Below are 144179 nucleotides of genomic sequence, written 5' to 3' on the forward strand. Positions count from 1 at the left end.
CCCTACCTGGAATATTCTAGAAAATTCCAACCGGATCTCATTTTTGTGAGGCCCTCTTCTCTTGAGGCCCTCGGGCCGTGCGTTAAGACGGCACTGCTTATATTATGAATTTGTAATCCGTTCTTGAAGTCCGTTCGTAAACCGGAAAACATTTTTCTCATAGGAATCAATGTGAAATGAATTAATCCATTCCTATGACTCCGAAGATTCCTTGCATGAACTTTTACAACATATCCTGTGCATAACCAATAAATAAACTAACATTGAAAAAATTACCATTATTTGCGAGAGATGAAATGCAGACGGAATGAAAACAATGTCCAGGGGCAATGTCTAAGTTTTGTGAATATGCATAATTCATAATCCCTATGTCAAAGCCCTCAAAATCTCCGCTTTCAAACACTATCTGGCCATACAACGCACTCTAAGCGAAATTGATGGTTCTGTAAGACACTGCTGCCAAGTTTTGTAAATAAGAACCATATGTAATGTTGTATGATGATAAAAAAAATTGTTTCCCCAGAAATTACTGACTGTTAGTTCTATGTCTGATATTATTGCAAACAATCTTTGAAAAAGTTCTTTTTTCTTTTACTGAGGGCTGTATCGTACCTTCTCTGGGCCCCGGGGCAGACATTTTCTTACGCCCCCCCCCCAAAAAGGAAAAAAAATTCTGCAAAATAAGTGTACATTATTTTTTGCAAGACCCCCATTCGGATTGGGGCCCCTGGGGAAATTGTGTTGGCGAAAAAGTTGTAGCGTCAGTGGTTGTTTTCTGTGGTTGCCAACTTCGAGGCTCGAATGAGGGTCGATCTCCGCGTTGAAAAGTCTCGTCACAGAGAGCGAGACGGTTCAATTACTACAACGATTCAATTATTCAATCATTACACTACCCATAATTAGAAGAATCGACAGCAGATGGCAGCACTAACAACGACTTCACGTTAATACATAACAACTCCACGTTAGGTTAACACATACTGCACATGTACAGCTTCCAGCATAGCCCAGGTCTTCTTCGGCTACCTGCAAAAATCTCTACATTGAGACAGATCGGCGGGCCATGATCTGGTTAGGATGAGGAGTTCGCAAACCAAGATTCGCATTTTTTTTGTCGTTCGTATACCGAGGGTAGGCTGTAAATTTAACAGAAATTGATTGAAACAACACACAGTTTATCGCCCATTTCGGGCATTTGCCCAGCTCTGACGAACTTTTAAAGTAGCCTACGGTTCAATCCCGATCCTGTTTGGTATATACGCAAAATTTGGCGACGATCGGCCTAAAACTGTAGATTTGTATAAAGAGTATACATACATACTTTCACATTTATATATAAGATTATTTTTTTCAAATTTACTGGGTCTTTTATTCTCCTCGAGTGGCCGCGGGCCCCTGGGAGTTCACTCGGAGCCCTAAAACCGGGTTTTCCTAGGAGTAGAATTTCTGCGCCGTGTAAAATACTGATTGGCTAAAAACCTGAATTCAGGTTTTTTCCCACTAATCAGAGTTTTCACGCTGCGCGCGGTGTAGAAACCTGCTCCTAGGGAAACCTGGCTTAAAGCCGGGTTCTTCCTAGGAGTAAAACTTTTGCGCCGTGTGCAGCGTGAAAACGATGATTGGTTAAAAACCTGAAATTCAGGTTTTTTTTGACCAATTAGCATGTTTACTCTTCGCGGGCTGAAGAAACCTGCTCCTAGGAAAACCCGGCTTATGGCTCCGCGAGGCACCGGTTGAGAACCGCTGCTATACACCATCTATGTTTTAAAAATAAGATTTTAAAAATTGCCACAGAAATATAAGTCAATGCAATTTTTTTTTTATTAAAGCGAAGGGGTTTTTTTTTTTTTGAAAACTGAATGGAAACCTGCGTAGTTCAAGGAACCACATTTCACAAGTATTTGTGAACTTGAAACACTGATGGCAGCACAGCACAAACAATCACTTCATAAATTCCGCAAACTTTGTTCGCTCGCCTATGTTTCCATAAGATGGCGCCACAACAATTATTAACCTTTCACTACTCTTGCAGTGCGAACCTTAATTTTTTTTTTTTACTCATATTGATTGTTTTATTTGATAAGAAAAATTACCATATAAAAAACAAAAGTTTTTAATTCAATATTTTTTTTTTCTTCAGACTAAAAAATCGTTTCTGTTTTTTTTTTAAAACAGAAGTGAAAATCGATTTGAGGTGAAGAAATTATAACGGAAAATCCGGCACAAACTGCGACCGTAACCATGCTTAAGGTCATCTTTTCATCCCTCCCCCTTGCGTCAACTTCACTGCATCGGGTATTCCTAAGGTAATCCTGTATATATACAGGAATCCAGTGGGCGTTGACTGTAAACTTTTAACCTTTTCTCCATTCCTGCTCTGAGAGGTATCGCCCTTTCGCTGAAAATTAAAAGCATCGACTGATAATTCCTAATATTTTTCGGCAAAATGAGCGGAAGAGTCGGAGACCTCAGTGAGGAGCAACTTGCTGCTCTGGATAGCGTAAGTTTGATGGCGAAATTAAAAAAAGTATTTCATTTAGAAAACTGTTTATAATTCATATATAGATGTCTATCGACATTATTTTTTCTACAATTAAAATCTTATCTATTACCTCTATTTATTTAACTGGTGGAAATTTGGGTGGGGGGGGGGCGAGACTAAACAGTCTAATGCGGCATAAAATTTTTACATTTAGTAAAAAAAAATCCTGATTAAATTTACGGAAAATACCGTAATAGCTATAGGTCCTCCACAACCTAGACATGGATCTCAGGTAAGTGTTCCATATCATGGGTTCTTAACCTTTTGGGTCCCAGAAGCGTATTCACAGGCATTATATAGAATAGGACGCAGTGCCGCCATAACGCCCCCACAGGGGGCACTTCGAGGAAGAGGGGGGCCTCACAAAATTGGATCTGGTTGAAATTATCCAGAGTAAGCATATAAATTTGCTGGGTATATGGGGCCTCAGCTTTGAGCCGGCCCTGCTAGGACAGCAAGTTTAGAGGGGCATAAGATTAGTTAAAAGGCATTAAATTTTGTGTAGTACATATGTGGTAAAACCATAAATTCCCCCTGCCTAAAGTGCGGAAGACTAGGTCAGCAACTGACCAAAGGAGTGACCTAGGGAGTTTTCAAGAATGGGAGTGGCCAGGTCAATCAGTGAGCAAAAGAATGGCCTTGTGCAAGCATATTGTGCAATGGGAGGAGGCACGATTGCTTCTCCCAAGAACTGGGTTTTATGTTAGAATTGATCTGTCTCATAAAATACAGGACAATCATTTGAAACTGAAAATTAGTCTCCCTTCCTAACACAATTTCCTGCATCCAGGCCTGGCCACAGGCTATGTAATAACATAACCAGCAAGGAGGAACAGTACAAATTACAGTTTAGAGCAAAGAAAAACAGTGTAGTAAAAATCATATAATTTCAAAACTAGTAAATATTTCACAGAAGTAGAAACAGATTTGAAAAAAGCAAAAATTATAGTATACAAAACAACCTAAGTTAACCCTTTCACTCCCACGGAAGGTATGTCATGCGGGTTCTAAAATTTGCATAAATCAAGAGGTATAATAAATATAGCATAAATCAAAATAAGCATTCTGACTGATGGTTATTCTTATCCTTTTTATATAATAGTTTTTATTTTTACTCTTCTAACTCTAAACATCTCTGGCTGTGAACAGTAGATGGCACTGCACTATTTTATGTTCAAATAAAAGCAGCTGTGACTCCTGCACAGCTGCAACACAAGTGTAAGAAAGTGTTTTTGATGTATTATATCTGTTATATTTTTGTGTAAATATATAATTTGCTCATTACTATACCTTTATTATAAATTTCAGTTTCGAGCTACCATGGATGATATTCTGCGGCCTGAGCATGATGATTATTATCTTCTGAGATGGCTTAGAGGTATTAATATCTTTTAATAAACATATTATACTAATGTTAGTTTGGTGAAAACAAATTTTTTTAAATCCTCTTTCGGAATATTTTTAAACTTTTGTCAAACCAAACTAGCAAATGATAATTGGTTCAGACTATGTAAACTAATGAAATCTCAATGGTATCAAATTCATTGTCATAATGTGAAGTGATACTTCAAAGAAATAGCTGCAATGAATTCTTGCTCTGAATTGTTTTGTGTTAATTATTTTGTATTGCTGAAAAGTTTTCAAATTTTTGGCATAAGAAACACGGAGGAAGTTAAATTTTATATCTTAAATTTCGATTCAAATATCAATGTAAATATATCAAATAACGTACAGGTGTGACCAGTAAAAGTTGGGTGAATGACCCCTGCCTTTTAAAAATGGCCACTGCGTAAACACCTAACATCTGCACATATTTTTCAAAATTTCTTGCTAAGTGTTTGTTCATGCTATAGCTGTAACTTAGTTATTAGTGCATTGAATAATGAAGCAGAGAACCAATATGAAATTCTTTTACGAATTGGGTAAAACTGAAACAGAAACTCATGAGAAATGCTGTGAAATGCGTACAGAGATGAAACTATCTCTCGTAGTATAGTATTTCAGCGGTTGACAAGCATCTGTAAAGGTTGTGAAAGTGTTGAAGATGGGCTTCATTGTGGGAACCCATAATATGCAGAACAGTGACACATACACATGTTGACATAGTTTGGCACGCACTTCACTCATAGATGGCAGCGCTGAAAATTCAAAAACACGACACTAGATACGTACTCAGACTGTTATGTATCTATATCTATACATACAAATATTTCTGACACAAGTTGATCGGTAGTAAATTGCACATGGCGATAGACCAGAGTTATGTTCAGTGTGAATGAATGAATGACAGAATTTGACAGTTATCATTATGAAATCTAAATTTTTCTGTCATAATTTGGGTGGAAAAATGCTATCTGCTGCAGGAAATCATTTGAACCATTGACTGAGGATTTGGGTAAACGCAAACTTTGTGCGAGGTTTATCCCTCATCACCTGAGTGACAAACAAAAACAGTGAATCGAGTCGTGCAAGGACTTCATTGATACAGCAGATAATGATGCCACTTTTTTACAGTCAATCATTACTGGAGACAAAACTTGATGTTTCTAGCACTATCAAAAAATGCAAATACTATCTTGTAAGACACTGCTTTATCTCTCTGCACATCAGCATTTTGTGGGTTTCTGTTGTAGTTTTGTCCAATTCAAAACAGAATTCTATATTGATTTTCTGCTCCATTATGCAATGCACTAACTCTTTTGTTATAGCTACTGTGAATGAACAAACACCTGCTAAAAAACTTAGAAAAACAAGGGTATATGTTAGGTAACATAGAGAAAAATGTAATGCTCATATGGCAGCACGTTAGACTGTTCACATTTTCGAAAGGAGGGGTGATTCACCCTACTTTTAACAGCTACATTTTATGTAAGTATGGATATGAAGTTCAAGTGATGTCAATATACAGTTGATTAAAATTTGTGATTTTCATTTTCCAGCACGAAAATTTAATGTTACTGATGCTGTGCAGATGTTGCGTACTGTGAGTGTGAATTTGTTTTTTTAGTGATTCTAGATAATTTTCTCTAATATGTAAAAAACAAAAATCACATATATAATGTAAATAAATACCTTTACTTGTATTAAAATGTTGAATGTTTTTCACAATTTTCAGAGTTTACAATGGAGAAAACAGATAGGAATAGATAATATAATTGATGATCACGAACCTCATGAAGTAAGTTCCCAAAATAGTTCATAAATTTTTTTAATCTTTCAGAAATTAAAATCGTGCTGTGCAGAAAAAAGGGTTTTTTTTTGTTAAAGTTTTTCAATATCTAGTTTATTTTCATAAAAGATGTGAAGTTTCATTAAGCTCTAGTGCATAGTTTCCTAAACTTTCTCTCTCTGTTCCATCGCCCTCTTCTTCAAAAAATTTTCTGTCATGGATTCGCTTGAGTCAGAAAACAATAAGATCCTATGCTACACTCGTAGCTCCTATTGCCCTCCAGACATTCCATTGACCACCAGGGGGTGATATTGCCCACTTTGGGAAACACTGCTCTAGTGATTTGTTATATTAGTTCTTCCATACATTATAAAAACTTTACTGGATGTTGATTTTATCTCATTACCAGGTTCTTAGAAAATATTTTCCTGGAGGCTGTGTAGGTCATGATAGAGAAGGGTGTCCTGTATGGATAATTCCCTTTGGTCACATGGATATAAAAGGTAAAAACTCATTCACTGTGGTTTTTATTAATTGATGGCCTAAAAAGACATGGTCTTTGACATATTAGTTTTTTCATATGATATATGCTCGTATATTAGTACTCATTGTGTGTTCAGGAGCAGATTAAGGTCGGTTGAGGCCTTGGACACCAAAGAAAATATTGGGGCCCCTTTTAAATTAGAAAAAGTATAAAGTTGGGGTTTTTCGGGGCCCCTGGTGCATGCCTGGTAGCCTGGTGCATCAAGCGTTAAATCTGCCTCTGTGTGTCTCCAACACAGGCTCGCTTTCTGATTCTTTAATTTATATTAATTTCTGATTAAGAAAACAACATGCACAGTAGTTAAAGTTGAGATACACAACTCTACCAAAGGATGTTCTATGATTTCATGAATTCAAAGCCTGACTCGGTTCTAGCCGGAAAGTACTCAGGATCAACCTTTGGAGGGGGATATACGATAAAACCTCTTATAATGGACACCCCTCTGTTATGGCCAAATAATTTCACATTGTATAACCAAATGATGTATGCCACCCCTCATTTACAGACACAATTTTTTGTCCCGTTGTCTATAAAAGAGAGATTTACTGTACCAGGTTTTTGGAAGGGCACACAAGTAATCTCGTCCAGAAAAATTTCTAGTTAGTAACCTTCAAAACGTATTTTAAATTAACAGTAATTGATTAAAATATCAAATATATTTACTTTCAATATTTTTTAATCAAAAATATTCTCAAGAACATTTAACTTTGTCTTGGGGAGACATGGTGAAGGGGCCTTATGCCCCCTTCCTGCCTGCACTTCTGGGTTCTAGTCAGATGTATTTATCCAACACAGATACAACTGCCACTTGAAAAAGAAATAATGTAGAGTTGTTTTCCCAAACACATGGGTGTTGCAGGAAGTTTCAAACTGAACAGTTAACACATGTCTTTCAGTAAGAGATATAGCAAGAAAAGCCATTCAGTGGCTCCTATAGATATTGCTGCCATTCATGCAAAATATCACGTCAAAATTCTTAATTTTATTTTATGCCATTCTAAAAGCTTTGTGTATTTCTGTGTTCTGTAAAAGTTTCATAATACATTTTTTACAGCGGTCTATTGATCTTTCTATTAGCCAGAAACAGATCACATTTTTACAGAACATGGAAACGCCTATAAATAAAGAAGCTTTTAGTGGAACAAAAATTGAGAATTTTTTTGACATGGCATTTGGCACGAATGGCAGTGATATATTTCGGTCTTCTGTCCATAAAATGAGTCGCAGAATGAAAATGATAAATGATTCAAAAACTTGGTGCCGATGGAAAAAGGCAGTAAAATTTAATAAAGTTTTAAAAAATACTAACAATGAAATCAAACCCTTGAATGTTTTTAGGCCATAGACCAGGGTGATAGCCGACAGGTTGCACACATACAGTAGAACTTGGTTAATTCGAATTTTGGATAATTAAAACTTTTACGAACTCCCCTTTCCTATCTAATTTAATGTTAAAATTTCATGCTTAATTCAAACTTTTTTTAGAACTTTTTGGATAATTTAAAGTTGTAGGAAAAAATCATGATTTTCTGTGAGAAAATTTAGTTCGAAAAAATTCTACAAGAAGCCAGACTTTGCTTTTCTCGATCAAGTTGTAAAAAACAAATTTTCAAAGATTAATAAAAGTTTGAAAAGATGAAAACATATTCTGTTTTCCCTCTACTCTTTTTTTCAATAATATTTAATTCCTATTTTAACATCGTTCAGCTGGAGTACATAGAGACTGCGTACCACTTAATATACCAATTCTGCTTTTCAACCTATAGATCAAGGTGTAACATTCAAAATCTGAATCGTTTTGTCATTAAGAATATTGAAAGTATCAAAGTTCAGGATATGTTAATGACAGTATATATTTCCTTGATTGCAAAATTTGGAAAAAAGTTTCATAGCATATGATCATGAACTGTTTCTGTAAATCAGGCTTTGAACATGGTCAATAAAATATGCAGTTACGCTGATTCCAGAACAGTAGAACAATGTAGCACCTAAGATTAATGAATAAATTATGAACTAATAAAATTTGGGAAACTGTTTCACAATCAATAAAATTTTAATAATTAATAACCATTGTCCTATGTGAATGTTGATGATTAAGTTGCAATTTCTAGTAATTTTACAGATCCAGAATAGATTAATTGGATAATTTAAACTTTTTTCCAATGACTATGAATTAACCAAGTTTTACTGTACCACTGATGGTGTATGGTGATACTAAGTGTGTAGCATATTTGGACTACAGAAATAATTATATCCACTTACGCAATGTTCACTTATGGAGTTCTCCTTACATTTCACTTCATCTTAATTGTATAATTCTTCTACTGATAGCCACATGATTAGATTTGCAGTCTGTTTGAAACATATTGTTTTCCTTTTGTTTTTGAAGGTATGTTTTACTCTGTGAAGAAGTCTGAATTCATAAAATATGTGGTTATGCAGATGGAAACAAGTGAGCAAGACATGAAAGAGCAAAGTGAGGAAGTAAGTTCTTGTCATAGGGATATTAGGGACATATTAGCTTTTATAATGTTTGACTGTAAATTATGGTTAATATATTATGTTCATGGAAGGATACTTTTTATTCAAGAATTTTTTTTACCTATCTGAAATGTTTTTTTTGCGGCTATACAATATCTGTTACCTAATAAAATTAAATGGCTACTATTATGTTATTTTATTGTCTGTACAGACTATTTAAAAATCTGCTTTGTAGTATTTTTCTATTGGTTATGTGAATTTGTGATTGTTCATTTTCCATTACACAGTAAAACACCTATTTAATGATTCTCAAAGGACTGGAGAAATGTATTGTTATAAATGGAATATATTAGTACTAGAAGAGAGATCTCTATATAGAGGATTTTCACTATTATACACACTATCGTGCACAACAAAAATGTTTTATTTGATTGCAGACATAGCCCTATTGTAACACTCTATGCATTTTTGCTATAACATAATTTGTAAGTTAGTTTTAAAACAATTATAACCTGTGAAATTTGGCGTGGAGTTCCATTGTAATGATATTATCACTTTAAAATGAGTATACTTAGTGTGTGCTTTAAAACTTATCTAATTCAGTGCGGGTTTTTTTACTTTTCAAGCTTGGAAGAAAAGTTGATACTCACAGTATAATTTTTGACATGGACAACTTCACTATGAAGCAAGTTGCTTGGAAACCAGGTAACAGATTGGAGTGAATTTATTTTGCGTTTTATATTTTATTCTTTTCTTTAAACAGGTTCAGTGTAAGTTCTTATGCACTTAATGATCTAGAAATAGAAATATCATTACGCTTATATTTTTCTTGATTATTAAGTACATAAATAGATTGCCCAACAAGTTGGCTGAAAAAAGATAAAAAGATTCCCATAACAAATATGAATGTGAAAGCATTTCATAGTAGTTATGAAGTTATTAGTTATATAAAGCATTTTCAAGTATAATCTGATAACTTGCACAGTGAAGATAAAAAATACTTTACTCATTCAAATCTAATGAATGCTTTTTTTTTGCTAAATCTAATTGACCTTCATGTGCATTAGAATCAGTGATAATATTAAGAAAAATTAAACAATTTTGCAGCTGAGAAATGAATATAATATGCAATTCAGTGATGTTTTTGCAGCATTTTAACTTGTTTGAGTCTTTGGAACCCAGGTTGTGTAAAAACCAGAGTTCTTATTGAGTGAAAGTACGTCAGGCAAATATTAAATTTTTATGGATTGTCTTCTGCAATTCTTGGTATTTTACATGCCATATCACTATAGCATATCAGTGACTTCCCTGATGGCGCCCAAGTGGCATGGTGGTAAGATGTTCATCTACCTTAGTGAATTTCGCCGTCAAGTTCTAGGTTCAATCCGAGGGAAGAATATAGATAAGGTATTTTCCCTAATGAGCTTAAATTGACCACCAATAGATGGCATCTCCACTTCCAACCCAACTTATAAAAACGGCCATAAATTGCGTATAGTGATACGGCTGGAGTTGGTGTGTGGTGAAGTGACTTCTCTGGACATAGTTGACTTGAGTAAATGCTCTCATTTTTTTATCATATGGGATAGAAAAAAAATGGTTCATATTATAAAATAAGCGGAATGAGCATTTTGGAAACCCTACTTTAATTATTTTTTTGAACAGCAGTAGTATGGAAATGTCAAGTCACGATTTTAGTTTTTATTTTGTGTGGGAAAAATAGTTTTGCGCTCTTAGTGAAGCTGTTGGTTCGAATATTATTCTATGGATTTGATATGTGTTGCCAGATTCCTGATAAGTGAAATTTTATTTTGCCTCTTCAAAAAATTAAAGCTATTGAAATAAATGTTTCAGTTGAGTTTAAATACCTTTATTCATAACTTGTAAGAAGTTTTTGGTTTTCATGATTTGTGGTAAAAATTTTTTTTTTTCTACTTCTCAATGAAGCTGTGGATATGTATGTAGAACTTGTGAAGATCTTTGAAGACAATTATCCTGAAAGATTGAAGAAAGCTTACGTTATAAATGGTGAGTTCAAGTATATATTCCATACTGTTGAATATACATGATTTTTTTTTTGATTCACTTTCCCTGTGAAGCTTGTATTTAATTTTTTGTATCAACATCATCTATAGCAATTTTATCTTGATACAGTGTAACCCCTTGTGATGTCATTGAGACACAAATGTTCTGAATTTGTGATACAACTGATGACTTTATCTGGGTACGAATGGTGAAAATCTAGCAGTTTTAGTAAAAGGCATAGAATATCTTAATGCATGTTATAATGAGGGGCTACTATACGACTATTTGATCATTTTTACAAATGTTTGTATTTTTTAAGATTTAGTGTTAATAAAATATTGGCATAAAAGAATTTTTGTCAAAATGGTATTAATTTGAGTTACCTTTGCCTTATTTGAAAAATTTCAATTTATACTCCTAATGAGATAGTTCTCAAAGATCTTCAAGTTGCATATAACTATTGTTTTAAGAGTACACATAAAGTAGAAAAAAGTGTGTGTATATATATATATCTATTCTATAATATAAAATCACAAACAAACTCGAAAAGAGCCTGTTGCTAAGCAACCGAGTGACGGAAGTGGGTGAAATTTTTGAGTGACGGAAATCTGTTACGGAAGTGGGTTTGATTCATATATCGATATTCACATTCATATATCGTACATTCATATTCATATATCGATATGATATCATATATCATATATCGATATTGGGTCGATATTCACATATCGGGACCCATTTCACCCATCGGGACCATGTTATGTGCATGTACCAAGAGGCTCCTACATCCTACAGCAGAGCCCTTAGGCAGGAATTTAGATTTCGAGCCCCCAAACCAGCTTTTGAGGGGCCCCTCTGTGATTAATTTATAGTGTGAAAAATCAAAAAGTGATAAGAATCGTTGTGGCCCCTGTCAGCCCTTCCTTTGTGGGGGGGGGGGGGAGGTCCATGCCGAGAGGTATATATATGTATAATATACACACACAACAGCAGTGCTCCCAACACAGGGTCGGGGTACCCGGGGAAGATTTCACGTATAAGTAAAAAGTTTTCATTTCCAGGGGCCCTTGATGGATCTCATTGTTTTCTTGCTGCTTTAACGTTGAAAAATTTCGATAGCGGAAGCAAAAGATATATCCACTCTGGGGCCCCACCAAAAGTATGCGAATTGGTGTCCCAGGTAATTGGTTGGGGGGGGGGGGTCCTGGATTTTATTCGTTGGTAAAACGAATACAAATGAAAATTTTTCATGGTACTCGCTCCATGGGATGGCCGACAAGCTTCCAAGTCGGGGCCCATGTTTACAGGTTTCATTTTGGGTGCCCTGGATTTTATTTGTTGGTAAAACGAATACAAATGAAAATTTTTCATAGCACTCGCACCGGGGGATGACCGACAAGCTTCCAAGTCGGGGGCCTCATGTTTACAGGTTTCATTTTGGGGCCCTGGACGAATCTCATTCTTTTCTGTTGTAGAATTCGCAACAGCGGAAGCCCGAGATAAAGCCAGTCTGGGGCCCCACCAAAAGTATGCAAATTGGTGTCCCGGGTAATTGGTTGGGGGCCCTGGATTTTATTCGTTGGTAAAACGAATACAAATGGAAATTTTTCATGGCACTCGCTCCGGGGGATGACCGACAAGCTTCCAAGTCGGGGGCCCCATGTTTACAGGTTTCATTTTGGGGCCCTGGATTTTATTCGTTGGTAAAACGAATACAAATGAAAATTTTTCATGGCACTCGCTCCGGGGGATGACCGACAAGCTTCCAAGTCGGGGGCCCTATGTTTACAGGTTTCATTTTGGGGGCCCTGGATTTCATTCGTTGATAAAACGAATACAAATGAAAATTTTTCATGGCACTCGCACCGGGGGATGACCGACAAGCTTCCAAGTCGGGGCCCCATGTTTACAGGTTTCATTTTGGGGCCCTGGATTTTATTCGTTGATAAAACGAATACAAATGAAAATTTTTCATGGCACTCGCACCGGGGGATGACCGACAAGCTTCCAAGTCGGGGGCCCCATGTTTACAGGTTTGATTTTGGGGGCCCTGGATGAATCTCATTCTTTTCTGTTGTAGAATTTGCCACAGCCGAAACCCGAGATATAGCCAGTCTGGGGCCCCACTAAAAATCTGCGTATTGTGTCCCCGCTACTGGATGTGGGGCCCTGGATTTTATTCGTTGTAAAATTGATAAAAATGAAAAATTCTCACAGGGGGGTGTCCGACAAGCTTGCAGGTCAGGGCTTCATGGAAATGTTGGCAGGTTGTAATTCGGTGCCCCTGAATGTATCTCATTGATTTTTGTGGTTTAACATTGTAAAATTTGCAACACATCGGTAGCCCAAGATATATCCAGTGTGGGGCCCCACTGAAATTCAGCGAATTGAATCTGGGGACCCCCATGGGGAAGTTTTCTGGGGATACTTGATGAATCTCATTTGTTTTTTGTTGCTTTATTATTATTTTCATTAAAATTCGCTTCTTCAGTAGACTGGTGCTTTCACACGTCCCTTTCCCCTTTTCCATAGCACGCTGATGAAGTGGGACGAAATAAGCAAGATATGTCCGGGAGAGAAGTGGGGGGGGGGGTTGGCCGCCAAAGGCGGCAGGGGGGCAGAGCCCCCCTAGTGTGTATATATATATATATATATATATATATAGTTCTACTTCATGGAACTTTTCTGGTCTTGTGTTTCATATGTTTAGCTCCAGCATTCTTCCCTATGGCATATGCATTGGTGAAGCCCTTCTTAAGTGAAGAAACAGCAAAGAAGATACATGTGTATGTGAAAGGTAAGAAATAAGATTCCATTATAATATATATATATGTTTGATGTGCACAACTTTTAGTTTTTCCTTCATTTGAATATTTCTGAGATTTTTCTCTTTAGTTTATGGTTTTATTAAAACTTTGTTTTGTTTTGTTTACTTTTCATATTTTAGCGGTTTATGCGTTTTTCCCTGCTTATTCATTTATCAGTTAGACAGATAATTTTGGTAAGTTTTTCCCTCCCAAATAGTTTATTTTATTTCTTAATTTCTTATTTGAATGCTTTCAACCCATTGGCTGTGGAAATAGTTTGAAAAATACCTTTCTGTATATGTGAGGAAAAAAATTCTTTGTACTTTTCACATATCATAAATCACCAGAAAGTAATTGAGTAGGCCAGGGTCGCAACTAGGGGGAGCAGGCGGGTCTCGTTCCCCGGGCGCTGGACCCGAGGGGGGCGCAAATTTTATTCTGAAACCTCTCCTTTAACATTACAAGGGGGCGTCAAAATGTGCGCTTGCCCCGGGTGACCAAGCATCTAGTTGCGGCCCTGGAGTAGAATACTACTGTAGTCAAACCATTGTTTTCTATGATTTAATATGTTGGTGCTGCTCTTAACCAGTTCCACTAAATTTCTTCCTGCACTTTGCAACTTTAAAAAAGAAAAGTTATAAATGAGCAGCTGTCACAAACTTCATGAGATTAAATTAACTCAAAGTGACACGTTTTCAGAAATGGGTAGAATTTAAGATTAAATATTATGTTTCAACAAATATAATGTAAAGTGCATAATTTGTGGATTAAAATGATTTGACAAAATCTCTCGACAGAAACATGGAAATCTGCAGTATTTGAAGATATAGACCCTGGTGAATTGCCAACAAAATGGGGTGGCACTAAAGATGATCCTGAGGGTCAACCATTGGTGAGTAATTGATAAAACCACAATGAACATTGATTTTTTTATCTTTTTCTGTCTCACCAGTTAATCGGAGGTTTCCCTGTAAGTATCATTAACAGTTGAGAAATCAGTGACTTGACTTGTAACAAATCTGGATTTGGTCCAAATTTTAGAAATAAGCTTAAAATAGATATTGAAAAAAATTTACTGTAGGCTGAGATGAACAACTTCATAACTAAATGGTAGAGGAACTCTAAGTTATACTGATGATTTTTTTTATTTTACACTGTGTACACAACCCTTTATTTTACTTACAACCCTTATTTATTTTACACTGTGTGCCCTTGAACCCGGTAGAAGGAAAAGATGTTGTGGCGATATGGTTGGCATGGCAGGGCCACAGTAAAAACGTTTTTCTCCCTCAATGGCCCTGTGTCAGCTCATTTCCCAGTCTCATTCATTTGCAGATAGAAAAGATAAGCTGTAAGAATGTCAACTGTTCAATGCTAATAGTGTGCACTAAAAACATTTAAGTTTAGGTTTTTTTGTGGGAAAAAGATTTGTGCCTAAGCGTATTCATTTCTTTTTTTTACATGCAAACGACCCGCAGGATATTTGATAGGGAAATTTATATTTGAAAAGGGATTCTGATGCAGACATAAATTAATGGGGGCGGGGGGCGTGATGTTAATTCTCTGATCAGTAAGTGCATCTATATCAATAAAATTTCCATTACCCAAATTCATACTTGTAGGAAGAGCGTGCAAAGAATCTTTGTTAGCAGAAACATTCGTAAGCAGAGGTATCACTGTATATATAATATATAACGATAACCTCCAGAAGGATATTACTTTCTGGTATCAATGCACTTTTCAGTGTTAATGTATATATACAATGATAACTCCTAACCTTTATAACAATTCATTTCTCTGGTTTCCCAAGTCTCGCATGTTTCCCGGTATATGAATTTGGGTCAGTAATGTATGATCTTCATGTTTGTGGAGTTATGAGGGCATTCTATTATACTTTTATGCTATGAATCTATTTCTTCTCGCATCTATTATGACTTAATTTGGTAGTTCGACCAAACATTTTGATGCCACCTGGAAACCTTTTTAATTTTCTAAACACAATGAATTGAGTTTCAAAGTAATTTTTATTTGCTTAGGTTTGCATGGGTGGTCAGGTTCCATGCTCATATTACACTGCTCCGAGCCGTCGACTGTCCACAGATACAGATTTAACGAAGATAACGGTAGACAAAAAGTCAGTATATCCTGTAGAACTGACAGTCTCAGATCCAGGCTCAACTCTGCACTGGGAATTCCAGACAGAAAACTATGACATAGGATTTAGCGTGTGGTTCAGGCCAGAAGGTGGTATTGCAGAGGAGTTGATTCCACAGCAGAGGGTCAACTGTCACCTTGTACCAGAAGATGGCATGATAATATGCGAGAAAGCTGGGAAGTGTAAGTAATTTGTTTTCAGTTACATGGATCTTTTTTTTTATTGAATGGCATGACACAATTCCATTAGAAGAAGTTTTGGTATTTTTGTGTTATCAGAAACTTATATGGTAGCAAAATATTAATCAATATTTGTTTGGTGACTTAATCATCTGAAACAATACAGAAATAGTGAATACACCTAAACAAATTATTGAGTTAAAATATTGGGTCAAGAGATGTAATGTAATACATAATAAACCATCTGCAGGTATTAATGCTACCCATCCAAAACACATCTCATTTAATAACGTTTACCTTTATTTAATGTGAATTATAACATTTTGATAACTTTTGCGGTATGCCATGGTCTTGAAAAAATGCTAATTGCTTCAATTTCTTCCCAAGTCCATATGCCTACTTACAGAGAAAAAACTTGATTCAAATTCATAACAAAGACATTCATAAACATGTGGAGTACTCGAACACGTGGTAAATTTCATTGGTTGAATGCTAAATATAGCCAAAATCAGGTTTTTTGCAATTTCCAAAACTGGTCTTTCATTAGAAGTTGCAGTTTTTGGCTCAGATTTCACATAACACATACATACCAAAGTTTCATTCTAGCTGTTGGTATATGCACGCTAAGTAGTTTTGCTCTTCAAACTAACAAATTTACTTAATTCAATCCCATATAGATATTCTGAAGTTTGATAACTCATTCAGTTGGTGCCGTCGCAAGCATATTCTGTACCAGGTTCAGGTGGATTCACCTCCACATAGTCAGTTCAACTCGTTACAGTAACACATTCCAAAATGGGAGGATAACTTTGTTTGCAGATGTTTTTATGATTGTTTCAAAAATTTTATGCTCCAAAGACTTTTTTTATTCTCGTGTTAAATGAAAAGTACTATAGTTTATGCACACATTACTGTATCAATATTTTTCGTGCCTTGTATATTTCATAGTTGATAGATTCTTCCAACTGCTCTACATTAGGCTTATTTTAATCTGTTCAGCAGTGAAAATGGATCGAAAATCATGCACAAAATTTTGAAAGTTATTAAAAAAATCTTGTTTGGTTTCTCTCAGATTTTTATAAATATGTATGGTTTGTGCTTTTGAATGACTTTTCTGGATGAGATAGAATATGATCAGCATCATTATTGAGCAAGTGATGCAAGCTTGAGGTTTTATGAAACACTAAATATATACCTATTATTTAGCATTAATGCATGAATGTGCTTATCATTTCTTTTCAGTAATTTGTTTTATATATCAGTATGCCATTGCAGTTTCTCTTTAAAAAATGGCAACTCTTCATAGAAGTGAGATTTTTTTAAAATTGTACTGGAAAAAAAGTTACTTATTGAGATATTCAATACGAATCAAAAAAATTGTTCAAATATTTCACGGTTATCTATGAATATAATTGTATCCAGTTATAGCAACAAACTATTTTGAAATTTCGCAAATCAAATATTAATGATTTTATATTTGAAGTATTGGGAATGTATCTTACCCTAAAAATGAGTATCTTTCTTATAGATGAATAGGATTATGTAGCTTAATTAAATACTTAATTACTTTTTATCAATATTGATTGGAAATTGAGAGTTCACAAATATCTAAATCAAATTTGATTTTTATAGTGATAGAATAATGCACAGGTTGTGTGAAATAAGTTACTGACAAGAATCTACTTAGATTATTTCCAGTTCATGAATTAAATTTTCAACATCCTCAGAATATTCAATTTAAAAATATTGTAGATAAGGTAGAAATTTAAATTGGGTTTCTATCCGTATGATATAATGTGCAAAGGAGTCAACATGCAATGGTTTTATATATTTTGTAAATGTCAACTCGAAAGAAAACATTGAACTCTGAAAGATTCAAAATATAAAATAAGTTTTTGAAAGTATGATTTTGAAAAATATATATTGAAAACTTATTTAAAATAAGAAGGGAAAAAAAAGGTACATGTACACCCTGTGGTAAAAATTTCCAAACACCTACCATTATTAATTGAAATGCCGTATGACACATGTTAATAGAATGTTGTGCCAGTTTATATATCAAAGCCTGAAATTCTTTTCTAGGATTTATTTCTACAAGCTTTTGAGGAGTTAGGGTTGAGATTACCTTTCATTTTGTCTACAAGAACTGCAATAAGTCCATTCCTTAATGTTCAGTTTGTCCTGATCTCTGCAATGCAGCTCTTTTCAGAGGATTGCAGATTTTTTTTTAAGCTCTAATATTAGTAGATGCATGAAGATTTTTTAATCTTATGCGAACCATTGGAGCAAAATTTTGAAAACCACTGATCAATGTTCCCTCTATTTTTACTTTGCATGCGTGGACCTGTTTCCTCTATGCACAGAATGGTGATATGCAATAATGCACACAGCTTGGAGGAAACAGTTTCAGTTACCTGTCATCAAATCAAGTTTTTGTGGATAATGTCTATATAATATAGTGTTAATATGTTGTTGATACACATGATCTACTTTTTAAATACGTATCACTGGAGAGCTGGAAATGTGTCAGGTATGTTATATACACTTAAATTCATATTTATGGTCATGGCAAATTAAGTCATCAGCTGTATGCATGGTCATGAAAACCTTCTTCCCATCTTTCTTTTAGCTCTAAACAAAGGTTCTCCTGACCAGTGTTGCTAACAGCAAAAAATTAAACAACTAAAATTTTTGAAATTCACAAAAACAACTAAAATCATGATCTGAACAACCAGAAAAGTTTTGTCAGTAATATTTCAATTATGTAACTTGGTTTACTTTGCAACTAGATTGGTATTTTCTCCAACTAAATGGCTGGAAAAAATACCATTTCTAGTATAAGGAAAATAACACTGGTCTTGATATTAGCAATAATGCTAGAAGATTTCTGGGTTTTGTTACTGATCGTTGTCAGTGAGAATGTGATTCTTCTACATCACCCTCTTCAGATTTCTAATAGCAAGTTTCAAGTTGCAGATGGTGTGTATGTATTGTACTTCATGTTTTTATTTTATAAAGATGCAAATTCGTTGTTGATACGACTACAGCAGTGCCAAAAACCACAGCTCACTTTTCATTATTACAGTATTTACTTATCCCATGCTCAAATTCATTAAGCTCTGCAGACTTCCTCCTGTTTTGAAGCATTCGTTTAATTGCCAATGTTCACTCTCATCTTTTATTATGGGGTATAATAAAATGTTATACAGTATTCATCTAACTTATATATAAGGTGTCTGGAAGTTTTGAGCCATATAAGTGTACGTCAAGCTTATAAAAAATAAGTAATCCTGAAATGGTTAACTTTATGATTTCACTGTTGGATCTTGAATATTTTATTTTGTATAAATATTTTTTAGATTTACACTAATTATTTCTCTAGTTTGTTGAAATCCTTACATATCCCTGTTATGAAAATTAAATTAGATTTATTTAAAAGATTTATGAAGATCGTTTTTTCATATTTAAGACCTCTTCATGGTAAAAAAATTAATTGTGCAAGAAATAGATGTTGCTGATTTAACTATATAGATACACGTCTAGTAGTCTGGGTGTGCACAGGAAATTGTTTGAGACTGCAAAATGTCACCATTTCTTGTGTATTAGTTACATATGCACGTGACGTTGAAGAAAATCTTTACCTCCATACTTCATGCATTCCGGTACTGTAAACATTGTCTGTTTGCGATTTTCAGAGTTACTATATGTATGTGCAACGTGTGTGTGTGTTTGTGTATCAGGCAAGGTATTTCAGCAATGTTTTTTAACTTCAAATATTTCTTAAAATATGAATTTTTATTAGGCTTATATAGCGATATTTCTTAAAGGATATTTCTATGTAATTGAACTTCTCAAAGTGCTTCCAGAAATCAATCACTCTTAGGAAAGATTCAAAGTTATAAAGCTTCACTCTCTCAGAAATTTATTGCATGGGATATAGAAAATAAGTGTCATACCTCGGCTAACAAATATGATTATTTCTAGAATTGCATTTGCTAAGTGAAATCTTTGTTAGCTAAAATGTAATTTCTCATAGGTTTCTATGGGGGAAATTGTTTGATTCGTTCCAAGTATGGTCCAAAATTTGAAGATAATTCTTAAACAATTAAGAAATACTTTAAAAAACATGAACTGGCTGAAGGCCGAAATTACCTGCTTTGCAATTGGATGAGGTATAATTTACAAGGAAGTTGAGTAACTGAAGATCTTTTTATTTTACACCAGGGCCGTAGCATACCTTCTCGGGAGGGGGGGGGGTGGTTCCCCTTAAAAGAAAAAAAATAATGTGAAGTAAATTTTTGTGAGGTCCCCCATTCAGCTCGGGGGGGGGGGGGCCCTGGTTCAGTGCCCCCGGTTGCCCCAGCCTAGTTATGACCCTGATGTAAATGAGACCCAGTTGAGCTTTGTACAGTACCACACTAGAGATGTGTTTAAGTGTAGTATAAAGTGTCCCCAATACCTCTAGTGTGGTGTTGGTTTGGAGATGTCCTCTTAATGTGATGTGGTTACTCATTTTTTTGCCTCGTACATGTAGATGGGAAAGATAATCTCTTACTATGTTCAGGTCATTCAATTCGATGCCAAGAGTCTTCCACTGAAAGAACATGTGCTACGAAACTATTCATGGCTGGGTTCATATTTTTCAAGCATTTTTAATATATATTCTTAATCATTTATTTTACACAAAATGGCTCAAAAGCTTCCTGAAAGAGAAATGGAGGCATATGTTGAAAGTGTTTTTGATCGTGCATAAATTAGTCTAAAGACTGATTCTTATGATTGAGTGGAAAATTCAGCTCAAAGCACTGTTGTGTTATCATGCAGCCATGTGAATGTAAAACACTTGTTAGCCGAGGTAGAAATATCGCGCGAAAAATCTTAGTCAAAAAATTAGTAGGCTGTGGAATTCGTTAGCCAAGGTACCATTGTAGGTATTGAAAATTCAAGTTATAGATGTTTGTGTCTCAAAATATTTTCAGCTATAGGAGACTAATTATTTTGTTACTGCACATCTTGTACCTTGCCTGATGGAGTTTTCACAACTAGCAAATTTATGAAGAGAATATTAATAAAATTGTCCATAAAATTCACTTTCACTTTGAAGCTCTGAGTGTGGTAATTGGTGTTGATGCATTGCACTTTATAGCATTTCCTGTTTAAGTGTGTGTGTGTGTATATATGACATCACTTTTTAGAATAGTCTTAAACACAAACATACAGTGTTTGCATTTTATTCACTATGTTTACATTTATGGAAGATTGAATAATTTTGATACTGTACTAATATTATATGTATTGGATATTTGTAAATGGAGTGTGTTAAAAAGTAGGTGGTGTATAATATTTTTGATTATCATTATTTTCAATTGTGATCGATATAAGTTGATGAATGTGCTTCTAAATGCATTAATGTATGACTTTTTTCATTTGCAAGATGTGAGTGTGGTTGTAGATTGAATTTTCCCACAAAAAACTAACTCAGTGTTATAGTTTTCATGAAAAAAAAGAATATATTAAAAACATGATGCATTATCTACGTGAAATGTGATTTAAAACGAAATGCTACCCTTCCTCCCTTTCTATTGTTGCACATAAGCCTCATTTACATATGCAATATTGCGGTAGCATTAGCACTTGCCTGACGACTGTTTTTCTTTTGTAAGGAAAGAAATGTAGAGCAGTCATTGGTGAAAATTCTTGAAGCGGGTTTTAAACCCACTTTTACTATTTACCATGTAAACGGGGCTAATATGGCGAAAAGAACAGACATGAAATAACGCTGACAAAAAATTGACTTCCAAGTCTTTATGAATTTTCCAGTCGCAAAAATATATAGGGCAGTGGTTCTCAAAGTGTTGTGGCTCCTAGGGCCCATGCTGGCGATATTGACGTGTTCCTGTTGTAAGTGGTTTGAAGTTCTTTTATGGATGCGGAATATCTACTGGACTATATATATTCTAGGGAGTCACAGATGAACTATGACTAGGGCAAGGGAACCTGGGTGACAAAAGTTTGAGAATCACTGATATAGGAGCTTAGTGACTCCTTTCGTATTGGTGGACATCATGTGTAGAAAGGTTTAAGTGCCAACACTCAATATCTTAGTTGCCATGGATGCCTGGTAGTTGTCAAGCCCTGGATGAATATAAAATAGATTTGGTTTGATACATTTTTGTGTTTCTAATGCTTTGATCTCAAAATATGGCATAATAGGGTCTCAAAGCAATGCACTGGGGCCCTCTGACAAGCTAGCTACAACTAACGTTAATTGTGGTCAGAGGCATACAGAGGGTTGACCTTTGGAGGGGACACAAAGCCTGTTGGAGGTGGGGGCCCACAAAAATTTCCTACCAGAGAAAATCACCCTTCTAAAAGCATTTAAATTGACAAATTGGTTTAAATGGCATATTGGGAAAGTATTGAGTAAATGGCATAAGGGGGAAAGGATATTTTCTTTTGATTTTCAATTTTTTCTGATTTTTTGTTGGCTTTGGGGGGGGGGGGCACGAGCCCCCTGCATATGTCTCTGATTGCAGAAGAAGGTTGTCTATGGATATACCTAAGATATTGTTAAACTCGTCCGCCATGTTTTCTCCCTCAGTTTCTTCCATTAATCTTCATCAGTAAGACACGGATTATCCAAGCCTTGATTAACCAAGTTTCGGGTTATCTTGGGTACTATTCATAAATTGATTTCAAAAGTCAAGTACAGTAAAATAACTTTCAAAATTTCTTGTTTTGTGACAAACTGGTTCATTGAATGTCTGAGACAATTTTTCAAACTGTACGTGATATTACCCTTTGTGGGTGAACTACAGATACAACATAAGATCCTATGGGTTAACTGAGTGAGAGGGTGATAGGATTTTTTTTTGGATTAGGAAAATGATGAGACAAATAAGTTTGTAAGACTAGACAAAACCAACATCTTAAACCTGTTGCATGCGAGCACCATTTCGGAAATCATGTTCTTGCTTTATATGCTTCTTTCTGGTGAGAACTTTTGAAAAAGAAATTTACTGATGGTTATAGAATGATTTAAAGTTGTTATAGCATATCACCATAAATAACTATCGTACTGATCAAATGTTCATTTTTTTTTTCATGTGTTTTTACTCTAGTGTAAGAAGAACTGTTTGCATGTAATTGTTTTTTTTCAAAAAATATGTGTTCATCTGACTCCTATGCAATTGAAGAGTGAGTTGTGTGTGTAGCAATTGTGCTGTTGGGTATAACAATGGCGATAACTGACAACGAAACTATTTGATGCCACAGTTGTGGTTCAATGTATCTGTGATGTAGCATAAACTTCATTCTTATTAAATTATGTGTGTGTATATGTGGATGTATGTTTGATCATGTGAACGGCAGGCTATGTGTGTATGTGTGCTTTAGAGATATTAATAGTATAAACATATATATATATGGGCAAGATTGAAAATTTTATCTCAGTGAACGATACACACATTGTAACCTGATAACATATATATAATTCCTTTCACTTTTTGGAGTATATGATTAATTACTGTTGTCCTTGTTATTTGCATGAGAAACCATCTTGTGCTGTTAGAGCAATAAAAGGAACGTATAAGAATCGGCTATTGTATTTTTCATTTGGCGTCAATCATAACATTAATTAAGACTAAACTTTCACACATTATCAATATCTTGCTTTCTATTTAGAAGAGGGGGTTCACAGACCCCTGAGATTGTGGTCGGCTGAAGTTGGTTTTCTGTGGTTCCCAACTTCAAGGCGCAAATGCAAGCCGATCTCCCCATTAAAAAGTCTCGCCACAGAGAGAGAGCAACAGGCCTACAACTTTACAAATATTCAATCATTACACTTCACTCACAATTTGAAGTGTAGATGGCAGCATTGAAATATCATACACAACATTAGCTACACACTCAGATTGTTAGGTGTACTCACTTTGTTCCAGACTCTGCCACGAAGCTGGGCTGGAAGAGATCTCGGCAACGGGATAAGTCCGGTGGCAGAGACCCTGGCGTTCATTCAGACCCCTAAGATTTTGGGGGATGAGAAGGCGCCTTTTTACATTACTACCAAATGCCATTTTCTAAAAAGTTCTGGTCTTTATTTATTGGAACACAAAGGGTCCATGGACAGAGGTGCATTTATGGATTTGCTGCCTGTGGGCTACACAAATTTTGCCGCCCTTCTCTCATTTCAGTAATTTTCTTGACTATTTTCTCGAATTTGCCACTCTGTGTTAGAAATGGCTTGCCTCCCCCCAATGCCATCTTAATGCATGGGCCTACCTGGGTACCTCTTGAGAGGGGGCCTTGCAAAAATGCAATCTAGTTGAACTTTTCAAGAATTTGCCAGGTAGGGCCTCAGACAAACCACTTGGCCCCATGATGCTTTTAAGACGGTCCTGTCCAAGTCACTTTTACCCACTGCTTGCAATTTCTCTAGGCCACTCACTGACCAATCCTGCTTCTGCAGCAGGACCACCTTAAGACAGGGTTTAAGCTAGATAAATTCCTTTCGCAAAAAAGCAAAAGTGGTGAGAAAGGCTTTAGCAAAATGCAAATGTAATGATGGTTGGATGTCTACTCGTTCCGTACTTCATTTTTGCGAAAGTTTGCATTCTAAGATTTTCTTTTGCATTTTGCAAAAAATACAATCGTAGCTTACATTCTGCCTTAAGAGCATCAAGGGCCCTGGGCAAAGTGATATTTTTGAGGCTCTATTTGGCTAAAATGTTTTGTCCATACCAAGTTACACGCTTACTCTAAAAAAAATTTTAACTGGGTCTCATTTTCACGAGGGCTCTGCCTTTTAGGTCCCTGTGCTTGGGTAGGCCCATGTGTTAAGATGGCACTGCTTGGCAGAGGTGAATTTACTTAGGGTTTATACAAATTTTGCAGCCTTTCCATTTTATTAATTTTCTGGGCTATAGCCCTCTGCGCCTTCCTGAAATGTCACTGTTCATGGAACACGGGTAACACATTACATTAAAATGAATGCCTGATTGGAAAAGATGCCAGCAATGACAAAATTTGATCATGGTATAAGATAAAAAGCTAGGGCAGCACTTGTGTTCAGCATGGTCCAATACATTCCAAGCTCAAAGAACGCCAACATGAAGTGTTCTAGAAGCAAATATTCACCAAGGAAAATTGGGCCAGGGTGTAGCCAGCTTTTGCCACTGGTGCTTCATTGCAGGTGGGGGAAATAAATATTTGCAAATGACTGATGGACCAGGCTGAAAATTTTCACAATTTGATTGCCAAAAAATAAAATTTTCAATAAATGTTGCTAGTCTTCAAAGCAGTCAGCATCCAGGATTTCTTTGCCAGTTAACCTTCAGCTGTAAAAGTGCTGGAAGGTTGATTCCCAATTTAGTGGTCGGTCCAGTTGCAAAACTCGTTATAAGCACCAACCAGATTTTTTTTACAGAAAAACTTTTGTAGAGAGTTATTTTTTGATCTGACGCTTGTTAAAATGTTAATGCTATGCCATTAAAATTTTAAGCAGTCGGCTAGAAAAATACACTCCCTCTCTCTACAAAAGTTTATTTTTCCACTTTCTGTAAAAAAAAAAACCAGGGTGGTGCTTATAACGAGTTTTGCAACTGGACAACTCACAATTACACAGTAACTTTTTTTTGTTGCCAAGTTTTAGACTGCCAAAATAGTGATATGTCGCCAACATTATCCCACTTGTTACTAAAATATGGAATGTTTTGGGCCTTCCTATCACCCCCCCCCCCTGTATCTAGCAAATAGGACATAAGGGAACCTGAAAAACAAGCAATGTAGAAGAGTGAGAAGAAAAATAGTCAAAACTCTTGGATGAAAAAACCGGCTGTAAAAGAGTTCCATGAAAAACTCTGTACTTATTGGTTGTATGACCATTTTTTGACAACTCAAACTTGCTATTATCTAAGTTTAGGAATACTGTAGTTGGAAAATAGTATATGGGAAAGTTTGCACTTATAAAGTTGCTATTATCTATGTGAAAACTTTCCGTTGGTCACTGAAATCTGTGGTAGCTCCATCTCTGTTGGAAATTCAACCCTTATGTTGATTTCTTGAGAAATGCCTTTTCCGAAAAACTTTGTCACAATTTCAAAAAGCAACTGCTCCATTACATATGGCTTTTTTTAAAACCATAGCATCAAATACAGAAACAGGGTTTTTGCTAATCTAAGGATGGGATACGTAGAACTCGCATTGGCACACACAACATACAAGTAAGGATTGCATAAAAGATTTCAATATTTCATATTTATAGCTTCAGCGGTTTCTGCTTGGAATTATTCCTTTGTATACCCTTCGAAGCCTTCATAACCCCCTCAGGGTTACAATTTCAAAAAAAAAATCACCATCTTAGTGAGCCTTTACATCATAAAATGAAATTATTGAACAAAAATTTTATATTTATAGCTTCAGTAGTTTCATCTTGGCGATAATGAATCAGGACATGCTATTTTATACGTACAGATAAGTAACAAAAAATTCAATATAATTACAACAATCAATAACATTTATTGCTTTATTAGTTTTATTTGTCCCCTTGCAAATAATAAAACTTACAACAAAAAAAACATTACACCTTTGAAGAACAAGAAAATCGGTGCTCCACAGAAATAGAAAACTAAAACATTTTGCAATAAAGTTCATGCACTCACTTTAACAAAAGATTACTTTTTAAAAATCTTCATCAAAAACCAGATAGCCCTATTTTCTTTTTTATAGAAATCAGGCGATGCTGTTGGACAACTTCAATTTTCCCATTTACAACAGTCTGAAAGCAATTTAGCGTATAAAAAAAAATTCACTCACTGGTGATATGCATATATGAGATACCTAAGAACCTATTATATGAGTATTCAATCACAAAATTAAAAAAAAAAGTGCAACTACATTTTTACGCATACCACACCTTTAACAACTTTTTTTACAACAATCTGTGTTTTTTTTCTTCTGTGTCTGGAATATTAACTTGAAAGGATTAAGTTGAAATACCTTAAGGGATGGGTCAATAGGTTACGTAGATAAAAAGTGTCTTAAAGTCCCTGTCAAATTACGAATCTCCTGACTACTGCTCCCGATAGTTACTCAACAGTAGAGAGTTTCTCTAGCAGTTCCTCTTTCTTTTGAATTAATTCTTCATACTTCTTCTGCAGCATCCCTTCTCTTTCCACCTGTCGATTCACATCTTCGGTCAGGGATTCTATCCTTTTCCCAATAGCCAAGTCTTCGTGTTCTTGCAATGTTTTGAAAGTGTTCATTTCAAGGTAAGTCTGTTCGACTTGCTCTACGAGATCCTGAAGCTGTTTCATCAAGGCTGAAGCTCTGGTCTGATACCCCCCGAGCAAAATCTTTAACTTCTTCTCAACTTTTGCGGCTCGTTTGGCTTCTTTGGTCATCTGGGTGCGATTCTGTTCCAATCTCTTGTCCAATGATTCGATCCTGTCTTTCTTGCTGGCCAGATTGGCACGAGTGTAACGATTTTGTCCAGGCAAAAACAGTACCTGAGCGAGACACTCTTCCCACACTTGAGAATAAGCTTCTAGACTGAGATCCCCATGTCCCATTCCCTTTTTGACGACTTCCATTTCTTGCTTCAGCAGATCATCTGCTCTTTCCAAATCTTCGATGCCATATTCGACATATGGATGCCTCTCCAGATACGAAAGATGCAACGCCTGGTTGACTACGCTGACAGGCTTACCTTTAAGCTTTTGGACATTGGCCACACCCATCTGGGACGTAGTAGGGTGATGAACAGCATTGTGGTGGAGCATGATCAACATTTCTTGCTTGATAAGTTCCTCTGCTTTCTGTAATTCGGTGAGAGGTGGATCGCAATGAAGAGGTCGAAGAATAGACGAATTCATGTCCAAGGGACGTGGGAGATCTCTTTGGACAGCTTGCGGTTGTTTTTTTCGCTCTTCCTCCATCTGAATTTCCAATTCCCTTTGCCTTTTCATATCGACATCGGCCTGATCAGGGAGGAATTCTTTACTGATCAATTCATCTTTAATTTGTTGAGGTTCATCAACCACTATCTCAAAGTCGTTTTTCGGCGAGGGCAAAGTGGAAAGCACTTTCTTTAAGATATTTAGATTTTCGGATTTGTAGCTTTTTGCACTCATGCTTTCATCAAATCCTGAATCCTCTGGATTGATGTTCAATTTATCTCGAACAGATCCAACACCCGCTTGACTTCTCCTGGACACAGAACCCGGAGTTCTAGTCGGAGTTACACCATCAGCGCTAGATGCTTGTGATGGAGGCCTGAATGGAGTCGCAATGAGATTGTTTGGAGTAGCAACCATATCTCTTTTGGGTGTAACACCGGAAAAATCAGACTCGTGAAGTGGAGTATTCAGTCCACCCTTTAGAGGTGTGTCAACATTTGAAAGAGCCATGATATTCTGAGCTTCCATTAATATGGTGTCTCTGCTAGCTGAAAGAGTACGGGGTGTACGCATATTCGCTGCACTGGGAGTCAAACTATAGTCAGCCAGCAATGTCTCAGAAACTTTATTTCCAGAAACTTCAGCAGCTTCTCTGGTTGCTTCACTCGCTTTCCCTAACTTCACAACCTGCTCCAGTTCTGCATCAGATATTTGCGGATTCGGAAGAACCAACTTACTTCTCTTCCTAGATGGCTCCATACTTTCGGTGAAGACTGCGGTCGGCATATCATTTTCTTTCCGATTCTTCAATTTCTGTCTGTCTTTCTTTCGCTCCTTCTCTTCTCTTTCACTCCTGAGCTCACCGTCAAGCTGCTGCTGCCTCAGCTTCTTATAGTCTGGATTCATCGGATCGTAGACTTCTTCAGAAGTGTCGTGAAGACCCGGTAGAGGCCTCTTCTCGAATGGAATTTCAGCATTGTAGTCGACACCTTTTTTTCTTCTCTTCCTCGGCTCCAACTCGATTCCAGCCATTCTCAGCTCCCGTCGTTTCTGTAACGCAGCTAGCCTTCTAGCTTCTTCGAGCTGCTTTTCCCTGGCCTTCCTCTTTGCTTTCTTTCCCTGAGTGTTGGCAAGCCTCGCTCTGGCTTCAGATAACATTTCGAGCTCATCTTCGTCCATATCCTTGGGATCTGGCCGAGCTGGCTTGGTCTCCGGATTGGGGTCAATCTCACCAGGTTTGAGTTTCCTTGGATCATCGGTCGTTTCTCCGTCCTCTTCTTTTCTCTGGGCTTGATCGAGGAGGTACTCGTAATGCTCCAAGCACTGGGCAGCTGTCCTCCCAATTATTGGTGCGATCGTTCTCCACTGAGTTGGCATGAGTTTGGCGAGATGGAGCAATTTCTCTTCCTCTTCCCGGGTCCATTCGGTTTTCTTGATGCTCGGATCCAACCACTCGTACCACCTAGCTTTACACTGCTTGGCGGATTTCCTATGCAACAGAGACGCGATTCGAGACCATTGGTTTTTGCCGTATTTCATCACAGCCGCTTTGAGGATCTCATCCTCGGTGTTCCGCCACACTCCACCCTTTATCATAATTCGAGGCATTTTTGATTCTTTAAATTATAATTAATTGTCGAAACCGATCTATATATAAATAAAAATTAATCGGAAACTGAAGAGACTAACCCTTGATAGCTATCTCGAGAAACAACAACAACGCTATTGATGTTGCCAGCCACAAATCAGTAATTTCTAAAAAGCAGGGGATAGCGTGAATAGCGTCTCCTATAGGTAGGGTGACCATACGTCCCGTATTTCCCGGGACAGTCCCGGTATTTTCTCTTTTTTTGGCCGTCCCGACTTTTTGGCAAAAGTGTTCCGGTTTTTCCCATATTTCACACGACGTATTTTTCAACTCATAAATTATTTTATGATAGTTACAACTATATATGGGATATTAATCTCCCACATTTGCCTTGGTAAACTTTTTTTTTTTTTTTTTTTTTCGTGGAATACATTTTAATCCACTGCAATTTACAGTAATGCATCATTTCCCGCCATTGGGATTTTTCCGTAATGTCAACAATATGTGGCAACTTTGTTTGGTTTTGGCATCGCTTTTGGCGATAATTGGCGATGTCCCGTATTTTCCCGTATTTGGAATCCCGATGTCCCGTATTTCTCTCGAGGAAATATGGTCAGCCTACCTATAGGTATTCACAGTGTTTCTAAAAAAAATCAGATTATGTAAATTTATAACTTTTTACGGATTGAAATAATTCAGAAATACGATAATTTATTGTTAAAAATAGTTATAAAACCGTGTTTAAATTGATTAACGTAATCTGAAGGAAAAGTCGATTACCAGACGAGATACGCATCATCATCACTATCAAGCTCTCGAAATTTAAATCGAAGATGGCGGCTAGTGTAAACAACGTGGTTAGCGAGGGGCCTGCGAAAAACATGGAGATCCCCAAGAATTCGCGCAAGAGTGTTTTCGACTTGTTGTGGAAGCTTTCTGATTTCAAGAGCACCGTCCGCATGGAAGCAGTCTCGTCATTGATCCGTCTCGTAGCGCACAAGCAAAGCGACTTCGAGGTTGGAGCGTGATTTTATTAATCATCTTTATCTTTGTTTATATTATATATATAGTGTGAAGTTATTGAAACTGTATTTTAATACGAAGCACACGCGTTCATATATTATAGTGAGTTATTACATTATAATGTGGGGTGGACTGATTGGCCAATCACAAAAGATGTTGAACAATTTTTCGTACACGTGATACAATGTGGTATCCCCCCCCCCCCCAAGCTAGCCTAAAGCCGGGTTTTCCTAGGAGCAGGTTACCTGCACCGTGTGCAGCGTAAAAACGCTGATTGGTTAAAAAATGTAAATTTCATGATTTTAACCAATCAGCGATTTCACGCTGCACGCACCGTGGAAAAACTTTTCCTAGGAGTACAACTTTTGCGCCGTGTGCAGCGTGAAAACGCTCATTGGTTAAAAACCTGAAATTCAGGTTTTTTTTCCCTACCAATCAGCATTTTCACGCTGCGTGTGCTGTAGAAACCTGCTCCTGGGAAAACCTGGCTTGAAGCCGGGTTTTCCTAGGAGCAGGTTACCTGTGCCGCGTGCATCACGACAGCGCTTTACGTTGGGTGTTATTGGCTGACTCCTTCTGGAGGAGTCAAATGCATCGTGTGCCGCGGTTTTGCCGATATTCTCTTCAATCTTGTGTGTTTTATTTCCCTTCCCTTCAAACCGGAGTATGCAGGCGACAGAGTAGCTGATGCCAAAGCCATATACTTTATATAGCCGCTCTGATCTGATGCGCCTCGCTAGGAAAACACAAACGCGTAGCGTGATTATGTAACACGGTTGTGTCTGCGTGAAATAGTCTAATTCGGTTCACGCTGCGCAACAAACCTATTCCTAGGAGCAGGCTTTCTGCTGCACGTCCAGCGTGAAAACTGTGATTGGTCAAAAAACCTGAATTTCAGGTTTTAAACCAATCAAGCGTTTTCACGCTGCACAGGATGCAGAAATTCTATTGCTAGGGAAACCCCGGCTTAATGGTTATGTCAACCGTATCAAGCTTCGTATATATTCACTGATGATAATGTTGCACAATGATACCCTATTGACGTGCAGCTATTCATGAGCCAAACCCATGGCATACTTTGCGTGTAACTGTTCCTCATGCTATATCTGGCTAAGATTCCGTAAGGGTGGGGGTTGCGTCAAATATGGCGATTATTTTATATCACCAACTGATTTCCTTGGCACTGTGGCTCTTTTGAAAATTTTCATTGGTGGCAATGTTATTCTTGCTAAGGTGCTACCCTGTTATCTATTTTTGCACCATTTTCATTTCTTATTGTCACCAGCGTCTTAGGTCACATTATGTTGTGTTCGTCATGATTGAAATTTATTTAGCAGAAGCCCTGTTTGTAATTGCACATCCTTTGCTTGAGAATATTTCAATTTTTTTTATAGGTGAACAGAACTGCTGCTTTAGCCCATTGTTTCTTAACCGCTGGGCCCTGACATCATTCAAACGGGGCCATGAGTCATTCATTTTTTCATGTTTATCCATTTATTTCCCATTATTCGTACGTATGGCTGAGCCTTCCAGTCACAAAAGAAAAAAAAAAAAAAATCAACCAGCTGGTGGGCTTACAAAGGTTGAGAACCACTGCTGTAGCCAATAGCCTACTTTCTTTATTGGTTCCAGATTTCCTCCTTGTGATGTTCCAACTTGGCAAAAAAAAGTGCCAAATTTCTTTTTTGTCGGTTATCTTGATTTTCACGATGTTGAAGATACTTGTGAGCAAAAAAAATCCAGGTTGCCAAGAAAAGAAACTTTGGCGGAATCAGAAATTGCCAAATTTAATGCAACTCTGCTTATGGAATCTTAAATAATACGCAAAGCTGTTAATATATGAAGAAATTAGTTCCTGTTGTTTTTTTTTTCACTTGAACCCTGTGGGACCATCCACCCCTTCCGGTTGGGGTTCACGGTGGGTGGGGGACCATATATCTCAGGAAGTAGAGTTGGAAGTTGGAGTCTCAGGAAGTACATCAACAAGCCAATAGTATCTATAACCATAACTTGAAAATTCAAAGTCAGTGATACTTTTCGTCGCGCGATGAACATATGACCTGCGACACACTTTGGGTTAAAACTGCTCTATCTCAGGAAGTAGAGTTATTTAAATAAGCCAGAATTAATAATAATAAGCTTCTATTGTCTGTGAATAGAACTTTCAAAGTCGTAGACTTAAAACTTCATTTTTGTAGCTATAGTATAAGCCCTTTTGGCAAAGTGTTGGTGATTTATTTTCTCTGGTGAGAAAAGCATTCAAAAGCATAACAAGAAGCCACCAAGAGTCAAACAATCATGCTTTTGGTGGTCTGTTGCCAAAGGAAAACAAATTGCCGACACATTGCCAACAAGGAATAATGCTATGTGTTAAAACAAAAAAAAATGCAATAAAAAGTAACGACAGAAAAATAACATTCTCAGACTAAAGGGAGGCGATCAAGTTAAAAAATAAAACATCCCAGACCAGATACAGGATTGAAAATAATAAACTCGAAAACTATAATAAGGACTCTGGCAAATGAAGATCTCTGGGTTTGGTAGAAAAAAACATTTTGGGTTTAATAAAAACATGATTGCAGGATTGCAAAAAGAGGTTCTAAGAGATCAGATCCTAATATTTTTTAACTACACTAAACACAGAAGGCATGATCGAGGGTCTGTCTAGACAAAATTTGGGTCCATTTTTCCAGACCCTTCACAAAATTCTAGATCTGAAAAACAGGACCTTGTGAAAAAGTCTGGACAGATCCCTGATGATAAAAAATGATGAAAAGGAATGGAACAACTGAACCTGATGATGATGGATAAGGGTACATCGCGGCTACCCATGCTAAAACAGAACAAAGAAATGGATTTTTGAATGCCCTGCAGAAAACAAAAGAAGGGTCAAGGTTGGGGCCCTATAGTCTCATCCTAAGAATCCAGGTTTGACCCCGTTGATGGCACATTGGTGGTCAGCTGAAGTTGGTTTCCTGCAGTTTTCCAGCTTCTAGGTGCGAATGCGAGCCTGTCTCCCAGTTGAAAAAGTCTTTCCGCGGTGAACAGATAGATTTATAACACGATACTGACATAACATGAAAATTCAAGCATTCTCATCTTTACTTCAGAAAAGGGAAGACAGATGGCAGCACAAACACGAAACAAGCACAACTTGACAACATAAATAGCCTACGTTAGAGTGCACACATACACTCAGAACACACATTCTGTCAGACCAGACACAACCCAGTCTCTGTCCTTTCTGGGATGTAAGCCTTTTACCCGTGTGGGTTGGGGAGAGCCGGGGCTGGGGAGCCCGCTGGTGAATCACCAGTAGGCGTCCCCTCCCGACCCTCTGACTAAGTCCTAGCTGCAAGTGCAAAGCCTGGTCTTTTAGGGTGTCCTCAGCGGCAGCAGCCATCCCTGGGGACGGGCCCACAAACCTGAGCCACGGCCAAGGGGGCCTGACCCCCGACTTCAAAAATCCCCTGGGTGCTTTTATTTATCTGGAGGGTATTTATAGCATGTCATAAAAGTGCTGCTTCGTGGCTGCCGATGCAACATGTGCCACCACGGAGCTCAGCTTTCTTATTTACATAGCATTCCGCCACGCGACAGATTTCCGTATTGGGGGGGGGGGAGTTGCTGTTTCAAAACACACATTCTGGCATGTGCCGATTTGTTAGAAATTCTGTGAAGGAATGTGTGCGATGTGCATGTATGGTTAAGTAGTAATAGTAGTCCCCCATAGTCTGCTTGACCAGAGCTTGATGATAGAGAAAAACTCATTTGAAAACGTCTCGACTATAGAAGGAGTATTTAAACTAGTGCCGCCTGCATTAAGAGGGGCCATCACTCCTCCTAACAGCCAAATTATATTGGAAAAATTTTGTATGTTGTGGATGATCTGATGCACTTGCACAATAAGTCACTTCTTCGCCATGTCGATGGAGGGTGGGGGGGGTAACACCTTCCCAAAAGCAGAATAATATGGAAACATTTATCTGTCCGTAAAATATGGGATGATCAAATGAACTTGCACAATTTCACTCCTCCTATCATGTCATCCAGGATCAGTGTGAACGTGTTCAAAAAAATATTTTTTTCATCTTTTATAGAAATCTGGCGAACATGATCAGAAGTGTCCAGACTTTGATTACGTGATAGAGCGTCTTATCAATGGATTATGTTCTGCTAGAGAAGGAGTTAGGCAGGGATACACATTGACCTTAACAGAGGTAATATATTTTTCATTATTAAAAATTTAGTTATTTTTCTTCTTTGGTTTTTAATTTAATTTTATTTTCTAGTTGTAAGAGAACTTTGTAGTTTAATCTCCCATCAATCGAAAATCTGTTTGTGATGGATTTTGGATCTATTGCATTGAATGCAGATTTGAACATAAAATCATGTCACATTGTCACAGGCATTAGATTTTAAACTTTTGTTCCTCTTCTAATTAGATACTGAGGCTGTTTCCCATAATTGATGTGGAAGAAATACTGCAACGTATGGAAAAGTGCCTACCAGTCAATGTGAAGGAGGTGAGCAATGATGTTTCTGAAAATATCTTTGAAATTAACATGCTTGGTTGTGTAATGTTTCCTCTGATATTTTTTACCTGCGTAGTTCTGTTATTCTGTGTTACATGATAGTATATATGTGGCCGTTAAAGTGTATAATTCAGTTACTTCATAGAATAACTGAATTATACACTTTAATGGTAACATTTATAAATGGCTGTCACTGTACACAACTAATATACAGAATTCCTACTGTGCAGTAAAATTTGTGTGCTCTGAAGAATTTTCTTGTTGCCTTACACATGCATAGAGAGGAATAGCCTATTGACTGGAAGCTACACAGAAGCAAGCTTGACAAGGCCTGAGTGGTACAATAGAATTTGAGTACTCAAATATTTTACATCTGCATAGGAGGTGGGGATTATGAATCTTAATATTCATATGGGTGTGATACTGAGAAACAGTTAAAGAACATAAGTTTTTTGATTCAAAGGAATGATGTGATTTCACCTCAGATGTTTTTGTTTAATATTTTTTGTCTTTAAAATTTCTCTTATATCTTACAATAGAAGTTGAGCTAATCATTTTCTTACTTTTAGTGCTTCAGTTTTCCTAATGGTGCAATATGAAAGTATTATAAAAAGTTTTTCAAAAACTATTCTAATCATAGTTTGTGCTCTTGAATTTGTTTCATAGGAAAAGAGTCAAAAGGTCATTGGTCAGCTTCTCACATACAGCGCGTTGATACGATCCAATCGCCTCGCAGATAGCTTGCACCTATCACTGGCTGCCTTGAATTTGTTTCAACTATCACGGAAAAAGAACTTCATTCAGCCTGCTGCTTATCAATTGATTCTTTGCTTGTTTTCTCAGGTGAGAACTCTCAAACTTTTTGTTTTTCTACACACTTGCTAACTGTTGCTAAGTCTTCATAGTTTCTGGTATAGTACAGAGTTCCATTTTAAAATTGTGATTCTGCTTAGTCCTTGAACAGCTGTCATCTCTTATGTTAGCAAGGTAACCCTTTTTTTTCCTGCTCACAAAATTTCAAACGTTGTGTATTTTTTAAATTAATTTCATTTTAAATTTCATTTTTAAGGAAACAAAGTATTTTCTAGAAATTTCTAGTATTTTCTAGTATTTCCTTTTGTTTGTGTGTGATATTAGGAATTTAATTTTATGAGCACTGTTTTTCAAACCATTGTGTAACATCAGTTATCAAATATCATCTAGAACTTAATGTATTAATTATTTCTTCAAATTCATTTCTTTATAGTTGGATAGTGAAAAATTCAAGGAATTTATATGGCCACATTTGAAGAAAGAACTAAAGGCTGGTTGGGAGAAAGCCACACCATATGACATTGCATTTCTCACTGTTACACTGAGGATGTTTCCAGTATGTTTGACATGCCTTATTTTTTAAAGAGTATAGTCAAATACCGGGATAGCACACTCATCTTATAAAAAACTAAGTATTTTTTTGTCTTGTCAGGTTAGAGTGATAGTAAATGAACATTAGCAATAAATCAGGATGGTGTGTGATCTGACATAGTTTATGTATGCAGTCATATTTGAATGATTCTTCTTCAGAGGAGAGAAATAAAGATTGTTCTTAATTAATTTCGGGAACTGTGAATTGCTTTCATGAAGCTGTTAAAAGAAAATAACTGATCATTGAAGAAAGTGGGGGGGGGGGTTAATTAGTGTCACAAAATACTCTCACTATGTGATATAAAATCTAAAAAAAACATCCTAAAGATTTTTTTCAAAGTTGAATGATTGTGTTTATTTTCTCTGGGTAGAAATTAAATATTTTCCCATTCATAGTTGTTAAATATCGTAATTTTAAGTTTAAATTCTGTATTTTTAAATTAAATGTGTCTTCCTGCATATTACTGTGAGTTTGGCTTATGTGCTGTGGGAATTTTCTCCCCTCCCCTAATAATGATTTTACATTTTTCCTTTAAGTAAATTTTTTTCCATTGGTCTCGTAAAAAATGTAATTTTAATCTCGTCTAAAATAATATTTGTGATAACCCACATACTTTTTCTGTTTAGGAATGTATAGGACAAAAATTCCTTAAGAAGCATTGGGGAAATGAAAATTTGGTTTCAGAAGAGAACCTGGAGCGCTGGAAAATGATATTGAAGGCAAAGGATTAATTTTAGTTCTTTTGTATAAAATAACCAGCTCATTTTTCAAAAGCAAAAAAAATTTTTTTACCTATTATTTTTGCACTATATTTGATATCATACAATTTTGAATTAAACCCAGTTAATGTGAGCAGTGGAAATATCTAGCTTCTGCTTTCTGCTTGTATTTATCATTGCCCATATCTGCCGCAAAATAAAAAGAACAAAAAGTTACATCATGCAAATTAGAAATGCATAATAAATCCTAATAATATAGTTTTTCGGAATGATATAAGAAGTTTTGGAATTTACTTATATTCGATTATTGATTTGAATTCTTTTGCAGCAATCCACAATGGCTCATCCACATGTTCATCCAGTTTGTCTAGAATTTCTAGAGCTTATTCTGCAAAAGAAATTAGTGAAAGAGTTATGGGCAGATGTGGTTGATGGTAAGCCTTTTTATAAAGATACTTTTTTAACAGATTCTGTTCAGTGAGATGACTCGTTCTGATGGATATTTTACATTTCACAATAAGATTCTCATTTTGTTTTTTTTTTGTTTTTTTTTGCATCCTTTGTATATAATATGACAAGTGTAAGATAACAGATGAGATGGCATGGGGCCCCTCCAATTGCTTTGAAAATATAACTCCATCCTATTATGTGTACATTCATCCATCTTAACGAAACCCAGAAACTTTTCTTCAACTGCCAACCCCATCTCATCTGTAATCATCACAAAATTTGTTAATCGCGACAGTGCCCAATTGTCTGGGGAAAATATGCTGTAAAAATCTTGTATGTTAGATTTTTTTCTTTTGACACAAAATAAAGTGTAAGGGACTGTGCCATGAAGCTGGGCTGGAAGAGATCTTGGCAATGGGATAAGTCCAGTGGCAAAGTTCTGGCGTTCATTCATTCATGTACCCTTCACTGAATTCTGAATCTAAAAAAATGATACATTTACAAAATACAAGTTTAAAACCATAAATTTTAAATTCTATTTTTTTTTAAATAAATTAAACTAGATTATTCCACCTCCCACAAAGTTATGAATCGTGAATCATTTTCGCAAAAACCCGACCCTATATAAAAAATCCTTGCAAAAAATCCAAATACAGATGCAAATACACCCTTACATTTGTATTTGGGCGTCACTGCTCTCCCCGAAAATGTTAATGTTGCTGCTGTTACTTTCTGTGTGTGACACAAAAGTGTAACGCTATAAACTCCAATTCAAAGATAATACCTAATTGAATTTTATTAATCAACTAATTATAATTTTGTGCAGTAAATAAATGGCAAGGGGTAGATGTTTATGTAACATTTTTATGCATATTTCCCCCCCCCCCCACTCTCCATTGATATATTGTTTTTTTTTAATATTTGGTTTAGAGAATCTATTTGAGAAAGACCGTGATAAGTCCTACCTTGGCTTTCAGCTTGTGAAAGAAATGCTTAAGAGAATCAACAAAAAGAAATTGGTATGTGAGCAACAGATTTTATTATTGGAATGATTGGTTATAACCTTTTTGTGTTTGCTTTTATATTTTCTTGATAAACTCCATGCATTTCTTTTGTTTGAATAAAAAATATTTCCTAATTTTGAATGGGCCTCATTTGTAGGTGAAAGTTGTGATTTCTTCAAAGTTCAGATCTGTATTTTCCAGAAGCTATGCAAATAAAAAAAATCCTCTGCATTCTGCAGCCACTGAACTTGTAAGTTTTCATTTTTTCTTCAATTTTTTTTGTAATTATAGTTGTATATGATTCATGTATAAAAATTAAATTTATTCACTAAGCATGCTCCACGATGTTTAAAATGAATGGGGAAATTATAGAAAATAACAAAGATCCCCTGTATTAAAACATTCTCAGTCGGGATTTAAATTTTCATTTAAATGACATACATATTTCATAGTCCAGGTCTTTTTTTTCTACTTGTAAGAAAGCTTTTTAATACCATTGAATTTACTATACATCCTAGCAATGAGGCGCTATAGCGCATCAAATACCTGGAATTTCGGAAAAGGACACATAAAAATTTGGTTCATGATGCCTCCGGGACGCGTTCTTTCCTAGTTCCAAGAAGAAAAGGTAGAGAGAAAACCTCTCTAGCTTTTCCCCCTTCTTTTTACCATCTATTGTGATCGCGCGACCTTGAAAAAGTGGATTTACTATGTATACTGTACTGCATTGTACTGATATACACAGGTTGTTAAAGAATAATATGGATACCTAGTTGCTTCCCTGAATGAAGGGCCATGTACAGAATTATAAAATTTCGGAGTTTTTATTCCCCTGCGGATTTTCTCTCCTCTGGTTACATACCGAAAATTATGGTACTTTCGCAGCTATCTTCCGGCATTCAAAGGCAGTGTCTATATGCATAAGTTTGCCTTGTTCCTACAAGATCGCGAATGCACATTTTTTGAAAAATAAAAGATTTGGAATGCCTGTTGAAATTGTAAAACATTTTCTGAGAGATTGTTCAGAAAAAAAAACAATCTGAAAAACTCTACTTTGAATATCCACAGTTCGTAGTAGTCACAGTTTCGTATTGCTAAAATCACAAGTATTCACCCAGAATCGACTTTTGGAGGCGCACAAGGATTTCTTCCACAGAAATTATGGGTCACTAGTACTCAGAAAGAATTTTAATTAACATATATGAATGTATTTTTTTTTAAATATTTTATTTTTCGACAAACATATTTTTAACTTTTGATCTTCTTGAAGGAGCATGGGCCCCATTTACCATCCCCTCCCAGATTTTGCCTTTGGTGAAAATCCAGGCTTGGAACCTGTGATTGCAAAGTGGTAATTGGCTAAAAATACTATTTTCTAAGGTTCCCAATTTTGACTTGGCTATTCCTTTAAAAAAAAAGCCCTGGTTGCCACGATAATCACACAGATCCACAACACAAATATGTAAACATTAAATTTCAAATCCACACATTATCAATTTGGAAGATAGATGCAGGGCTGTAACTGGGGGGGGGGGGTCTAGTGCCCAGGGCTCTGGACTAGAGGAAGCGCCAAATTCACCCTTTATATAACTGCTTCTTCTACATAACATGCAGTGCGTGGTTGCCCCCATTTGAGAAAGTATCTAGTTGCAGCCCTAGATAGATGGCACTATCTACTAAACACAAAACATGCCAAATGATGGGCTCATGCACATATTAGCACACTGTTAAGTTTCACCAACACAAATCTGACATAGCTCCCATATTCAGGTGTGAAAATATGTGGCAGTTAAATGGTGGTAGATCAGAGTGGTGGGCCATCAGAAAGGAAAAATATCATTCTACCAAGACATCGCTTCCCAAGGATTTATATGAATAGAGAATCAGAACACATGAGTGCCTGAGAGAGAATGTCATTTACTTTAAATTTAATCAGAAGATATTATTGAGAGAGATGAGATTTTTTTAATATCTAGTTGATGAAATGAAAGGAAATGGAAAATCAACCAGAAGAGAATTTATAGATTTATTTATTAGTAAATATGTAAATGTGTGCCTCCAACTTTTAATTATAGTGGATCCTGCCTATAATGTTTTTCCAAAAGTTGTCATAAAAAAACGTATGCAGGAAAACACTTTAAACAGGAAATTTTAATGAGAAGTAGCTTATCCGTTGTGCATTGCTGCTATCTCAGAAGAAAGGAAATTCAAGGAAATGAAGGAAAGGAAAAAAAAATATATATATATGTCAGAAACCCCTTCGCGAGAGTGTACTCAAGAATTTCCCAAAGTTTCATGGCGATCGGATGAATGGTGTAGTAATGCATAAAGAACAAACAGACATACATTCCTTTTTATATATATAGATTACTTACAGCTGGGACTGTGAAAATAAGTTACTAAAACATTCTCTAAATGGGAACATCATGAGAAGGATCAACTGTATATTTGCTTAAGATTTATTTTATTTGTTATTCCATGTTAAATTCTCAGTGTTAATGGGCTTCTTTGCAAGCTGTTCCTACTAGTAGCCAATAGAAGTAAATGAACCTCTCTGAATAGAACATGTTTTCAGAAATGTATTATTTATTTGATTCACAGAGATCCTTCTCCTACCCAGAACATGGCCTGCTGCTCTGTCTCAATAAAGAAATATAAGCAGGTGATTAAATACCTTGGGCATGCTTGCTGGAAAATATTCAAGAGATAAAAGTGAATTATGTGGGGGGGGGGACGTACTTTTTTTAAAAGATAATTTTGTTCAAGAGGGACCCACTTTCACTCAAAGGACCCAGGTAAATTACAGTACAGCGGCATCTCTGATACACACAGTCAATGCTTATTATAATAACCTAAATCATTTTTTCAAAAATGAAGTTGTATTGAGTGATCATTATGTTGAAAGGAAGTCATATAGGATGGTTGTTATATAGAAACATTTGGGACTCATTGTACCAGTTGTTGTAACAAAATGCACGCTGTAATTCATGGTTGTTATAACGAATATCGGCTCTATATGCATATACAGTGCTATTGTTCAGATAGCCATATCTACTGTATGTATGCATTTATATGCATTAACAAATCACTTTGGAATAAAATTCTTGAGTGGTGGATAAAAATATTTTTAGACTTTATATATGATTCAGCAATTCATTCAATACTGAATGATTTCTTTAGGCCACTTTTCTGTGCCAACATGTGAAAGGAACTGAAGACCCTAATCTACAGATTCTGATTCTTCAATCATTTATACATCCGTAAGTTTTTTAAAATGTTACTCACAGTTTGTTTTATATGGTGGATCAAAAAGTCAGAAAGGTGAACTTTGAAGGTTAGATAATAAAAAATATATATAATCTCAGAGAATACTTATTTTTCAGGAAAGGGTCATCATTAGCACAAATTATGAAAAGCAAAGAATTTTGCCTGGCTGTATCTTATGTAAGTATAGTTATTTCATGTATTTAATGCTTCTAATTTTGAATAATAAACTTAAAATCATGTTTTTTTATTTTGCGTGCAATAAATGTTTCAGATGAAATGTATATGAACAGTATCGATAAATAAAACCAATCTAAAAAGTGGTTCTGGCTAATTGTATGATTAAAATTATATTATAGCTCTCATCAGAAGCAGTAAAATGTTTCTACAATCTTCTAAAGGATATGATTTTTGAAGAAAAGCAAGAAGGGTAATGAATGAAATGTTATTTTTTTTGTTATAAAGTATTTATACAAATAAAAGGCCACAACAAGCAAAATGCCCAATGAGGTGGCTCAGAAAGACTTAAAATACTTAAGTCTTTATTCATTTTTAATTTATGTACATTTTCAACTAGAAGAGAAGTGTATATACATGATGAGAGAGAGAGATATATATCTATCTATCTAGGTTAGAGAGTTTCTCTTCTGCTTGTAATGTATAATTTTTTTCATGTGAACTTTAAATTTCAATGGTTATAAACTATTGAAGCAAAGCACATATAAAGTAGCTTTGAGTCTTTCAATTTAATTTTATACTATTCACAATATGTGATGAAAAAATTTATCAATTTTTAAACAGGATATTTTTTTAAAAATTTCATTTTAAAAGTTAATTCATTAATAAAAAAAAGTTAAAATTCATTTTACACTGAAACCTGTTTTTGTGTGGTCTTTTTTTGTGCGGTTTATGAAAACTTCAATCAAATTAGAATATAATTGACGAAGTTATCAATAAAAAAAATTTAGTAGGTTTGATCGGCCATTTAGTGTTTTCGATTTTTGATATTTCATCACATCGTTACGCTAGCACATGGCATCGGCGGAGGTTTAATACTTTCAGTGAAAATGATCTTGTCGAAATGATTCAGGATGAAACCGTAAGGGATGATGACATTATAAATTACGTAACAGCAGTGCCGTCTTAAGGCATGGGTTTACCTGGGCATAGCCCAGGGGCTTAAATTTTCGAGAATTTGTTTGGTAGGGCCTCAGCAAAATCAATTGGCCCATGATGCTCTTAAGACAGCCCTGCGTAATAGATGTTACGGATGGGCAAGAAGAACCCGATTATATGACAGCAGATAAAATAGGACTCTAACTTTGCAGTAAATTAGAAGGTAATTTTCTTGCAATCGATGTTGATTCTGAAAGAACTTCAAAATGAGCTTCAATCTTGTATATTTGTCTACCGACACATATACAAGCGTCTAGTGAAACAACAGTTGTCGCAAAAACTGATCACAGACTACATGGTAACTGAAAAAAAAGTCAACTCTAAATGAGTGCGAGGTAGTATCTTCAAGTGACGAAAGTGATTTTGAACCAGTTTACCACAAGAAAATTTGCGTATTGTCAGACTACGAAGGATAATGGTTATACATTTTTAAAAGTTTTGTATGTGTAAAATAAGTACATACATATGTAAAAAAAATATTTAAAAATGTTCACATGTGTATTTTCTAAATCAGATTCCAAAGGTTTGGTATATCAGAGGTTTTACACTCTGATATACACTCGGTTTCATTGTTTATTGCTATAACTCAGAGCCATACTGCCCTAAGCTGCAAAATTTAGTTTGGGGGGGGGGCAGGTGGCAAATTTTAGGTGGAAACAAAGAACACCATTATAAAATTACCAAATTTTAAACTTGGAGGGGCAGTAAAATCGTGTTCAGTAAAATAACGAAAATCCTAGTCACTGCCAGGTCTTTTAGTATAGCAATTTTTTTTTGTCATCAATATATATTAGTACAGAAAAACTTGTAGCCTCCATAAAAGTCAATATTTTTTATCTTACACAGTGATCAAGATGGCATAGAAACTCATGAACGACATCAAGCAGTGGTTCAGGTATTTACTTAGCCCTTTATCTACTACACTATGAAAAAATTAAATAATTGTCATTAAGTAAGTTTTTTTGTGGATCATTTTAGTTCTAATTAAAGCCTGAAAACAACAAAAATTTTACAAAAAACTTAGTACACAACAAATTAACTTGGTGCTTTAAAATATTGTTGGCACTATATGCTTACAATAAAAATAAAAAAACAAATTCAGATATGTTGAACAATATAGTTGGGTGGATATTTATTTTACCACAAAGAAAACCATAATTTGCTTTTTATGCATTTGCTAAATGTTAAGGAACACTTTGGGGGGGGGGGGCAGCGTTTTACTGCATTACAAAATTGTAATGCGTAAACACTTCTACAGAGGCAAAACATCTAACTGCCCTAATTAACATATTTAACAAACTAATAGTCTCACGCTTGGACTGCCATCTGGTAATTGTAAAGTAGTTATGCAGCCTTTATACTTCGAAATACCAACACCTAATTAAATATGTAAGGAATATTACAGGGATTAAGAAATTAGTGGTATTTCAAAGTACCGTCAGTAGTCAAAAAGTCTATAACATAAATGTATATATTCTCAGTATATTTAATTTACAAATATTTTATTTTTCCAAATTTTGGCTATTTCTATCTCACTTTTTTACACTTTTGTCCTTAGGGGTTGGGAAGGACATGCTATTTAAAATATATCCTCATCTGTGTTGAGAGTATTTATGATAATATTGACATAAAAAATAAAGCTATAAAAAAAAAATTTCCATTGCAGTGATTTTGGTAATGTAGATTAAGAAAAATTTCTGAAAAAAAATCTGTTTGTAGACTTGGATGAATTTGAAAATGAATGTGCTTAATATTTCTGGATTGTTTTCTTGTAGTGAATTCCAGTGTTCGAATTTTTTTTGTATACTTGTACATTAACATGATTTTATGTTCGATATTTTTTCTTTCAATTTTTAATGTAGATAGGAAATTTGCTTTCTCATTCTTCAGTGGTGTCTGATATGGATTGGAGAATATCTGTTCTCAAGTTCCTGTTTTTGCATTCATATTTCACAGTTGTGAAGAAAAGTGATGATATACTTGAGGTTTGTGTTCTAAATAACTGGTATTTTTATCATCGGAAATATAACTTAATTGAATGAAAATCTTTTTATGCTCAGTATTTTTAAGGGGGGTCATTCAAGTATTACGTCAGCATCGGGGGGGGGTGGTCGGATTTGCAGACTTTTGATGACAAGGGGGGAGAGGGGTTTGAAGGTTGCTTACGTCATCAACCACCCCTTTTTGAAGATATTAAATATTCTAAGCTACTGACGAAGTTTTCCTGACAAGGGGGGAGATCAGTGTTTTGCTGACCAGGGGGAAGGGGGTCAAAAATGGCTGAAAATCTGCTTACGTAATACTTGAATGATTTGATTTCTCAAGAAAATAAAAAAAAAGCAAACAAGTGCCATACGTTTTAACTTATTCATTCCAGCACCAATATTTTTAAAATTGTAATTTTGGAGGCTTGTGGTGCTTGCACCTATATTAATTTTTGTTTCTAAAACCCTTATCTCTATTGATTGTGAATATTATCATATGAAATTCAAATATCAACTCATTAAATAACATTTTAATGTCTGAATGAATTAGTACTGAGAATTTACCAAGAATTTTTTAAAAATAAATGTTGTCAAAATGCGAGAAAACGGGCAAGGTATATTTTATCCCTGAAAGATAATGCAGATATATCAGTGTGTGATGTTTAAGTTCACAAAAATGTTTCAATTTATTTAAACTTTTCTCTGTTACATACATTTGGCGCGTAATTCCAAGAAGTACTGTATTTGCACAATTTCTCTCAAAATAATTTTTAGGTAAAATTAGTGAATCTAGGCAAATGTTAGAATAATAGTTACTTGAATGATTATATTCTGTCATCAGTATTTTAATTTTTTTTGTCCTTGAAAAGGGGTCTATATATGTGATGCTTTTTTATATTGATATAAATGCTGATTAAAAGTTTTTTCCTCTACAGGCTGAACATTTTACATCATCTTTCCCATCCTCTCTAAGGCAAAATTTTGCTCATAGTTTCGTGAAAGGTTTAGATTGTATCACTCACAAATCAGCAAAAAATACACTAGAAATATTGGAAGCTCTGATTGATTATACTGAATATCTATTGAATGAGGACAAATTTGTGACACCACTCTTCGAACTGGAAAAGGTAGTTCTTCTTTTACTTTTATATAGTTGCAGTTATGATTTGTGCATATCTGTATGCCCGAGGTAAAGGACACCGTCCATTTTTGTCAATATTAAGAAAACACAATTTGCAGTACTTTTGTAAAGTCCTATTTAAATAAGTAACATAGACATTCACTCTATTTATAAAACTCCATGGAAAGACATACTAAAATAAAATTCTTTAAACAGCCTCTCCTGTAAAATTTCCATTTAGTGACATGGTGCCTTTACCTCCAGCATACAGATATATTTTATTGGTTCTAAAGGAAATAAAGCCAGATGAAAGAAATATTTTTTAGGGTTTGATTAACTTTGATATTAACCGTAGCATTTAATTAACACATTAAAGCAATTCTCTGAATGAAAATTAAAATATTTTATGTATTAAGTTTTTTCTCTTACTTCCAAACTATGAAATTGATGGTTTGGAAAAATTAAAAACACGAGTTCTTTATTATTACTTTTCCTTGCTTATTTTTTAAAATATTTTACCATTTACTTCTTTCTGTGCTATTCAATCAATATTCTACAGATTCAACATTCATGGAGTCAGATAAAAAAACTGCTCAAGAAACTGAAGAAGCATGCTAATAATGGCAAAAAGATGAATGAATGCCTTGCTTTTCAAATACTTTTGTCACATCTAGCATTACAGTTATTCTTTGACAGTGACTACATCATAAAGGCCTTTCAGGTAATGCTGTAAATAGTTTAGATGTTTCTCAAATGTATGATTATCAAATTTATGTATATTTATTATACTTCATGTTAATGCATAATGATTGATGATGCATGTGATGACCACACATGGAACCTTTTCTAATCTCAGGACCTACAAGTCTGTTGCAAGAAGTGTTTGAATTTGCCTGATTCAGCTGAGGAAAATTCAATGGAATCTGATGATGGACCACCTTGGATTGAAGTTCTGGTGGATGTTTTATTGTCTTTGTTATCTCAGTCATCGCATCACTTAAGAGTCATTGTTTGCCGTACTTTTCCGTTATTTTGTCCTTTTCTCACAGATTCTGCATTGCAACTGATACTTGATGTAAGTGAAATTTTTCTTAAAGGGTGAACTATAACATAGTAATATGAAAAACAAAAACTTGATGTACTGAATTATATTATTTCTTTATAAACATAAATTGTTTTTGACAGCAAACATTATATTTTTAATTGAAGTTTTTGTGGTGTCAATTATGTGACATGCAGTTTCCATTATTTGTGCATTCTCTTAATATAATTCCTGAATGTGTTCAACTATAATGCATTGTCCAACCAGTCTTGCATTGTGATGCTTTTTCTTCTGGTTAAAAGTGGGTATTTTTTTTTTAAATTTCTTTAAAATTCTTTACAGAATGTCCAAGCTGATTTTTCTTCTGAAAAAAAAATTGCAGATCCCTGCATTAAATTTGAAGGAAATCAAAGTATCTTTAAATGTCAGAATGCAGATGTGTTATCCATATTTGTTCAATGTTTATTTATCTCTATTTTTTAATTTTCTATCAAGACATAGACAGTGCCATTAGACTGTCCAGATTGGGATTGTTTGGATTTAACTGCAGTTCTAAACCACAGCTATTCACTTCTGATAATGGTGATTGATCACCATTTAGAAATCTGCCAAATGATTTTATAATGGTTCAGATAGTTAGGGCATGTTTCTACTAAACTTGATGTATTTTGTCACAATCTAACTCTCGCTTCTTTTTGAAACTCGTGACATAAAATGGTAGAAATATACCAAAAAAAGACCTGACCATAGCTTCCAAATGGTATTTTGTTTGCTATTTTGAATTTATTTTTGAGAGGTAAAAATTTGTTTGATCTAAGCCTAGTTATTTAATTCAAGTCTGGTGTTTGATTGAATGATAACTATTATCCCCTTTTCACTGATATGAAATTTTTGGAAATTGACACAGTTATAAATCAGGTACAATTTCACTTTTGCAGTCAGTCTGTATGCAATGCCCAGTTGTTTATTGATTGTAATTTATTGCCAATAAATTCAGTAATATACAGTAGAAGTCCAGTATAACAATAGCTCACAACCACGGGAAAAATTGTCCTAATAAGCAAATGTTTTTTGCAGCATTAGCTCTTTATCAATTGTCCGCAAACCACTCGTATCAAGATTCTTGTTATAAGCCGTACTTATTATAACAGACTTTTACTGTAATTTACATTATTTACTTGTAGGTTATAAGTCCTCTTTCAACTAATGAGTCTGTGTTAGAAGAAGAAGAAGAAAAAAGTGGTAAATGAAATTATATTTTAATAGTTATGAATGATAAATCTTTAGTGTATTTTCACTGTACAATTCTGAAATTTAACATTGGCAACAAATTTTGTTAATATGATTTCACAATTTAAAGAAACTCTGCTAATTAATGATGATTCTAGTTTCACGGGCTCTTGTTGGTTTTCTAGTTACTTATTTTCAATCCTACAGTGAAACTTCAGATAAGTAACTTGGTTTATGAGTGTTATCCCAATACAAGCAAAAGTTTTTAGCAAATCTTTACTTGATGGACTGGTGATATCTCATAACACAAGTAGTACACATACCAAAGCCTCCTAGATAAATAGTGGTTTGTAGAAGGCTTTGCATATTTACATTGTCTGCAGCGAGTCAAGTAATCACAATTAAAAACCGTTGATTCATTTTCTTTCACTGTGGAAAAAGAAAGTTTATTAGGGGATGTTGTGTCTGAGGTGCGTCTCTTTTCCGTGAGATGGAATATTCCTGGACACTTGATATTGGAGGGGTTTCCAAACTATGGAACTTAAAGAACAAGACTTTATTTTAAAGCACACTCAAAACAGACAACCTTCCAGGATGAAAGTCACATTCCAACTCCTGTTCTCTTCTCTTGGAAGATAGATTTTCGCTTCTCACCTTCTGTTTTAACAACGTATAAACAAACAAAATGCATTATGTGCTGTAAGGCCACAGAGAGTTAGTAAAAATGTCAAAACTGGAAAAATAGATTCGTTACAAGTTTAAGGACTGTGCTTAAGCATTTTTTGTGGCTCCTTTTGAAATTTGAAATTTATTACACACACACATACAACATATAATAAATAATATACACAAAAACAAACACATACAATACAGATGCAATATACAAAAACATATGTATTACCATTTATGTATTAGCCCAATGGATTACATAATCCATCCAGGGCATGTTGATACTATAGTATATATTGGAGTTGACAACAGACCAATGGTGTATATAATTAATATATAATATTCAGTCCTCATTACATTCGTGAGGAGAGAAAAAAGAAATGCATGTATAAGTTATTATTCAATTGCGTTGATTTTGTTTATTAGTAGTTTTTGAAATTTGTGCAGTGATTTTTCTGATTTTATATTTCGCCACTCAATCTATTATATTCCTTAGGTACTATGTATGTGAATTGTTTTTGTATTACGGTTTTGTTTGGTTTAGGTATGGCGTATTGAATTCCGTGTCGTCTTGTTTGTCTCTGTTGGTGTTTAATTTCGAACCAATCGGGATTTTTCTGAATAAAAAATAATATTTTGTAAAGATAGAGTTTTTATTGATGTTAAATCTATAATCATATTGTGACAGTCTTGGATTGTATTTATTTTTTCAGATATGTTGTTCACACTTTTCTCAGAGTGTTTATTATATTTATATTTGAGTCATAATCACCGCCCCATACCGGAATACCGTATTGTATAACTGGTAAAATCCAGGCAAAGTAAATCGTACAGATATGTACCTACGCAATATACGTATCGCAATGTCCTACATTATATTGTATTATTATTGGTTCTATGTTTCTGTTGTTATATAATTGGAAATGCATAAATTTAGTTTTATTTAGATTAAGAGTCAATTTATTGTATTTTAGCCATTGTGAAGTTATTGTCATATCATTTTCAGCTTTATATTTGAGGTTTAGGTTATCATTATCCTAAATTAAAAGCACTGTGTTATCTGCATAACTTATAATATTTCCATTCATTTGTAAGTGCTGTATATCATTTACATAAATCAAAAAGAGTATCGCTCCGAGTACCGATCTCTGTGGGACACCGCATACTATTTGCTTAAAAGATCCTATTTTATTTTTAATTTCAATTTCCTGTTTTCTGTTCGTTAAGTAGCTTTTAAACCAGTCGTGCATTTTTCCTCTTATATCAGCCATACAGAGTTACAGTTGAAATCTATAATTTTAATTTTCATAACCCATTCTATGACTTTAGACATAATTGGAAGTATCAATATTGGGTGATAATTATTATAATTATTAATATTTCCAGTTTTGTGAATAGGTCTAACAATGGCATATTTAAGTTTTTGAATAAAAGTACCTTCAGTAATTGAAGTATTGATTATATGTGATATAAACCACAGATGGTGTTTACAAACTATTTTTAACATTCTAGCATTAATGCCATCGTATCCAATCGCTTTATTATTTAATTTCATAATTATATATTTAACATTTTTCTTCTATTGGAGTGAAAACCATAAAGTTAATTTGGTTACGAGACACTTGTATTGGGGAATGATCAATATCAGTATTTGTCTCATTTGATTCAGTTCTGGCTAACATTAATAAAATAGTCATTCATTTTTCTACCACAATACCGAGATCTTCATCAGTAGGTATCTTTATTTTTTTCTCATTTTTATTTATTAGGTTATTAATGATTTGCCATTGCTTTTTTGTATCGTTTCCACAAGCATTAAATTTATTGTAAAAATAATCCTTTTTAGTACACCTTATCTTTTTATTCATAATTTTTGTACTCTAACCTGGCTTCTTGATTATGTGCGTTTCGTTTGAATTTTTTATATAATTTCTCTTTAATATCAATCATTATCCGTTCAACCGTTATCCATTAATTTTTCTTTACATTTTTTTAATATTTACATTTCATCCAAAAAGAACAGTGTTTATAAATGATATCAATAAATATTTTGTACAATATATTTACATTTTTCCCCGAGAAAACATTTTTATTCACTTGATAGTTTTTTATTCAGGTCTCAAACTTTAAATAATCAACTCTATCAATGTTGTTCTGCTCAAGTGTTTCAGATTTTGTAATTTCTGTTTTTCCGGCATTATAACCATTTAAAAGTAATGGCCAGTGGTCAGTTATATGAATTTTGGCTATTGCGGTTCCATACTGCCAGTTTAATTTTGCATTTCTTATATATATGCATTGACCGATGCATGATGTAGATTGGGTTGGTTTATCGATATAGGACAAAAATCCATTTCTCACCATTACGCCTGTTAATTCCTCCATTTCGTAGTTTATCTCTAAGATATCGATATTGAAATCTGCCGTACAAATGACATTTATATGTTAATTTTATTATTTTATATTGTTAATATTTGATTCAAATTCGGTTACAAATTGCATTGGTTGGAAATCATGTGCTCCATAAATCAATATTGCACACAAATCGAGATTAGAATCATATGAACAAGTTATTTCTGCTGTAGTCATATGCAAATCAACTTTTTGTACAGCATGAGAATTTTTTATACATGATATTACTCCTCCGGATTTATTCTTAGTTCTTGTCTCACAACTAATATTATACTCGGGTATTTGATATAAATCTATTTCATCATCTTTTATCCAAATTTCACTTAATAAAATATAATGAAATGAGTAATTTATTTTTTTTAAATATATCATCAACTGATTGAAATTTTCACACATACTTTTGATATTTACATGTATAATATTAATTTTACTTTCATTAGAAAATTCATTTATAATATCAAGTCAAGATAAGGTGACGTCAACCTACCTCTTATTCATTCACTTGATTCACTGCTTTTAATGTTTATTCTGTCCAGATCTTTGATATTTCTAATATGATATACTCTATCACCGTCACCTTTTCGCAATAGTATTTTCCCATTCCTAATCCAAGCGTAGCTGAATGAGTTGGCTTTTTTAAATTGTCTCACTTCATAAAACAGATTTACCAGCCAACAAACCCTTATGAATTTTCACAGCTTGAATCCATTTGTCTCTGATCGAGGCATCTCGAAATTTCACAATGATAGGACAAGCTTTGTTCTTGTTGACCGAATTTACATGATGCATCTTAACGATTTCTTCAGGGTGATATACTTTTAGTAGGGACCCGATTTTAGAAACTAAATTTGAGGTTCTCCCCCTTATCCTCTGGCATTCCCTGTATTTGGATGTTCGATGACTTCGATCGTAATTCCATGTCATCCAGCATTGTATAAGCATTCTCAACTTTTTGTGTCAACGTTTGATTTTTCTTTTGCAGTCTGTAGTTGACATTTTTTATTTCCTTCAGCTCATCTTTAATTTCCTCCAATTTTGTTTTCAAATTCTTTATTGCATTGTCGCTAAGTTCCAATGATTTTTTTAGCTCTGGAATCTCAGCTTTAAGTTCTTTACATTCGGATGTTAGTTTCATTGTGATCTCAGATATCATTTTTTTAATCTCAGATCTGATCATATCCACAGTTTTTTGTTCTTAATTTCCCAATGACTTTACATGATTCACAATTCCAGCTTCGTTTGTCCTTCATTTTTCTGAAGTTTGTTTCAGAGACTCCAACACACATTGAATGGTATAGATTATCGCACTCACAGCACTTGAAAACCTCCACGAGATCGAAAGTTTGTCCTTTACAAATCTTGCAATATATATCCATATCGTTGTGAATTCAGTACAGTTTCGTCAATTTCAATTGATGTACGTCACCATACACAAATAATAAAAAAATATGTATATTGATTACCATTTAACTTTCCCTTTTTCTCATAATTACATTTCCCTTTTTTGTAATTTTAATGTTGGTTAAAATATGTATTTTCATGGCCTAGTTAATTTGAAAAATCAACAATAACTTCAAAATGAAATAAATGCCTGAACGAGAGAAAAAAAATTCAGAGCTACTAGAAAACGTGTATGTGCTTCATTCCGTGGCTGTATGTTTTCTTATTTTAATTAGCAAAACACCAAATTAAAAAAAAGGAAACTATGCATATGTGTATTAATAAAAACTTCCAACAGTTTAAGGGCTCTTGTTTGTCTTTGGGGGCCTCTTCTCCTCCCATGTGCTCTTTCGTAACAAAAGCCCATGAAAGAACTCTTGCCCTCTTATTGTGTTTTACTGCAAGCAAGCGTTTCAGAATGATGCCCCTTGCTCTTTAGTATCATTCTATAAATACTAAGCTTTCGATATGAAATAAGTAACAATACAATAACATAAAATCAATAAATATCTATCTTTGAAAAGAATCATGACTGGTAGGAGAAAGGGTTGTGGTATCATCTGAGTTTCCACCATTTATGGGGCAGTTTGTTTTGATACATTAGTGTTTCGGATTACGAGTACATTTACAGAACGAATTATGCTTGTAAACTGAAGCTCCACGGTAATTCATAAATTAAAAAATTTGCAAGAGTTTGGGAATCAAAAAATAAGTTGCATTTCGTGTTATTTAGTGAAGTATTGCTATTAGACTGATTATATTTGACATGGGTGTGAAATACATGTACATGTTTTGTTATATAAGTGACTTATTTAGCTGATAATACATATATGTTGGACATTTCTGTGATTCCCAACTTCGAGGTGCGAATGCAAGCAAGTCTTCCTGTTAAAAAGTCTCTCCGCAGAGAACAACAAGCACAAATATTCAATCATTATGCTTAATTCACAAATTAAAATATAGATGACAGCATTAAAAATTCACACTCACCACTATATATGCTCTCAGACTGTTAGGTACACATACTCACACTTACGGCAAAATTCAATCAGTAGTAAATTTTCGTGGTGATAGACCGGCGATGGCCTTCGATTCAAAGAAAGAAAGATGAACTTGCACACACAGAATTGGAAGTCCATGATTAGATTTCATTGGCAAAATGCTTACCACCAGCGACACAGTGGTGGTCGGCTGAAGTTGGTTTTCTGTGGTTCCCACAGAGAGTGACGGGCCTGTAACGGTACAATTAATCAATTGTTACACTTCACTCATAGTTAGAAAAATTTATAAGAGATGACAGCACTATACACATAACAAGCATTACACAGTAACAAACTTCACGTTTAGGTTCACAACACGTAAGCGCACAGTCCAACATACACCAATTCATTAAAAATTCTGCAGAGGAATATGAATGGAGTGCATATTTAGTTTCGTAGTTGTAGGGTTTCCAACTTCGAGGCACGAATTGTGAACTGATTTCCCTGTCAAAAAGTCTTTCCATAAAGAGCAACAGGCATACAACGATACAAATGTTCAATGATTACACTTCTCAAAATTTGAAATATAAATGACTGCACTGAAAAAGCCAGCACAACACTAGATACACATTTAGACCGTTAGGTACACACTTTATTTCAGACTGTCATGAAGCTGGGCTGGAAGAGATCTTTGGCAACAGGATAAGTCCGGTTGTAGAATTGTGAAATTCATTCATGTGGCTAAACGAATTACATCATGAAATCTTTACTGTGTGTGACCAGCCATGCAATTGTAAGTCATAGAAATTGCAATTTATAGATGTTTCCTATGGAAGTATATTTTCTATCAAAATTATGTGAGTGATGAGAATCATTCTAATCATTAGGAATTCATGGTTTTTCCTTTTGTTATTTGTTTTTATCTTTAGTTTATTCTTTATTGTGCCATCAGCCACATAATTTTTAATCCTCCAAGAACATAATTTACAAAAATATTTCAGATGAAGAAATTCAATTTGCCTCAGGTAGCAGTGATGATGATGATGAGGAAGAAAATAAACAAGAAGATGAAGCAGATGATGATCCTTCAGCTGTTGATGAGTTTAAGATGAAACTACAGGCTGCTCTAGGCTACACAGCTGATGTCGAGGTAAATTTTTTACCTTTTTTTGTATAAAAAGAAAACATTTCATGCAATAATTTGTGTAAATAAAATTTTGTAAATTACTCCTGTGTGTCTATTTCTACTATCTCTTGCTCATCACCAGTGTAAATGTCATATTTTTCTGTACCTATTTTGCAGCTAACTAATAAAACAAACCAGTATTCTCTCTCTCTAAACCATTTTGCTGGGTGGACCACCCAATACTTTTATTCATCATTAACACTAGAACCGCAGCACTTTTGGTATACCTAGAACTGAGTCAAATTGACCCAAACCGTGAAAAAAAATAAGATTTAGTGTACATTATTTACTCTATTCAGTCCAAAAACATTTTTCAGTATTCCCATAATATGACAAAGATGCAAAATAAGCGTGTCAAATTGAGTGAAAAAGTCTATAATATGATTGTCAAATAAGTATTGATTTATTACTGATAACTGGAATTTATGATGAGCAGTAAAGCAATTTTTTTATTATTCTTGAACATTCATCGCATGTTGAAGTGGCACATCCAATGCAAAAATTAACAGTTTTGTTTCCACATTTTTGTGTTACTTGACATCAGGCTGGTTTATTTTCATTTATTACTATTATTATTTTGATTGCTCTTGAACAGTTACATGATTAAGAATGCACAAACGTTTCCTTTTGCGCAAGGGCAACACATATGATGAACGCAGCTCTTCAATAAAATTTTTGAGGAACTGCTTTCGAAAAATAGTTCTGACCTTCTGTACTGTTCTATACAAAATACAGGAATATTTTTATAGTGAGATCCAAGATGTTGTAGAAAACATCTGTGATGCCACCTTCACCGAATATTTTCTGGGCATTTGATTGCTACAACTATGACCGTTACACTTTGTTGAATTGTAGTGTGAAATAGTTTGTGTGTGTGTGGGGAAGCTTTTTGGGGCTACTACTGCCAATATCGATTGCCAGATGAAGCTTGCTGCGATATAATGAAAAACTTATATTGGTCTTTCCTTGATAAATTGTCATTGTGGCATCATTGTTCCATAAACTGTAATTTCACTATTTTTATTGTGTCAGATAATATTGCTCTTCGATTTCGTCTCACCGTCTCTACTAAGCTCGTATTTTTTGGCTTTTAGTATTTGAGCCAGCTTCAGTGTAGTGAAAAAAGGTGTTGGTTGAGACATTTCTCCCCTTGTTCTCAAATGGCTTGATCAGTTGCATCGCTGTGCTCTGAAAGAGAGAGATTCGTTGGACGCTGATACTTCCCAAGGTTTGGAAATCCGCGCAAAACCTATTTGGTGCAAGCGAGAATTTTATTCTTTTTTCTGTGACATCATTTGCCTACAGAAATTTCAACTACAGGTTTTTTTTAGAGTTAAGCTTTTACTCTCCCAAAATCTTTATTGAGTTCTGTCAGAATTCCAGGTATTCAAGTTTACAAAGGAAAAAAATATTTAGCTCTACTTGCCATTCCTCCCCTGAAAAAAAAATATAATCTGCTCTGATAATAAATTGGCAGTGACAGATCTTTATTCTTCACTATCTTCATTTACAAATACTTTTTAGGAAGGGTAACCACTTCCAAGAAAATTCTACACTCCTTTTTTCCTATAGAATAGTACTTTGGGTCAAAATGACCCAAACCGCGGTTTCGGGTATAAGTGCTTATAGCTCTGAAACATGAAATGTGAAGATAATAAAATTTTCGTGAATTAATATTCATATGATATCATGAAAAGTCACCAAATTGTTTTTTAACATCTACATATAAGTTTTTGAGATAAATGAAAACGAAGTTTGATTTGCGTCAAATTGACCCACTCTGTGGTTCTAGTGTTAAGATGACTATTAGCAATGTTTGTATATTCTACCAAGAGCATAAGCTCCCTTTTAAATTTTTTATACCACCATCTGACTGTGAAAAAGTCTGAGTAGAATAATGGAGAAGCTGTCTATAAGGCCAGAATTACACTATAAAAGTTTGATAAAATACCTTTTACAAAACTTGAAAAAAACCCAATAAGTCTATTGGTTATATTTGCATAATGTAATTGATATGCTTATTGGTTGTATTTTTTGTTTTATAAAACTTTTATAGTGTAATCCTGGCCTTAAAGTGAGTGAAATGTATGAATCTTTATTTACATTGCCTATAATAATATTCATTGCCAGTGCTGTTTTTTTGTTTTTGTTTTTTTTTGTCAAAATAGGACCCAGATGTTGTTTTATCAGATTCGGAAATGTTCAAATTAGACAATGCAATTGCTGAAGCTTTCAGAAGTAGAGTGAAGAAGCAAGGCTCATTGAAAATGAAACAGAAGGCAGTTGCGGATTTCAAAATAAGGTCAGTTATTGTTACTTTTATAATGTCTGAAAAAATTTCCAATTTTTTTTTTGAATTCGATCCAGATTTTTTTGAAATGATATGGCTTTCCATACATGTCAGTTAACCATGAAAAAAATTATCAGCTCCAAAAAAAAAACCATGCATTTAAGGGTTAAGAACTGACTGCAAATATCAAATATTTACAGTTATTTATATTAATGTGCAGATGCCTATCAAGTATATTTTGTGTTCTGAAAAACTGAAGCACTGAGGGGAGAAAAAAAATCTTTGTAGCAAGTTTAAAATAAAAAATTATTACTATAAAGTCTTTACATCAAAATTAAAATTTTATTGGTATGTATTAAATATAGAAACAGGAGACTGAGATAAATTAGTAAACTTAAAAATTGATTTTTAGAATGTATTTTTAATTTGATTTTTATTCTCTGTTAAGGTGCTTGGATCTTGTAGACCTCTATATGAAAACAGATCCTCTCATGAGTGTGGTTCTGAAGTGTATCAAGCCTATTTTGAGTGCTTGCAGTAAGAGCACTAAACAAACAAAAGGTTTCAATTTGGCTGAAAAAGCTGCAACAACCTTGAAGTGTTTGGTGAAAATCAAAAAGGTATCTTTCCTCTTTTATAAAGGAAATTTGTTAGTAAATCTTTTGTACCATAATGTAGCGATTTGTACATATAAAAAACATGTTTTGTCTATTATTTAGAAAATAAAGACACAGTAATGATTTATCATTACACAAAACAGTAATTAGTGTTAAGCAATAGGAACTTTGTAGGTCTGTATTTGGTGTGTCTAAATTGTTTGGTTGTTTTTGTTTGAACAATAGTGCAGAATATTTTCATGGGGAATAGCCTTATACCAAACACTCTTTTGACAATATTAGTAAATATTTCCAGTAAACAAATCCCACCATGTCTGTGCATATCCTTAAAAATTTTAAATGTTTTATACTTGAGATATTCAGTTATTCATTTACATTTTTGAACATGCTACATGATTGTCATTTCAAAGGCAGCAGGGAGTCCAAGATGTTTTATCAATTTTTCACCTCTATTGACTTCAAATGATATTATAATCCTTAAAAAGATGATGCCTTTAATCTGTCTTTTTTTCTTTATTGTTTTATTTCTTAAGCTGGTAAAAAGGGTAAACATAAGAATTCATTTGTATTATATTTTTATGCGTTATTATTTATATTGTGTTCATAATTATATACAGGAGTATCATGATGCCTTTATGAAACTGAGAATGATATATTAGGTAGTTGGCTGAATATTTGTTATTGTTCATATAGTTTAAGGATGCAGATGTTGATGCCAATGAACTTGAAGACTTGTTCAAATACCTTCTTACTAAAATTCATTCAGGTTTGTATTTATTTATGTGGCATTACAGATATGTTCTTAAATATTTTCTTTGATTTTGGAAGTATAACAGTTGTGGTATTGTTGATTGAAACCTTGTAAAAGCTAATAACTTAATTCAAGAGAAAAAAAAAAAAAAAAAAAAAAGCTTTTCTTAATAATTGTTTTTTTTAAGTACTTTTTGACATTAAATACTTTCATAAGAACTTTATAAACCGATATGATTTTGTCAGTGGAAGAGGGTTTTCTGGAACCAAAAGCTGTTAACCAAGATGAGAATATAATGAAGGTTCCACTGTATGGGCGTTTTTTAAAAAAAATTTCTATGAGATAGATATATGCAATCGTAATCAAACTGGAAGGAACCTTACTTTTTTTTTTAACTTGCCGTACTGGGTCTCTGACCATTTTTACAATATCCTTTTTGAATCTTGTATTCCCATAAAGAAAATGAAAAATTTATTGTTTTATGCAGTAATCATAAATCAGCTGCCAGAATGGAAAAAAAAAATTCTAGGATGCTAGCTAATCAATTGATGATTACACTCTAAAATTTGTGAAATTAATTAGCATCGCTGCTATTCTGCTGGGGTATTTGAACTGCTGATGCCATGAATCAGTTGAAGATTATGTCTGTTTATATGATATTCACTAGCGTTGGAATTAAAAAAAATAGTCACTGGTCCCACAGACCATTGAATACAAGAACCTACTGGTCTGCAGACATCATGATTAGTCTGATAAGCAAAATCTGTTCTGAATAATGGAAATTGATTTTCCTAAATATATTATCATTTAAAAGAGTGAAGAGTGATATACCACTGAGGGGTGCTTTATTACTTAAATCACAACTAATTGAAAAACAAGTGTCAAGGTTTAGAGGCATTCTTTTTTTTTTGAATTAAAATTCCAAAAAATCATTCTGTGAAAGATATTTTCTTCTAAGATGTATACTAAATGTTTTGCTAAGATTCAAATGGCAACACTAATTAAAAAATAATTAAAACAAAATATCTTCACAAAATGCACGTTTTATTTTTTAGCATATTCAGCAAAAGATAAGATATATTCAGGTGTCAGAGCTGCGAAGACAGACAAAAAAAGGAGTGTGGAATGTGCTGTCTATCACCGTCAGGAATAAGGGGCAAAAGGAACCACCCACCCACATTTTTCTTAACTGGAAAAGTAAAAAAAAAAAAATTGGATGGATTCTAAAGGATTGATAAAAAAAAATTGATACAGAAATTCAACAAAATTTAAATTTATGACAGCATAAGAGATTAAGATGGCATGCAAATGCCATAAAAATATTGATTCGTCAAGTAGCACCAGATGGTATACACACAGCATATCAGAATCAGTTTTGCTCATAAATTTTTGAATTACAGTAGAAGCGGTTTCTTAAATATTTCTTACACCAAATAAATGATTATCATCCAACATTTAAATAGTTGGGACAACATAAGTAGACTGAGGATCGGCAGTTCTCCTATAGAAGATTCTTCCATGATCACTGTATCAAGCGGTGGGGGGGGGGAATTTTCAACTACTGGTCCCGCAACCACTACAATTTTTTTCTCAGTGGTCTGATCGTCTATTCAGTGGTCTCGGAACACCAATTATTTCAAACACTGATATTCACTATCATGTTACAACTACTTAGGTGCTGTTTTGATCTACAATCCAATGTGTGCAACTTTATGTCAATACATATTGTTATATTGAGCTTCTGATACCTTATGCTAATGCTCTGAATAAGTTGGCAGAATAGTGCTACGTCAAGAGCAGGGCTGGACAAATCCCATGTGCCAGGTCGCAATCCCAGGTCGACTAAAAAATTGGCATTGTACCTAAAATTTCCTTTGAGTACTTACTAAACTGCAGGCTCAGAGCATCACAAAATATTGGAATTTATAGCAGCATATCTGCCAACATGAAGGAGGGTCACTATGCCCTGAAAAATTAAAAAAAAAACCACATTATTTTGGATTTCTTTTGCCGGGTAAACATTGAGAATTTTTTGCTCACTCAAAAAAATATTTCTGTTGCTTAGATTTTTTGCGATACGTCCAGCCCTGGTCGAGAGCATTAAATAACTTAGTAGCTGCAGACTTTACACATCACCAAAGCTTTTAAAACAAAAAAATATTTCAGTAAAATTATTTTATTTTTTGTCCCTAGTTAAATGATCAAACATGATTTATTAATCTTGTTACAAATGTTAAACAGTTTCTAATTTTTTGTTACAGAGAATCGGCCTTCTGTTTTGAATGCTGTTTATCCTCTCTGTATGTTCCTGGTGAGTGGCATCAATTTCAATTTTTTTAATTTATTACAAGGTGTTTCTTTTAATAAGAGTTCATAGGTATTATGTATTCATCATTATTATCATTTATTGTAACAGGTTCAATGTGAGAAGAAAGTATTACAGAAATCAAATGAAGTAAGAAATTCTTAAACTCCATTGTGTAACATAACTTTGGTTTGTTTTTTTAATTGAAAATTGCACCAAGTGAATTTTGTATTATTTTTTTCCATGTCATTTAGCATTTCCTTTATATACAGTCAAACCTCGTTAGTGCGTCACCCAGTTAACAAGTCACTCCGCTTACCGGGTCACTTTTTGGAAGTCCCAATTGTCTTCAGGCAGGAATCGGCACAGCTATGGCTTACTCCATTTAACGAGTCACTCTGCTTACTAAGTCATATTTTTTCTCTCCCAAGAGTGACTCATTTGCAATGTTTGACTGTATTCAAGTTTCACAGTTTTGGGGAAAAAATGTCTCCATTCACAAATTTCATTAACATGTTATGACATTAAGCAATGGAAAGGGTTGTTAAACAGAATTCTTTCATTTGCATCTACACACCATCTATTATATTTTTTAAATTATTTTATAAAAAATAGGCATTTTTATTTCAACCTCACAGAGGAAAGAGCGGATAATATGCAATCTATGCAAGGAAGTTCAGATGATTCTTTTTTAATGTATAACTGCAAATCATATGCATGTAAATTGCACTACTTTGTGTTATAGCTTCTTGATCTTCCATAAACATATCAATTTATTTTACATTTTATATTATTTACAAATAGGGTTTTGTGGCAGATGATCTGAAATGTGTGAAATGTTTTATGACTGCTTTAGATGAGTTTGTGAATCGAGGGTAAGATTAGAGTACTATCAAATGATAAATTAGTCATTGCATTTTCTGTTAATGAATCCATTCTCATGTAGTTAATATTACATATATTGTTCTCCCAACCTACAGTAGCACACATGCGAAGCCACTGCTGTTTGCAAAGTTTATAAATAGTTTCCCTGTGAGTATATTTGTTTATGAAGTTTGTTCTCCTAATTTAAACTTATGATTAAGCAATGTTCTTCTAATTTTTATATATATATATATACACACCTGTCAAATCTCCGGATTTAGGCAGGAGGGACAACATATTTTCATACTTCCTACCACTCTACAGGAATTATTGAACATTTCTCCCGATTTTAGCCACAAATTGGATTTTCCTTCGAGATTTTACCAAAAAAAATTATGAACATTAACTGCATGTATGGCATTTTTAGTGTACCCTTTGGGGAAGAATAAATTAGTTGCCACTTGCCAGACGATCTCAGGTGGCAAATTTGCACAGCAAATGACAGACTGACATTTTTTTTGTATTATGAAACTGGTTCATTCATAACAGATAGCGCTTGTGTCTGACAGTGTGTTCCGCAAACCTCCTAGTAGAGAATTTTGAGTAGGGGGGATCTTTGTTATCTAGTTGGTGTTAGATAATCATGCTCACCTGGAAATGCATGCTACTAAGGTCCGGATCCAGCCAGGGGTGATTTATTGTTTAGGCTTGTTGGATCATCCTGTATTTTATGGGACAGGCAGATTTTCCCTTGTTAGTTGCAGTGCTTGGGTGGGTTCCCCCAGATTTTGCACCTGTTCCACATACCATAAAAATTGAAAACGAAATATACAGTTTCCTCTTATAGAAAAATTAGTGGTGAACTCTGGTCTTTGTTCATATGATTTCATATCAAAACTTGATGCTTTTCAAGATGAGATGCAGATGTCTCGCATTATTAGTCTGCTCAGGGGGCTAGGCAGCACCTGGTGGGGGCACTTTTCCAAAATCTATTTCTTTATCTCAAAAATTTTTTGTTTCACAATTTTTTTATGGGCGTGAGGGGGGATGTATAGTCTCTACCCTCTCAGGAGAATCTCCAGATTTCTTGATTCCAAAAGTTGCCATGTCTGTATATTTATACAGTCGACACTCGTTTTTATGTACCATACAGATGGAATAAATTAGTTTGTTAAATTGAAAGTTCATAAATGGGAAAGACATGTTTTTAAGGAAATAGTGTAATAATTGGGACCAGAAAATTAATTTACAAAATTGAGCATCCACTGAATTATTTTTTTAAATTTCAAAACACATGCCAAATAACAAAGTGGCACACACAAATACTAACATGGTGACCTCTAGGGACTACTGTCCATCCCACAGATTGATAAAAATTTAATATATACCATACACATACATAAGTTTATACCATACATTTACATTTCTATATTTCAAAGTATTAAAAAAATCTGAAGGCATAGGAGGAGGAAAAATTGATTTCCCCTGCTTTCACCTGTTTTCTCTGTGTACTATGATAATATACTGAGATACCACCATGTACACCAATGGCACCAATGGTGTATGTGCTTATTTGTGTGCCTGGAAGCACTTTTAATTTTGGGATCCACACATCTTAGAGACATTTTTTGAGTATTAGATAGTGTGAAGAGAAAAATTAAGATTTTATGTCACTTGTTCGGAAAAATATTTTATAACTCCCAAATTTTTCTGTATATGTTGTACATGATCGATTTTGAAATTAATGAAATAAAAGTCAGTAAAATAATATAGAATTACAAAAGAGTAATGCTTTTACAGTTGACATACATTAAGATTTTGTTTATATTGATTTTGCTTCCAGGAGTATGCTTGGACATTCGTAAAGCCATTAGAAAAGTATGCGTTTACTGAATCTGTGCGACTGTATCGAAGATCCCAGTGTTTAGGCCTTATCAACGCTGCTGTAAAATTGTCAAAAGTAATATTTTCCCATGCCTGTTGATGAAAACACTTTTTTTTTCAGCATGTTTATAATTTTTTCTGATAATTTTGAAGTTACCTCCTGTCTAAAAGTTATTTTCTATGAGAGTTATTTAAAATATAAAAATTCTCATGAGAACTCATGTTTTATGATTTTAAATTAATATGCAAAGTTTTTCAATGGTGATATTTACTGCTGTTTACCTTGGCGACACATATTACTGGTCTGCCTCTCATTTTTTCATGAGACATTTAACTCTCGCCAACTTATTGAGCCGATTATAGCATATTCCTATACTTTTGCACCCTTTAGCGACAAGTCATGGGGACCTCTATGTGCTGCCTGTCAAAAGGAAGTAGCTGCTGGACATGCCTACATCTTCATCTAGATAAGCAAGGCATCAAATTTATTGGCGATTGCCTTGGGAACTAAAGCTTTGATCTATGTGATTCTTGTACCAGTTGGAAAAAAAATATTCCTTAATCCTTTAAGCGGCACAGCAGAAATCACTAAACCCCACCCCTTTCAAAATGTTCAACTGCACAAAATGTCTGTGCTTGTCAATGTAAAATTAAGAGGCTTTTAAGCAAGCGAGATAACTCGACAATGCCACACTGAAAGGGTTAACATGCGATGAGATCTAATTCTCAAATTACGTAGAAATGGAGATAACTTTCTGCAGCAAAACCTCTATTTCTAACTTTTGCCCCTGTCATTTGGGGGGGGGGGGCGGCGGCGGCTGGCTTTCGAAAATACACTAAAAATGGTGTATATACACATACAAATATTGAGTACATGTTCTTTGCCCCTCCCCTCCCTGTAAAAATTTGAAATGACGGCCCTGGTGATAGGTATGATTTATATTTTCTTATTTGATTATACCAACTATTAAATTCTGATTTAATAAATTCCTCTATATAATGATTTTTCTCAGTTAAACAAATAAAAATGTCTGTTTTATCTACTTCATTAAATTTGGGTTCAACCGTATTAAAAATTTTTGTTTTTTTTCTTCAAAGGCTCAACAGTCAGTAACGCAAAAGATGTGGCTTCGACGTGCAGAAAGTATTATTCCAAAAGCAGTCCAGGTCTGAAATGGTTTCTCAATGCATGAAACTTTCTATTTTGTCTATTATTATCACTTCAAATTATTTATTTTATTATTTATTTACAATAACCCCAGAAGTCATGAAATGCACTTACACTGGAAAAATAATAACGATGAATAAATAAAATAATTAGAAATAACAGTCAGAAAGGATAGCACTTCACACATGGAGCCAGGTCGAAATCCTCAATAGTGGAAGCAAATCTTGAGTAGGAGGCGCATACAAGTTCTGATGGCAGACTGTTCCATATTCTCACCACACAGCATCTGCCTGTGAAAGAAGCAATCTCTTCTGGCCATTGGTATTCTTATTTGGAAGTGATGCCTCTGCAGGTTAACTCATCTGCCTATGACCTCAAACGAAGTTTCTTTTGATGGTAGATAAAGAATTTGGTGGACTAGTTGTAGCGCATGTTAAGATCTGCAACGATTCTACGCCATTACAGCAAGTGCTAACCTTAGAAATTTAAACCTCTGGCTATAAGACCAGCCGCTCCTACCTGCTATTCGTTCAGTAAATGACCTCTGTGGCTTTTTGAGGAGTGTTATGTCCTTGATTTTGTTTGGGCTCCATACTTGTGAACAGAACTCCAGAGTCAGGCGAACATACACACAGGATATACAGTCAAACCTCGTTAGTGCGTCACCCGGTTAACACGTCACTCCGCTTACCGGATCACTTTTGGAAGTCCCAATTGTCCTCAGACAGGAATTGGCAAGCTATGGCTTACTCTGTTTAACGAGTCACTCCGCTTACTAAGTCATATTTTTGCTCTCCCAAGAGTGACACACTAACGAGGTTTGACTGTATTGGTTAATGATACTGGACGATAAATATTCGGATCTGCCCTGGAGCCTTTATTCTTATAAATTGGACTAATAACTGTTTTTATAGTCAACACAATTTTTAGAATTTTATTAAATGATAAATTTACAGTACTATTATATTATTTGGCGTCTTGGTAATTTTTTCCTTTTTTCTCTGTATTTCACATGTCTCACTAATAAAGTGTTGTTGTAACTAAAAAAATATTTTTTTCCTATTTGAGATGTGTATATTAGATTTTTATCGCCCATCATGTAGGCTCTGAAGATGATATTGACTGGTGAAGACATAAAGCCAACATATACAACCGAGCTATTAGACTTACTGGTAACTTTGGAAAGCACAATTAAGATTAAATCTGAAACGGTAAGAATTGTATATCCAAGTCCACACACACATGCCATCATTTTAAAACAGCTATATTACATGTGATAAAAAAAAAATAACACATCCTATGCAGCACAGTAGATTTACCATGATCTGATAATAGTTTGATTCTATATTACTAATTACAGTGATATCTTGGCTAACAAAAATTTTTACTTGAACATTTTTCTGCCTCCGCTAACAAAGACAGATTCGGCTAATGCATATTTTGTTGATATGGATACATACGCTGACATAAAATAGCCACGTTGTGAGCTGAATTGTATTGCAGAATTACTGCCATTTAACTCGGTTGGCTTATGTCTACCTCGGAATCTTTTTCCAGATGTACCCGTTTCTCTTATGCCAGTGTTGGTAAAAAAACGGGTTTTTTTGGAAAAAAAACCAAAAAACTGGGTTTTTTTTGGTTTAAACCGTTTTTTTTTGTCTACATAGTATTAACATTAAAAACAATGAAATTTCTGAAAAATCATTCAAACTTCCAATAATTAACAAAAATAAAATGTTTATTAATGTAATTAACACTATTCCCATGCTAATCAATCAATAAATATTTATTAAATTTTAATAAAACCCAACTTTTGCCATTTAATTATTTTTTGCTTAACTCAATGGATTACTGTGTGTTTGAAAATTCTTTTAATGTTATTATTAATCATGTAAAGGTTTTTCTCCAGTTACTTTCAGTATACTTAATTAGGAAGCTATTTTGCAAAAAGTAATAAAAATTAAAAAATTAGGTGAATATAATGTATTTAATGAAGCATAAATAATGCAGATTAATTAGCAATGATTTACGATATACAGGGTGATTATAACTAAGGTTCTGATTTCAAAACACTGTAAAAAAAGAACGATTGTCAGAATGACTTGAAAATTGACATGAATATTCCTGAAAAAATTCAATTTTATTTGATAAAGGGGAAAAAATACTTAAAAATGTAAAATTAATGACATCATCCAACATGTGGGAAATTTGCTCGCAGAATGGAAACGATAGCCAGTCATGGTAAAATTATAACTTAATTATAGCATTGCACGAGTCCATAATTCATGGAAACATCACAAAAAAAGAAGTAATTGAACAAATAACTACAACTTACTCAAAAAATGTTAAATATGTTGTCCACCGTGTGTTCTGGCTATGAGGTTGAAAGCACAAAAATTCTTGTTCAACAGCAGAATCGGAGTATGCCATGGTCATAATGTGGATGTGCTTGCAATTCAGCTTTATTAAACCAAACGCGCCCCCTTTCCCCCGTTCATATTCCTGAATTCCTGAGGAATGAGGAACTTCTAACGTATAGGGAATGTGCTGGAGATTGCAATTCACCAAAGTTTGCAATCTGACCACAGTTTATAACATTTTGAGGTACCCCCACAGCCAGAAGTTGCAAGGGTTAAGGTGCGTCCTGTCAAAATGGGTCTTCAGCAGCTGCTTTGCTGGTGCATCTTGATAGAAGTTCTATCCACACACTGATGCTGTGGAAGTGCCGAAATGATGTGGTTGCACAAAACAGATTATACTGTTGGCCAAGTATAGCATCATCTACTTGCACATTTTGCACTTTTTTCTTTTGCGAAAGAAACGTCTATTGCTTCAGGAGTATCCATGCAAATTTTCAAGTCATTCCGATCAGTACTTTTTGTATAGTTTTGGAATCAAAACTTAAATTATAATCACCCTGTATATAGCTGATTATTTTTCATAAATCTGTTACTACTATACAGTAGAACCTTAATTAACTGGGCTTAACAGTGTGTGTGTGAAAGTATAAAAAAAACAACTATTGAATATTAAGACTGGGAGATATACAGTAGGAGATGTGCTACTTCTTATGGGAATGAAAATGTATGTGAGGTAATGTAACAACTAGTACACTAGTCTTTGTCCTTTAAGGACAGCTGGTGTCTTTATTGGATTATAGGACCACCTGCCCCTAGCATGATGGTGTCACTACTGTAGCTGCTTCTTTGTGAAGGGAAAAAGAAACCCTGTGAGATATGTAATACACCACTACATTTAGATGTGTGATGCAATCCTTATTCATGAATTTATTGATATTGATTGATTTATTTATTATTGATAGAGCATCAGAATGTAGCCAAAGGTTAGAAAATGTTGTAAGAATAAGTTTTGGCTTTTATATATAACTTTAAATGACTAAGATACTTCATATGAAAAAAATATATATATTCTGGCCACTTTTATGAGACTTTTTGAAAAAAACCACTTATAAAATCTTGTCATTTAAAGATATACTGTCAGAATGTACCCCAAATGAGGTAAAAATGAAACATTTTGGCTAATAATGAACAAATATGATATTTTTCAAGGAAAAAAAATGATATTTAAGCCACTTTTACCTGATTTTTTGAAAAAAACCAGTTGGTTTAAACCAAACAACCCTGGAAAATGCATTGAAAAAAAAATTGGCTCATGTTTCTACAGCACATGTTCTTTCTGTGCAAGATTCATAGCAATGGCTTGTATGAATGCTGTAAAATGCATACACTCTTCAAGAAATAAATTGTTAAATTCTAGCCACACGATCAACTTAATTTGCTGTGTAGTCCATCCAGTGAAATGGCTCTGGGAAGAATGCTATTTCTACAGCCTGTATTGAAAACATTTGATATGATATGCAATTGTGTATTATTTTCCAGTCTCTACTGAAAAATCATCTAGACCTCTTATCTACGTTAACATCAATTAAAAGCATACAGCGTAAGAAGTTGCAGAAGAGAGGAACTCAATCTTTGAATCGACTTATTGTTCAGCTAGGAGGGTGAGTTTTTTTTATATGGTGCATGATATAAATTGATTTCACCCACTGTTATGATCAAAATCATAACATATTTTAGTGAATAATTGTCAGTTGCTTTTAATACTGAATTCATTTTGAATTGCTGTATGAGGGTGAAATTTGTGCGAAGGAGTGTATGTGTTTCATTTTTTATTTCAACTGTAATTAAAAGTATCTCCCAAATCATGAGAAGAAAGTTTAGGGACATTCCTTAGGGGGCCGTTCAAGTATTACGTAAGCAAATTTTTAGCTATTTTTGACCCCTTCCCCCCATGTCAGCAAAATTTCGTCATCAGCTCTGCCCCTCTGAATCCAACTCATATTTTCATAAAGTGTGGTTGATGACGTAAGCATTATCCAACCCCCCCCCCCTTATCAAAAGTCAGCAAATCGGAACCCCCCCCCCCCCATCGATGATGTAATACTTGAACGGCCCCTAGAGGGATGAGGTCCACTTTTACTCTGAAGGGATCAGGTGGTCCAAGTTCCTGAAAACTTCATGTGATGTCAGGCTTGCTCTTCATGCCAATCTGCAGAGTCCTGCTCCGAGGCAAGGGGCCCCTAGAGGTTTTATCTTTTCTGGATAAAGTTGACTCTTAAGTCAGACCCTTTGGCCAGTTAGGTTGTAGAAATATAACATAGCTACAAGTCTCATGAATTTCTCCTCTTCCAGACTCCCAAAAAATCTTATATCTCACAAATTTCGACCATAATTGTAAGAAATCTCTATTAAATCCTTTTATTTCAATAAATAACATATTCACTTTATAAGACAAGAAAGCTCCGCAGAAAGACTAAGAAAAATCTTTAAACAGCCCTCTTGTCACGTGTCTTTTACCTCCAGCATACAGATTCATTTTTATACAGAATTTGGATCTGTGTGAATAGCTATGATATAGGCTCTAAATTTTGATTACATTGTGGCTTTTTTTAAACTTAAATATTTGGTAATATCCAAATATTATAATTGTACAATGATTTCTTTATGTACACCATACAGGGTGTCCCAGAACTCCATTTACTAATTTGGAGGGGAGGTAAAGAACATCTTTAGGAATCATAATCACATAGAAAAGCATGGTGGGAAATGGATAGGTGGCACTGTATACGATTTCTCAAGGTTGGCATGTGCGGGTTTCTCCTTGTAGACATAGACTGAGTGCGGTCAACATGAATCATTTCATGAACGATGAGTTAGCAGATATTCACTTCATACATGGCCTATCTAATGGAAATTAGCATCACAGGAGGCATTCAAAATTTTGCCCATTGATGCATGCAGACAGGTTCTGATGCACGTAAGCAAACATTTAGTGATTTGGTAGGCGCCTCGTTGGAAATCCTTCCCAATACAAATGTACAGCAGCACATTTGTATTGGGACTTCATTCTTTCATTTCATATGGCCTAGCTATCCGTCCAATACAAATGTGCTGCTGTGAATTTGTATTGGGAAGGATTTCCAACGAGGCGCCTACCAAATCACCAAATGTTTGCTCACGTGCATCAGAACCTGTCTGCATGCATCAATGGGCAAAATTTTGAATGCCTCCTGTGATGCTTGTAACTGTTGTTCTTTTTTTTGGGTAATAAAACACTTTACACTGCTACCTGTATTGTGTTCTTAATGTCTTTATCACTTGAGAGTGGTATTTCCGACCATGCTTTTCCTATGTGATTATGATTTCTAACAACTTTCTCTACGTCTTCTCCAACTTTGTACGTGGGGTTCCAGGACATATCCTGTATATATATTAACAAGTCGAGTTTTCCTCCTAATTCTATCAACACAGTTGTCTTTTATAAGGTCAATCGAACAATAAATTTAAAAATTCATGTAAATTTTTTTAACCTAGCAGGCGGCGTATGTAGGATATACACGATCTCCTTTAATATGGGTATTTTCTACATACACGTGCCTGCTGGAAGGTTAATTAAAAAGTTTCTCATGTTATATGCTTTGGTATCTGTTTGGGAGAGTTATATTTTCACATTATACATTTTCTCTCATGAGTGAAACTTTCAGTTGAAACATTTATAAGACTAATAAATTCCAGCTTCATAAATATTGTCAACCAGGAGAATTTTTTTTAAATAAAAAATTGCTTTATCCATGGGTGTTTCAGCTTTGTTTACTTTGTCATTGACAGACAAAATAGATTTAATATACAATTGAGTTTTTATTGAATGTTTTTCAATTACCAAGTATAATAAGTCAAAATAATGTCTTTCTTTCTAGAAAACCCCAGTTTTTCAAGCGTGATAAAAATGAGCTTAAAAAACAGGCTGCTGGTGATAAGGATGAATGTCCAGCGAAACGGTTCAAGAGCAATAAAACTGATGATTCGGCTGGTGTTGAAGATGAACAGGAATTGTCGTCATCCGATGATTCAGCATCAGATTTTCACGAACATTCGACTCAGCCTAAAAATTCCGAGAGTATGAATGGTGATGTGCAAATGTCTGAAGAGTGTGAAGAAAGTAATGACGAGGAAAGTTGATTCTACAATTTTACTTTCTGTAAAAAACCTGAAATTACATTTTATTTTGTTATGAATGAAAATTTTTTGTTACATAAATGTGTATTGCTTTATTGAATATGAGGCGTGATCTCATATACAGTAGTGCCCACCTCTAAAATATAGGTGAGAATGTGATGGGTATTTTCTTTGATGCCAGATACAAGCAATGCTCAGGACTCAAAAAATGTTGAAGAAAATATGATAGACTTTTTATTCATAGCAGACGTCCTCCATACAGTTCAAATTACAAAAACAATCTGATAGCAAGTTGTCACTCTATGAAACATTACGGACATCAAACATGACATGAAACTTGATGTAATTTTCTCATTTTCCTTCTGCACCATCACCTTGAAGTTTCTGTTTCCTGTAATCTTTGCTCGCTTCTCTCAATAAAATATTTGTCAGTGATTGACTGTTTGGAGGTGACTTTTTAGGCATAGGAGGAAAAGGGTTTCCTGCATGTACAATAAATTTTATAAATGGTATTATAAAAAATGTCATAATTAATTCACCTAAAACTTAGTGAATCCCTTTTATTTAATTAATCAAATGAATTCAGCTCATATTAGATGAGTATGTGGTTCCATACCTTTTCTGCCTAAGGGCAATTTATCCATGTATGTATGGTTTATAGAAAATTCACAGATGGGAAAATTCATAAACACTCCACTGACAACAGTTCATCATTAGCGAGTGACTGAATGATTGGCGAATAAGCTGGTAAGTGAGTGGCTCGCTCATTTGTTCATCCACTTTTTCGATGAATTTTCCTAGTGGTGAATTGATGAACTTTCCATACATGTGTTTGTATATAGTTGAAAGTCATTTCAAAAATTTTCTTGATTAAACCCTTTATATATGCGGGCCCAAACCCTTAACAGCCCAAAATGTGGCCAATTTGCAATGGCACTGGCTACTTCAGGAATTGGCCAAAGTCTGAATTGCTGGAATGATTCAGACTGGTTGGCCATAGATCCCTGGCCAGAGCTTGATGTGCTGATGGTCCGGTAGGAGTCAAATCCATTTTTTTTTAATCGCCGACGTGTGATGCATGTCTATATAAGCATCTGTATTGGATTAGCTCCATGTGACGAGAGGAAAAAACTATAAACATATAGTTTCTTGGAGAAAAAAGAAAAGATTACCACATCGTGACTGCGGTGTGATGATTTGCCATAACAAACGTGGACACAATTATCATGAAAAAATATGACAACTTGACAATGATACCAAAAGACATTATTTGGTATCAGACTTTGGCCAGGGATTAACAGCCACTGCGCGACGAATTTCGGGCTTTGGCAGTAACATATACGACATGAAAATAATTATAATAAATTAAAAGTATAAATGTAATAATAAATTATTTGGTAGGATGTTTTAGTCATAATTAAAGACAAAAAAAAAATGTTTTTGCAACAATTAGTTCAAAAAAAACTATCTAACCTGGTACTTTAAAGTACTGTCAGGATATAAAGGGTTAAGAACAACATGGTTCTAAGGAGAAATTTTAATGTCATCACACTTTTTATACCTTTCAGTTCCAAGAGAAACAATGGATAATATCCTTCTCTGGTTTTTTTATTCATTATAATCCTGTCTTGAAGCAAGTATGATTCTGTGAATGATGTTCGATAGTTTTGGTACCGAGGTACAAGAACTTTGAATAACTTGTGGATCATTTGTTTGTCCTAAAGAAAATAAAATACATTTATTCAATCGTGTGTAAGAAACTTAATTTTCAGATGTATTTAAAAAATAATCACAATACCATCTTCATATAACTGACTTAAGTGACATAAGATTGGCATCAACTTCATGAAAACAAGACTCTAATACATGACTCTACGGGTTCTTCAACAATGAAGCATCACAGTGATCCAGACTACTACCCCCCCCCCCCACAATGTGATCAAGAAAACAGATGACACACACACAATGTGATCATAATCGTCTATAGCGGTGGCCTCAAGATGGGGCAGTTCATCAAAGAAGCAACAAACCATGCTAATTGACTAATTCATGTTTTCTTCCGCTTGCGGGATGTTTTCAATGAAAAAAGAGAGGTTTGACAAAGAGAGATCACATAGTTTTAACCGGGCACAGGCCTTTTCCGGAATATCTGTTGAGATTCCATAAATCCAACAATGATTGGTGCCTCTGTGAAGCTAAAGGTTCCCTTCTCCATTATGCAACAAAATGTTGATTAATGCAGCATCTATATTTTGGTCCAGTAGAGGCTTCCAGAGCATTCTTGTGGAAACAACGCTCCTTAAGAAGCAAAATAAATGCAAAAAAGTTGAAGTTGAAAGACCTTATCAGGTATGTAGAAAAAAATCTACATGCGCTTCACAACAAGAAAAGCTGGTGCGCAAATGGCCACTCTCCCAGCTCATATGCAGACCCAGGCTACTTGCCACCACATACGCGATCCTGGGCATCTACGGCGGCAGCAGAGATGATTCATGCATCCCATCTATGACACAGTCAAGATTCAGAATACTGCGATCACAAGTTGGAGTGGATGAGAAAAGCTAGCAGAGGCAAAGAAATGTAAACCAACGGCGTTGTGATCCAACCTAGTAATGTGATTTTTGTTAAAGCTGCATCCTAGTGATGTTTCCCAACAGATTTTGACTATCAAATAATCAAGTAGATGATTTAAAAGTAATTATAAAATTAACAATTCAATCAGCATGACAGGATGCTCTGCTATAATGGATGTCCAGTGAGCCCATTGATGTGATTTTAATGAATCGTTATACAAGTATTAATATTTGATTGATTGCCATTTTATGTAATTTTGACGATTTATTTTTCATATATTTGAATAAAAGGTGTTCCAGAGATACCCATGTCCTTAAGGGCAATGTGGTCTGGGTTTTCTTAGCTCCAAAGTGAGGATTTCTGACATTGATTTTCAGTTGCACCCCTCTCTCTGGAACCTTTGCATAAGTGATGGAACCTGGGAGCATCTGGTTGTTCTGGTTCAGTGGTAAAAACAGTTACATCAACTGTTAATAAGCAGCACATAATAATCATTAATGTGAAGATAAATGTTTGGCGACAAAAAAATTGCATGCGCAGGGAATCCATTCATTATGCACCGCTGTTTTACAAGTCGTATCTACTGTACATAAAAGGATATATTTATAAACAATGTGGCAACACTCACTTTCAGCCAGAAATCTGCTAATTCCATAGTCGGAGCATGGCAATCACCGTTTCGTACCGCTTCAGTAATTAGCTGTGAAAAAGAAAAGAAAAAGCGTCTCATTAACCAGTCATCTGGCTACGCCGTCCTGACAATTTTTGACATTATTTCAATTATAATTTTTTTCTTCAGTGATTTAAACACTGTTAAGTCAGTTTCAATGTATTCATAAAAAATTTTAATCAGAAAAATATATTGTATTACTTTGAAACTTTTAAAAAAAGGGAGGAATTATTTGGCCAGATGACTGGTTAAATAATAATAGAATCTCAGAAATAGCTATTACAATTACTGTATGTACTCATAAGCAGGTCCTCCCACGTCAGGACCACCAAAACTGCAATAAATTGAAAAACCTGACCCCCAAAAGTCAGTGCATTTAGAGAGAGAGAGAGAAAGAAGTATATTTTTTTATATGAAAAATGATTCAAACTTTCTTATCTATTTCTTCTGATTCTTTGAGTTCCGTATTTGACTGTGCTGCAATCACAGTCGTTACTTTGAAAAATGTCTTCAGTCCTGTCTATTGCATTGCTAATACAACACTTTAAAAATGATTAATAATGAAAAACATTTGACGATTTCGGTGGAGACAGAAACCATGGCTCGTGTACCCACTGGCACACTAGACCAATGTCTGGTTTCTTTAAGGCACCACTTAGAATTGACTTTAGTTCACCGGGTATCAAAGCCAACAACGTTTCTGACTTTTTGATTCAGCTTTAACATAGCAGATCTTCAAGCAAACGTGCAGAGGCCATGTAGACCTATATGATTTGGAGGAGGGGGGTGACAGCTTGTTTTTTTTTCTCTTCAAAAACTGACCTATATATAATCCGCCGAACCTCCCCGAATTAAGGAAAGTATTTAACAACAAAAATAACTGTCTCTACATGGGTATATATGGTAATCAAAAGTACCGAACAGTTCAGCAGATAAAAATGTATGATATCGAAGTTCTCGCTGTGAATCATCATTGATCTAGATAGCGATGAAATGCTTTATTTAGCCAAAAAATAGAAGATAGACTCCTTTTCAAATATCAAGTTCCCAGTTGCCAATGTTCTCAGTGTACAGGGTGGGCAAAAAGAAAATGGGAAAAATAAACGGTTTGCAGGGTTGCTAGGTCATTTTTACGATTAGACTGCCATGAAGCTGGGCTGGAAGAGATTTCAGCAATGGGATAAGTCCAGTGGCAAAGTTCTGCCGTTCATTCAAGTTATTTTTACAACAGGGGAAGAAACAGCTGATAGATGGTGCTGGTATGAGTGACTTCGGTGCAAATATGCAAAGGAGATGGTTATAAGAACTTGTGCTCCTAATCCACAATCAGTTCGCCGTTGTAAACCGGGTATACGAACAAGGATGCTGAGTGCGAAGAATAAAGCTTTATTGGTGAAGTTGTTTTACGTGAACCAGGAAAATAGGCGACCATTGTCTTGCGTAAATTCTGAGTTCAGAAGAAAGTGAGGACTGGAAAAGGGCCTTTAACAGTGACAAGGCCTCATAAAGCTTGTTTAGCGGTTTGAGGAAACTGGAATTCTGGAGAATCATGTAAGACAGCCGGACGACCATGCATAAGGAAGGCACGTCCGCTGCATGCTGCAGCTGAAATAAAAGCGCTAGCCCCCAACAGTGCTCGTGAAGCTGCCAGACACTTGAGCGTGGAATCCTTGATCTGTACTCACACAGATTAGTCATGCCATAAACTTTTACCAGTGGATACCATACAGAGGGAAGCATTTGCGAGGTGGGCTCTCTCCAAAATCGAACAGAATTCTACCTGGGTCTTTAACATCTTGTGAAGTCCACGAAGGCCCCCAACAGATGCTCATTTTTTGCTTCATGGCAATGTTAATATCCATAATTATTGCATCTGGGCGACATCTAATCCACGTGGAGTACACGCAGAAACCATTGTGTTCCCCAAAAAGTGGTAGTGTGGTGTGGGTTCACAGGTTCGTTCATCATAAGCCCCTTCTTCTTTGAAACACAGTTTCTAGTAAATGGGTGGAAAACAGCTGTGGTGAATGTGCAGCGTTATTTAACGCTTCCGCACGAGAAGGTCGTGCCATGTTTGTATGAAAGAGATGTGCTTTCTACCATCACATTTATGCAAGATGGAGCAACTAATCACATTGCTACTCCGGTCAAGACATTCTTGATACAGACGTTCGGGGGAACACAAAATCATTAGCAGGCGTTGCAGGTTCCCATGGCCTCCTCGGTTTCCAGATTTGACACTGGCAGACTTCTGGTTATGGGGATATTTGAAATTCCGGGTGTATCAATCTGGTCCATCCAAACTGTCAGAACTGAAAGATGCGATCCGCAGAGAGTGTCTAGTATACATCTGGACCTGCTGCACTCCACTGTTGCTGGATTTGTGACTCACCTGCAATGTGTTATTCCCTGTGGTGGTGGTCATGTGGATCACATACTGCTGTAATAAAAGATTTGGAGGCATTCTGTTCGTTATTTGAGTTTTTCTTTGAATTGTGTATGTCAGCACCACCTATCGGCTGTTTTTGTTATTTTTTCCGGTCTTAAAAACTTTTCTGTGACCTAGCGATGCTAACTCTACAAACCATTTTTTATTTTGGTTATTTTTCTAGTTTTTATGAATTTTTACGAACTTTTTGCCTGCCCTGTATAAATATTGCCAAAGCTGGGAGGGAGCCAAGCACTACAATATTTTGTACGACTGGCACTTGCAGAGTAAATTTATAAATAAAAATTTCATATTCTGAGCGCAACTTCAACACCCGCAGACTTGGAGAGCAAAGGACCCGTTCAGTAAAAGGTAAAAAGAGTGACCAAGAAACATGAATCTTGGGATGATTCTCGTCACTTTATTTTTCACGATATAAATTTACCATAGAGGAGCCGTGAAAAGTCTGGCCTGGGGGCGGAAGGTATGTGAGTGACGTGACTTAAACACACAGGTGAATTTGCTATAGACCGAGATGGAGAAATGACTGGTTAATAAAATTAGACAAGAATGATAGAGAAGTGACAAAATATGTGTAACCCACAAGCGGTTAAACTCTGAACATGGGCGGATAAAAAAAGTTTAAAAAAAACACTGGTTCAGAATATTTGACACAAATGAAGAATGGATCTGGGAAGGGGGGGGGGGAGAGAAACTGTTGGAGGCGATCACGCCAACCAAGAGGCAAATTATGCGGGGAATATCTGTCTGTCCTGTTAATACAGGACGATACAATGCATCTACACATTCTCCGACACATGTTGCTCTGAATCTGCCCGCCTCCACTCCATTTGTAGCTAAAGATATCTGCCTTAGTTTTATTCGCAGCTGAAGATGCCTACGTCAGCCTCATTCACAGTTGAAGATGCCTGCGTCAGCCTCATTCACAGTTGAAGATGCCTGCGTCAGCCTCATTCACAGTTGAAGATGCCTGCGTCAGCCTCATTCTCAGTTGAAGATGCCTGCCTCCACTTCATTTGCAGCGGAAGATTCAATTCACACCTGAAGATGCCTGCCTTCGCTCAGCGCGGATCCAGAGATGGGAACGACCGCCCCACCCAGGAGCCGAATAATATGGGAAAATGTGGCTGTCCAATCAAACGGACTCTTACACAATTCGCCTCCCTCCCGTCACATCGTCTGGCACAAATACAGAATATGTACAGAATCCCCAGTATGAGACAACTTACACGTTCGGTTTGACCCCTGACTTCGTGCATCGCGTGCTCGTGGACTTCGATCCTCTCGTACTTGACCAGCGCCGTCAGCCTCCGACTGAGCTTTTCGAGTCTTCCTTCGGGGCCTTTGAGATTATTCAGTTTGTACGGCAACGGCTTTATATTCAGCGGTATCCTCGGCAACAGTTTCTCGATTTCGACCACTCTTTTCTTCACGTCCGAGAACGGCGGCAGCCTCATGATGAACGACGGTGTTTACACGAGCGGAGCACCCAGGCCAAAATTTTCGTAAATAAACAAAATAAAGTTGTCGGAGTACTTGTAATCCGTGATCTTTCCGTCTTGCATCGAAGAAATTATTTCATTATGATGACCATATGTCCAGTTTCACACACACATTTTCCCGTATTTTTGTAATTGTTGGTCTTTCTGGCGAATAATAGATAGCAGTAGAAGTCCCATCTTATGAAATGTTTTCATTTTGAAAGTTTCGTTTTCCCTTTGACAGATGGCATCCAGAGATAGACTTGAACGTCTGTGGGGCCACGGTTATTATTGCTGGGGGAGAGGGATGATGATGTCAATTCATATATACACATATAAATTAGATCTGACGATTCCACCTTTGACGTTGGGGGGGGGGGGAAGTACCCTGGTCCCCGTATCAAAATGAAACCAGCGTTAAATGCGGGTAAAACGGTTTTTCCGCCTTTAAAGCTATTTCCCCTCCAAAACTTTCTTCCGTTTTTTGAATTCGAATATCTCAGTGAATATTGCACTTAGAAACATGGAATTTTTCTTTGTTGGCAACAGGAGAGACAGGGCAGCAATTTTCTTATTGGGTTTTGGGGCAAACGAGGACTGTATAAAAGTTAATTTTTTTATTTTAATAACTATACAACCCCTTGAAACATGAATGACATATAACATGTACCACGTTATTTGGAAACTTCGCATTAGAAGTATGATATCTAGTTTTTATGAATTTTTACTGACTTTTTGCCCACCCTGTATAAATATTGCCAAAGCTGGGAGGGAGCCAAGCACTACAATATTAATGTAGTGCTGGAAGTATGATATATACACTCATTGCCATAAAAATTTGCGCACCCAGAAGAAGTTGTCAAAATGAAACGAAATTTTACACATGTAAGTACTACGTTGATATAAGTAAGTGATTAGAAAATCCAAGAAAAAGGATCATTTATTGCAGAAAAAAGTACAGATGAACAGAATTTTTAGTACTCTGTTGGACCCCCCTCTAGCGCGAATGCACGATGCGATACGAGCGGGCATTGAGGCATACAAGTTCCGTATGATGTCTCGAGACATCTCGTTCCACAGTTACTGTAAATGCGCCTCTAGTTCGACCAACCTCGTAGGGTGTCCAACTTGCCGTCCCAAATGATCCCAGATATGCTCGATTGGTGACAAATCTGGGGATAGAGCAGGCCAGGGAAGGGTGGTAATGTGGCGGAGGCAGTCTTGTGACATCCTTGCTGTGTGTGGCCTAGCATTGTCTTCTTGAAAAATGACTCCTGGGAGCCCTGCCATGAGTGGCAACACATGTGGCTGAAGGATGTTATGGACGTACCGCTGGGCTGTCATTGTGCCACGGATCAATATTAGGGGTGACCGTGTATCGTAAGCAATGGCACCCCATACCATGACACCAGCTGTGGGAGCGGTGTGTCGCTGTAAAGCGAAGGCAGGATTGAAGCGTTCACCACGGGGCCTCCACACACGAACACGATTGTCATCACTGCTCAAGTTGAATCTCGATTCGTCGCTGAAGACGACCTGGTTCCATTCCGTTGCAGTCCAATCCCGTCGTGCTCGACACCACTCCAAACGGAGGCGTTGGTGGGTGGGTGTCATTGGCAGCACACGTAATGGGCGCCGCGATACCAGATGTCCTTCAGCCAGGCGCCTTGCGATGGTTCGGGAAGTCACAGGGGCCCGTAGTGAAGCTGCTGCCTGTGTCTGGATAGCGGCCAATGAGGCAGTTGGCTCTACGCGTGCGTTTCGGATGATGAGACGGTCTTCTCGACGACTGGTCTGTCGAGGGCGTCCTGAACCTGGTCGCCGTGTAAATGACGTCTTTTCTGTCCACTGGTCCCAACACCTCCTCACAGTAAAATCAGAACGGCCTAGTTGACGAGCTACACGCCGAGCTGACCACCCAGCTTCCATCATCCCGATGATTCTTCCCCTATCGAACTCTGACAACTGCTCATATGGTCTTCGACGGCGGCGTAACGGCATGTCTACCTCAGCATTTCCTTTGCAAACGATCAAATACACTCCAGCAAGCTCTGCTTACCCGTTTTATACTCCAAGGAGAACGAAGTTCAACGCCCTCTAGTGGCATTACGCAATGCGCAATCACGCTGCATTTCTAATCATTTGCATATCTGCCCGACAAGTACCTTCAGGCAAACTTTCGTTTCGATCCCACAATTATTTCTTGGTGAGCAAATTTTTATGGCAATGAGTGTATATACATCTAGGATCAACTGTTCACCAGTAAGATGCCATACGCCCTGTATACAGGGTAATTCAGAAAAGATGGGGGAAAAACTCTTTAAGAGGTGATAGTACACTTCAATACAAACAATTGTCAACAAAGAATGTATGGTGGCAAAGTGTGGCTCCCAACCTTTTTTCCTTCCCGCAATTCCCCAGAGCAATGGGACTTACCTTCCAGCTCCTCCTTGGATAATACGTTTTTTATGTTAGAAAATTCAGGTTTTTTCCCATAATTAATTACATTAATTATCCGATAATTAATTTCTATGAATTCTTTGTTTACCGTCTTTTCGCTTATAGCTAATATTTAATTTTGACTTCATTTTTTTAAAAACTTAATTCAAAAACGAAACCAGAAAAACTTGCTATTTCTTTAACATTTGTTTTTGAGATTTGGAAAAAAGGATTCACATTTTGAATAGTTATTGATTCCAGCCGCAACACAACAAAAAATTGATGTTTCTTTGACTGAATTTTTTGACGTTTTCCTGTCACGTGTTTTCACAACAGTATCAAATCTAAGCACAACACGAGGAAGCAATGTAAACAAACCACGAAATAGTTAAATAATATATAATGGTAAATAGCCGTATTTTTTCTCAACAGAAATCTGAAAAAAAAGTTCGATCGCTAATCAAAAAAGAAACTTTTACACCGCAAAATTCGTGCGACGCATTTCTGCGAGCGCGAAGATGAGGCTTCAATATATTGGTATGATTCATATTATTCAAGAATTGAAAAGTTCGATCTTTATCACCATTTTAATTTTCCTGAATAATTAGTCAACACGCTGTAATTTTTTTTTCATCTCGCACCCCGGTTGGGAACCACTGGTCTAACATGAAACGCAAACGCGCTAGTACGTTTCGAAACGGCCGCTCCGCATACGTTAAAACGGCATTCCTGTTGAAATTTATCGGGAGAAAAAGAACACCAAGCATGCAAATGTAACTTGAGGAAGAAGAAGAAGAAGAAGAAACCGTATGCAAATCTACGTCACAGTGAATAAAAGGCGCGGACGCCAGCCCTGTGAAGTTATTCCGGCGGGCAACCGCGCGTTCTGACAGTTGTAACGTTCGGGGTAATGACGCACTTTTGTAATACTGAAAAAGCAGACATGCACTTCATTTACGGAGCTGCAAACGGAAGTAAATGAAATGCATTTCTGCTTTTTTAGTATTGCTATAGTGCGTCATTATCCCGTACGTTACAACTGTTAGAACGCGCGGTTGCCTGCTGGAATAACTTCACAGAGCTGGCGTCCGCGTCTTTTATTCACTGTGACGTAGATTTGCATACGGTTTCTTCTTCTTCTTCCTCAAGTTACATTTGCATGCTTGGTGTTCTTTTTCTCCCGATAAATTTCAACATGAATGCCGTTTTAACGTTTGCGGAGCGGCTGTTTCGAAACGTGCTAGCGCGTTTGCGTTCCATCTTAGACCATGCATTCTTTGACGACAATTGTTTGTATTGGTGTGTACTATCACCAGGATCGTCTTAAGACGATCATGGGCCCCCGGGCCAAGTGATTTTTCTGAGGCCCTCCCTGACGAATTCTCGATAAATTCAACCATTTCTTATTTTTCTGAGGCCCCCGGCCGAGCCCATGTGAGTCCATGCGTTAAGACGGCGCAGACTATCACTCTTAAAGTTTTCCCCATCTTTTCTGAATCATCCTGCATACATATATTGAGTATATGTTCTTTGCCAAACCCCCGAAAAAAAGTTGAATTGACGTGCCTGGGCACGACCACCTAGATAACCTAGATAGATGTGTAATTTAGGTGGTTGTGGCATGGGTAAGGGTAAGCAAAGATGCTAATAATTGCTATAAACATAAACGGGTAATTGCTAAATGCGGGAAATGAAGTTCAAATGCAAATCACCGCAAACAAAAATAAGTTCTGCGAAAAAAAAGTTCAGCATCATGACTATGAGAGATGAATATTCACAATGCCAATCCTCCCCTCTCTTGAGCCAGGATTTCAGTGTGTTTTTAGTAAAAAACGAAACAACCACTACCCCCCCCCCCCACATTCGAAAGTAAAGAAATGATGAATACCCTTAATAATTGAAATCAATAATTTGCCCGAGTCTAGCGAAAAAGACTGAAAAATTACATCTTATTTAGAAATTCAGAGCGCCGACATATGTTTCGGCACTGAGAAGTGGGGATGTTCTCAATTTATTTATACAGTCAAGCCCACTTATAACGAAATAGGATACTACGGAATATCGGTTGTAACAAATTGTTTTCTGTGATGGTGAACCTGTTGCGGGCCATGTCATGACGTACTAATTAAATTAAATTACGCAATGAAAACGCATTGAAAAACACGGGAAAAGTACGTTTGTGCTCCACAGAGTACAGGGTCAAAAATTACGAAATGTTCCGTATTTAACGCTGCTTTTTTCTCCAATTTCCCTTCATTTTTCGAATTGGAATATCTCGTGATATTCGAATATATCGTGAATATTGCACTTAGAAACGTGGATTTTTTTTTTGTTGGCATAAGGGGAGACGGGGCAACAACTTTTCAATTTGGTTTTTGAGTTAAAAGTTAAAAGTCTTTATTTTAGTACCTATACAAATACATAAACAAATACAAAGACCACAACAGACAAAATGCCCAATGAGGTGACTGATAAAAAATACGGATGTCGTTATAAATAAACTATATCAAAAAAAACACAGCAACTCAAATTTTACAAGCAATACAATCCCAGCAACATATATGAATGACATATCTGAGATATAGATGGCAGCACTGAAAAATCATACGCAACACTAGATACGCACTCAGACTGTTAGGTACACATACTTACACTTCAGGCACAACTCACTAGGTAGTGAATTGCCTATGGCGATAGACCTGAATTGTGCTCGTGAAAGAAAGAAAAACAAAGGATTGACGGCTCGCCAGTTAAGTGCCATATGCTCTGTTGCCTATGTACCTTGTATACTGTGTCCATGTGTAATCCAACTATATGCAAATTTGTTACACTTCTTTGGGGAATACGTTGTTTCACATGTTTTCCTCTAAACTTTTGGGACAGGGTTTTTAAAAAATTTTTTGTTATAACTCAAATTGGAATTTTGTTATTCAAGTCAAAATTATTGCAAAGGCAAAATTGTTAATTAGTTCTATATTCGTGTACCGAAACTTACTTTGGTTGTCGTTTTCGTTCATACTCTGTTGTATTTTTAAGACGCACTACATTATAGAGAAATTAAAAACAATCTCCATACTTAAAACCTTTTTTTTACTACTTATCCAAAGCACATTACGTAAATGAGGCGAATGGAGGTCGCACCCCCCCCCTTCCCCGTCCCTCTACCTATTGTTAGTTATTACCACCTAAATAGGATAAACTAAGGAATTTGCAGTTTAGAGGGTAGGGGGGGGGGTAAGGTAACTACTCCCGACATTTTTCTGGGTTTCACAAGTTTCTTCCGCTCCCATTCCTTTCGAAAGTGTTGTTGTTTCCGGAAATAGCTAAACAAGATTTAGTCGAACCGAAAAGGCTTCAAGCATAAAAAGAAAAAAAAAACGAGAGGAAAAGATGAGAGCACTCCTGGAATTGTACGAAAAAGACTTTACTGCACCGAACCTTTTTCGTGGGGAAAAAAAAAAATTCGCGAGTCAAGGCAAGTCAGTCGTATCGATTATATAACGCCTCGATAGTTTATTTATCCACTCTATTTTATCTCTTAACGCCCTTGAAGGGCTATTTTGTTTCAAGCATTTCTGTCTGGAATATTCCGTTTAAGCTTTTTTTTAATACAAAAAACCATATACTGCTCATAGGAGATATGAGCAGTGGCGTATTTACGGGGGCTGGGGCTTTGCGGAGCTATAGCCCAGGGCGGCGAATTCGCGGGTGTGGCAAATTTGAGAAATGAGTGGTCAAGAAAATTAATAGCAAGAAGGGCGGAAAATTTTTTATAGTCCAGAGGCAGTAAAACCTTAAATCCATCTCTGCCTAGAGAGAGAGGGACTAGGTCAGGGAAGGATGAAACGGGTGACGCGTAGAGAGTTTAGAGGCATGTGAGTGAACGAAAGAGTGACCTAGAGAGTGTGTAAGCATGTGAATAACAAGAAAAGAGTGTGCAAGTACGTGAGTAACCACTTAGAGCGTGTTTAAGCACGTGAATGACCAAAAGAGTCACCTAGAGAGTGTCTAATCACGTGACCTGAAGGGCAAGGGACCAGGTCAGTTAAAGACCAAAAGAGTGACCTGGAGAAAGGAGCGAAAGACCAGGTCAGTTGAGGACCAAAAGAGTAGCCTATAGTATGTGTGGATGCGAGTGACTATGGCCCCCACATGCTGGAGCAGTGCTCCTAGCCTGGGATCTTTGGTGAGTCCCTAAGCCAGACTTTCACGGACCCTTCTATAGTGATTTTATAGCATGGAAAAAAAACATATTGGTAATTGTCCCGTGCGCACCATGCGAGTGCCCAAAACAGTAAGCAAGTACGCATGCCCTTCCCACAAGGATGGGGATACCAGGGTTCAAGCCCTGGAGCGCCTGGTGGTATTACCATCATTTCTTTTTTCATGCTATGAATTCCCGATAGAAGAGTTTGTGAAATGTCTGGCTTGAGGGACTCGTCTAAAATCTAAGCATAGAGGTCCTGCTCTAGGATGTGGGGGGGGGGGGGGGTTATGCAAGCATGCGAGTGATTAAAAGAGTGACGGAGATACAGGTGTAGTAACTGGGGGGGGGGGGTCAAGCGGATTTTCACCCAGGGAGGCGAATTCGAGGAATGAGTCGTCAAGAAAATCAGACTGGCATGAGAGAGGGGCGACAAAATTCATGTGGCCCACAGGAGACAAAACCATAAATGCGCTTCTGTTTATGAGTCCATCTCGATGTGCTTAGAGGCATATTTACAGGGGTGCTTGGTGGGGGTGTAGTCCAGGATGACAAGTTCGGAGGGGTGGTGAATTCGAGGAATAATTGATCAAAAAAATTAGGAGAGTGGGAGAAGGGTGGCTAAATTTTATCCACAGTCGATAGTACCATGAATCCTCTTCTGCCTAGGTCAATGAGTGACCAAACGAGTGATCTAGAGAATTTGCAAGCATGTGAATGAACTAAAGAGTGACGTAGAGAGCAAGAGAGACCAGGTCAGCGAGTGACCAAAAGATTGATCTAAACAATGTGTAAGCACGTGAGTGACCAAAAAAGTGACTCCAGAGTGCGAGGGACCTGTACGGTGAGCTCCTTAAAGTGAAACCGTGAAGGTGCAAAATGATGAGAATGACCTACAGACTGATGGATGATATCTGTGAGCGAACAAAAGAGTGACCCAAAGATTTTGTAAGCATGGGAGTGACCAAAAGAGTGACATATAGAGCAAGGAATGAGGTCAACGAAAGACCAAAAGAGTGACCTGGGGCGTGTGCAAGCACGTGAATGTCCAAAAGAGTCACCTAGATTGCGAGATACCGCGTCAATAATAACCAAACAATAAACACCAAAGAGTGACCTAGAGAGCGTGTAAGCATAGGAGTGACCTATAGAGAGCGAGGGACAAGGTCAGTGATTGACCAAAAGAATGATCAAGAAAGTGGGCAAGCATGTGGGTGACTAAAAGAAAGAATTAGAGAAAAGCGTATTTACAGGGGTGGTGGCCCATGCGCGTTTGAATTTATTGTGCACACTGAAGTGTCACAGAATCAGAGAGATGTGGGGGGAGGGCGCTGGGGTGGGGTGTCGGGAATAACCGTTATTGGGATTGTCGTGAAACAATATTTCTGACTAGCCAAGAGCGGATGAAGCTTCTATAATTTAGTTGTTGCCTTCTATAGCTGCGAAACAATAGGTGCCTGATGAATTTGTCATTGAATATCCAAAATCGTTAGAGAACTCGGTTTTTCACGGTCGACTGTGCAAAAAAAGGGTATAACGAAAGAATACGTACAATGTTGGAAAAGAACCAGTCATCGGGAAAATTGGTTTGAAAAATTGAAGAGTTTAGGGACCAAACCATACAAGTGCTAAAATAATAATAATAATAAACGGAAGTTCTTGGTAGCGAATAATGTATGCATTTTCCAAGCTGAATTAGACTATAGGTTCCGAATGTGTGTGCGCGCTCTAATATATAAAATTATTTATTAAGTTTTTTGAGGACTACTAACGGTTACGCTCGAATCGTAAAAATGCCCCGCTAAATCAATATATTATATAATTTTCCTTTCTAGTAAAAACTTCGAATTTTCTGCACACTTACGTGCACAACTGTCATCATCAAAAGACACAGAATATACAAGAATGCTTACAAATATCTACTCATCAATAAAAAAATCCTAGAATTGATAATATATTTGACACGCACTCGCTTGCATATTTTTTTTCACTTTTATTTCCGCAAGAGTGCGTTACTTACTGTAATAATATTACCCTTACGGGGGCCCCTGTGGCACACCCCTAAGTGCGGCTCTGAACTGTATAGGTAGGTATCCCCTAACTCAATGGAACTTCAGCGTAGATTTAAATCGATTGGGTTGTGATTTTTAAAAGTTTTATAATTTCACTGACAGGGGGTGGGGGGGGGGATCAACTTGACCTCGTATACATATAATGGTTTCTAGAATATCTCAATACCCAGTACCTGTAAGTATGCATGTACATTAGTTTGAGGTGCCTGTTCACAACTTTTATTGTTCCCCAGCACACAATCAATCAGACAAATTTTCCCTCTGTGACATCAAACCCACGTCTTCCTTTTGTACTTGGAAGCAACACCAGTAGAGGGCGCCAGTTGTCTGAATCCGATTTGTTCCTTGCGTTATCGAATTTTTCTCTTGGACGTTTTTCGTGAACCGATGAAAGGATTGACCGCTTTATGGTTTTCGCGAGTAATAATAATAAAAATGGAAGAGAGAGAGAGAGAGAGAGAGAGAGAGAGAGAGAGAGAGAAAAAGCCATTATATAAATATCCATTGTGAAGCGAGTTACGCTGCTTTGCTTTCATTCAAACGTAACTCGCACGTCCATTTTTGAGGAGAGTTTTCTATCGACTTTGCGTGGCGTGGGCGTCACGCTTTCTATTTCGGGATTTTTCCGCTTCATCTATAAAATAGTATCTTTACATTTCATTTTCAGGTGCTATTCATCCGGGTTTATCAGATTAGCTTTCGTTATCTATAGATAGTTACTAGTAGATATATGTGTATAACTCGTATATCCTCCTACGTAACCGCTGTACGTACCCTATTACAGTACTTAATTCATATCTCCGTGGTTATGAAGATTCAAAATTATGGTTAAGAATGTAGAGCTAATACAGGGTGGGTGAGAAGTCCTGGACACATTTAAAAAATTAATAAAAAAAATCAATTGACGTAGAAAGGTGAGGTTTGCACTAAATCATTGGCATGGCCTTGAGTTTTTTTTTTGATAAATGAAAAAAAGTTCAAATTCGACTCACAGGTGGCTCTGTAAAACTAAAAACTCGACAATACTCATAAAGTACAACACGAAGTGCATGATTAATATTTATGACATACAATTTGCGTTGCATCAAACTATCATATTTCAACATCAGCACCCTTCCACCAGTTTAGATGTAGCGGGAGATGAAAGAAAGGCGCTCATATTGAAATGCATGGCTGAAGCAGGGCCCCTAGGCTGGGATCTTTTACGGTCAATCCGACCAGACTTTCACGGGTCCCTTTATGATGATTTTATAGCGTGAAAAACAAAAAAATGATTAAAATCACCCCGGGCCCCAGGGCTGGAGCCTTGTCAGCCCACCCCTTGTGGGGGGCCATGTTGAAATGTGATAGTTTTATGTAACGCAAATTTCCATAAACATTAATTTTTTTCTATTTGTATTGAATTTTATGCGTTATGTAGATTTTTTCGCGTTTTCAGCGCCACCTTCAAGTGAAATTCAAACTTTTTTTTAATTTTTCAAAACGATGTCAGAGTCATGTTTCGGACATCAGTGACTTGATGACGACTCTGAAGTACTTTAAATGTTATGAAGAGATTCAGAGACAGATATACATATATTCCTTTCCTTCATTCCAGTTGGGTCCGACGGGAAATTGATGGCATTTTTTGGCAGCTGTGACACACATTTCACTTGGACTTCTTTTTATTTATGTCAGGGGGATGTGCTTTTTTCCCTTCTCTTCCTTTTTTTTAACTCATGAGGAAATTTCTTTTTCATGTTTCTTGGCATCGTTTTGAGTGACGAAAGGTAAAAAAAAAAGTGTCTGAAGATAACACGTGGGAACTTTTTTGCTCTCGTTTCTTATCAGAGGAATGTTCCTTCTTTTTTAGAGGTTTTCTCCATGAAAAATACATAATGATTGTGGTGGTGATGATGATGATGCATACATGGCCTGACGAGTGTCCACTTACTGATACGAAGAGCCTTAAGAGCCGAGACCTTTTGTCTTCCATCAAGGAAAAAACTACTTTCCACCTTAGTTAACAAAATAAATGAATATTGTCATTACTTTGCCCCTATTTGTTTACTTCGTTGCACAATGGGTGTATTTGCCGTGAAAACAGCTTCGTTCACTGTGAATAATATTTTTAGGGTGGTGACTACGGTTTTCACGGAAATTTCGCCCTCGACATATCACCCCCGACACGTTCGTTCCCTATACATTCCGCCCCGGTCATTTCACCTGCCTTGACCATTTGAGTGACGGAGTGAGTGCTTGAGTGACCATATGAATGACAAAGTGAATGCGTGAGTGATCGTATAAGTGATCGAGTTGGTGGCCGGATAAGTGATCGTATGAGTAATAAAATGCTTGACCACATGATCATTCACACATTAATATGGTCACTAATGCAGACATTCACTTGATCATTTATACGGCCACTCACATGGTCACTCGCACACTCACTTCGTCAATCATACGGTCACTCACTCGCACACTCACTTCGTCAACCATACGGTCACTCACTCACACAGACACTCACTTGATCAATCATATGGTCATTCACTTAACCATACAGTCACTCAAACTTACTTAACAGGAGGACGAGACCAAAGTATAAACTAGGCATAATCATCTTCATGACTTGGTGCGATCTCCTGATTTAGCCTTTCCGCGGAAGAGTGGCCAAGTCTGAAATCACTCAGCTGTCATCACACTTTTCCCAGGCTTCGTGGAAAATCCAGAAACCCAAGAACATAATCATCCACACAGCTTTCACAGGGAATGACCTAGCATTCCTTATTTTCATCGAGGCTAAACCAAGATTCGTATGCTTTCTTTTACACCAGGAACATCCAATAATTTATGTTCAAAATCTCATGCCCCCACCGAGCAAAAAATTTGAAAGTTCTCGCTCAGAAATGATGGTATAAGAAAATGAACAACTGAAACAAGAATTGAAAAAAAATATCTGTATGTCTTCGAATAGAATGAGCCATAAATCATGTATGCCCAACCCCTGGCGCGGATCATATGTGACCCTCGCACTCATTTGAAACGGTCTGTGACCCCAAACCAAATTTTTTAAAAATGAACAAAATTGAGATTTACAGATCATTCAAGTGACCCGTCGTACAGTTTCAGGACACTTTAACGACCCGTGACACATTTGCAGCCCCGTGGCACATTTACAGAGCGCATGGCTTGAATGGCGCATGGTACATTTACAGAGAACTTAAGTGGTCCATGACACAGTTCCACATCACTCAAGTGACCTGCGTCACATTTACAGATCACTTGAGTGACTCGTGGCACAATTTGAGAGCACTCAAGCGGCTGGCGTCAAATTTATAGATCACGCGGCACAATTTCAGAGCATCCAAGCGGCTGGGGTCAAATTTACAGATCACGCGGCACAATTTCAGAGCACTCAAGCGGCTGGCATCAAATTTACAGATAGCGCGGCACATCTACAGATCAGTTAAATGGCCCGTCGTACAATTTCCCACCATTCAAGTGCCCACAGCGCAGTTGCGCATCGCCCAAGTGGCCCACGGCATATTTCCTGATCACTCAGTGACCCACGGCACGTTCCCACATGATGTAATTGGCCCGCGGCACATTCCTTGATCACTTCAGTGACACGGAGAATATTTACAGATCATTTCAGTGACTCGCCGCACAATTTCATAGCACTTAAGCAACCCGCGACACATTTCTAGATCACTTAAATCTCAAGTGATCCAGATTTATAGATCACTTAAGCGGCCCGCGACAGGTTTTCAAATCAATGAAGTGGCCCGTACTCTCCTAAAAATATCGAGCCCCCCTACCCATACATAATGGGGGAAAAAAAGGTTATAAGAACAAAACTGAGATATTTGGCACTAGCATTAAAATATTTTGATCGCTAAACAACACAAAAAGAGAGAAAATAATTAACGTCGGGCAAAAAAAAAAACCCCTTGGAAACCGCAACTTACGTCATCGTTTGCAATGAAACCACCAAATCCACTATTTTTTTTGAAGAAAAACAAAATTCTCATTACCATATACGCAGGTAAAAGAAAAAACGCGAACTGCACCCTCTTTTATGCAGCACAAAACCTTCATTAAAATTCAAAGGAATGTTTCATTATTCATTGAATACAAACATTTTTTTGCTTCTTCTTTTTGAAGAGGCTTCTCACGCAAAAATTGAATCTTCTTTTAAAACCGAAAAAAAAACCCCCCTAGCATTTACTTCATTGAATGTTTTCATTATAAACTGGTCTCATATGAAAACAACGCTTTTATTATTTTCAATCTGAAATAAAACAAACTTTGAAATCTTATAGCAAATAACGATGCGAATAATTTCGTTACGGCTTGTAAATACTGTATGAATTAATTTCATCGTGCATTAAAAGTAATGGGCGTTGAGAAAATCTGTTCAAATACTGAGGTGAAGTCAAAAGTTTTGCAATATTCCTGAAGCGTATCGTTCGTGTCTAGCGAATAGACGCCCAATTCATAGGTGGTGGGCCAAAAATGCCTTTCGGAGGCATCTGATGTGGCCCCCACTAAATCAAACTTAATTTTTCAGAAATGAACTAAGCTCTTGGTTAGTCAAGTGACCCGCGGTGCAGTTCCTAGATCACTTAAGTGTCACGTGAAACATTTACAGATGATTTTAGTGACCCGTGGCACGGTGTTAAAGTCACTCGAGTGGACCGCGGCACATTTATACATCACTCGACTGAATCCGCGGTGCAGTTCCACATAACTTGAGTGGCCTGTGGATATTTACAAACGAAGTGAGTGAATGGCGGCACAGTTCCACAGCACTTGAGTCGCCACCGACACATTTATAGTTCACTTGAGTAACTTGTGGCACAGTTTCAAATCACTAAAGCAATCCGCGGCACATTAACAGACCACTTGAGTAACCCGTGGCACAGTTTCAGATCACTCAAGCGACCCGTGATATATTTAGAGATCACTTTGGTGCCACTCCAGCGGCCTGCCGCACATTTGCAGATCACTTGAGTAACCCGTGGCACAGTTTCAAATCACTAAAGCAATCCGCGGCACATTAACAGACCACTTGAGTAACCCGTGGCACAGTTTCAGATCACTCAAGCGACCCGTGATATATTTAGAGATCACTTTGGTGTCACTCCAGCGGCCTGCCGCACATTTGCAGATCACTTGAGTAACCCGTGGCACAGTTTCAGATCACTCAAGCGACCCGTGATATATTTAGAGATCACTTTGGTGCCACTCCAGCGGCCTGCCGCACATTTGCAGATCACTTGAGTAACCCGTGGCACAGTTTCAAATCACTAAAGCAATCCGCGGCACATTAACAGACCACTTGAGTAACCCGTGGCACAGTTTCAGATCACTCAAGCGACCCGTGATATATTTAGAGATCACTTTGGTGTCACTCCAGCGGCCTGCCGCACATTTGCAGATCACTTGAGTAACCCGTGGCACAGTTTCAGAACACTCAAGCGACCCGTGACACATTTAGAAATCACTTGAGCGACACATGACAATTTCAGATCATTCAAGCGGCTCACGGCACATTTTCAGATCACTCAAAGTGAATCCACGATGCAGTTCCACATCATTTGAGTGGCCCGTGGATACTCACCAGTCAGCTGAGTGACCAGCGGCACAGTTCCAGAGCACTAAGACCACCCGTCACACATTTACAGATCACTTGAGCAACCCGCGGTACAGTTTCAGATCTCTAAAGCGAACGATAGGCCACTCTAAAAGTTCGTCAGAGCTGAGCAAATGCCCGAAATGGGTGGGAAAACAGTCGGGCAACAATTATTCTTGGGCCTCAACAATGTTTTTTGGAATGTTCACTTTGGTTGTCGTGGTTCCCAAAACAGACACGTTTTGCTCATTTACATTGGTTTTTTCACTTCTTCAATGCTCCCAGTGTAGACAGAAAAAACTCGGGCAGTGCCGTGTATTGTAGCTAGTTCAATCAATAAAACACAGATACTATAAGACCATATACACAAAATTTTTCAATAAATTACCACCAGTAAAATCAAAACTCACCAGACTATTTTCGAATCAGAAGAAGACGCAGACACGGAAAAAAAATCGCGTAAGAAAAGACAACATTCGGGAAAACATTTCTATCCTCAGAAGTTTCCAGATCGTTTCCTGCACGTACGTACCACAGTCGAGCAATTCAACAACATTCTTAGCCAATGGCCTTTTTTCTTCTTCGTTTCCCTTAAGGCTATGTACTATGTATCCATAAAGAGTTAGTTACACGCGGAAGAAGAAGAAGAAGAAGAAAAAAGCACTTATATAGAACACATTTTTATTTATTTATTTATTTAAGGACCTATCTTGTCCGATTCTTACGGAACGAAAACTGCCATCTAGTCCCCTTGAGGCATCAGACTTACACATTGTCCAACAACGGCGATGACGACGTCTGACGGAAAAGAAGTCTCTATGATGATAATGGTGGAGAAGATGCGCCACATATTATTGTTATCGTTATTAATATTTTAGAATTTTTTCTGTTCTGGGTAGGCTAAAGGATTTTACAGTGAGAAGATTACATCGAGAAAGTTACTGGCTTGCCCTATTTCGGTCATCGTGCGACGAAGATCTTGGAAAAAACTGAAAAAAGATTGAATATACACGATATACAAAGTACACTCATATCCATAAATTAAGGATAATGCCAGCTTCGGCAAATAAAGGTTCAGAAACAAAACAAACGTTACTTATTCATAAAGCCCATTTATTAAACAAAAGATGAAGAACAAAAACGATGGTGTATGTATGATACCATTCATAAAAACTACGATTTTTGCTCCCTGGAGCAATTGTAAAAAATATCTCCTTTACAAAAACTTTCTATTACATGGTTGGTATGATGGTTAATACATTGTATGTCTCCCATGCGATGAAATACAGTCCGTACAACGCCTAGGCATGCTGAGTATCAAATTATCGATCTGATCTTGGGGAAGATCACTCCACTCAGCAAGCAATGCTCTCCGAAGTTCCGGTACACATGTAGGAGATGGTTGACGGGCTGCAACTCGTCGGCCAAGCATGTCCCACATCACACATGCTCTATCGGATTCAAGTCAGGTGAGAATGCTGGCCATTCCATACGGGTTATATCCTCAGATTCAAGGCATTCGTTTACGATGTTTGCTCGGTGAGGACGGGCGTTGTCATCCATAAACACAAATTCTGCGCCCACGGCACCCCTAAACAAACGTACATGTTGTTCCAGAATGATGTCCCGATAAATTTGGGCTTTCATGGTTCCGGTTTGAACATGCAGATCTGTTCTGGAACCCAGTATAATTCCACCCCAAACGAGCAATGCTGCACCACCGTAACGGTGCCGTTCAATGATTTTGTCTTGGTGGGAACGGGTACCTGGCGTTCTCCATATGAAAGTCCGACGTGAATCAGACTGCAAGCTAAACCTGGACTCGTCGGAAAACATCACACAAGCCCACTGTGACGATGTGCACATTGCATGTTCTCTACTCCAGGCTAATCGCTGCCGACAGTGAGTTGCCGTGAGCGGAACACATCTGACAGGCCTGCGAGCATATAGACCAATATCTCCCAAACGTCTGTACACGGTTTGCCTTTAAACTGCGGTACCCGTGGCTGCAGATAGCTGACGAGACAGGTCGGATGCTGTGCTCCGTCTGCTTCTTTTGGCAGTTACTGCCAAATACCGGTCTTCATTCTGCGTTGTAACTCGGGGGTGACCTGTACTGTAACGTCTACTGACATTTCCGTTATCTTGGAATCGTTGCCAAAGCCTAGAGATGACACTTTGGACAGTTCCAAGTTCCTCGGATACTTCCACCTGAGTACGCCCACATTCCAGGCGGCCGATAATTCTACCACGTAAAAAATCATCCACATGCGTCCTCTGTGTCATAACTATTCGCTTATGACACTGAGCGCCTTACAGAACTCTTGTGAACAATTTTACTTCTTTGCCACCATTCCTTATATACCCCCCCACCTACACTCTCGTCATTGTGATGTACTATCGGCATCATCTGGTGGCTTCCTGAAATTTGCATATCATTCCTGCAGATGTGCGTGATAATTCTACGGGGGAAATTTTTACTTTAAATTTCGATTTCCGTGTGATTCTGAATTATCCTTAATTTATGGACATGAGTGTAATTTAAATCCTACTTCAAAGAGTAAAAGACAGATGACAGCATTAGTGTAACATGAAACAAGCATAACTCTTGCAACATAATAACACCTCAGAGGCGTACTTACGGGGGGGGGGCATGATGGGTAGCAAGTTTATGTATAACCATAAATCCGCCTCTGCCTAGAGAGAGAGGGAATAGGCCAGTGAGTGAGCAAATGAGAGCAAGCATATGAGAGAGCAAAACAGTTTGCGAGCATGTGAGCGACCAAAAAGGTAATCTTTAAAGCATAGCCGAAGATAGACTCGAAAGTCTGGAGGTGGGGAGGGGGAAGTGACCGAAAAAGTGTTCAATCATGTGAGTGACCGAAAAAGTGTTCAACCATGTGAGTGACCAAAAATGTAAGATAGAGAGCACGGACCATGTCAGCCAGGGATCAAAGCAGTGTGTGCAAGAATGAGAGTGACCAAAGCACAGTGTGTGCAAGCATGAGAGTGACCAAAACCAGGGTACAAGTACAAGAGTAAGCAAAACAGTATGCAAGCACGTGGATTACCAAAAATGTGACCTAGGGTGAGTACGGACCATGTGTTAGTGACTTAGAGAGTGATACGAGTCTTTAAAAGTGACCCAGAGGGCGACGGACAAGGTGAGTGAGAGACCAAAAGAGTGATCTAGAGAGTGAGTGAGTGAGAGGAACCCAGAGAGTATGTAGGAATGGGAATGACCTAGAGAGAGTGTGTAAGAAATGAAATGACCTACATTGTGTGTGTGCAAGAATGGGAGTGACCCCTAGAGATGGTGTGTGTGTAGGAATGGGGTGACCTAGAGAGTGTGTATGTTGTATGTAGGAATGGGAGTTATATAAAGAGCTAAGCGGCCCAGGGCAGCAATTTTGAGCAATGAGTGGTCAATCAAATTAGACTAGAATAAGAGTAGTTCGGCAAAATCATAAATCTGCCACTGACAAACCTATATATATAAAAAAAAAATATATATATATACGTATAGAGATTATCCCCGGGGAGATATTAGAAATGTTCCCGCTGAAATTGATGAGTTATTATAAGGACGAAAATATTCCTTGAATGAATTGATAAATAAATGAATTAATAATATATCGATCGGTAATTAATCAGCACGAACGGAATTTCCCCCCTTCTACTTATTATTTATGTGCGGGAAGAGAACTAAAAGTTTTAGCGAGGAATGCCGCCCACACTCACAAACATTACACATACAACGCCATCAAGTTCATTCATAAGAAAAGAAGCCCTTTTTGGTGTCTCTGACGTCATTTCCGGCGCCAGAGGAGTTCTTCCATCTCTTCTCCTTTTCCCAAGTTTTTTCCCCCCTCCCTCGCCGTCATCTCTCTTTCTCATAAGAACTGGGGGGGGGGGGTTTATTTTTTTAAACGCCAAACCTTTGTAAAAGCTCATCACTCAAGGCCTTTCGAAAACGTCTGTCCGAAGATTTACGCCTGGTCGGCGGCAAAGACGGTCCCGGAAAAATCCTCTCGCTCTCTTCCATTTTCTCCTGTTTTTCCACCCCCTATTCTTTTTTAGGTTCGAATCCGACTTTTTTTTAAATATTTTGTCTAGGCCCGTCTCGTACACCATTCAACCAAGAAAACGAAGCGAGAGTCTTTCTTTCTTTTCCTTTGTGTTTGAGAGTATACGACACAACACACACTTGGTATTATATTCAGTCAAGAACAGCTTTCTGAATTGCCTTTTGTTTTGTTTTCTCTGTACTTCCGTCAAACGTTTGCAGTTGACATCTAAACCTTAAAAATTGTTGATATAAACTTTTCTTTTTTTAAAATGAATCGGAGTTATTAATTGACATAGACCATGCGTGTTACCTATTATTGAATGCTTATTAAATGTTTTTCCTTGAACACGAAGTTTTCTAGCTGTATGGAATGGAACTCCGGTCTATCGCTAAAAGCCATGGGTGCATAACCTTCGGCCAGCGTGTCAAATGTGCGGTCCGCGAAAGGTGTTCGGATAGAAAAGTATCGGTCATATTTTCTTCATAAAAATTGAGACGTCGAAATCCATATGGGACATCTACAACGCAAATTATTGCCAAAAATTCAGAGATAAGTAAAGTTTCCGATTCCAGCCAAAAAGAATAGTTAAAGTTAAGTTGTACATTACAGCCGAAAAATTGCTAAAGATAAAGTGAACTTAACAACTATCGCTATAATTGCTGAAAAATCGCCAATGGTGGGAAATAGAGGACTGCTACTCTCTCTCTACTACTGCTTAACCGTACATGCACCTCGTACGTATTCCTCTACGGAATTACTAATGAATTCGTAATATGCCGCAATGTGTGTTCCGAATGTATGGGTAGTCGTAACGTATTTATATTGTTGTGCTTGTTTCATGTTCTTCCTGGTGGTTGCCATCTGCTTTCCATGTTTTGGAGTGAAGATGATAAATGCTTGAATTTTCATGTTATGTGAATATAATGTTGTAGATGTACCTACTTTCTGCGAAGAGATTGTTTCAAATGAAATACCGGCACGCATTCACGCCTCGAAGTTGAAAAATCGCAGAAATATAACTTTAGCCGACCACCACAGTGCGTCAACGGGGTTTGGATCTGGATCCCCACGATGAGAGTCCAGCACGATGCCAACACGACTCCACAGCTGCAATAGAGGACTAATTCAGGGGTTCTCAAACTTTTTCCAGCCGCTGTGCCTGTTTCCCTAATCCAACGGTTCTCAACCTTTTTTTACTCGCGGAGCCCTTGTTAGTAAAAAAAATCTATGGCGGAGCCCCGTAAGTCCATTTCTTAATTATTCATCAAAGTTATTGATTTATTTTTTTCTATTTAAAAATATTTATAATTATTATTTTTTTAATTTTACTGTTTTTTTTTTAAATTTTCCTCGAGCGGCCGTGGAACCCCAGGAGAGTGGTGGACCCCCGTGGAGCACCGGTTGAGAACAGCTGCCCTAATCAATGCTTATCCGCGACTCCCCGGAGCAGTTCAACTAAGGATCTTTCCTAAAAACTTTTGCCGAATTTGACAAAGGTGTTCGCCGGCGCACAGTTTGAGAACCCCTGGGCTACTGCAAGAAGCAATGGATTAAAACGCATATGCTTGACAAATACGGGAGATGTGAATTTATTTATATGACCATAATGACCAAAATTTGTGTTATAATTATCATAAGATAATTTATAAGTTAGGAAAATAATTTCTATCCTGGATTTCAGTCAAGAATAAAAATTCAAGTACACTTCTTTGAAGATACGGGGCATTCTATTCGGTTTACGGAAAATTCACCGCCATGCAATTCACCGCCGGAAAATTCACCGACAACAATTCACCGCAAGGAAAATTCACCGCTAGGAAAATTCACCGACAACAATTCACCGCTAGGAAAATTCACCGACAACAATTCACCGACATGCAATTCACCGCGAGGAAAATTCACCGCTGGAAATTTCACCGCTCTAGGAAAATTCACCGCCCGAAAATTCACAGCTAGAGAAATTAACCGACTAACAATTCACCGACAACAGTTCGATGAGATTCAGAAAGAGAGGGAGTGAGCGATTGAGTTACTGAGTCAGTGAGCGATTGAGTTACTGAGTCAGTGAGCGATTGAGTTACTGAGTCAGTGAGCGAGGGAGTGAGCGATTGAGTTACTGAGTCAGTGAGCGAGGGAGTGAGCGATTGAGTTACTGAGTCAATGAGCGAGGGATTGAGTGAGTGAGTGAGCGAGCTACTGAGTGAGTGACCGAGCTATTGAATCAGTGAGTGAGTGAGCTACTGAGTGGATGAGTGATCTAGTGAGTAAGTGAGTGAGTGAGCTACTGAGTGGATGAGTGAGCTACTGAGTGGATGAGTGATCTAGTGAGTAAGTGAGTGAGTGAGCTACTGAGTGGATGAGTGAGCTACTGAGTGGATGAGTGATCTAGTGAGTAAGTGAGTGAGTGATCTAGTGAGTAAGTGAGTGAGTGAGCTACTGAGTGGATGAGTGATCTAGTGAGTAAGTGAGTGAGTGAGCTACTGAGTGGATGAGTGATCTAGTGAGTAAGTGAGTGAGTGAGCTACTGAGTGGATGAGTGACCCAGTGAATAAGTTTTAATTTATTTAATAATAGATTTTTTAATCATTTGTGACACTACTAGGTTAAAACTAATTCACTCACTTACTCACTCACATACTCACTAGGTCACTCATTCACTCACATACTCACTAGGTCACTCATTCACTCACATACTCACTAGGTCACTCATTCACTCACATACTCACTAGGTCACTCATTCACTCACATACTCACTAGGTCACTCACTCCCTCACTCACTTATTCACTAGGTCACTCACTCACTCCCATACTCACTAAGTCACTCACTCACTCCCATACTCAGTAGGTCACTCACTCACTCCCATACTCACTCACTCCCATACTCACTAAGTCACTCACTCACTCCCATACTCAGTAGATCACTCACTCACATACTCATTAGGTCACTCACTCACTCCTCTCTCACTGACTCAGTAACTCAATCGCTCACTCCCACGCTAACTGACTCGTATCGAACTGTTGTCGGTGAATAGTTAGTCGGTGAATTTTCCGGCGATGAATTTTCCTAGCGGTGAATTGCATGGCGGTGAATTGTTGGTCGGTGAATTTTCCTAGCGGGGAATTTTCCGGCGGTGAATTGTTGTCGGTGAATTGCTGGCGGTGAATTTTCCGGACACGTTCTATTCGGGGGTTTCTATAAAAATTTAAAAAAAATAACGGGATATTTTATGTTCGGAACGATCATAATTACGAGAATGTCCAGTAAAATACGGGTCGTGTAATCATCGTGTATACACTAGTTTCCGGATCGCGGGTTTCAGAAATACCGCATATTTAGCCCGTCTGAAAAGGATGTGCATCCCTGTTATAGAGCTATAGGCCTAGTTTCAGGATACAACAATAAGTAAAAGAAAACTCGCAGTTGATTCAGACTTTTAGGTTTCATCGTCTTGAAGGTTGATCGGCTCATACATCTGCGAAGAGTGCGATCGCATTTAGGAGCATTCTGTTAAGACCTGTTAAATAGAATTTTAATATATTGATTACATCTTAACTTTAAATCCTTAATGAAGCCATGACTTGAAATTATAACTATTTACAGATGCGTCATTGAAGAATTTGTGACGTAAGTCTTACTAACAGACAGACATATGGACACGAGCCCATGGCCTCTGATGAGGGACTTGATTTTTAAGGACCCTAGGTTGAATTTCGGTGAGTTTCGAGGTTACAATCGAACTTGGTTAATTTGAAGTAAAAAAAGTCCCTGGAAAAAGTTCGAATTACCCAATCAATCTATGCCTGATTTGTAAAATGACTACAAATTGCAACTTAATCGTATACATTCATATAGGAGATATACAATTTTAATAATTAATTATCAATTATTAAAACTATATCACCAGTTACGAAACTTTTTCCAAAATTTTTATAGTTTATAATTATAATAATTGATCTTAGCCACTACATCATTCCCCCCAATGTTCTGTAATCAGCATCACTGCACAATTTCTTGACCATCTTCAAAGCCTGATTTACGGAAACAGTTCAAGATCATTCGTTAGGAAACTGTTTTCTAAATTTTGGTTATCATTCTAATGCTATCAGGGAAATATACTTTCAATTAACGTATTACAACCTAAACTTTCCGATATTTTCATACTTTTAATGACGACAAAAAAATGTTACACCTTGATCCTATAGATTGAAAAGCATAATCGGTATTAAGTAGCACACAGTCTCGATGCACTCCAGCCGAACAAAGTTAAAATAGGCATTAAAGTAGCAAAAAAAGAGTAGAGAAAAACAGAATTTTCAATCTTTTATTGGTCTTCAAAAATTTGCTGTATAACAACTTGGTCAAATAAAACAGTCTGACTTGTCAAACAGTCAAATTTTTTAAAACTAAATTTGCTCATACAAAAATAATTATCTCCCCCCCCCCAACTTCGAATTATTCAAAAAATTAAAATTTTTCAAGAAATTTTAACATTAAATTAGATAGAAAACTCGAAGGGATTTCGTAAAAGTTCGAACTAAGCTCTACATATTGAATTTAGTTTTGACCAGAAAACGGGAAGGCAGACTACTACCACTACTTAACCTTACATGCAGCTCGTACATATTCCTCTGCGGAATTTCTTATGAACTGGTACGGAATGTGCGTGTTGTGAACCTAACTTGACGATTGTTTCTGTTCAATACTTGTTATGTGTAGTGCTGCCATCTGCCATCAATTTTTCTAACTACATGAGTGAAGTGTAATGGGGACTGACACACGAGGCACTGCGGTACTGAAAAATTTAGATTTAAAAAAAATTCAAAGTTGGAATATGTTTTCACAAAAGTAGCATCAGTATGATACGTAAAAATGTACAATCCTAGTATCATAAGCATCTTTTAAAGAGATTTTTTTTGTGTGTGTAAATATCGGTATCCCCACAGTTGCTTTGAATAATTCCTCTGATTATACCAGGATATAATTAATTTGCGTTAGTGATCAAGTTTAAGTAAAAGAAATAACAGATTGAGAATGAATGTTTTCAGATTCCAAATAAGAAAACACAAAATATACCATGAATGTTTTGTAACATCAAAGGGAAAACAAAAATTTTAACCATTACATTAATTTCTATCACCACCATTATTATTAGCTTTGCGTTATTTGTAAGAAAACAAAACCAGGGAAAACTTTCTTTCAAGATTTTGGAACTTATTCCAGTTCCGTATTATGAATGAAAATGTGAATTGGACGAATGCCCATATTTCGGACATTAAAAGAATAGACACGAAACCAGAATCGTATATTCTTTGTAATTTTGTCTCGCAAGGGTTTTTGGGGGTTTCCTCTTTCTGAAACGTTCATGTCGTTTTTTATTGTATTTATTTTTTTCCTCGTTTCTTTTTTTTTCTTCCAAAAAAAATACCGTTATTGTACGACGAAAAACAGGAAATCAACTTCTGTTTTCTCATTACCATCGTTCAGACAAATAGCGGCAAATTGTCTGTGAAAATGAGACGACGCTCGCATTTAAAAAAGCGGGAAACAAAACAAATGGGCTCAGAGACATATTATGGACGTTTGAGGAAGAAACAAGAAACGGACCAATGATGTCATCGTTATTTTGTCCCGGAATTACTTCGAAAACGGACCGTGATGATTCTCTTTCTTCGTGCAAATTTGAATAATAATTCGAATTTTCAAGGAATGCGGTGAATGATTGGGGGTGAAAAAAAAACAAAAAAAAAAAACTGGAATACTATTTCACTTTGGAAAAGTTTCTAAAGAATAATACTCGGAAGGAAAAAAAATGAGCGAAAGTGACTGAAGAGAATGGAAATGGTTCAACAAAAGAACAGAAGTGATTCAGAAAAATAGAGAAGGTTAAAGAGGATAGGATGGATAAAAAAAGTGAAGAAAGGTGATTTGAAAAAAATATAGGAGTTAAAATGAAAAAAAAATGTAGTCAAAAAGATCATAGATCATTCTCGATGAAAACAAAAGTGATTGAAAGGAATAAAACAGTGGAAGGAATATAGCAATGTTGCTGTACAGAATAAATAGCTCTGTAGAAGCTTCGTGTAGAAAAAAGAATGAATTTTTTCCGGAAAAAATAAAGAATATCAAAATGAAAACAGTGAATCGAAAGAATAAAGTGCAAGAAAAAATGTAAGTGCAAGAAGTTGTTAAATAACAAGAATGGAAGCAAATAATTTTTTTTTGCAAAAATAGAAGTGATTGAAAAGAATTAGATAGACCGGAAGAATAAAGAAGCGTAACTTATTCTTCTTAGCGAATGATTAGTCTAATAGTTGTTCGAGACTACAGAAGTTGTTAAAACTAATAGAAATGTTGGCAAGAGAATAAAGAAGTGTTACTAGAGAAAATAAATATCAATTGTTGGAGCAAAGATGTAAGGAAAAAGAACAATTTTTTTTTCGATGAAAATAGAAATAATTCGGAAGAATTATATGAATTAAAATATTAAATAAATGTAACTGAAGAAAAGTTATTAAAAGGACAATAATTTAGGCAAAAAAAGCACAAGTATTTTTAATAAAACAATTCAATAGCGGCTTATTGTTTTTAATAAAAAACGAAAGTGATTGAAAAGAACAAAATAGTAAAAAGAACATGGAAATGTGACTATACGGAATAAATGGCTGCCGGAAAATGTGAATGCTGTCAACAAAAATAAAAATGTAAGCGAAAGAATGATTTTCTTTCCTTTTTTTCAGAAGACAGAACAGATTGATAAAAATGAAAACTATGGATCCAAAAGGATAATGTAACATGCGAGAAGTTGTTAAATTGTAGGCATTTTTTTCAGACGAAAATAGAAGTAATTGGGAAGAATTAGATGGACTAGAAGAACAAAGAAGCGTAAGAATCGGAATAAATAGGGTATAAAAAGTTGGGGGGGGGGAAACTAAAACGAATAAAAATGTTGGTAAAAGAATAAAAAAAAATGTTACCAGAGATAATGAAATATAAGCTGGTGTGAAATGAAGATTTGAACGAAGAATAAATTTATTTTGATGACTGATAAATTTAAAGAAATAAAATTCACACACACATCAAAAGAATTTAGTGAAATTAGAGAGAATAAAACAAAAATTGTTAAAAACAATAAAAATTCAGTAATCAAACAAATTTTTCCGATATAAAAAAGAAATGGCTGAAAAGAATACACGAAGCAAAAGAATAAATAATTGCAACCAGAATGTTGTTGAACAAAAAAAAAAAAAAAAAAATTGATCAAACATCGCAAATTGTTGTTTGAACAGAATAAAATGATACTAAAAAATATACAAATGTAACAGCATGAATAAATAATTATGAGAAGATACGGGGAATCCTCTAAAAACAATAAAAATGTTAAGAGAACGATTTTTTTTTGAAAAAATAAACGAGAACACAATGTAAAAATGAATACAATTGACCAAAAAAATAAAGTAATATAGTAAAAGGCGAGAACATGTTGCAAACAAGAATGTAGGCAAAAACAACAATACTAATAATGATGATAAAAAAAAAACAAAATGATTGAAAAGAATTAGGTAGACAAGAGGACTGACAAAACATAACTGAAGAGAATGAATAGTTGAATTCTTGAAAATGCAGAAGTTGTTGAGAAACGGATAAAAATTTTGGCAAAATAATAAAGAAATTTTGCTAGCGAATAATGAAAATTAGTTGCCCAAATAAATATGTGAGAAAAAGAGTAAATTTATTTTGATTTAAAAAAAAATGAAGTGAGACTAAAGGACTTGGAAGGGTAACTGGAGAGAGAACAGAAATTGTGCTAAAATAATGGGAATGAAGTAAGCAAACGATTTCTTTTTGATGAAAACAGAAGTGACTGAGACGAATTAAATGAACCAAAAGAATAAATAAAAGTAACTGAAGGAAAGTAATTGAAAAGAATAATTTCTTCTTTTTTTTTTCGAGGAAAACATAAGTGATTAAAAACAAATAAAACAATGTAGAATTCACAGACTTCATTATGAATTTCAATATTACAATTATGAATGATTATAAAAAAAAATTATTTGTGGAAACTTAAACTGTTTTATAAATTATACAGGATGTCCTGAAAGTTTGAAAATTCGTAAAAGTTGAACGGATTGGTATATTTAAATGCGGTTTGCACGTTATCAAGTTATGCTCATGAAGGGGGACTTTGTTTTGGTATAGGAAAAAACTTTATTTTAAATTTCTGTCTACAGAGGGCACGGCACAAAGGGAAACCACTGGAAATAGGCGAATCAGAATTGAATTTTCCTATTACTCGCGTTTCCACAAGATGTTGATTGCGATGTTGACATTGCTGGTTAAAGTACTATTGGTGAAGTTGTTTTACTTCACAGCCACGAATCGCCGGCTAAAGCCAGACGAACGTTTCGGACACAAAGGAGATTGAAGAAAGGTTCATGTCAAAATTCTGCTGTTTTCTTTCGTGCAGCGCTATCTATCGGTAAAAATGTGAAATTTTTTTTCTGTACAAATTAAAAGAAAATAAATCTACTTCGTGAGAATACCCTTTTCGTAAACAGCATTCTAATACCGTAACCAATTCCTTCAATTTTTATGGATTTTCAAACAATCTCCGGATTTATGGTACACCCTGTACATATTTTCCTCAAAATTCTTCCAGTTAATATCTAAGTCCAAAGAGAGGTAGTTATTTTTTAGCCCTTCAAATTTACTAAATATGCAGCCGTTGGGCATTCGATGAATCAATAGTAAATGGGCATCGCAACCCATTAGTGATTAGCAACGCCTCAGGGGAACGATCGAGTGTCTGCGATGATCGATGTCATTACTTTTATTACCAAACCCTCGAGGGGTCAGTGACGGTTTCGACGTGCCAACAAATGTATGTACTCGCGTACTTCTTGTGAACGACATCGAGGTCACCTACTGATCGTAATGGGGAGGCATTAATCGATTAATTATTCATCAAATCGTTCTTGATGTGTAATTCAGCCTGATTACTATGACATCCTTTGCACAACCAGGATGAGACCCTCATGGTCTTGACACAATATTCGAATGTGTGTGTGTTTTCGCACTTGAATGAACATTAATTACTGTCACTTTGTCTTTTTTCTCGTATTCGGTCATATAATGATACGTATGTTCCGCCAATTATTTACATACGGGGTTTTTCCAAAAACAAATATGTTTGGCAAAAGGTGAGGTAGATCTTTGAGATAAAACAAAGAATGGCGACGTTATATCCCCAAATCTCGAGTGCTATCGTTATTCTGTGCGTAAGTATTGTAGTCAGGACAGCTCTTAGGAGGTGTGCGACAGGTGCGGTCGCACCGGGCTCTGCGGTTCGATGGGGGGGGGGCGTCACTTACGGTAATGGAGAAATGGAGAAATATACATTTATCAAAAATGAATTTTTTTTTTTACAGTAAACAAAGTGCCTGAGCTTCAACTGATTTGATTCTGAAATTTTTTTTTTCATCAATTCTGGAATTATTTCTCTCATTAATGCTGAATTCCTATCGATTATGGGATTATTTTTCTGATTAATTCTGAATTTTCATAGATTTTGGGATTATTTTTCTCTCAGTTGAATTCTGGGATTATTTTTCTTTCATCAATTCTAGGATAATTTCTCTCATTAATTATTATTTTTGATAAATTCTGGGATTTTTTCTCTATTTTTAATTCTGGAACTTTTCCTCACATCAATTCTGGGGTTTTTCCTACCTTTCTCGAATTTTAAACTTCTGGAATTCTAAAAAAGTCATTTTGGTTCTTCAATGCGTAAACACACATTCTGACACACATCCGCCATCTGACTTTTTTTCAACCTTTCCGAATCGCAATAAAATCATGAAGACAGAAAAGAGAAGCCATTTTTATTTCTATATGACCACAAAAAGGAACGGGGTTTTTTATTTTTATTTCAATGGCAGCTGTTTCAACGGACAATATTAATAACGCAGAAAAAGAAAAGCCACGAAAAGTGAATAAGTAACGCGGAAGTAAAATGCGGAAATGAGGTTTTTGTGGAGGACTATATAAAAATTCGAGTGGGATTTTTGGCGGCGCATCTGATGCCATCAAAGGGATGAGAAAGAGACAGAGATCAATGGAATTATCGGATGCTACCGATCAATGTCCGCGTCTTAAAAGCTCATACGTTCAAAGGTTTCAAATGTCCTACAGTTTGGAGGACATTCAGGGACCCGTGGATATACAACTTATCATTATAATACGTTTTTATACAATATCCATCGAATTTGTTATATCGGAGTTAATATCAATGCCAGAGCCGCCCTCAATGGTGCGACAGGTGCGGTTCCCCTTACGGTAATAGTAAAATTAAAAAAAATATATATCAAATACATTTCTTTATAGTAAGTAAAAAGTCTGAGCTTCAAAAAACTATTTGATTTTAAACTACTGTAATTCTAAACCCCTGCAATTCTAAAAGCCTTGAATTAGACACCTTGAATTCTAAATATTAGGAATTCTAAACACTTTCAATTAGACACCTTAAACTCTAAATATTAGGAATTCTATAAACACCTTGAAATCAAATCACCTTGAAATCATATCATCTTGAATTCTAAACTGGTAGAAATCTTAACACCTGGTTGTGAGTGTAAGTGCGGATTAAACACATCGAAGCAGTTCTTTTGTGTCGACAGCGTTCAACCGCTAATTTGTTCTGCAGTGCCATCTGTATAATGTGATCTCGTTTGCATGTGCATAAGCCACATTTGGAATTGTAAATTTTTTTGCATCAGTCCTGGAAGTCAGATTTTAGCGCATTCTGTGGAATTTGAGAAATAAAAAAATAATTTTGAGGTTTTTTTTTTATCAATTCTGGAATTTTATCTTTCATCAATTCTGAATTGTCATTGGTGCTGGAATAATTTATTTCAATTATCGTTTTCATTTTCAGTTCATTAATTATAGATTTTCAATAGTTATCAGATAATTTCTTTTGTCATGTCGGAATTTTCAATAGTTTTGGATTCATTTCTCTTTTATCAGTTCAAAATTTTCATCCATTTGAAATTTCCATTAATTTTTCGGTTAATTTGCATTTTATTGTATAGGCTATATCTACACTGAAGAGCCAAAAAAACTGGTCCACCTGCCTAATATCGTGTAGGGCCCCAGCGAGCCCGCAGAAGTGCCGCAACACGACGTGGCATGGACTCGACTAATGTCTGAAGTAGTGCTGGAGGTAATTGACACCATGAATCCTGCAGGGCTGTCCATAAATCCGTAGGAGTAAGAGGGGGTGGAGATCTCTTCTGAACAGCACGTCGCAAGGCATCCCAGGTATGTTCAATAATGTTCATGTCTGGGGATTTAGGTGGCCAGCGGAAGTGTCTAAAGTCAGAAGAGTGTTCCTGGAGCCACTTTGTAGCAATTCTAGACGTGTGGGGTGTCGCATTGTCCTGCTGAAATTGTCCAAGTCCGTCGGAATGCACAATGGACATGAATGGGTGCAGGTGATCAGACAGGATGTTTACGTACCTGCCACCTGTCAGAGTCGTATCTAGACGTATCAGGGGTCCCATATCACGCCAACTGCACATGCCCCATACCATCACAGAGCCTCCACCAGGTTGAACAGTCCCCTGTTGACATGTAGGGTCCATGGATTCATGAGGTTGTCTCCATATCCGTACACGTTCATCAGCTCGAAGCAATTGGAACCGAAACTCGTCAGACCAGGCAACGTGTTTCCAGTCCTCAACTATCCAATGTTGGTGTTGCCTGGCCCAGGCGAGGCGTAAAGCTTTGTGTCGTGCAGTCATCAAGGGTACACGAGTGGGCCTTCGGCTCCGAAAGTCCATATCGATGATGTTTCGTTGAATGGTTCGCAGGCTGACACTTGTTGATGGACCAGCATTGAAATCTGCAGCAATTTGAGGAAGGGTTGCACGTCAGTCACGTTTAATGATTCTCGTCAGTCGTCGTTGGTCCCGTTCTTGCATGATCTTTTTCCGGCCGCAGCGATGTCGTAGATTTAATTTTTTACCGGATTCCCGATATTCACGGTACACTCGTGAAATGGTCGTACGTGAAAATCCAAATTTCATCACTACCTCGGAGATGCCAGTTTTTTTGGCTCTTCAGTTTATATACATTTTTTTCCATGGATATTTTTCAGCATTCTTGTATAATCTATATTAATATATGAATCTTCGGATGTAGATTAGCCGCCTGGCAGTCGAGTGGTTAGGGAACTAGCTACTCACTGTGCAGGTCTGGGTTCGAATCCCGGTTCGGACATGGATGTTTATTAATACTAACAAAATTCCCTGGACGGATCGTGCTGATCCCTTGGGAACACGTAAGGATCCCATTATAAAGAAAAATGAAAAGATTCTCTTCCCCCCCTCAAAATATATGAAACTGGAGCCCCGAAATCATCAAGACGCCCTTGGCCCCCCGGTCTGGTAAGGGCGGCCCTGATAAATTCTATGAGCAAAATAAACTGCTTCGAATTTTGAACAACATCAAATTCCGTAATAGATTAATTTCGGGTTGTACAGGGTGGTTATAAATAAATGTACATTATTCAGACGTATGTAGCGCCCATTCAGATAGAGGTATTTTGATGGATGGAACTTGGTATATAGGATAGATGGATCATGGGGGTGGGGTGAAGAAAGATTCAATAAAAAAATAGTTAAAGTTTTGACAACTGGGTGAAAAATGGCGCATTTTTATTGCAGCTATCTCTTTTTCCCATGGAACAAATAACATGTATACCAAATGTTTCAATTAAATGCGTCCACCATGCATATGTCGGAGCGGTGCCAGTATAATTAAGCTGAGTAGTGTCAGTTGAGTAGTCTCACTACGACCTGTGTAGCGTCCGTTGTGGTGGACGCATTTCATTGAAACTTGGTGTATACGTTACTTAGACCATAGGAAAAAGATAACTGCACTAAAAATCCGCCACTTTTTCACCCGGTGGTCAAAAATCGAACTTTTTTTTTAAATTGAATCTTTCTTTTGCCCATGGTCCATATATTCTATGTATCAAGTTTCATCAAAATACCTCCATCAGAATGGGCGGTACATACGTCTCAGTGTCAGCTTATTTATAACCACCCTGTAATATATCCATCACTTTTGTGTGCGTTGTGATTAAGAAATTTATATATTAATAGAAACTTATGCCGTTGATTCGAACATCAGACAGAGCCGTCGTAAGAGTATCGCCCCCTGGGCAAAGTGATTTTTCTGAGGCTCTTACCTAGCCAAAAATTTCTTGCCAATCAATTTAAATGCTTACTATCAAAAATTATAACCAAATTTTATTTTCATGAGGCCACTGGGCCGTGTCCTTGTAGGCCCAAGCGCTTGGTTCAAAAAAAATTTCTCACGGGTAGGATTTCAACCGCGTTAATATTTATTATATGTTGTTGTAAAAATTTAATTTTCTAGTATGTTGATGCACACAAGCACAATGCAAGTTGAGTCAAAAATTTATTAAAACTTCAAAAATTAAATTGAAAGAGAAAGTGGTGACAAAAATTATATTTTTTTCACGAATGCAATTTGAAAATGAACGGATTGAAAAAGTTTCTAAAAGTTAACAATACATAGCGCTAACACGCAGTATATGAAGTAGATTTTGCTAATCAGGTTGTGGCGGCATCAAATAGGGAATGCATAGGTACAGATCCAATTAGACCTCCTTGAACTACTAGGCTGACTCATCCACCATCTTTTTTTTTTATTATTATACAAGATGAAACAAAAAAAAAAAAAAAAAAAAATCAGCCAAGAGGTCTAGAGATCCATACTGGATGATACATTGCAAGTTTATAATGAATAATAAAGAACACGGTTGCTTATTCGTGAACAATATCAACAAACTAAGGCAGAAAAACTAAATATTAGAAACACACACACACACAGTTTTACGAAAATGGGGAGGGGGTTTAAAAAAAAAAATCAAATGTTGGCAATTTTGGCGCTAAAAGTGCGACGTCAGCATAATCGTTATAGCCAATCCCTGTTCCCTATCTTGCTCTTTTTTTTTAAGGATCAGAGAAAAACAAATACAAGGCTACAGCAGACGAAATGCCCAACGAGGTGGCGGAGAAAAATATGCCATAACATATACGGATGTCATGTATATGCTATGGGCTGTATATTTCTAAAATACAGCAACCCAATTAAAAATGCAATTGTAAAATTTGTATAATATTTTTTATCCCATATACAGTCAAACCTCGTTAGTGCGTCACCCGGTTAACACGTCACTCCGCTTTCCGGGTCACTTTTTTGGAAGTCCCAATTGTCCTCGGGCAGGAATTGGCACAGCTTTGGCTTACTCCGTTTAACGAGTCACTCCGCTTACTAAGTCATATTTTTGCTCTCCCAAGAGTGACTCATTAACGAGATTTGACTGTATATAAAATATTATACAATTACCATAAAATTATTTATGGTTCTCTTATCATCAGGGCAGACGTCATTAGGAGTGCCAAACCAATTTTTTGTGATGGATGCCAATGTGTCCGCTTTCCATTATAGGGAACCTTATTACATCTCTCCAATTTATTGATGGTTTGATTTGCATAAATCTGCTTGGAATAATGTTTCTCAGCTCCATCTATCGATTTCTTTTGAACTAATATTTTTTCTTATTGAAAAAAACAACCGATTTCTGATCCAATGCGTGCAAACCACAATTTTTGTTTTAAATCATCGTTTGTTTCCTTTTGATTAACCATTTTTTAAAGTTTTAACGAATTTTTGACGCACTCTGTACATCCTAGCCATCTTCCCTGTTCAACTTGCTGCTTGCGGCTTCATGTCGCTCTTCACGCTTTTCAAGATGCCCCGGAACGACTATCACGTTTACATGCTACAGTGCTACAGCTAAAGGAACAGCTACTAACCATAACAAAATTAAACATTTGTGCATACCACTGCCTCTACCGTTGCGAAAAGTTACGCATGCGCTCCACCCTTTAGTCAATAAAATGTTGGAAATCCACTGGTGTTAGGCCGGAATTACTATAAAATTCTTACAAAAGTTCATTTACAAAATACAACTAATAAGCGGATCGGTTGCATTCGAGCGAATGTAACCAATAGGCTGTTGTTTTTTTTCAAGTTTTGTAAAAAAATCTTTCATCAAACTTTTATAGTACAATCCCGGCCTTATGAGATCATTTTTGCGATGTTGTAAAGCCTAGGGAAGGGCGTTCTTATAAACTCTTTTATTGATCCCTCGTGCATGGCATACTCGACAGTCCAACATTGCACTATAAAAGTTTTATAAAAGCTCTTTGATAAAAACTCTCTGGAAGTTCTTCTCTTATTCGTGTAACACATTTCTAGATTTGTGTACTACATACTTGTTTTCGTATAACACATGTTTGTATTCGTATAACACATGTTTGTATTCGTGTAACACATGTCTGAATTTGTGCATTACAAGTTTTTATTTGTGAAAAAAAAACCAACAACAACAACCAATAAGCCTATTGGTTACATTCACCCGAGCGTAACCAATGCGCTTATCGGTTGGGTTCAAGTTTTATACATTAACTTTTATCAAACTCTTATAGTGTATAATTCCAGCATCATCACCAAGGTGGCCATGCCTCGTATCAGTATGATCAAGGTCCACACTCCTTCTGTATCATTTGCGTGAATGAAGGCAGGACCCCTTTTCATAATGGTGCTGCATATATATTTTTATACCATTATTATACAGCCATCATTACAGCCATTTTTATTTTATACATATTATATAGACATTATAATTATTTTATTTTATAAATATATTTTTTTTTCCACCCACGCTGGCGTGCATCTTGAACCTGAATCTGGAGAGCCAGATGCACCCTGGGTCCCATCACTTGCATGATTTCGATCCTCGATGCATTTGGAAATCCTTCGGACAGACTGAAATCTTTCCAAGGACTCCCAAGAGGTCCGTGGGCCGCTTAAGGAGCATAATATGCCATAGGGCAGTGGTTCTCAACCGGTGTTCCGCGGAGCCCTTGGGGGTTTACGTGTGCACATCTCAGGGGCACTGTGGCTGCTGGGAAAAAATAAAATAAACCAGTAAAAAAAAACCGGTCTATACAGTCAAACCTCGTTAATGAGTCACTCTTGGGAGAGCAAAAATATAACTTAGTAAGTGGAGTGACTCGTTAAACGGAGTAAGAAATATCTATGCCAATTCCTGCCGGAGAAGAATTGGGAATTCCAAAAAGTGATCCGGTAAGCGGAGTGACGTTTTAACCGGGTGACGCACTGCCGAGGTTTGAACAGCAGAAATACCTCATATCGGCTCGTGGAATGAAAAGGTTGTGCACCCCTTGACCTACATGATGCCCTATGACAAGGGTAGTCAACTTTCAGGAGAGTGCGTGCGGGCCACTTCATTGGTTTGCAAACTCGTCGCGGGCCGCTTAAGTGATCTGTAAAGATGCTGCGGGCCGCTTGAGTGACCTGGGAATGTGCCACGGGTAACGTATGTGATGTGGATCTGCACCGTCAGCCACTAAAGTGGTCTGGAACCATGCCACACGTCAGTGATCGCCGCTGGGACACTTGAGTGATCTGCAAATGCATCGCGAGAGACTGAAGTGATCTGGAAATGTGTCACGGTTAACTAAGTGATCAATAGATATTCCGCGGGTCACTCTTAAGTGACGTGGAGCTGCACCGCAGGTCACTTGAGTGAGCTGTAAATGTGTAGTTGGTCACTTTTGAGTGATCTGTGAATGACCCGCGTAGTTCGTTCTGACAAAACCAGGGTCGAGGTCGCGGACCACATCAAATTAACTTCGAGGACCACATCTGGCCCACGGGGATATGGGTTAGGCATATATTCCCTGTGGCATAGGGTAACGCGACTTTTGTCAGGCACTTAGAGCTAGAAATATATATATATAACTGCCTATTAATTTATATACTTACTGTTGTGAGAAATTGTAACCAGATTTTATTATTAGGAGTAATCTCATTTGTACTTGAGTTTCCCCCTCCTCCCCCCGGGATATCATAGAGTGGGCCCCAAGACAAAAGTTATATGAGGAGAATGCTCCCCATTGCTCCTCGGTACACCCGTTTGGTGTGTATTGAAGATACTTCATGGATACTTTATGGTATTCCCATTCCCGTCTCTCTATAAGAGAACAGATTACACAATCCATAAATAAATATTCTGTTTTTATTGTCAGTAAATAGCGTCTAGGGAAAGTGAAAGGCTATAAAACTTATTTTATGCCTCATAAAACGTTTTTTTTAAAGGGTGATAGGAGGGGGGGGGGGCGCGGAGCGATACACTATTGTGTATGATAAATATTAAATGCGCGCACGATATTTTATTTTTGTTTAAATGGCTAGACGAAACAAGTATGTACGTACGTACGTACACACGTGTTTTTAATGGAGACTTTTATTGCGTGAAGAAAACGGGAGATGTTGAAATTTTCTCTCTTTGCAAGAATTTTTTTTTTGGTAGGAGGAACGTGATTTCTTTGGGGTTTGGACGTCAGCAGCAATTGATCAAGATTCTTGTGTGTTTCCCCACTTTACCGAGAACGTGATCCGATTTCGGGATCCGGATCACATTCTATTCTTTTTTTTCGCCAACGATCCCGAGGTCGAGTTTCGTATATCGCGGCTGGAAAATATATTAAATATCGATTCAATCGGGGGGAAAAAAAAAACGATGGAAAATTTCTGTTATCGGTTCTGTTGAATGTCCGTAGATTTTGAATTGATTATTATCGTAATTTTATTGATGGTTTTTTCTGGACCGATTGTCATTAGCTTGATCGTATGACCTGAATTTTACGGGACATTTCCGAGTGTCGGTGTTCAACTTATTTTTAAAAATGACCAATTGTGAGGGCTTCAACTCCAAAAAAAAGTATCGACATTTTTTTTACAGAAATGGATGTAAATTGGTGCTATTGATTATCCTATGTAAATTGAGCATATTTTTAATTGAATCAACACATCCACACAGCAACTTGATTGACCCCTTTATGATCACGAACGAAATTCTTCGTCCAAACGTCAGTGCAATAAATTCAATCCAGTTCTTTGTGTTTTCTTCTCTCTCTTCCCACCACGTGAAGCTTTATTGTAGTAACAGTATGCACCAAAGTTCCTTCCTGTTTTTTTCTATACTTGATAGTGTTCCCCCCCCCCCAAAATCTAATGTATCTTTCTAATATGTAAATTCATATGAGAGCGAAAGAAAACATGTAGGGTGAGGGTGAAAAGAGATATCTAGTATGTACATGCTATACTCTTATCTACTTATCTCTTATACTTTTTTCCTTTTCTTCTATTTTACTTTCTTTCCCCTCTTCATTTTTCTAACTTGCAATTAAACTAGGACAAGGTTACCAGATTTATCGCCGATTCGTTAAATAGAGATCATTCAAATTTGTTGTCAAATGCTTGTACGTGAAATGGTTAATTAGTTTGGATTTTTTAATTAGCTAAAATGGTTAATTAAGGATAAATATACAGTTTGCGTGGATTTTAATGGCATCTATAAACACATAAAATCTTAGTTAGCAAAGTTGAATAGTTTTTCCTTGAATTTCATGCAATCCTCCCCTCCCCCTCAATTCGGTGTAATTGTATAAATCTGTGAACACGTAAAATTTCAGTAGCTCTCAAAAAATGATACCAACAAGGAATCAACTCTTTCTAAACAAAAAAGGATTGTACTTATACAGGGGGTGGATACTTATACAGGTCGACAGCCTAATATGTGAATACACACGTGATTCTTTATGAAAAACTAATATGGAATAGTGTTTTCAGTTCTTTTGATTTGACCATAATTAGGGAGTTATAACGTTTTGAATTGGTGTGACGTGAGTTTAGTAACGTTCAGTTACGCTCCACACATCCAGTGAAAGTAAATTTGGCTCGCTGCTGTGGGTTGACGCTGTTTGAAAATGAATTGAAGCACTCAATCACGTTACAAGACAAGTTCGATTGTCATCTTCCACGATTGGCGCTTTTCATCTCCGTGTAGTGTGATGTTATAACCTTGTCATTACGTGTCAGCTTCGCCCACTATATTTGGCACGAACTCCCATTTTACGTTTTTCATTATATTTGAGACATCAATTTTTTCTCTTAATGATAGAGCGACGATTAATATTTCTGACCATATCAAAAAGCGGGAATAATGTAAAATATGTGCACAATCAGAAACACATCATTTTAGATTCCAAACGGACATCAGAGGTGCCTAAAATTAACAAATCAAGCCAAAATTCCATTCAAAGTAGACAAATATAAAAAAAAGGGTTAATCAAATATTTAAACTTCAGCTGCCATCTAGTGAGCATAATTCGAACCAATATTGAAAATATTGGTGTCCGTACAAAGGGTTTTAGACCAATGGAATGAATAATGGAAATGATTCGACCATTAAACAGGGGTTTGAAATACGTTATGTCAATAGGTTTTTTTGCCGGGATATTTTTATTTGGCCGTAAAGCAAGGCTGACCGTTAAGAGGGATTTTACTCTACATTTCGTTTCTTAATGTTTTTAACCAAAAATCATGCCCCCACCCCGCTCCTTGGCTTTCAATTTTTAAAAAATGAAAGTCATCTCTTTACTGTTTGTTCTTCTAAGGCCGGTATTACACTATGAAAGTTGTATAAAAGATCTTTTACAAAACTTAAAAAAAAAACCAACCAATAAGCTTATTGACTATATTCGCTCAAATGTAACCGATACACTTATTGATTGCGTTTTTCAAGTAAAATAACTTTTATATCCTAATCCCGACCTAATGATCGCGTAAAAATTTTGCAAGGAAAAAAAATACTTGTCTGTTTGTGCACAATCTTTAGATTTTCGATTTCTGTGAGGGTTATAGCATTATTACCAAGTTTAAAAACGTCAAGTTGTGTGCGTTTGGTGTACGTTCGGTGAATTTGGCAGGATTTTTAAGTGACCTAAATCAGTTTCTAACCCTTTCGCGTAAAAGCTGTTGGCGATAAATTTGAATTATCTGTATTAAACGTACAGGCGATAAATATGGTAACCTTGTTCACACATTAAAAAAAACGAGGAGAGGGACGGGGGGTAAACTAAGGAGAACGGGGGGGGGGCGCATTCGCACATAGGCTTTCAGTGGGTTACAATAAAGCTTTGCGATGAAGAGAAAAAGAGGTTGAAGAAACAGTCAAGTGTTTCATTTACGTTCGAACTATTTATGTTCGAATTTATTCCACTGTAATTTAGACGAAATATTACGTCTCTGATCGTAAAGGGGTTAAAGCGCAGAAAAATGGAAAACACTTTTCCATGTCAGTTTTTGCCAAGAAATCACGTGTGTAATTATTGGGCGGTCGATACTATCCACCCTGTACAGCTGCAATTTGTACTGGAGGGACACAATTCCCAATATCCGTCATAATTGACCTCTCCCATTTTCTTTTTGATTAATTAAATTATCAACTATAAAATATAAGATTCCCCTCCCGGTAGAAAAATTTTTACCATCGACAGTTTCAGAAACGGTTCCTTTGTACAGAATGGAGGTTTTTCCCCCCTCTTTGTTGTATATGCGTGAGATTTTTGATTTTTAAGAAAAAAAATATCCATATGAACACTCTCTGCTGAATCGATCGATACCCTCCACATATCCAAACATATTCTTTGGTGTTATTATTATTGCCATTACTTCTACCTGAATGACGCTAGCGTTTGTTTACTTACGCCACTGAATGTGTGTCGTGGAAGAAAACTTTTTCACCAGGCAATACATAAAATACTAAAGGGGGAAGAGAGGATTTTAACATTCAATGCACGTGTTTAGGGATGGAAAAACCGCTAATGGTGGACATCGTGAATGCTTTTCATCAGAGTTCTTTGTTTCTAATGGAGATTCAATGCAAAAATCGACTCAAAAAAGGCTCTTTTTGTTTAGTGGGGTTTTGTTTTCAGCACATCAAAAAAGACTAACCGAATGAGATTGGTCAAGAAACGCGCAATAAATCAATTAGATTGGCTTATATGAATCGTGCTCGTAATAGGTGTAATGGAGCTGTCAACATCCATTATGTCAAAAGCGTTTTGACATCAACCAGTCATCTTAAATTTCTGCCTTGCGATAGTGAAACCTTCGTGTCGCGAAAGCTCACGGTTACGTTATAGTCGTCTACTGAAGTTTATTCTCTTTCCCATAGTGCTGTAAAGACAGCCCTGGATTAGATTGACAAAAGCGCTTCACATCATTAAAATGTTCGTCTGATCAGTTTTGTTGCATTACGGTCGTTTTCTGTAGACTAGGACTATATATCAGACTTGGTGCATACAGCTTGTAGGAGAATCTCAGGCCGCCTTTTTCTTTTCATTTCTCCTACCAAGACGTTTATGCAATAGTCACTCGGTGTGAAGTCTTGTACAAGGCGCCTAGAAAGGAGGGGCGGACTCATCGTTCTCCATCTTTTGAGTAAAAACTGGTTTTGCCACTCGAAGTGACGTCTAATTGTTAAAAAAAAGGACGATGGGGAACAGCAGTGGCTTTTTATCGATAATACTGACGTGTTTAGTTAATGAATATATATAACCGCAAAAGTCTAGTCCAGGTGTCTTTAACCTTTCAGAGATTGCTGGCCAAATTGAAACTTCCCAACAAGTCTACGGGCCACCAACTCATTACTGAGGTAGTTAGAATTATAAAATGGACTCCAGATTTACAATGGCACAGTGATATCTTAACAGAAGGAACAACGGGACCACCCCCCCCCCCCAAACCCTATTGGGGTCAAAAATAATTGAAGACCTCATTTCTTTTTATATTAATTATCAATTTTGGTAATTGATCAGTTGTGAAACCATTCCTTCCATCAATTCTGGAAATATTTCTGATTAATCACTTCTTTCAATTACTCCGAATTTACCTCAAATGATCCTTATTAAATTATTTATTCTGTTAACTCTGTGAAATTATGTTCAATGAATCTTCCAACTATTCTCTCCAATGCATCTTGAAATTATTTCTTTCATTATTTCCGAAAATATCGCTTTCGGTAATTCTGGAATTATTTTTTTTATCAATTATGAAATAATTCCTATCGCTAACGTTGAAATTATTTCTTTCACTAATTCTGTGTGTGTGTGAAAATATTTTTTTTCAAAAATTAACTTGTTCCAGTTAAAAATTCTAGAATTATTCTTCCATTAATTACATTTTTTTTTTCAATTTTGTGATATAAGTTCGAAAATTCTAAAAGTTATTTCTTTAAAAATTTCTGACATTTCTTTAAATATTTTGATTTAAGTTTTTTATCGCTTTCGGTAATTCTGGAATTATTTTTTTTATCAATTATGAAATAATTCCTATCGCTAACGTTGAAATTATTTCTTTCACTAATTCTGTGTGTGTGTGAAAATATTTTTTTTCAAAAATTAATATAATTGAAAAATTTGAAATAAATGGAATATTGTAAAATTTATTTACAATATTTACAATATTCCAGCCAACAAATATACTCACCTTTTCCCATCTGAAAGATCCTATCTCACCCTCCAAAGAATCTGGTATCTACTTCATCCCATGCAAGAATTGTGAAAATGGATATATTGGCCAAACTAGAAGAAATCTAAATATTCGAGTTCTCGAACACCGAAAGCATGTTGAGAAGGGACGGACGGATAATTCGGCTATTGCCCAACACTGCTGGCAACATTCACATCATTTTGATTTTGACAAAGCATTTGTTTTTAAAAAAGCAACACACAATTCGGAATTGAATTTTCTCGAGGGATACTTCATCAGAACATGCCAGAATTTCCTCGTTAATGATGGAAGAAACACACCACCTATTTCGTCAGCTTGGACAGGCTTTATTAACCTCAGTCGTGAAAAAACTTTCAACACTTTACAACAGATGGCTCCCCAATTCGCATCCAAAGACCACTCGGACGCAGCAAATACAAAGGCGAACTCTTCGGACGACCAGACGTAAACATCACTCTTCATTCGTGTGAGTTCTGACCACGAGGTCCTGATGACGGCTCTCCATTGAAGAGCCGAAACGCGTCGACCATTCGACCAGTGTAATTTATTTGTCTTAAAAACGTGGCAATTTTTGTATAAATTGTATAAATTTATTTAATAATTTCTGACAACACTTTTTTAAAAAATATTCTGACATTTCTTCTGCAAAAAAATTTCGAAATTATTTCTTTAAAAAATTTTGGCTTTTTTTTAAATATTCTGACATTTCTTCAAAAATTTCTGATATTTCTTTAAGAATTTCTGAAATTATTTCTTCGTAAAGTATGCACTTTTCAGCTTTTCTGTGAATTCTGTAATTAGGCGTCTTTCCGGATGCCGATTTTATCATCTGAAATGTATGAAATAGATGGGCCCCAAAAAATGATTGGGCTTCGTGGTCAGTCTCTCACTGGCCTGCGGGCGAGGCAGAATCAAATTATTATTTTCTCCTTTCTCGAATCTTTAGATCGTCTTTAGACATTTTCTAAAAATGGTCTTCGAGCCACTGTAAAAAGCTCCGACGGCCAAGAGTGGCCCGAGGGGTATGCCTTGAAGAACCCCTCGTCAAGTCATTTCGCAAAGAGGAGTCATTTCATGTATTCTGAATTCTGCTCAGTTCATCAAGTGGTCAGACTTCGGAGATTGGCCATGACGAATACATATATACATGTGCTGTAGAATTTTTTTTTCCGTACAAAAATCATGCTTAGTTTATCAATAAATTCCGTTTTGCAATATTTTGCTGGGAATTTCTTCATTGGTTCAATGAACGTTTTCTTTGGTCTATCTACATCCGGGACACAAACACATACAATAACAGCAAGAAGCGTATATGTGGTCGCTCCACACAAAGTTGGGTCTTTTGTTGGTATATTTCTTCTTTATGGTTCTCTGAAAAACGATATTCCACAGCTTTCTCCAGATCTTTCTAGGAAAGAAAAAAAAATTTCTTTTCCTTATTTTTGTTTCCACGCACGGACAGTGTAACTGGAGTCCCGGGCGGTTATTTGGAAATTGACGTCGAAAATATTTTTGTTTTGTGTGTTTCGTCCCAAAGCGGGACAGAGTGTTTATCGGCTTTCTCACCCTCTCCCTCCTTCTTTCTCTATCCACCCCGTTTGCCGCTCGATGTTGTCCTGGCAAAATTCCAGGAAAAGGATAGATAGATATATGTATATAATGGGCCTTTTACGGCTTTGAATCCGGCCTGGAAAAAAAAAACCAACAACAGGGGAGTTTATGGGAAGTGGCGTGAAGTCGAAGGCAGTGGCGATCAGTTAAACGATGAGCTTCTCTTCTTGTGGGACTTGTTAAAACGTCTAGTGATGTCAGTTTTTGGGTAGAACCTTTTTGAAGGCGACCTTTTAGCAGCAAAACATTTATGGCTGGTCATCTTCATTATTTCGTCGACTCTTCTCTCCATTCTTGTTTTTCCGCACTTTGTGAAAGGATGACGGAATTCTCATTTCGTTGTGTTATCGTTTATCACCATAAAGAACGACGGATCAGACAAACGCACAGCCGAGTGAATTTACTCTGCAGATGGCAGACGATATATTTGGGTCTTGGGGGGCATCCGAAAAGTGCGGTCCACTTCATTCATTCGAAAACGTATCGTGGGACGATCACTCAATTAAGTGATATGGACCAGCACCGCAGGCTGCTTGACACGTTCCCTGCCCCGTGAACCACATCTGGCTCACAGTGCTACGTTCTGTGAGTCACATGTGGTTGATGAGACAGGAGACGTGTTAAGTTATCCGTAAATGTGCCATAACTCACTTTAGCAATCTGTAAATGTATCACATGCCACTTGATTTGTGAAGGCACCGCGGGCCATTTAACTGCTCTGGAATCATGCCACTATGATCTGTAAATATGCCGAGGGTCTGTACATGTGCCGCGGGTCACTTAACTGCTCTAACCATGCCACAGTGATCTGTGAATATGCTATGGGTCACTCAGCTGATATAGGATTGTACCGCTGGCCACTTAAGTGATGTGGAACTGCACCGCGGTTCACTCAATTGATCTGTGAATGTGCTACGGACCCACTGCACCCTGGGTCGGTTAACTGATATGGAAATGGGCCACGGATCATTTGATTGATCTGGAAATGTGCCATGGTTTCACTCACTCATTCACTAGTTTTTTTCGCTTGCTCATGCATCAACTTAGTCACTCGCTCGCTCACATATGTTCACTCACTCAACTACTCTAAGTGGTGACGAACTGGTTGTCGGTGAATTTTCCTAGCGATGAATTAATTGTTGGCGGTGAATTTTCCGTAAATCATGCCGAAGTGTATACGTGGCTCTAACGTATTTATGTTGTCCGCGCTATGGGTGTTTCTAGTTGTGCTGCCATCTGCCTTCGATATTTTGAAATGAACTTGGCAAATGACTGAATCTTCATGCTATGTAAGTATTGTGTTGAAGGTCTGCCTGCCGAATGCGACTTACAACAGTTTAATCTTCTCTCAATACGGTCCATTCCTTCTTCCACAATCTGACCTAGTAAACCAGAAAAGATTGAGCATTTCTGCCTTAAATTAACAACCATTTCTATGAAGACAGTGAAATTTATTATCGTTACGTCAGACCAGAATTGAAAGTTTTCATCGGTTCCTAGCCTTTGCAGGCTGTCTTCTGACCTACAAATTGACTCTATGGTCATATTCGACGATCTCATGTAAGTGAGGATGTTCCGATGATCTAAGCCTTTCGAAATGCGTGCTTGTGAATTCTTTGATGAAGTTCAAGATTGATAATATAAATCCAGCTCTTTTCTGATATTCTTTCCTCTAACGTACCATGGTGCTTAGGTGAATTGTCGTAGTATAGTATTTTGTTGCCTTTGTAAACTCTTCATGTTTCTTCTACTGGCATATCCCACACCGTGGAAGCATATGTCAAAATGGGTCTGATGATGGGAATATGTAATTTCTGAATTGTCAACCGAATCTTATGTACAGAGTTTTTGTCCCACATTTACGTTTTTTCGATCTTTCAAACGGTCTGCGAAATGATTTTGTTCTGAACATCTTTCGATACATTAATTTGCAAACATCCCGTTGTGTCAGTGTTCTGTAGTTATATCACGAGTAACCTTTGTCGAAGTTTTATTGCAAAGTGTGATTTGAATGTGATCATGCAGCAAGTGTAATTCTCAAATTTTAGACCGAATTTTGCATACAGAGTTTTTGGCGTATATTGATGTTCGGTCGATCCTTCGTTATATTTGTATTTTTGTTTGCACAAACGTAATGTTTTTGACTTTTCAGACTTTTAGACTATTTGTTGCATCTATGATCACCATGTATCGTTCGAAATTATTTTGTATCTTTAACACCATGTAAATAAGAGTTCTGTAAAATGCAGGGTGTATGATTAAGGGTGATATTCACCGACATGGTTTAGTCACAATTTTTGGATAGGGGATCGACATAAACTTAAATTTAACCAATCCGTGTCGATCTCCTATCCAAAACTTGTGATTGTAGTTCAGCCATGTCAGTGAATACCGTCCAAACAGCTCATTTCTGAATTTTGCTGTTACTGGCGCTTTGCATAAGGTTCTCATTTTATGCTGATATTGGTGAAGAAAGAACTATTGATGAAGCTGTTTTGCCTCAGCTAAGAATCGCTTTACGAACGTCTCTGATACAGAAGAGATTGGAGAAAGGTTCAGGTCCAGAATTCAGTGATTTGCTTTCGTGCAGCGTCCACTGTGGACAAAAATTTTGAAATATATTTTTCCTGTACCTGAAAAAAAATCTCCGTTTGTCAGAATAACGCTTTCGCAAATCACATTCAAATATTCCAATTCCTTCAATTTTTAAACTATTTACGAATTAATGGGGCACCCTGCATATCTGAAATGCATTACAATGTATTCAATTTAAATGCAAAGTATGTGTTTGTGTGAATAATGCTCAAAGGATATTTTATATCCATTAGGAAAGGAATATTTGTGGATGTTTCTCTCTCTCTCTCCTTCAAAAACACAGGCCACTCGGAATATCGGTGACACATTTGCTGAGCCGTAATTATGATGTATGACGTCAGAGCCACGAGGGGACGTGATTCTAAATGCTCCGTCGACATGCCCGAAGTGGAGTTTTGGCCCCCGTGACTAGTGAATGGGAACCGATTTCTCGAGAGACCGACGACGCACAAATCAACATTTTGGACATTTGCCAGTCGACATGAGAGATGTCCCTAATACTCGAGAGCAAATCGTCGTCGACAACATCCGAGAGAGAGAGATGAGTCTCCGAAATATTATTAAAGACACTTTTTAGTTATTTTTAGTACATTTACCAATTCCGAACGGAAGTCGGGGGAAACATTTGTTTTGGGACGTAATTAATGTTCAAGAATCGAGAACTCCGGTGCATTTCGTTTTGATTCGTGCAAATTTCGATACTGATATTTGCACGAATTTTAGATTAGGTAAAAAAAATGCCACACATCATTAGGCATCATTTGATCAATCTAAGGCTCCATTGATAGTGGAGCGAAGAGTTACGAGAATTGTGATTAGGAAGAAAAAAAGATGCATAGGGTGGAGGAAGAGATGTCTATGTGTCCACACATGGTAACAGAGGAGGAGGAGGATAGAGAAAATGACCGGAGGGGTTCTGAAATGTAAGGTTGCGATGATGATGATGATGATCCCTTCGCAGAAGAGGGAAATAAATAAATGGAGAAACATACCAATCAGCAGATAGCGAAAATCAGAAGATCGAGGTGAAAACAAACATATTTGTTCAACTCTTGCACATCTCGTTGAGTGGCCCCTTTCTCTTCTTTGTCTCGCTTCTCGAGTATGTGTGGTTTAGAACAAAACACACAATACAATCGTTTTCGTTGCTAGTCTCTGTTATGCACTCCCGTACCTCGTGGTCACCTCACTATATGCACGGCCCAAGGTACCCATATAGGAGAGTGGATTCTTCCTCCATCCTTGCAGATGACAGTTGTCTTCCATCTTTGAACAAAAAAAAAAACTGGTTTTGCCGCTAGTTCTAGTTACATTTGATAGATCGCAGCAGAGGTCCCAGCCCAAAGCTTGACAGTGACAAACGTCTGACATTTGTGGCCCGTCTTGACTGCGTTGAACATTTCTTCAAGAATAACAACTGGAACCATAACAAACAATTTGAGATGATTGAAAATTTAATAATCATGTCTTTAAAAAATGTACCATTGGCATTCATACACTCTGTGCACTCTATATAATTATCTTATTAGTGCATAACTGAATACACCACTACTTAACCGTACATGCATCTCGTACACATTCCTCTGCAGAATTTCTAACGAATCGGTATATGCCGGAATGAGTGTTCCGAGCGTATGTGTGGCCCCCCAACTTATTTTTGTGATGCGAGAGTTGAGCTGAATATTTCGTGCTCTTGTTGGCACAGTCTTCTGTATTTTGAAGTGAAGATGGTAACTAAATACACTGGGTACTTCCGTCCATGTAAAATAAATTATTATCAGAATCTTAAGATTACATCTGGGTACTTATTTGATGTCGTGAGACACCCAGACATGATTTCTATCTCGGACACACTTGAACTTATACAAATACAAATACAAGGCCACAACAGGCAAATGCTTTGTTGAAGATCATAGAAGCAAAGAAGGCTGGTTACACATGACTTGCCCTTCCTGATCCCGTGCTGATTATCCGACAATACATTATTCTCGTCTATCCAGTTCACCAATTGCCTTTTGATAATAATTTCCAAAATTTTCGAGAGGGAGCTCGTCAAACTCACTGAACGATGATTCGAGACGGTTTCTCTACTAGCTTTTTTAAGTATCGGAACCAGATTACAAAGCTTCCAATCCCTTGGGACGATACCCTCAGCAACACTATTCCTGTAAATCGGTCCCCAACAATTCATTAACGAATGCCTTCTGAGGATTTTCTAAGAATCCTAGGAAAATTTGTTTTGACTTGAGGTCGAAACGACTTCCTTTGGGAAAAAGGATAAAGACCAAGGTCAGATCTTTTTGAGTATTCGGTCCGCGTATCTTCAGAGATAACAATATAGATCGATTTAGTCTGCACTTATTATGTGTCTGTCCCTAGCAGAGTTGGTCTGAATTTCACCAACAAAAAAAGGGGAGAGTAACAGTATCATCTAAAGCAGAACTTTCAATAATAGTTGATATAAAAATACATATAATACGTACGAACTCTCACAAAAACGAATGACAGCCATAACAAAAGTAGGAAGAAAACGAAACAAAGGAAACAGAAATGACCTAAAGAGGAGAGAGAGAGAGAGAGAGAGTGCGTGTTTTTGTTTGTTCTGCTTCGCAGCAATTTCCTATTCTTATTCGATTACTATGTTTCTGTCCGGTTATTCCTTTTGCTGTCAACTCTTATATATTATATATGACTTCTTTTGATTCCTTTTTCTTTTCTTTCAAGTCGGTCAGCATGTAACGCAACTTTAATCATCGGATGACGTTGGAAGTTCAGTCCAGTCTCCACAGACATGTCAGCGCGTATTCCCTGAGATAAGCCATTCCGATAACATTTTTCCTTTGCTTTGTCTTTATATTCTGAGTTATCAGACATTTTTCCTTTTCTTTCTGTGTGTGTCCTTCCATTGCGTCATCGCTGGAAAACCATTTTCATTAGTCAGTTCACGTCCGACGTGATTTTATTAGTTGCAATTTTTCTTATATTTTCTTCCTTTCTAATAATACTATAAGCTTTCCTTTACTTCTCCCTTTCTGTATTTCTTTTAATATGAAAAGCAGTTTATTGTTGGGAGAAAAAAAGATTTATCGAATCTAAAATTTCCGATCCTAAATATGAACTATTTGCAGGATTTTGAGCGCATTTAGAAACGCCAAACGATCTACATGGCTTATCTGAAACGTTCTATCAACGCCAATTTTACTCTGTTTCCAGGGGCGTCGGAAGTTTTTGGAACTCGTGGGTGCTCGCGTCTTCATCTTTACGTAAGAAATTTTGGTTCCTGAATCAATTCAGTGGGTGCTCAGATCTCTGTCATAGATATTCGTGGGTGCTCGAGCACCTACAGCATCCTTAGCTCTGACACCACCACTACTTTAAACGTAAACGCTCCTGTAAATTGCTCTTTTAATGCTGATAGCGTCTACAATGTTCTCCCAGACACTGAAGCTGCTGCAGATGCTGTCTAGACTTGGATACCCTTGTATATGCTGTTTTGACATTCAACGCAATGTGCCCCCTGACATGTGTCTCCTGACGTAGAGCACCCCGGCTCCAACGTCACTGTATACTGCACTCGGACTCCTTCAAATACGATGATCGTCGTCACAAGGTGATGGTCTCCTGTTACGGTGGTGTGAGCCGAGTCCTTTGACTATGCCTTTTGTTGTTTTCATTATTTCACCTTCAACCACGAACTGTGAAGGGAACCAAAATAAGATGAACGATGAAATGAAGTTTTTTTAGATTCTATATTTGAGCATTGGAAGCTTTAACTGTTAACCTGCTTCCGCGATTTCAAATGATGGCCTCAGCTGCCTGCTTGACCGATTTCTGATGATTGGAATTAGTAATATCGTTGAAGAATTAGAATATCATTGCTTTTTTTAGATGAAACTTTCAAAATAATGTGTAAAGGGTGTACGAATTACATGTTCCCTGCTTTTTTTGTTTCTTTTAAAACTATTTCCCCTATTCTCTGATAGATTTGCTTCTAATGTGTATTCCTACTTTTTTCCATTCTATTATACAGGGTGTGAAGTTAAGTCCTTACATACTCTTTACCTTTTGGAACCGTTGGCTGTAAAATCACATTTTCAATTAGAAAAAGTATCCAAATAACATGTCCATCTCAGATATGTCGTTTATTTCACTGAGATATTTGAATTCGAAAAACGGAGGAAATTTGGGGGGAGTCAAATGCTGGTGAAACGGTTTTTCCGCATTTAGAGCTGTTTTCTCCCTTAATTTCTTCCGTTTTTCAAATTTCAATACCTCAGTAGATATTGCACTTGAAAACATTTATTTATTTATTGGCATTAGGAGAGACAGCACTGGAAATTAGAGGACGGGGGGGGGGATGGTATGAACAATTAAATTTTGTATCTCGATACACAGACGGCCCCTAGTGAAATAAATGACATATCTGAGATGGACATGTTATTTGGATACTTTTTCTAATTGAAAGTGTGCTTCTATAACTAACGGTTCAAAAGATAAAGGGTGTCTAAAGACTTGACTTCACACCCTGTGTATTTTATATGCAATGTCTGAATTTTCGAATGCTATCTATCCTCCACAAAAGTAAAATAAATAAACTCTAAACTGTTGCTAAGAAAAAAAAAGGAAACTTTTTCCGCTTGCGCAAACCTCCAACTATTTGAGTAGCTCGAAGAGGTTGAAAAGATAAGCTTCTGTTCGTAAACAAATTAATATTTGTAATGTATAAAAAAAATAAATAATTATGAATATATATATAAAAATCATGAAACAACAACGAGATCGATGAACTGTGCGGATATCTCTGGCAAATTCCACGATATCTCATTCACTATGGAATCAATAGCCCCAGAGTCCCGATTTAACGAGTCGGAAGAAACCAAAAATTTTATTCATTAAATCGGGGTAGAATTGATCACACAGGAGCATAAATACACTCAAAATGCCAGATTTTAAAGGTTTTTTACTTTGGGGTTGCTGTTACAACTTATTTCTGACGACAATTGAAAGAAATATACTTGAAATTAAATGCGGGTAAAAAAATGTTTATTCGCATTTAAAGCTTTTTTGAATTCGAATATCTCTCAGTGAATATTGCACTTTGAAACGTGGATTTTTTTTTTGTTGGCATCAAGTGAGATACGGCAACAACTTTCTAATCGCGTTTTTGGTCATAGGGTGTACGTATAAAAAGTTGGCCTTTTTATTTTAATAACCGTACAACCCCTTGCAACATGAATGACATCTGCGAACTACACATTATTCGGATATTTTTCTAATTGGACGTATACCTCTAGTATCAACGGTTCACCAGTAAAAGTTATACGCCCCTGTTACCTATGGGCCCTTTATAAACTTGATAATAAAGTCGGGATGAATGGTAAAATCGCTTGATACAAGTTTTTTTGGTGCATCCGACATTTTTTCTTTGAATTTTCGTGTTATGTAAGTATCGTGTTGAAAATCTGCTCTTTGTGAAGAGTGTAAAAAGAGAACCTGCAATATACGGCACACCTAAAATGTTTGTTCTTGGAATCAGATCTCAGCTACCATCGAAGTATGACATGAGAAGAGAAGAAGAAAATAAATACTAACAAGGGCCTTTTGTTTACCTCTCGTCACTAAGCCATACTGGTATCGGCGTTTATTCAATTAAAGTTTATTTCAATTTTGTGATTTTCCAACTTCAACGGATGAAACTGTCTGAGAGTTGTTCTCTTTCCTCATAAAAATCGTCTCTCAACGAGCAGTTATGCCCAAACATATAAATTCGTTTATTCATACAATCAATCATTTGCCGATTTGTTGCTTTCGAAACTGAAAGATAGATGGCAACACTTCTGGCCAATAACACGCACTCAGACAATCATGTTTACGTTAGGGAATAAAAACACATGTTTTCCAACCCTTCCCAGTAATACGCCAATTTATTATAATATCTTTACAGCAATGTTTTGAGGTGCGTGTATGGGGCTTAGTGCAGTCACATTGCGGATAATAAACAATCATTTCAAACATTTAGTTAATCTTCAGAGTGGAAAGTTAGTAAGTATCCAAATTATTTATATGCGAACCCGTCTTCCATTTAAAAATGTATTTCCGCAGAGAGAAGGCAAACTCTTCAACACGATACTTACATAACATGAAAATTCTAGCCTTCACTATCTTCATTTCAAAATACCCGAAGCGAAGATGGTAAAGAGGCTAGAATTTTCATTTAATTTTTACATTTAATGTAAATACCAGTGCAACACGAAACAAGCATATCTCTGATGAGATAAATACGTTAGGACCACACATACACTCAGGACACTAATTCCGGCATGTACAAGAGTTCATTTGAGATTCTGCAGAGGCAGAGACGGGCTTAAGTATTTTGCGGCCCGGTGCAAAAAAGAATTGTGGCTCCTCTGAACAGGGATTTTCCAATACTCCAGTGTGTCCATGGGTACTCTGGTGCTCGAAAACTCCTTCGCAGTCATAAAAAATGCCGTTTGGCAATAAATATGGACATGGTGTCCGCTTCCCAGTGAAAAAATTGCAAATGCGCCCCCAAGCACTTGAAGATTTGGGGCTCTCAGAGCTAGAAAACCTATTATTTACCCAGGCCCTCAACTTTATTGGACTGAATTATTATTATTATATTACTATTATTATCTTGGACTGAATTTTAAGCTATTGCTTTGTTAAGAAGTTAAAGTCCAAATGTAATCAAAACATTTTTATCCCCTTTTGCGGTCCCAAAAAGTTAGCGGCCCGGTGCGGCCGCACCCTTCGCACCTGCATAAGTCCAGCCCTATGCAGAGAAATATTTACGTGGGGTACATGTACGATTTAATCGTAATAGATTCAGAGCTCGTGGGCGAAAGCAGAATGATCAGAGGATTCGACTGCAGCAGAAACAAGAGTCAGAATACCGTAAACGCGAGCTACTTTGGCCCTAGGATACTTCTTTGGCCCAAAACGATTAAATAATAAAACGTACTCTAAATATTGTAGAAAAAAAAATTCGGAAATATATAGAGTTGTTGTAGTTTTTGCTAAGTAGCGGCAAGTGAGCGCATCGGGTAGTTCACGAATGGCTGACTAGGTAGCCACAGAGGTGGTTTCGTATGCTATGATTGTTTGCACGTGGTTTTTTCCTTTCTAAATACTTTCAGCTGTGGAGGTTGTGATCTAGCTTTGTCAAGTTACGTAAGTGCAGTATTAGAAACGGCATTTGATGCTTTTAACTGTAGCATGATTAAAATTTCGTTTAATCTTTCATTTTTTCTCAAAACATTAATTGAAAATTTAAACTCTGGTAAAAAAAGCTTCAAAAATTCGCCCGACTTTGGCCCAACATTATGATGGGCCAAAGTATGTGGCATCTTTACAACCCTCTTGGTAATCTATTTGTGAGTACACTTTAAAACATAATCGTGCATTGAATTTTTACTTTTCAAATCTCTATCCTATTTCAAATTTTTATTTCCAAGCTGGAAAGATGGCGTATAAATACAAGCGTTAGCCTGGAAGTCGAAGTTATTGGTCATTGAAGACTACAGCAATGACCACCTTTAGATGCAATTAGATCTGTTGAAACATAAACCAAAGACAAGCTGCAAATAACTTTAAAATACGAAGCACCATCAAAAGCAAACTCAAAAATGAATTCGCTATCTCTAGCAAACAAAGGTTATCTCAGAGTTTTTAGTTCCGAGGAAGAACTAGCATTTGCTAGTCACGCTGACAAAATATGTGATTATGGGGGGGAGAACAGATATTTTTTGGATATTATGTGGAGTTGAACTCGGAAAGAAAAGTCATCTGGTCTCCACCGGGGCTCGAACTTAAGCCTTCTTGCAGACTGGACAAGAATGCATGCCACCATCTGCACCACTGGAGACAAGACCCCGCCCTCCTTATTTCAGGCATTGTGGCGTGAGGTGGTGAAGTAGAGGCATTAGCAGCTTTTCTTAACTTCAGAAAATAGCCCCCAGGTGGAACTGTAGAGAGAGAGATGACTTTCCTTTCCGAGTTCAACTCGGCGTAATATCCTAAAAAATATGTTTTCTCGATATATTAGGGCTGAGAAAAAGCTGTCTATCTCTTTCTCCATGGGTTTCTAATAATTACGCCTCTAAAGCCTGTTAAAGAATAATAACATAAGATTGTTAATTAAAAATTAAAAAAAAAAACACATGCAAATATTGCTATTTTTATGATCAATACAAGTTTAAACAAACGTTTTCTTTCAAAAATTGAAGTTTTATTATGACCCCAATTTCAAGAAATACATAGCTTTTCATTTAAAGATTTAAGATATAGGGAAAAGTGAAGGGAGCCAAAAATTTAGATCCGTACAAGGGTAACATTGGAATAAAATGTTTTAATTCACTTGAGTTGAAAAAATCCGTTTCTTATTTCGATATTCATAATATAAGGTAGCCAATCGCTATAAAAAAAAAGGTTACCGGAACTTAAAAGTAATAAAATGTGTTGGTTGTTTTATTGGAAAGTGAATTTTTGAAATTCTTAAAGAAAATCACCAAAGTATAGTCCACGCAGTTACGGTATCATCATTTTTTTTTGAAATGACCGAATATTTTCGGCTGTACTGTATAAATAATGTAATGAGTAAAAATATAACATGACGTAGAGAGCTTGAAACAGTGTATAACACTATAACGTAGGACGAAAATCTCCAGTGTATTGCGGTTTAATGGTTTGCAAAACTCGAAATGACCATTATTGGATCAAATAGCAGATACTGCCTGAATCGAGCGCAACGGAAGAAAAATATTCGAGCTCCGCGAAACTCTCTCTCTCTCTCTCTGTCACGTTGCTCAAGTTTCTATTAAAATTGGAAGCTGGAAATTAGTGATTAATCAATAATTCCACGAACGGGCATTCATTATAACGACGAAACCCTAATTGGTATCGAATAATTTCGCCTACAATAGGAACAATTCGTTATCTACCCGCGAGGTCGGAAAACGGGTCACAATAACGCTCTCCGAAAAGCGGCCATTCAGTCAGACACAGACGTACACACAGAGCGAGAGAGAGAGAGCGGGTGTCATCTATTTTTAGACACACACACACACAACACACGGTGTGGCATCTCACGTATTCCATTTAAACACTTTATTCACGGTTTTAGTTGTTTTTCCTGAAATTTCTGTTCTCTAAATGGGAGACGCTGTTTGGAAATTTATAGGTTTTACGCGTGGCCGTTTGTCTGGTGAGACGAGAGAGAGAGAGAGAGATGTGTGTCTTTCTCTCCGTCCTATCTCTTCCTCTCACCGGGTCGTTTGTCTTTTGCCTCCACACCATTTAATTACGATGACGTGGAGACAACGTAATCTGCGATGTGAGAAATATATACACAGTGCAAGCGCCTGTTACATGGCTAGAAGTGATCCGGTCCAAAAAGACCGAACTTAAGTGGGTATCATTTATTTTGTTCGAGCTGATACTGATGGCTGCTGTGTGTCACACGATGCCATTGCATTCCTCCCTTCCTCTGGAGACTTTTGCTATCATCACCACCATCTTGTGTTGATGATAATATTAATACTGTCAGTTGAGCTTTAAATACTGAGATACATCACTGATATTATTACACCACACTGAGCTCTGAATCCCGAGATATTTACACATTACTGATATCAAATCATACTGAGCTCTGAATTCCACATAGACTAAAGATATATTATTCTAACTCTGTGGAATTCCGAGATTTTTTTCCCATTACTGATACCACACCGTACTGAGCTCTGAGTAACGTGATTTTTTTCACATTACTCTTACCACTCACTGAATCCTGAGATTTTTTACACATTACCGATATCACAACATACTGAGCTCAGAATCCCGAGATTTTTTACACATTACTCGTATCGCACAATATTTTGAGCTCTGAATCCCGAGATTTTTTTACACATTATTGATATCACACCGTACTGAGCTTCGAGTAACGTGATTTTTTTTACATTACTCATATCATCCATACTGAGCTCTAAATTCTGAGATTTCCCATCGATATATCTTCCGATACTGAGCTATGTATCCTAATATTTTTCATCACTTATACCACACCATACTGTGAGCTCAAAGTTCTATTTTTTTTTTATTTCATGAAGTACTGTCATATCGCACTGAGATCGAAGTACAGAGATTTTCCATCATTGATATCATGCGATACTCAGCTGTAAATTCTGAGATTTTTTCCATAACTGATATCACGCAATGAATTCAAAACAGAATATTCCGAGATTTCCTCCATCACTATATCACATCACACTCAGCTCTGAATTATTAGATTTTTTTGATAATTGACAATACACGCGCGGTACTGAGTTCTAAATTCCAAAATTTTTCTTTTCCGATTTCTGATGTAATACCATACTGACATCTGAGTTACGAGATTTTTTTATCATTTACGTCGACCGATACAGAGCTGTGAATCCTGCGATTTTCCATCACTGGTATCAAACAACACCGAACTCCAAATTCCGAGATTTCTTTCAGCACCATAAACTGCTCTGAATTTTCCGAGATTTTTTTTCTGTCACTGATGTTATACAGTGCAGAGCTCCAAATTCTGAGATTTTGTTTTTTCCATTTATTACACCATATTGTGATATCAAACTCTTTACTCTGAACTTTAAATTCCAAGATTCTTCATTTACTGACATCACACCATACCGAGCTCTGAATCTGAAATTTTTCCCACACTGATACCATACGAAGCTGTGGATTTGCCGAAAATTTTTGTCATCACTGATATCGTACAACACGGATCTCTAAATTCCGAGATTTTTCTATCAGTTATAATACACCTACCGAATTCCAAGTTTTTTTTTTCATCAATGATGACACGCCAAAACTGAGCTCTATAAAAATTTCGACAATTTTTCTCTTTTACTGATATCAGACCATACTGAGCTCTCAGTTCTGAGACCTTTCCATCACTGATATCACATTAAGTAATAAAACTTTTGTCATTAATATCATACGAGAGCTCTAAATTTTCAGATTTTCCCATGTACTAGGCCGATGAACTATCTGATTATAACATTCACCCCTTTATAATATGAATGTTCTGAGGGGTCAATCGACACATCAAAACACAGTCCAGAGATATGGGGCCATTCAAGTATTACGTAAGCAGATTTTCAGCCATTTTTGACCCCCCCCCCTGTCAGCAAAAGTACCCCCCCCCCCCGTCAGCACAATTTCGTCACAGCTTAGAATATTTCACATCTTCGAAAAGGGGTGGTTGATGCAACCTTCAAACCCCTCTCCCCCCCTTGTCATCAAAAGTCAGCAAATCCGAAAACCCCCTCCTCCCCCCGATGCTGACGTAATACTTGAATGACCCCTATGCAATGTTTATTATATTCTTTTAGAAATACGTCGTGTTTTTAAACACGACTTGGAATGATTATCGCGTTTTACAATCAGTTACTAGTTACTCCCTGACGGATAATTCCATAATGTTTCCAAAACATTCTCCAACTTAAACGCATCTTCAATTATCCTCGAACTCAGAAACTTCATCTAGAAGCTGTGGTCGTAGTAGAGTGAGAAATTCGAATTCCCACGTTCATTATTTGCTGAATTCATTGCAAGAGTTTCGGGAGGGACGCCCGGTGGGAATGGGCAACTAACTAATTGGAAGGACATACTGCCGCGGAAAGAAAAGTAGTACAGTCGAACTGCATTTACGTTCATTAGTGAATTGGTCACTATCTGAGAACACCCTCCAGCCCCCACCCGTGATCACTTATCCGACTAGTGGTCACTGACCACTGATTTCCGTTGAAAGAAAGAAAAAAAGAGATCAGATACTTGTAGAGTTATTTCATCAAACACAGGATTGACTATATATAGTCGCTAAATATCAGTTCATTTAAAAAAATCAATATCAGTTCGATTTAATATTAGTCCATATTAAATGAATATCAGTTCATTAAATCCAGTTCATTCATGCGGTTTTCAAGCTATAAATATGGAGGAGAGTTGCTAAAAATTATACGTTTTTAAGCAATCAAATTTAAATTTATGTCAGTAAATATCTCACAAATAATCAAGGGCGTCAGACCTAAATAATAATAATAAACGCCAGTAATTAAAATTTGTGGTTTATGTATCAGAGAAACTCGCCCCTTTCGGTATTTGGGAGAAAATTCACCAGGATATCAGCATTTGGATTTTTTATTTTCTCCACTATTTATGGGTGAAATCATCTAAAAAAATTTACGACTTCGAAAAAGACACGAAAAGTGTCAAAATTTAGGAATTCGAACAATCTCAACGAATTTTCATCTAAATGTCACCGGATAATTGTTTTTTGTTAGTGCAAGAAAAAGAGGAACGAATTTCACTAATTGACATTTTCTTTTTGTTGAGGGCTGTATAAAAAACTAATTTTAATTTTTTATACGTGTTTCGCTAAATTTTAATTTTACGGAAGTGCAGTTTAATTTTTAATAATATTTCTTTTTGGTGATAATTTGTTTTTTGTTTTAATTTCAGAATAATCGTAATCGATCGATCTTTATTCTTTTTGGATACTCTTCGTGGAACACTGCACAGCTATAGTATATTTCGTTTACAAAGAAAAAAACAAATTTACGTGACCGATATGTATTTAATGTCAATAAATTGATATTAATCTTATCCACAGTTTTATTGATTTCACTGATGCGCAATATAAATGACGCAGGGAAAATGACTAAACCCTTTGTGAAATGCCACATCTTTCTTTTTCAAACAGACTTTTTCTCCGTTTTTGTGCAGGTGATAGTGCTTTCCCCGCAACTCCGAGAACAATGAACCAAAGAAGAAAAATACTCTATATTTTTTTCTATTATTCATAATGCACTCATATTCCTATACTACCCCAAAAGGAAGGGTAAAAAAACCCCCTTCCTGTTATTAAAATGCGAACAAAAGCTTTCTCCACCCAGTGGCAGTTGATCTGATCGGTAGGATGACATGGAAAATGTGTTCGAGGAAGGAGCGGAATTTACAAATATTTTTGGGCTCTTCGTTGCCGAAATGAGATTTTAACTCATTATTTACCATCGTGCTTTTTTAGGAACGCTTGGTTTTTGTTTATTTCTTCCTAAGCAGTGGAACTTTTAGCGTTGATTGTTATACATAAATGTTGAACTGAATGCTATAAAAGTTACAAACTCAATAAAAACAATTAATTACTAATAACTACTATTAATTAATAATAGTTTTAATTTAATAAAACTTGAAAACAGGTTCTTGTTCATATTTCATTCATGTTATCATTCATTTAATTTTTTTTTTTGAAAAAGTGAAAAAATTGAGGTTTGGCATATTAAAATGGGCCAAGGAGGTGAGATATCTTGGTATTGCCGAAAAGAAAGTTAATGACGGAACAGGGGCCACAAAATGAAATGATATATACACATAGTTCATTTCAAAAGCAATGTCTAAAGCACACAAGCACTTGTCCCACTGATTCACCAAACGGTGAATACCTCGCTCGTAAAAGTCGATTGGATGAGATCGGAACATTGTCCATGACTTTGCTGTCCGAGTGAAAACGGCGACCCTTCAACATCTTTTTCAGCTGACCAAAAATGGGAAAGTCACGTGACGGTAGATCCAGGTTATACGGTGGGTGTTCCAACACCGTCCACCGAAACTTCGCCAACGTTTTTCTGTGTAATAAGAGCATCCGTATATGGCCACACGTTGTCATGCAGCAAAAAAATCACTCCAAAGGACAATTGTCCAGGCCGTTTGGCCTTGATTGCTGCATGCAAACGGTGCAGGGTATTGCAGTATACTGAGCAATTTTGAGATATATTGGTATATTATAGCGTTGGTATATTTGTATTAAAAACTTAATCAAATATATCATTTCATTCTATGGTCTTTGTTCCGTTTCCTTATAGAAGAAATTCAACGAACTGTATTGTTGTATTTTTCCATACTCAACACTGCGGGGCAGACTGAATGAACGCCAGGGGCTCTGCCACCGGACTTATCCCGTTGCCGAGATCTCTTCCAGCCCAGCTTCGTGGCAGAGTCTGGGACAAAGTGAATGCACCTAACAGTCTGAGTGTGTAGCTAGTGTTGTGTTTGATATTTCAGTGCTGCAATCTACACTTCAAATTGTGAGTGAAGTGTAATGATTGCATATTTGTAACGTTGTAGGCCTGTTGCTCTCTGTGGCGAGACTTTTTAACGGGGAGATCGGCTCGCATTCGCGCCTTGAAGTTGGAAACCACCGAAAACCAACTTCAGCCGACCACCACTGTGGCGCCGGTGGGGTTCGAACCCGGATCCTCGCAATGCGAGTCCGTCACTACGACCACTCGACCACCAAAGCGGCCTGCGGGGCAGACTAATAAATTGTCACAGGCAATGAACGTGGTTGTGTGTCAAAATAAATGCAACGTACCTCATGGAAAGATACAAAACACCATTGGAACATGTATAAGTTATTAAACAGGAAATTGAAAAAAAAATATATATGTATTTAAATCTCTTTCAGAGAATTTATTCAAAGGGAGGAAATAAAAAGAAACTTTTTCTAACACTCCTTTATCTCTCAAATATTTTCAGACTCAACTTCACACTCGAAATTCAATATAAAGAAAACTTGAAATTACAAAACGATTCCACGCATATATAATACAAAGAAGAAGAAAAAGAGTAAAATTTTCTATTTTTAATATCGAATTTTCAAAAGCCATTTCATTTCAAAGGGAGAAAGAAATTCCAGATTAAAAGGGAATCTCATCGTTAAAATTAATTATACGTATTGCTTCTTTTGAAGTGTTTCAACACCACTGTGAAAAAAAAAAGAATGAAAAAATTGAAGAAAAAAGTGGAAAAAAACACACACACACATATACGGAGCGTAAAAATAGTTATTGAGATGGTACTGAATGAAAAAATTTCTATTCATTCAGTTTTTTTTTTTGGATCAAGGATGAATAAAATGGTTCTTTGCTATGAAAAGGCGATTAAAATACCTCGTTTCTCGCTCAAGCGTACATATAAGCATGCATATGTACTTACATACGCTCGTACGAGCGTAAAAAAAGAAAAGCCATTGCACGTTCCAAAAGTAAAAGAAAATGAATATCCTCGCACTTCCAGAATTGCTTATCGTTATTCCGGAGTCTTTATGTATTCACTATTTCCCCCCCCCCTCCCCATTTAATAATTTATTATTATTATCATCATCGTTATTTTCTTTTCTCGGTCATTATTGCCTATGTATCAAATAATGGCGCGGTATAATGTTTTCTTGTACTCGTCTCTCTCTCTACGTATATTCGCGTTATGAAAATCTACGGTGAAGGCTATTAAATATTTTAAGTATTTTTTTTTTCATTCATAATATTTATGTATTATTGGAGTGAAAATATTAGTATAGGACGTACTGGAATGTGATTACACTTTATTTACAGAGATATTCATAATAAGAAAAAGCTGATAATTATTATTTAGCTTCAAACAGAATTAGGTGTGGAAATAGCTAATTGAAGCTATTAATATGAGGTGTATTTTTTTAAGGAGGCTGGATATTTTTATCTCTATTAATATAACGTTTGGGAGCACGTACGTATGGAATTTTAAATATCCCGGTATGCAGAATTAGCTGCAATCTTAACTGATAGATGGCACCGCAGTCGACTTCATTCTGTAGCAGGGATATTTGAAAGTCAATGCTGTCTAAAAGTTCTCAAAGGCTGTATTAGTTTCAATAGTTCATCTGTGAGCCTCTGTGCAGTCGTGTAGGCCTCGTGCTGGACTCTTATGGGTGATGATCCTGATTCGAACCCCGTAGATAGCGCAGTGGTGATCCACTGCATGCGTGCTCAACCTGTGGTCCGCTGGCCAAATGCGGTCCTCGGAGTCATCTGATGTTGCCCGCGACCTCAAATTCGATTCCGTAAAAATGAACTAAGCGGCGCATTTATAGGTCACTGAAGTCAATCGCGGTGCAGTTCCGCGTCACTCAAGTGCCCCGCGGCACATTCCCAGATCACTTAAGTGATTCGCGGTGAAGTTTCAGATTACTGAATTGGCTAGCGCCACATTCTAAAATCACTCTTAAGGGATCTGCAGCACATTCCCAGATCAATTAATAATCGTCTCACGGCAGATTTTTAAATGACTCATGTGGCCCATGGCATACTTTCAGATCAATTAAGGGACCCGCGGCATATCCTCAGATCAATTAAGCGGCCACGGCACATTTACGGATAACTTTATTGAACCCACGGTTAAGTTCCACATCACTTGAGTGGCCTGCGGCGCAATCCCAGATTGATTAAGCGGCTCAATTTCAGATCACTAAAGCGGCTAGCGGTGCAGTTCTTACATGAGTGTCCCGTGGCCCATTGCCCGATAGATTAAGCGGCGCATTTTCAGATCATTCAAGTGACCCCGCGGCATATCCACAGATCAGTTAAAAGTCCAGTGGGGCAGTTTCAGATCACTAAAGCGGCCAGCGTTGCAGTTCTTACATGAGTGGCCCGTGACCCATTGCCAAATAGATTGAGCGGCACATTTTCAGCTCACTCAAGTGACCCTCTTTACAGTTCCAGATCCCTCAAGTGACCCACGGCACAGTTTTAGATCACTTGATCGACCTGCGTCACACTTCCCGATCACGCAAGTGGCCCGCGGCACGTTTCTAAACCATTGATGTGGTCCTCACTCTGCAAAAGGTTGAATACCTTTGAAGAGAGTACAGTATTTACTTTGAACATAAATTTTTTGATACTCTACTGCGGAGACAGATATTGGTATTCAAAACTCGATACAGAAAAAATAATTGTTCGTTGGTGCTGATACTTAGTAAAAGCAGAACGTGGGAGAAAAAAAAAAAAGACGCAATTAAACAACGTCACTCGATTCCGCAACTGAAAATAATTGTCACGAAAACTTCAAAACAAGCGAAAAGATGTCACTACAAGCATATATAGGAAAGAGAGTGGAGAGGAAAGAGGGAGACTCTCCCCCCCCCCTCGCCTTCGTTGAGCTGAAGGAGCCTTAAAAAGAGAAAGAGTATATATACACATATTTTCCTATTTAATTCCGTGTGTGTGTAAGTGACTAAATACCAGAGTGAAATACGGAATATGTTTTGGCACGCGATAGGGAGTGACTAAAAGGTTTTTTCAACTCTCACGCTCTGTACTCCCCAAACTAGTCAGTGGCGTACCGATCTCTATATCCCGCCAACAAACTCTCAAAAATACCTATCCTATCCGTCTAGACATCCAAGCGCGATTTTTCCAGTTAAGTATTCCACTCACGAAATATGCTTGGCGTTATAATTCGATTCTTTTAACGGCGCATTTCCACTCCAATCATTTCCTTTTTCGCTTCGAATTTATTTCTTATGTATTTATTTATACTACAGTTCCTTTATATCGATGATTTAAAATTTCGATTGATAATTAAGTTTTTTTTTAAAGTGATAAGATATTTTTAGGTTCAATTATTTGTTTTTAAATAGAGCGGAAATACTGATAAATTGTTTGTGACCAAATTATGATACAGAAATCGCTCGCGGCACCGTGATAAAACCCTCATGGGATAAATAGTGGGTGAATGATGATACGAGTCACGCAAACCTACGATCTGACTTCTAGAGCCCGTGTGATGGCAGCTAATAATTTGAATTTATCTCCTGTTCTGGCCTGTCGTGTTGTTCTCTGCAGTATCCTGTCAGCATTGCGGAAAGTCTCTCCTTCAACACGGCACTTACATGACATGAAAAATTCGGGCATTTGACATCTTCACTTCTAAATATAAAAGAGATGGCAGCACTTCTCGAATACGAAACAAGCATAACTCTCAATACGATGACAACATAAATACGTTAGGTGCACACATATAAATACAGAATGTCATTGCATGTACCAATTCGTCATCATCAACAGCGATCACGTCCCCAGCTCTGCTTCAAAAGGAGATAAAAGCGATGCGTGTTGACACGTGGGCCACATGGTGGAAGAAGCTAACGATGCTGGAGTCGGGGTAAGTCGTCGATTGTTTAAATAGAAGATTACATGAAAGAAAAAGACTTTCTAGGGAGAGAGAGATAGTAATACAAAGACGAACTTGTGTGTGGTCGAAAGCTAGGGCCACACTCATGTCCAGCCCGGTCCAATATAGTGATTCGCTGATATTTGCTTCCAATGTTTGCCTTCCCCGGCTGCAATGAAGCACCAGCGGCATAGGCTGGCTACATACCAGCCTGATCCAGTGTTTCTTGGCGAATATTTGCTTACGCTACGCCAACGCGTATTGTGACTGTTGGTGTTCTTCGACCAATGTGTGGCCAGCCCGATTGGAAAATCGGGAAGAAAGGCGGCTCTCTCTCTCTCTCTCTCTCCTTTGATTTAAGGTGGGGTCTGGAAGGTTCTGGTGTTCTTTTCGACCAGCCTTCCAATACCTTCCAGCCTCCAACATTTGATGATCATTGATCATTGACAATGGTGGAGCGCCCACACTATTCGCCTTGGAACGTATTGGGCCAGGCTGAGCACGAGTGTGGCCTCGGTTTTAGACTACTCAACACTCTGACGACCTCGAGACAAGAAACATGCAGTTGCTTGGAATTAAAGCAGTCTTTAACCATTTCTGTCAAGAATTTTCCATCTATAAAGTCAAATTCTGTCTTACAAGCGCGAATCCAGGGGTGGGGTTTGAGGAGGGTGATCAACCCTCCCATGAGTCGAATAATATGGAGAAAATTTACCTGTCCCGTAAAATACGGGATGATCAGATGCGCCTGCACATTAAGTCGCTTCTCCGACACATCACCCTGAATCCTCCAGCCTCCACTCTATCAGCGGCTGAAGATGCCTGCTTTCACATTCAGTACCCAACTGAAGATGCCTTCCTCCACTCCATTCGCAGCTGAAGATATCTTCCTCCGCTCCATCTATAGCTGCAGACATGGCCCCATATCCTGGAGCAGGGTCCCTAGATTGGGTTTATTAGTGGGCTAAAAGCCAGATCTTTCACGGGCTCCTTCTATAGTGCGTGAATTTATCAATATGAAAAAACAGAAAATGATGGCAGTTGTCCAGGCCCCTATATTTGGCAGGCCCCAAGCCAGACTTCTTTTCTCGGGCCATTCTATAGTGCATTTAAAGCACGAAAAACAAAAAATTTGGTGTTTGTTGTGTGCCCCAGGACTGGATCCCTGCCAGTCCCCACCCTTAGGGGGGGGGGGCGCATGGCTGAATCTGCCTCCGCGTCATTCGCAGCTGAAAATGCCTGCCTTCTCCCTAGCGCGGATCCAGAGGAGAGCGATGGGAAAGACCGCCCCTCCTAAGAGGGGAATAATATGGGAAACGGGAAGGAGCACAAATTTATTTCACTATATTATTCATATTATTCTATATTATTCCACACTCTTTGGGGGGAGGGGGGCTCATCGCTCCCCTATGGATCCGCTCCAGGGAAGAAGGCAAGCATTTTCAGCTGCGAATGGAGCGGAGGCAGACATCTTCAGCCATGGGCCCCCAAGGGTAAGGCTGGTAGGACTCCAGCTCCGGAGCCCACGACAGTTACCATAAACGAACTTTAACAATTCGCGCCTCCCGTCACATTGTCCTGGATCCGAGCCTGGTCGAGTATTGGAAATTCAAATCGATCAGCGTTCTCTTCTATTCATCGTGGTATCAGTCATATATACATCCCACTCCCCAATCTTCAATTCGAACAAAATTCTAAGCAAACATTCCATAATCAGAGCGAATACCGCGAAAGTCCAACACAATGGAATTAGTCACATTTTTGTCCCAGGAAATTCAATTTCGAAACTCGAAGTAAAAATGGTTTCCTAAAGAATTTTTATCGCGGCCATAAAAGTCATTAAAAGTCATGCTCGTGTATATGTTATCCATTATCAACATCTGTTTCGCCATTTTTGCTCCGTCAACAAAGCATAAAGAAAATAGTACCAGGAAGTCCTTGAGAGATTGCTTCTTTTTTTTTATTTTAGTCCTTCAAAGAAAAACACGCAGCGAATTCTTTTCTAGAACCTATTAATGAATATAATGCATATTGCGGAGTCGCTGCTAATTAACTTTTAACGCCAAAAGTCCCAAATGCTCCTTAATTATCAACACCACCATGTTATCCGCTCGCTCCTCCACAGGAGGAAAAACAAGAGCAATATTTCGGTTAATAGATGCGGTGAAATCATTTACATTAACATGATTGTTCCTGCGAAGAAAAATAAAGATGGCCGATCGAAGTTCGATGGAAAATCATAATCATTTTTGGTAAAACTATTACACGGTTTTTCCTATTCAGTTTGAACTATTACTACTACAATGCACAGTGCATGTCCTTTGAGTGGTCATAGTGGTGGACCCGGGTTCGAACCCCACTGACGCCACAGTGGCAGTC

At 36.8% G+C, this 144179-nt stretch overlaps 4 protein-coding genes across 4 annotated transcripts; 2 read left to right on the forward strand and 2 right to left on the reverse strand.

The window, feature by feature from the left end:
* The first annotated feature begins 2245 nt into the window (after positions 1–2245).
* LOC149069317 (SEC14-like protein 2) lies at positions 2246–23496 on the forward strand. The gene is made up of 12 exons (XM_089249415.1): positions 2246–2500; positions 3851–3920; positions 5482–5525; positions 5658–5720; positions 6121–6214; positions 8645–8739; positions 9363–9441; positions 10684–10764; positions 13472–13558; positions 14366–14460; positions 15605–15905; positions 16580–23496. The coding sequence occupies exons 1-12, from the start codon at positions 2447–2449 to the stop codon at positions 16684–16686; spliced, it is 1170 nt and encodes a 389-aa protein (XP_089105541.1). The 5' UTR covers positions 2246–2446; the 3' UTR covers positions 16687–23496.
* A 2914-nt stretch (positions 23497–26410) lies between these two features.
* On the reverse strand, positions 26411–29518 carry Cdc5 (cell division cycle protein 21). Its single transcript, XM_089249654.1, has one exon. It carries the CDS (start codon positions 29402–29404, stop codon positions 26987–26989), a length of 2418 nt encoding a protein of 805 aa, XP_089105780.1. The 5' UTR covers positions 29405–29518; the 3' UTR covers positions 26411–26986.
* Positions 29519–30182: 664 nt separating this feature from the next.
* Positions 30183–71874, forward strand: Mybbp1A (MYB binding protein 1a). Its single transcript, XM_089249259.1, has 31 exons — positions 30183–30400; positions 34508–34627; positions 34853–34933; positions 35609–35785; positions 36189–36311; positions 36974–37066; positions 37395–37500; positions 38447–38535; positions 38678–38770; positions 41701–41780; positions 41904–41964; positions 42144–42214; positions 43807–43855; positions 44823–44945; positions 45881–46072; positions 46625–46786; positions 46922–47140; positions 48292–48349; positions 54840–54988; positions 57193–57326; positions 57763–57934; positions 58625–58697; positions 60944–60993; positions 61099–61137; positions 61792–61862; positions 61968–62019; positions 63695–63811; positions 64834–64902; positions 66007–66114; positions 68803–68924; positions 71181–71874. Exons 1-31 carry the CDS (start codon positions 30218–30220, stop codon positions 71440–71442), a joined length of 3498 nt encoding a protein of 1165 aa, XP_089105385.1. The 5' UTR covers positions 30183–30217; the 3' UTR covers positions 71443–71874.
* mRpL17 (mitochondrial ribosomal protein L17) lies at positions 71651–78660 on the reverse strand. The gene is made up of 4 exons (XM_089249260.1): positions 78362–78660; positions 74642–74713; positions 73001–73157; positions 71651–71921 (listed from the first exon to the last, which is right to left on the reverse strand). Exons 1-4 carry the CDS (start codon positions 78587–78589, stop codon positions 71791–71793), a joined length of 588 nt encoding a protein of 195 aa, XP_089105386.1. The 5' UTR covers positions 78590–78660; the 3' UTR covers positions 71651–71790.
* Positions 78661–144179: the final 65519 nt, after the last annotated feature.

Source organism: Pholcus phalangioides, unplaced genomic scaffold, assembly GCF_987345545.1.
Source record: "Pholcus phalangioides strain wild (caught in Gottingen) unplaced genomic scaffold, Ppha-v1.0 ptg000022l_1, whole genome shotgun sequence".
In the NCBI taxonomy this organism is placed as follows: Eukaryota; Metazoa; Arthropoda; class Arachnida; order Araneae; family Pholcidae; genus Pholcus; species Pholcus phalangioides.

What these genes read in the sequence shown, in the direction of transcription:
- LOC149069317 (XM_089249415.1), top strand. Translation starts at nt 2,447, where the DNA reads ATGAGCGGAAGAGTCGGAGACCTCAGTGAGGAGCAACTTGCTGCTCTG. An exon ending in AACTTGCTGCTCTGGATAGC is followed by an intron (nt 2,501 to 3,850) that starts GTAAGTTTGATG and finishes TATAAATTTCAG; the next exon opens with TTTCGAGCTACCATGGATGA. An exon ending in ATGATCACGAACCTCATGAA is followed by an intron (nt 5,721 to 6,120) that starts GTAAGTTCCCAA and finishes TCTCATTACCAG; the next exon opens with GTTCTTAGAAAATATTTTCC.
- Cdc5 (XM_089249654.1), bottom strand. Translation starts at nt 29,404, where the DNA reads ATGCCTCGAATTATGATAAAGGGTGGAGTGTGGCGGAACACCGAGGAT.
- Mybbp1A (XM_089249259.1), top strand. Translation starts at nt 30,218, where the DNA reads ATGGCGGCTAGTGTAAACAACGTGGTTAGCGAGGGGCCTGCGAAAAAC. An exon ending in TTACACTGAGGATGTTTCCA is followed by an intron (nt 36,312 to 36,973) that starts GTATGTTTGACA and finishes TTTTCTGTTTAG; the next exon opens with GAATGTATAGGACAAAAATT. An exon ending in ATCCTCTCTGTATGTTCCTG is followed by an intron (nt 60,994 to 61,098) that starts GTGAGTGGCATC and finishes TTATTGTAACAG; the next exon opens with GTTCAATGTGAGAAGAAAGT.
- mRpL17 (XM_089249260.1), bottom strand. Translation starts at nt 78,589, where the DNA reads ATGAGGCTGCCGCCGTTCTCGGACGTGAAGAAAAGAGTGGTCGAAATC. An exon ending in TCAGGGGTCAAACCGAACGT is followed by an intron (nt 74,714 to 78,361) that starts GTAAGTTGTCTC and finishes TCTTTTTCACAG; the next exon opens with CTAATTACTGAAGCGGTACG. An exon ending in GTTTCTCTTGGAACTGAAAG is followed by an intron (nt 71,922 to 73,000) that starts GTATAAAAAGTG and finishes TTGTACATGCAG; the next exon opens with GAAACCCTTTTCCTCCTATG.